This window comes from Molossus molossus, unplaced genomic scaffold (genome assembly GCF_014108415.1).
Source record: "Molossus molossus isolate mMolMol1 unplaced genomic scaffold, mMolMol1.p scaffold_m16_p_4, whole genome shotgun sequence".
Classification (NCBI taxonomy): Eukaryota; Metazoa; Chordata; class Mammalia; order Chiroptera; family Molossidae; genus Molossus; species Molossus molossus.
The window spans coordinates 15,649,846-15,771,952 of NW_023425377.1; the positions used below are offsets into that span (position 1 = coordinate 15,649,846).

The 122,107-nt window shown below is 38.7% G+C and overlaps 2 protein-coding genes across 6 annotated transcripts; one reads left to right on the forward strand and one right to left on the reverse strand.

Annotated features, from left to right (window-relative positions):
• Positions 1-24,863: 24,863 nt before the first annotated feature.
• Positions 24,864-50,068, reverse strand: UBLCP1 (ubiquitin like domain containing CTD phosphatase 1). Of its 2 annotated transcripts, XM_036241796.1 has the most exons (11): positions 50,010-50,068; positions 47,458-47,655; positions 46,594-46,685; positions 46,121-46,206; positions 45,922-46,037; positions 44,550-44,648; positions 40,633-40,670; positions 40,021-40,119; positions 36,445-36,561; positions 27,551-27,678; positions 24,867-25,925 (listed from the first exon to the last, which is right to left on the reverse strand). In XM_036241796.1, exons 2-11 carry the CDS (start codon positions 47,609-47,611, stop codon positions 25,898-25,900), a joined length of 957 nt encoding a protein of 318 aa, XP_036097689.1. In that variant the 5' UTR covers positions 47,612-47,655; positions 50,010-50,068; the 3' UTR covers positions 24,867-25,897. The 2 variants fall into 2 exon arrangements, with proteins under 2 accessions (XP_036097690.1, XP_036097689.1); XM_036241797.1 differs by lacking the exons at positions 46,594-46,685; positions 50,010-50,068 and having other exon boundaries at positions 24,864-25,925.
• Positions 50,069-73,589: 23,521 nt separating this feature from the next.
• RNF145 (ring finger protein 145) lies at positions 73,590-121,386 on the forward strand. 4 transcript variants are annotated; one of them, XM_036239924.1, is made up of 11 exons: positions 73,590-73,865; positions 80,496-80,698; positions 86,931-87,039; positions 97,353-97,444; positions 102,058-102,293; positions 105,044-105,219; positions 108,737-108,877; positions 112,039-112,221; positions 116,823-116,970; positions 117,829-118,185; positions 120,425-121,386. In XM_036239924.1, the coding sequence occupies exons 2-11, from the start codon at positions 80,515-80,517 to the stop codon at positions 120,809-120,811; spliced, it is 2,013 nt and encodes a 670-aa protein (XP_036095817.1). In that variant the 5' UTR covers positions 73,590-73,865; positions 80,496-80,514; the 3' UTR covers positions 120,812-121,386. The 4 variants fall into 4 exon arrangements, with proteins under 4 accessions (XP_036095817.1, XP_036095820.1, XP_036095818.1 ...); XM_036239927.1 differs by lacking the exon at positions 73,590-73,865 and adding an exon at positions 75,026-75,198; XM_036239925.1 differs by lacking the exon at positions 73,590-73,865 and adding an exon at positions 75,758-75,781.
• The last annotated feature ends 721 nt before the right edge of the window (positions 121,387-122,107 follow it).

The window sequence follows — 122,107 nt, forward strand, 5'->3', positions numbered from 1 at the left end:
TGGAAAAGCAAGAATCTGACATTTCCATCCTCTAAAGTTGGAGGCAGGCTCTGATAGCAGTGGGAAATAATTGTTGGTTAGGCCTGCCACAGGAGCACAAGGGAGCAACACAGAACCTGGATTTGAAGGTGGGCATCTGTGGCAGGCAAAATAATGGTCCCCAAAGATGTCCAACCCCTGGTGCTGAGAACTGGTGAATATGATGAGATTATGCTGGTAGAATGAGTCTAATCACACAAGCCCTTAAAAGTCCAAGAGGTGCAGTAGACAGGAAGTCAGAGATTTTTGAAGCATGAGTGTTGACATATCGTTGCTGGCTTGCATATTGAGCAGCCACATATCAAGGAAATGAGGACCTCAATCCTACAATCACAAGGAACTGAATTCTGCCAATAACCTGGATGAGTTTGAAAGCAGATTGATCCCTGGAGCCTCTAGAAAGGAATGCAGCCCCACCCCAGGAGACACTAAGCAGAGTCCAGTCGAGCCCACTTGGACCTCTAATCATCAGTGCTACAAGATCATAAATGGGTATTGTTTTACACAGCTAAATATACAGTAATTTTTTGCAGCAGCAATAGAAACTAAAACAGGATCCCAAATGAGACTGTGTTCATGCAGTGACTTTAAGAATTAAGAGGACTTACCAGGTAAAACAAATCTTGAAGAGAGGAGATGTTTGGGAACCAGCCAAAAGTTCCTTGCAGCTAAAGCAGAGAGTGGTGGAAGGAGAAGGAAGAGTGAAAGATGGATCATAAGGACAGGGAGGTAAGTAGAAACTAAACAGATGGGTCCTCAAATAAGAAGATTTGGGCTTCATTATGATGGCAACCAGAAGCCACTGGAGGGTTTTAAGTAGAGAAGTGAGAAGGTCAGAGTTCTGTTTCTACCAGATCACTCAGGTTTCTATATGTCAGCAAAAAAAAAAAAAAAAACAGACATGGTCCCTACTATGGAAAACATAGATATTTCTGACTTGATCAACTTGATCACTGTGGTACCATTTACTGAGAGGAGGAGGAACAGGCTGAAATGGGGAAAAACGGAGATGAGAGAATAAAGATGATGAGTTCCATTTTGATTCTGTGGGCATACGTATGAGACAACCAATGGAGATATCCAATTAGACTTGGATATATGGCTCCAGAACCCATGAGTGAAATTTGGGCTGGAGATAAGGAACCAGGGATGACCCTGGATAAAAATTAGTTTGCAGGAGCAATAGAAAAAAATTACCTTCATTCAGAAGACAATGCCTATGAGGAGGGAGGTTATGAACTGAGAAATGGGGATTTACCTTCAAAAGCATTTCCCTCCACCTTTTTGTCTGGGGACCAACCCTAAACGAGGCACTAATTGAAAACTAGGACTGTCTTCTTATTCAAGTCATACTGGCTGAGCCTGGGACCAAGAAGCCTAGGGGTGCTCAATAAAAGTTAATTGAATGAAGGGATGACTCAAGAAGGCAAACAAATGAAACCCAGTGGATAATTCTCAGGGTATTTGCTATAAAATGGAGAAACCATTGGCCCACCCCTTTTCTTAAGTAGCTCCATTGCCCCAGAATGAAGTCTCCCTTGATTTGGATGCCGGCATTTAAACCCGAATTTTCACTTGAATGAGTTGCTCACTTTCAAAATGGAATCTTTCCTTGGATGACTAGCATTCCTTTCTTGGGAATACTAAGATGTTCAGTATTTTTACATAAGCAGACATTTGATATCCCCAGGCTGAGGTGGTTGTGAAGGAATGGGAAGTAAGGGAACAGGATGTGACATCTACAATGTGTACTTGACAATTGTCCATCCCTGGAATTTATATATGAGGGATAGAGAGAAATTAATCAAAGGTTGCCATTTTACATCCCATAAGAAACCTTAGAGATTGGAAGCCAGGAGAAGAAGTATGTATAGTGGTTAGAAATATGCTGGTGCCAGACTGTAGAGGTATTAACTCACTCTGCCATTTACTAGCTGTGTGACCTAAGGCAAGTTACCCATTCTGTGTATCATTTCTCTCAGCTATAAATTGGAAGCACTAATAGCACCTACTACAAAGGGCTGTGGTGAAGATCAAATGAGACCATGCATGTGAAGAGCTCAACATAGGGCCTTACACAGTGTAAGCTCTCAATAAATGTTAACTCGTATATCAGTTTGCTAAGGCTAATGTAACAAAGCACCACAAGCCAAGTGTCTTAACCAACAGAAATGTATAGTCTCATAGATTTAGAGGCTGGAAGTTCAAGATCAAGCTGACAGCAGGGTTGACTTCTCTGTTCTTTGCCTGTCTTTTAGCTGCTGGTAGTTTGCTGGCAATCTGTCATTTCATGACTTCTGCTGCATCACTCTGATCTCTGCCTCAATCTTCATGTGTTCTTCCTGTATGCGTGTCTGTGTCTAAACTTCCCCTTTTTGTAAAGATGTACTGGATTGGGGGCCACCCTACTCCAATATGATCTCACCTTACCATAATTACATCTACAGTGACCCTATTTCTAAGTAAGGTGACAGTCTGAGGTGCTGGGTGTTAGAAAGTCAACATATGAATTTGAGGTGGGAGAACAACACAATCCAATCCATAACAACTAGAACTACTATTATAAACATTATTATTAAGCTCATACTAGATTCCCAAGTAAATATACCTATCATTCTTTTTAATTAATTTATTTTTGTTGCAGATGTTTCTTCCTTTTCCCCCATTGACACCCTACTCCTGATCCCACCCCTCCATACACACACGTTTCCAGCATTGTTGTCTATGTCCATGGAGCAAAGAATAGTGTCTTTATCCAGTTTTGGAATTAGGATTATGCTGGCCTCATAAAATGAGTTTGGAAGTCTTTCATCTTCTTGGATTTTTTGGAATAGTTTGAGGAGATTGGGTGTTAGATCTTCTTTGAATGTTCGGTAAAACTCCCCGTGAAGCTGACCAAGCCCGGACTTTTGTGTGCTGTGAGTTTCTTGACTACACCCTCAAATTCCTTAGCTGTTATTGGTCCATTCAAGTTTTCTATCTCTTCCCGATTCAGTTTTGAGAGACTGTGTATTTCTAGAAATGTCCATTTCACCTAGATTGTCCAATTTGTTGGCATATAATTGTCTGTAGTATGTTTTAATTTTTAATTCATTGACTTAGGAAAAAAACCTGCAAAAATAGTATACCGAGGTCCCTTTTAACTATTACCCAGCTACCCCTAATGTAAACATCATCCATCATCATAGTACAATTATCCAAACCAAGAAATTAACATTGGTACAATAATTGACTAATCCATAGACCTTATTCAAATTTTGTCAATGGTCCTACCAATTTTTTTTGTTTCCTTTTTTTTTTTGGATCAGAAACAATCGGGATAAATCCAGGATCCAATATTGCTTGTGGTTTCATGTCTCCAAGAAACATTAATCAAATCTAAGACAGTTCCTCGGTCTTCCTTCATTATTCGTTATCTTGACATTTTTGAAGAGCAGCAACCAGTTCTATTGTGCAATGTCCTCCAATTTGGGTTTGTCCAATGTTTCCTCATGATTACATTTGTGTTCTGCACTTTTGTCAAAAATTTCTCGTGAGTGACACTGTGCCCTTCTCAGTGAACCATACATATCAGGAGGTCTGTGGAGTCCATGTGTCTCAGGACTGGTGACGTTAACTTTGATCACTTAGTTCAGGTTGTGTCCATGGTTTTCTCTACTGTAAAGTTACTATTTTTCCCTTTAGAACTAATATATTTTGGCACTCAAACCCTGCTAAGCTGGCTGGCTGGTCTGGGTCCCTTCCCCTTTTTCCCCCATGGGCAGGTGGGCTGCCCTGAGGAGGCGGGGAGAGGAGCACTGGGTAGCCAGCAGGTGGGGACGAATCCGAACTTCTGCATGCCCCCAACTTCATGAGCACACGGTGGGACCTGGCCTGCTTCAGGTTCCTGCAGGACCTGGCCAGACAGATGCCAAAGGTGGGTAGAAAATTGTAGGAGAGCAGATGTAGAAGATAAAACACCTAATCAACTAAATAAATATTATCGATTATGTGCCAAACACTTTGAGAGCTCTGTGATCTGTAGAACTAGTCATTATAGAACAGTTCTTCAAGATACTGCAATACCAATACTATTTGATCTCACTAGTCATTTGAACAATCCACATGGTAGATACACAAAATGAATAAAATAATTGAGTAAAGATGAAATCAGGTTACTGAAACAGAAAAAAAAAAATTATGCAACTTCTGAACAGGAACATAAACATTAAAAAATCAATAGCAACGCTCAGAACACCAGTGCAGAAGAAGTGGGTGAAGGACAGGATGAAGACATTTTTCCTTTAACGCTTCAACAGAAGGGAAAAAAAGAATACTTAAAATCTTTATTTGAAATGTTGATTCTTTTTTTTTTTTTTTCTTTTTGTTACAGATGTTTCTCCTTTTTTACCCCATTGACACCCTCCTCCCCATCCCCCCCGCCCCATCCCCAGCTTTGTTGTCCATATCCATTGGTTATGCATACATGCATATAAGTTCTGTGGTTTATCTCTGCCCTCCCCCCACCACCCCCTTTTGAGGGCTGTCAGTCTGTACCCTACATCCATATTTCTGGGTCTACCCTATTCTTCAGACTGTTATGTTCATTATATTCCATAAATGAGATCATGTGGTATTAATATATGTACCCCCATGTTCATAGCAGCACTATTTACAATAGCTAAGATCTGGAAACAGCCCAAGTGTCCATCAGTAGACGAATGGATAAAAAAGTTGTGGTATATATACCCAATGACTATGCAGCTGTAAGAAAGAAAGATCTCTTAACCTTTGAGACGATATGGAGGGACCTAGAAAGTATTATCCTAAGTGAAACAAGCCAAGCAGAAATGTTGATTCTTATGGGAAAACAAAACATATGTCTGGATGGATATGAAGCTGATGAAATCCCAGAAGGTCTCTTTCTTTGTTTTAATCCTCACCAGAGGATATTTTTCTATTTTACCTTCAGATGGAGTGGGAGGGAGGGAGGGAGGGAGAGAGAGAGAGAGAGAAACATCGACATAGGAGGGATACATCGACTGACTGCTTCCTGCACGACCCCAGGGATGAACTGCAACCGAGGTATGTGCACTTGACTGGAATCAAACCTGCGACACTTTGGTCCATGGGCCGACGCTCTAACCACTGAGAAAACTGGCCAGGGTCCAGAAGGTCTCTTTATTCCCAATCAACTTCAAGTACTGCTGGAGTGCCACGTAAATTTGGGTGAAGAGGTTCTGAGAAAGCACTCTGAGACAATAGCAGTCAACACACTGTTCTGTTAAAAAAAAAACACAGCAGCCCTGGCCGGTTTGGCTCAGCGGTTAGAGCGTCGGCCTGTGGTACAGAGAGACCCGGATTCGGTTCCCGCTAACGGCATGTACCTCGGTTGCAGTTTGTCCCCGGCCCTGGTTGGTCGTGCGGGTGGCAGCCACTCGATGTGTCCCTTCACATCGATGTTTCTCTCTCTCTCTCTTCCTCTCTCTCCCTCCCGCTCTATCTGAACAAAAAATGGAAAAATGTCCTTGGGTGAGGATAAAAAAAAAAACAAAAAAAAAAACACAGCAGACACAGGTGCTAGAGAGCTGCATTGGGGAAGAAACCCTCAGGGAAGTGAGAGACTCTCACTTCTTTTCGAGTACCACTGACGACATAGTGGATGTAGCCGGGAAAGAGCTCCTGCCCGCTTTGGTGAGGTTTGTTGAGGAATCTCATGCCTGATAGAGGAATCTGTGGGCTTCCTGCCTTACGAAGCTGATGCTTCATGGTTACCACTGTTGTTATTCACAACGTTCTACCTTTTACAAAAACCTTTGGGGAAAATCTCCAGGGGCAAACTTCTGATGTCTTCTTTGCATCCAGTAGCTGGGTTGCAATGCTGCATTCACAAAATGATGGAAAATACTGAAGTTTATCATGAATTTTGGTTTGAGGAAGCCACCATTTTGGTCACCAAACGTGATATTTAGAAGAAGCTCTTTGGAAAATTCCGCAGAGCTCAGTAAGGGAACCTGGAATCTCAGCTAACCTCTGAGAGTTACTATAAAGAAGCGTTAGCCTTTGCTGGTATGGCTCAGTTGTTTGGAGTGTTGTCCCATACACCAAAAGGTCACAAGTCAAGGTACATTACCTAGGTTGTGGGTTTGGTCCCATAGTTGGGGCAAGTATGAGAGGCAACCAATTCATGTTTCTCTCTCACATTGATATTTCTGTCTCTCTCTCTAAAAGTCAATAAACATATCCTCAGGTGTGAACTGAAATTAAAAAAATTTAAAAGAAGCTCTAAGTGTTCCAACAGTGGAACACATCATTAAGGAACTAAAAGATAATGTTCTCAGAATGGCCCCTCAGAAGTCTTCAATGCTAATCTCTGGTACCCTCTGCCATGGGACAGCTAAAATTTGACATGTACAGAAGCGACTGGTCCTATCCTGACACACTCTTAGCTGAGCTGCACTGCTGGAGAATCCAGTGGAAACACAGAGGAAAAGATACAGAGCTTCCACCCACCATTTATGAAGCTCTGCACCTGCCAGACATCAAGTTTTGTTCTAGTGCTGTTGCATTGCTGAAGGTCCTGTGTATTCTTCCTGTGATGAAGATGAGAATAAATGCTATGAAAGTGGGTGAAAGCATCTCAAAGCATACCTGAGGAACACTGACAGACCAAACAGCAAGTAACTTAGCTTTGCTTAACATAAATTTTGATATAAAACATGACTTGGTCCAGCTGGTGTTGCTCAGTGGATTGAGTGTCATCCCATGCACCAGTGGTCAACAATTTGATTCTGGGTCAGGACACATGCCCAGGTTTCTGGCTCAATCCCCAGTAGGGAGCATGCAGAAGGTAGCTGATGGATGTTTCTCTCTCTCTCTCCCTTTCCCTTCCCCTCTCTCTAAAATCTATTTTAATTTTGTTTTCTTTACTGACTTTAGAAAGAGAAGAAGGCGGAGGGAGAGAGAGATAGAAACATCAATGAGACAGAACATCGATTGGTCACAACCTGCATGTCCTCCACTGGGGATTTGGCCCACAACCTGGGCATGTGCCCTGATCGGGAATCAAAGCTCAACCACTGAGCCACACTGGCGGGACTAAAATCAATAATATATATATATTCCTATAGAGGATTCAGAAACCATCAAAAATACCTGAGACCCTATGGAAATAGTCTCTCTTATATTTGATAATGAAAAAAATCTGTAAGGGATTTGAAAATATTTTATAGAAAAGCTATAAGGTATTTGCAGGCCACTTAATCACTGCATATCTTGAGTCCATTAACCATTGATAATCTACCTGTTTGAACTCACAAGCTTTAGAGAACTAACCATTCTTCCAGAAGATAATATTGAAAGTGCCATGTGGCACTTCTGCGTGATCTCTGATAAAGGCACTTTGGAACTGTTTTAGCTAAGTCATTTTAGACATAACGTTTATTATCACTGGGATCCAGTTGAGTTATCAGTTATCATTTCTTTGAAAAAATAAATTTTGAGGAGGTATGGAAGGAAGAAATACATTTTGTAAAATCTTACAATGAAGCTCAGGACTAACCTTGGAATAGCGGGAGTTTTGAATATGCAGTTAAATATCTGTAATGGACAGGTCAGGAAATTACCAGACAGTGAAAGAAACATGTGAGCTTGCCAAACAAGGATTTGGTGTAGCTTTTGTCTTTATTCAATGACCTTAAAGGACCAAGTTACAGAGAAGATTAAATGGAAGAATCTGCCATTGTTGTTCCACATCTGGATGTTGCTGTTTGGATTCCTTTCTTGGGCCTATATCTTCCTACGCTTTTTAGCAGGAATATGTCAAACACTTCTGTTTCATGGTTAAGACAGGGTCAGAAGGCCATGGATACTGACAACTGATTTGTCTGTTTTATTTTTGTCTTTTTTCATGACTATATCTACTGCCTCATCTTGATTTATAAGCAAAATCTGGAAAACCTACAAAAATGTGTTTTGTGGTTATCAAAAAATAATACAGACCTTGGTTGCAGTTTGTCCCCAGCCCTGGTTGGGTCGTGTGGGTGGCAGCCACTCGATGTGTAGCTTTCACGTTGATGTTTCTCTCTCTCTCTCTCTCTCCCTCTCACTCTATCTGAGCAAAATATCGAAAAATGTCCTCGGGTGAGGATAAAAAAAAAATAAAATAAAAATAATACAGAAAATATTGCTGTTATTTTTGGTGAAGAAATTTAATTTTATATATAGTTTGTTTCAATGTAAATAATATGTGATTGTTTTTTTTTTAAAAAAAAGAACTAAAGTATCTTGTGGGAGAGATACTTTGAGACTATGTTAATATCCTCTTCAGGATCATACTTTTATACATACTTTAGCACATACATTGATGAAACTTGCCTGCAACATTTTGCCTAATGATAATTTTTATATTTCCATCATTCTTTCTATACTTACTAATTTGAATTCTACCATAAAGAAGCCTTTCCTTTCGTTGCATATTCTTTTTTTTTTAATCCCTAAAATTGAGGTTAAATACTTGGTATCTGATACTTGGGTCTGCCTAGGTCTGAGGTATTCACTTATGGACCTGCATAAAGAAAAAACTCCTTTATTTTAAACCTCATGATTTTAGTTCCCGTTAACAGAATCTTTGAGGGAAGAGTGTGCTTTGCAGGGTGAAGAGAATGTTTAAATTATTCAAGACAACTGCTTTTATACAGTTTGGATGTACTTGCTTAGACATGAAAATTAATGCTAATTAGATTTAATTTCCATCTATTCATTAAAACAAATCCCAAGCATTCCAAAAATCCTTAATTAGCCTAATGTTATTCTAGGCACTTGAAAACCAAATTGCTTTCCTAAAAAAGAAAAACCACGACTTTGTCTTTAATGAAAACACTTTTTCTCACTAATGGTGGGGGCCTCCTTGCTCCCCTCTTCCAGCTACCCTGCTTCTTTCCTTGTCCTCATCCATCAGGCATTCATTCAACAACCACTTCCTGAGAACCTACTGTGCACCTGCCTCTTCTCTAAGTACTGGGGCCAAAGCAGTGAACAAAGGAAACGTGAACTCCTGCTCTATCAAGCACCCAGCTTTGTAGGGGGATGTCAATACAAACAAAAAAATCCTAACAGTGGTAGCTGTAAGGAATCGGGGGCGCCGCCGAATAAAACAGAGAAGAGACTGGAGAGCCAATCAGCTGAATAAACAGGGATCAGGCTTTATTGGGTGCACTCCGGGCGGGTTCACAGACTCCGGGGGTCGAGTCCTAGAAGCCGCCCTCAATGTAGGGGTTTGTGTCTTTTATATCTGCCTGTTGCAGCTGGAATTTGTCTCTTAGAGTTTGGCCCTGCGGGGGCTATGCATGGAGCCTATGGAATATGAATAGATAAGATGGGAGTTAATCTATAGCCTCGAGGCAGGCCATTCAGGGTGGGAGACAAGGCTGAGCAAGGAGACAATGGTCGAGCACTTTGCCTGGTGCCAGTTCCCCAGGCCATCGGACATTCCCGACTCTGTGATAATGACAAAGGGGCGCAGATGTCTTTCTGGCTACTTCGAGCTGGACAGGGGCGGCGTTAGGGGAGGGGGCCCATGTCGGCATGATCCGGGCCTGGGGATCTGGTGAGAGGTTGATAATGGCTTAGCATCATGATCTCGTGCACCGTCTGGCTGGTGAAGGCCTTCAGTCGGTTTTGTAGTAGGGAGGAGAGTAGTCGCAAGAGACAGGGTCCGAAGGCTAGGGCTAGAAAAAGGAGAGTTAGGGGACCCATAAGCGGCAAAACCCAGTGTGCCCAGTTGGAATCGAACCAGGTGCTCCAAGATTGATCTCGCCTTTCCCAAATGCGTTGTGCTCTTTCTTTTAAGTTATTGGCAGCATTTCGGACGAGGCCTGACTGGTTAAGATAGAAGCAGCATTGCTCTTCTAGGAAAACACATATACCTCCCCTTTCTGCAGTGAGGAAATCTCGGCCCCTTCGATTTTGAAGGGTGACTGCTGCTAAGGAGTCTAGTTGATCTTGGATGCTGAGAAGGGTGGAGGCTATTTCTTAACCAGGGATGTATATTGTCTGTGGGGTATGAGCAATTATGGCCAGTAGCAGACACCTGAGGAGCCCCCCAAATAAATGGACCTCGTTTGTGAAAAGCCTGTTGGCTTCAGGGGAGATGGCATAATCCACCCGGTTATTCTGGTGGTCCCAGGGGTGAGATATACCAAGGTGCAGGTGCCGGTCCAGTTAGTGGGGAGACACATATAGGTGGTGGACCCACACATATGGCAGAGTAGGCTGAGGAGGACAGGTATAGGCAGACCCAACAGTCAGGCGCAAATGTGGAGTTGGCCTTATAGAGGAGGCGTTGGGTCAAATTCAGGGTACGAAACAGATGGGAGGATTCCAGAAGCAAAGGAGAGAAGGTGGCAAGAGTGAGTGGGCAAGAGTGAGGGGCAAGAGTGAGGGGCGAGGCCCAGAGTCAGACTTATCGTGGATGATCCAATTAGGGCGTCTTGTGTATTCTGATTTTCGTCGGCCCCAATGGAGTGCAGGTGAGGCGAGGCTCCAGGACTGGTTGCTCTTCTGGAATCGGGGCTTTCTTTATCCTAGAGAGATGGATCCAGGCAGAGATCCCCAACACCTTAACTGCAGAGGGAGTAGTCAGAACAACGGTGTATGGCCCCTCCCATTTAGGGTGTAGGGGTCGGGGAGAGAGGGTCCTGATTAGTACTCGGTCTCCAGGTGAAATGGGTTGGGAGAGCTCTGATCCCAGGTCAGGTCCAGGTTTAGGAAGGGTACGGTTAGCATGTTCTCGGAGGAGGGAGCGAAGTAGGGAGAGGTAGGGCAGGTATGAGGCCAGAGGGGGTGGGGAGTCTATAGATGGAGTAGGAAGGAGGAAGGGTCTTCCGTATAGAAGTTCAAATGGACTGAGGTGAGAGGGTCCCCGAGGCGCGGCTCGAAGACGGGTAAGGGGGCCAGGGGTAGCAGGTCAGGCCAGGACTGTCGGAGTTCCAGGCTGAGTTTGGTTAGATGTTCCTTGATGAGGCCGTTGGCCCGCTCAACCTTACCCGAGGACTGGGGGTGATAGGCTGCATGTAGTTTCCATTTGATGCCAAGAGAGACCGAGACCGCTTCAGTGACCTTGGAGATGAAAGCTGGCCCGTTGTCTGATTGTATGGAGTTTGGCAGCCCAAAGCGAGGGATGATGTCTTTCAGTAGGTGAGTGGCTACGGTTTCTGCAGTCTCTGAGGCGGTTGGGAGGGCCTCGATCCAACCTGAAAAAGTATCAACCATGGTTAAAAGATATTTTAGTTGTTTGTGTTTAGGCATATGAGTGAAGTCTATCTGCCAGTCTTGTCCTGGCAGGTGACCCCGCATTTGGTGTAGGGGCCTGTGCACATGGCAAGCTCCTTGGCTGTTGGACCTGGAACAGACAGAACATGAGGCATGTGCAGCCTGGATAGCCGGCCGGAGTTTGTCAGGGTGGAGGATTGGGGATAAGAATCGGTGAAGGGCGTCGGGGCCTATGTGGAGAGACTTGTGGATCTCCGACAGTATTTGCAGTCTTTGGGCGTCTGGAAGAATTAGGAGGTCGTCTTGAAAGGCCCATCCATCCTTGAAGTGGACCCCGGGAGAAGACTGGAGAGACTTTAATTCTGTGGCTGAGTATTGGGGAGTATAGGAGCCTGAAAGAAAACAGATAGCAGGAGCCCGCCCCAGGCGAGCGGTGGATCGGGCCGTTTTATCAGCGAAAGCATTTCCCTTAGCTACAGGAGAGTTCGAAGTCTGGTGGCCCCGGCAGTGAATAACAGCTACCTGCAGGGGGAGCTGGATGGCTCGGATGAGTTTTTCGATGAGTTTTCCATTTAGGACCGGGGTGCCTTTGGTGGTGAGGAAGCCTCGTTCCTTCCAGATCATACAGTGGGAATGTGCGATCAGAAAGGAATATTTGGAATCAGTGTAGATGTTGACTATTTTATCTTTAGCCCATATGAGAGCACGGGTTAAAGCAATCAATTCAGCCTGTTGTGAGGTGGTCCCCGTGGGGAGCTGTCGGGCTTCAATGATGTTAGAGTCAGTAACTACAGCATAGGCCGCCTGTCTGGTCCCGGAGGGGTCCAGGATGGAGCTGCCATCAATATAGAGAGTGTGGTGGGCGTTAGGTAAGGGATGGTCAGCCAGGTCAGGCCGGGGAGACTGATGATGTTCCAGGATTTCTAAGCAGGAGTGTGTGGGGACTTGCTGGTCTGAGGCAGGCAGAAGGGTTGCTGGGTTGAGGGAGCCACAGCTTGAAAGAGAGACTGAAGGGTTTACTATAAAGAGGAGATGGTACAATTGAAGTCTAGAGGGCCCAAGGTGGGCCAGGGCCTGATGCAAGAGGAGGTCGGTAAGGCGGTGGGGGGAGAAAACCTGGAGAGGCTGTTGCAGGTTGATCTTCAGAGCCTCCGTGGTGAGTTCTGCCGCTGCTGCGAGGGCCCGGAGGCAAGGCTGCCATCCACGAACAGTGGGGTCCAGCTGCTTTGAGAGGTAAGCAACAGGGACCAGGGTGGGGCCAAGTGGCTGAACCAGGACCCCTATGGCTAAGTGATGTTTTTCGTCTGTATAGAGGAGAAAAGGTCGTTGGGGATTGGGGAGAGCAAGAGCTGAGGCAGAGCACAAAGCCTCAAGGAGGGTCTGGAAAGCCCGGCAGACCTCCTTAGGGGAGGTCAGGGGTCCCTCGGGGGTGTCTCTGGCTGCCTGGTAGAGTGGTCTGGCTAGGAGGGCAAAATTGGGGATCCAGTGCCTGAAGAACCCCATAAGCCCAAGAAAGGACTGAATTTCCATTGCCGAGGTCGGGGGTTGTAAGTCCCTAAGGGCCTGCAACCTGTCGGAGGTGATTGCCCGGTGTGTCGGAGTGACAAGGAGCCCTAGATAGGTCACCGAGGGAGTCGCGATCTGGGCTTTCTGTGCAGACACCCGGTAACCCTTGGTGTAAAGAAAATTGAGGAGAGCGGTGGTGGCTGAGATATTATCTCCTTCAGAGGGGGAGCAGATGAGAAGATCGTCTACATATTGGAGAAGAGTGCATGGGGACAGATCACATTCCCTTAAGTCCTGAGCAAGAGCCTGACCAAAGAGGTGCGGACTGTCTCGGAATCCTTGAGGGAGGACAGTCCATGTTAACTGTTGGGAAATATTGGAGACCGGATCTTCCCAGGTGAAAGCAAAGAGAAAATAGTAATCAGGATGTAGCGGGATGGTAAAGAAAGCATCCTTTAGGTCAAGAACCGAGAAATGAGTAGTATGGGGGGGAATATGAGAGAGGAGGGTGTAGGGGTTTGGGACTGCAGGGGAGATGGGTATGACCGCTGAATTAATTATGCGAAGGTCTTGGACAAGGCGGTACTGCCCCGAGGGTTTCTTAACAGGCAGAATGGGGGAGTTACAGGGGGAGTTGGTAGGAATGAGGAGGCCCTGGCTTCTGAGTTTAGATATAATGGGGTGGAGTCCTAGTCGGTGAGCCTGAGAGATGGGAAATTGGGGGCAATTGGGGTAAGATGATGGGTTTTTTAATTTGATGAGGATGGGGGCGTGATGTGAGGCAACCGAGGGGGTGTTTGTGTCCCAGACCCCAGGGTGGACTGCCGGTAAGAGCTGGACCGCGGAAGCTGAGGCAGTAGCCTGGGTAGGGCCAGAGAGTAAAGCTATTAAATGGGGCTGCTGGGGGAGGAAAGAGATGGCAGTATGGAGTTTAGATAAGATATCTCTCCCCAGGAGTGGAACTGGGCAGGCAGGCATTACTAAAAAGGAATGGGAGAACGAGTGGCCTTCAAAGATGCAGTTAAGTAGGGCCGTTCGTTTGGGGGTTGTAGGGAGCCCATCAATTCCCATAACCGAGACCTGGGAAGGAAAAGTGAGGCCCGAATGGGAGGGGAGGACAGAGTAGGTAGCCCCCGTGTCTATTAAGAAGGAAATAGACTTACCCGCTACCTGGAGCGTGACCCTGGGCTTGGCGAGGGTGACCGGAGTCGCAGAACCAGGGCCGTCTCAGTCGTCCATGAGCCCTAGTAGCTCCAATGCTGGGAAATCCTGGGCCTCATTTCCCCGGCATTGAGGTGCTGAGGATTGAGCCAGGGTCGGGCAGTCCGACTTCCAGTGTCCCATTTGTTTGCATTGGGGGCAGGGCTCGGTAGGCGGCCTGGGCTGTGGGCAGGCTTTGGCCCAGTGGCCTTCCTTGCCGCATTTGAAACAGGCGCCTGGAGGCGAGCGAGGTCCCCCTTTTGGGGCCTGGTGTCTTTTCGGGTCCCCTGCCGGCTGTAGGGCAGCTACCAGAGCCTGGGTTTGGAGGCTTACCTTCTGCTGGAGCCTCGCCTGGCGGGCTGCTTCAGCCGTCTCCTCCTGGGCATGAAAAACCTTAAAGGCCATTTTTACCAGGTCTTGGATGGGAGTTTCAGGGCCCTCCTCAACCTTCTTGAGCTTCTTTCTGATATCAGGGGTGGACTGGGAAATGAAGTGGGAGGCAAGGACAGTGGCCCCGTGGGTGTGTGGGACCGGGTGTGGGCAGCGACAGGGGAACTGAGGGGATTATTGGGGGGAGGGGGTGGTGTGTACCCAACAAAGCCTGAATATAAGGGACTTCAGAATCTTTTCTGGTGCCTTGTGTAGACTCTGAGAATATCCCAATTTGGAAAAATTTTGGAGTAGACATCCCAGAGGGGTCTTGGGGTCAGGCTTGGATTCGGAATTACCCATGAGGCAAATTTAGTAGGGGGACTGATTCTCGGGGAGCAGACGTTCGTAAGGCGTCCCTGACAAACGTTCGTTCCCGGACGGAATCGGGTGAGAAGCAACCCTATGGGCGTCCCCAAGGGAAGCTTCTACCCTGGGACGAAGGAGTCCCGGAGAGAAGCGGGGGTCGTCCTGGCTTGGCCAAGTCTAGGACAGGAGACCCGGAGAGGAGAACCAGTACCCTTAGAGAGCCAAAAATGACTTACAGTCTGTTGTATTCAGAGGGCAACTCCGGATCCGAGCCTGGAAATCGGTGGCGGCGCTGGGAGAGGAGGGGGACTCTCGGCCCTGGGGTGGGCTGGGTCGCCAATTCCTCCTCCCGGGTTTCGGCACCAGATGTAAGGAATCAGGGGCGCCGCCGAATAAAACAGAGAAGAGACTGGAGAGCCAATCAGCCGAATGAACAGGGATCAGGCTTTATTGGGTGCACTCCGGGTGGGTTCACAGACTCCGGGGGTCGAGTCCTAGAAGCCGCCCTCAATGTAGGGGCTTGTGTCTTTTATATCTGCCTGTTGCAGCTGGAATTTGTCTCTTAGAGTTTGGCCCTGCGGGGGCTATGCATGGAGCCTATGGAATATGAATAGATAAGATGGGAGTTAATCTATAGCCTCGAGGCAGGCCATTCAGGGTGGGAGACAAGGCTGAGCAAGGAGACAATGGTCGAGCACTTTGCCTGGTGCCAGTTCCCCAGGCCATCGGACAGTAGCTGCTCTGAAGAAACAAGCAGCAGAGGAAGGGAGGAGAAAATATCAAGAGAAGGGAATCTTTCATTCAGATGGCATGCTCAGGGAAGACCCCTCAAATGAGGGAGGTGAGGTAAGATTTGACAGAGAGCTGAAAGAAATGAGGGAGAACATTCCAGGGAAAGGAACAGCAAGTGCCGATTTCTATTTTAGAGGCAATGATTGGGTTGCATTTGCTAGTGGAGGGATTGCTGTATGTCTGTCACCAAACTGGTCCTTTTTTGCTATGTATATGTGTATGTGTATGTGTATGTGTATGTGTATGTGTATGTGTATGTGTACGTGTACATGTGTACATAGCCTTCTCTCACTAACTCTTAAGCTTTTAGTGCCTGTCAATTTATCTCCGCCCCACTTAATATTTTTAAAATTTTTATACAGTTGACATACAATATTATATCCATTTTATAGGTATACAACATAATGACTAGACATCTATATAACTTATGAAGTGATCACCCTGAAACATCTAGTGCCCATCTGACACCAAACATATTATTGATGTGGAGTTCTGACTATCTCTCCCCATATGGAAGAACACTTTCAAGCTTCACCCTTCCCTCTTACTTCCTGTCTCACACCCACATGGAAAGCCTGGTACTCCCTCCTTTGGTACAACACTAGAACCAAGTTTTGAGCCCTGGCTGGTGTGGCTCAGTTGGTTGGGCATCATCCCATGTACCAAAAGGTTGCTGGTTCGATGTCTGGTTAGGGCACATGCCCTGTGAGGGACAAGAAGAATTTCTGTAAGCTTTGGAGGAAATGACTTTCCCTAGATTATAACATTGTATCCCTTTTCAAGAGTAGCCTACCCCCAAATCCTGCTATCTTCTTGTTCTTGGATCTGATCTCACCTCACCCTCTTACCTACTATATTTGGTTCTCCTATAATGCACACCTCATACTTGGAGTTACTTGTTTAATGCCTTTAATGTTGAATCTGTTTAATTTTTAGCTGTAAGCTCCATGAAGAAAGAGACCATATCTGTCTTGTTCACTTAGCATTTAACACAATGTCTGATACATATGCTCTCAATAAATGGCTGAATAACTTTTCCTACAGGAGCATAAAAGTGCACATAATATATGTAGAAGGATGCTTATTATTGGTAGTTTCTATTATTGGTAATAATGTAGATTCAAATTAAATGACCACTGATAGGGATAGTTAAGTAAATTATAGTAGAGTACTCTGTAATGTGGAATGATGGGTCTGTATGGGGAATAAGCAAAACAATCAAAGAAAAAAATCATATAGGTAATTTCAAAGTCAAGTTAGATATTACTCCTGAATTGTGCCCTGCCTTAGATAATCAATGTCATTGCCTTTCTCTCTGTATCACAGAGGTAACTGACTTGATGCTATCCTTTGGGAGACTCAAGTTCAAAACTTAAAATTCTTCATATTCTAATGAGTTCTTACAAGGGTTCATGATTTAGTTAGATTGTAAGCACTTATCAAGATATCTATTGGTTTATCACCAATGATTATCACCATCATTGTCACTGACATTTATGAAGGCACCATGCAAACGCTTGATATCTATTATTTCATTTTTATACCAACTTTATAGATTGGGCTCAGGGATTGGACCAGAGAGATCATAAAATAAACCTCAAAATTCTACCTTCTGGTGTTCACACTTTTCTGTAATCCCCTCCCCTGACTGTGGGAAGGACCTGTCACTTGCTTCTAACAGAATATGGCAAATGGGGTGGGATATCACTCCCACGATTACTTCCTGTTATATAAAACAAGTCTGCTCTAGCTGCCTGGAGTCAGAGACTCTCCTGCAGGTTTGAGGAAGTAAGCAGCCATACTGAAGAAGCTCACTGCATGGACTTGTAAAAGCCTCTAGAATCCAAGGGCAGCTGACAGCCATCAAAAAGTAGGGAGACTCAGTTACACATTCAGTCATACGGCCTCAAAGAAATGAATTATGCCATCAACCTGAATGAGTTTGGAAACAGATTCTTCCCCTGACAAGCTTCCAGGTGAAATCCAGCCTGGACACCACCTTGATTACAGCCTTGGGAGACCCTGACCAGCTGAGTTCAGGCTCTTAACCATAGAAATCATGTGATAATAAACACGTTTCTTTAAGCCATTCAATTTGTGGGAATTTGTTATATGCAGCAATAGAAAACAAATGTAGGGAGGTTAAGTTTCTAACCCTACAGTCACAGAAGTTGTGGGACTGGATATTCAGCCCAGGTCTATTGACTTCCAAGTCCATGTTCATCAACGCCACACCCTGCCCGGCTGTTCCCAAGTGGTGCCTTCAAGAACGTTTCAGACTCAGCTGTCATAAATCTTGTTTCAGTTGGAAACACTTAATGAAGCAACTGTTAAAAATAATGACATTAAATCGGCGCATTTTTTATGGCTTGTTTACACATTCGTTAAACTCATATCTGTCAGACCTATATCAAGCTCAGAAAGTTTATGATGTACCTGGAATACAGAACAGAAATATGGTCTCTGCTCCCAGAAGCTTTCAACTATTTCTAAAAATAACCATGTGGGCCAATTCAAGCACAAAGAGTCACTGAGATCTATCTAGCCATTCTTGAACATATATCTCATTAGTACACATGGACACAGACAAATGCCTGGCAGGAAGTATAACACAATGTTAACCTCTAGATGGTAAGATTATAATTCTTAAAACTTATTTGTATTTCTTTAATAACAGAAATAGCCTTTAAAAATGACAATAATCGTGCATAGCAATTAAAAATCTTTTAAATCTTAGGTCTAACTTCAACTAAAGAGATACACCAAATCTACAGAAACAATATGCACGTTCTTCTTTAAGCAAAGAGATAGCGAAAAATAAAGAATATTTGCAATCCATATTATATATATATATATCCTTAAATTTTAGTAATATCTGCAAAAGTTCTTGAGTGTTCATTATTTTCCCCTCAGTATAAATTTAGCTTGTTTGTTTTTACTTCAACTAAAATTTCAAAAACTTTTTATAGCAGTGCATGCTGAAAGATCTGACTGTAACACAGCACCTTTGAATCAGTTTGCATGAGTGCTGGAAGAATGAGTTCAGTGGACTGGAAATTGAAGAAACATCTGGTAGGAGAATTTAACCACAAACTTAGGGCACATATTGCAGACCCATTAGATACTGGGGAAGAAGTGGCAAAATATTGGATGGGGAAGAGGGTGTCAATGGGGGAAAAAAGGAGAAACATCTGTAACAAAATTAAGTTAATACAAAAATTAAAAAATATATATATTGAGAGAACACAAATGCAAAATACTCCATAAATGACTTTTTCTTCACCTGCCCATATGATATAGCTATGACATAGAAAAGGATGTTCTCACTGCAGCACCCCTCCCCCCAGAAGAGGAATGAAAGGGGCCTTTGATCTGTCTTCCTGAGTGCACAAATCTCTAGCTCTTCCCCATGCTGTCAGAGGCCATACATGCTCATACTGGACACTTCATCCTGGGTCCAGCCTCTAGGCAGGAGGGTAGGCTGGAATCAGAGGGCTTTTTCATTGTGGGTGGAGGTGGGGTGAGAAAGGTTCTTTATATGTTGACTTTGATGTGTTGAATGTTATATTCTTCAAATTAAAGCTCTTACCAAGTGGTTGAAGCACAGAGGGCTGAGTTTGTCCTGCACAGCCCTACAGCTGCATGCTCTATAGGGCAGGGTTCACCACTGGAGACCTGGCACCTGGAACAGTGTCTGGCACATCACAAGGGCCCAACTGGTAGTTGTGAAATGATACAGTGAAAAAATGCAAACTTCATTTTGGAAACCTCTCATCTGGATAATATCAATGGCCTCCTAACTGATGTTGTCCTTTCAATTTCTGCCCCTCTATAATCCATAAACCAGTAATCTTAAAAAAAAAAAAAAATCAGGTTCTAAAATTAGATCATGGTGATGGTTGCTCAATTCTGTAAATATGCTAAAAAAAAACCCACAACTGTCGGAGTGCACACTTCAAGTGGGTTAATTGTATAGTGTGTAAATTATATCTCAAGTCTGTTAAAAAAAATTAGCCATTCCCCTACTTAAAACCCTCTACTGGTTCTCCCCATTCCACTTAGAATTCTAGGTTACTTATTGTGACCTGCAAACCTACATACCCCCTGGACTCTAGCAAGCTCTCCATGCACATCTCCTACCAGGCACCAGTTACATCCCACTGGTCCCTGGATCTGCCTACCTTGTTCCTGCCTGAAGGTCTTACACTTGCTCCTAGCTCTGCTCCCAACAATCTTATCCATAATGTTCTGAATGATGTCTCTTATCATTCAGGTCCTCCCACTTTAGCTCATACTATTGTGAATTGCCACCCTACAACTCCATCACCCCAATCACTTTCTGTCATACTATATTTTTATAGTACTTCTCAATGTTTGAAAATTATGTTTGTGGTTTTTTTTCTTTACTGTTTCCCTTACTTGAATCTAACCTCTGTGAGGGCAGAGGATCTCGTTGTGTTTATCTGTGAAGAACAGTGCCTGAAATATATAATAGGTACTAACAAATCTAGGTTAAATGTTGAATGCCTGGTTCCTGCATAGACAGTTTATTCTGCCAAGCCTATCAGGAAAAAAAATGTTACCCTTAGTATATCTTTACAAGAAAAAAAATGTTTTAAAAAAACACTTATTGCTTTGGAATGATTTGGGTTTCTTACATGGAATGACGAAGTTAGCAAGCTTCTATCTGGAAACAGCTGATTTCCAAAGTTAGAAGAGTAAAATAATGTTAATTAATATTCCACTGTAAAAGATGTATCATAATGCCGCTAAAGTTTCAAACACATGCACATTGGGAGAGGAGTGGTGAGGCACGGTAACAAGTGTTCCAGTCCAGACCATTACTAAATGTCATTTGCAGACTCAAAAGCATTTGGATACTTAAAATATATATATATATATATATATATATATATATATATATATATATATACCATAGTGTTTTCTCATTCTACTTTCCTTGATTATTTAGAACTCTTAGAAAGCTAAGGTAGTATTTGTAAAATAAAGCCTTAATCAAAAAATTTTTTCTCTTAATACTGTACTCCAGTTATTATAATTTCAAGAATGATATATATAGCTCAATGAAAGCCCTACACTCAGAACCACTTTTAATAACATCTAACATTCATATAAGCTTTTGCTGCTTCAAATAACTTCAAGGTGAATTGTTTCATTTGACCTTTACAACAGCCAATGGGAAAGACAAGTGTTATTATTAGCACTTAAAAAAATTTTTTTTTTCCTTTATTGATTTTAGAGAGAGAGGAAGTGAAAGGGAGAGATAGAAACACTATGAGAGCAGCGGTTCTCAATCTATGGATCGCGACCCCTTTGAGGGTCGAACGACCTTTCACAGGGGTTGTCTAAGACATAACAGTAGCAAAATTACAAGTTATGAAGTAGCAATGAAAATAATTTTATGGTTGGGGGTCACCACAACATGAGGAACTGTATTAAACGGTGGTGGCATTAGAAAGGTTGAGAACCACTGGATGAGAGAACATCAACTGGCCGCCTCTTGCATGTTCCCCACTGGGGATCTGGCCCACAACAGGGATGTATCCTAACCTGGAATCGAACCAGCGACCTCTTGGTGCATGGGTCGATGCTCAACCACTGAGCCACACCAGCCGGACTAGTAGTACTTCTTTAAGGAGGAAGAAGCAAAGGTCCAAAGAGTTAAACTTACCCAAGATCCCACCGCTGGTAAGGAAGAATTCTAGCCAAGTGTTTTTCTGACAAATCACTTGCCCTTTCTTCTTAAGACCTCATTTGTTAAACCATAACTGTTCTCCTTACAAATTATGCAAAAAGATGTGATAGCAATAAAAACTGTCCAGGGAATTAAGAACTGAAAATAGAATTAAAAAGGATTTGTAGTCCATTAAAAATTGTTTACCTAATTTTAATAATCTATTCCTGAAAAGACATCAGCCTGGCCTTCAGTATCACAAATTACACACATACACAATTTAACTTGTGTTCACTGTACTCATAGATTTATGGAAGTATCACTACTTAAGCAATTCTTTGATATTTATAAAGACTTCATTCCCACTATTTATTTATCAATCAATGGTCTTACACACCATACATTCAACTTTTAAGCTTTTCAGAAGGAAATTGGTGTTTTACTAAGTAACATTTTGTATCAGGGAAAATGTTTACACTAGCATTTAAGTGCTTGCCTACTTCCAAAATGTTTTGAAAAATTATTAGTGTGGAAGGTTTTCAAGATTTTACATTTTACATGGAACCTCACTGACTTTATTAGATAACACCCTTTTCTAAACCCAAAGAATGCCTAACATTGATCTGTTCTAGTTCTTATAATACATTAATTTCTCAGAAGTCTTCAATAATTCTATTAAACTGATCTCCAAGGGTTTCTCTTTAAGGTCTAAGCATTCCCACCAAGACCCACACAGTTTCTCCAGAGCAATTCCAAAAACTAGTCTGTTCTTACATAAATACCTAAGGGTTTAATCTTTAGAGACACCTCCTGGGCTGCTATTCCAGCTAATAGTAAGATTAGTGCACTCTGGTGTGTAAATACTTTTGGGGAAACTAACAATTTGTTCATTGAGAGAGTTCTGTTGATTACTTGGGATGAGAAAACTCAACTGACTTATTCATGTGTTATTAACTATTCTTGGCAACCAACTGTCATTTAATAACTGAACAAGAACCTAGGCAATCTCCATTTTCCCTTCTGTTTTGCATATCCTCTTTCCCAGGTCCTATCCCTGCACAGTCCCACCTCTACGCGACAAGACATGGATTTTACTTTCTACGAATGAGGAACATTTGTTCCTTACTCTAATGACCTGTTTATCTATTGTCTTTAAAACCATGCCCTGGCTGATTTGGCTCAGCAGTTAGAGTGTCGGCCTGCGGTCCAAAGATACCCGGGTTCGGTTCCCGCTAGGGGCACGGACCTCGGTACCCGGCCCTGGTTGGTTGTGTGGGTGGCAGCCACTCCATGTGTCCCTTTCACATTGATCTCTCTCTCTCTCTCTCTCTCTCCCCCCTCTCCACTCTATCTGAACAAAAAATACAAAAATGTCCTTGGGTGAAAATAAAAAAAAATTTAATTTAATTAAAAAAAATAAAACCCAAATGCCTCCTAGTAGATGATGCCTCTCTCTCTCTCCCCCCCCTCCCTCCCTCCCCACCCCTTCCTAGTAAAACCTTCCAATCATTAAAAAAAAATCAAATGCCTCCTATAGATATCATTAGCCCAATAACTGATTTTCATAAAGGACAAGATAGGATACTAGATGTCAAACTGCCCTCTAAATGAAAAATTTAATAATGTTCTGTGGTTTTTAGATAACACATTCTTTATCAGATACTAAATGGTTTGCAGGTTTGGAACATAAACAGGGAGTCCCCCTCATCTGCAGGGTCAAAGTTCCAAGCCCCCCCCACCCCACGCCTGAAACCACGGAGAGCACCAAACCCCATACGTAGTTTTTTCCTGTACATACATATGGTCAAGTTCAATTTATAAAGTGTGCAGTTGGAGATGAACAACTGATACTAAAAGAGGACAGCTATACCAATATACTGTAATAAATACGTGACTGTGCTTGCTCTCTTCCCAAAACATCTTGCTTTGCCGCGCTCGCCCTTCCGAGGTGACAGGATGCGGCCACGAGATGCGCGAGGTGACGGATTAGTGTCCTAGTGTTCGGGGACTACTGACCGGACACTCTCAGGGACGTCCAGCCCGGCGACACCGCGTTTCCCACCCGCGCACTCATCACCCACTGTGGCCTGAGGGACGACAAACGAGCGCGCCGCCCTTTTCCTGCAGTTCCACGGGCGGAAGACTCGTCCTCACCACAGACCTTAGCAACCGCAGGCTGCCATATTTTTTTCCCCTTCAGTCGAGAACTTTCACCTTTTCACTTACAGGAAGCGCTGGACGGCTTCTTCCTGGCGTATCCAAATTGCCACCATCACTACCTTTGAGCTCTGGGGCCATTGTAAAGGAAAGATCGGGGCTACCTGAGCACAGCACCGGCTGCCTTCACAGTCGGCCTGCTCATTAAAATGGCGGCGAAGCGACGGACGGGGCGCATCTCCAGCGTGATTAACAAGCCTCGCAGCAGAACTCGCGAGACTTCATCCCAGCCCCAAATGGCAGGCCATCCAAAACCTGTGAATCGTCTCTGGAATCTTCCATTTAATATTTTTGGACCACAATTGGGAGTGGGTAACTGAAACCACACAAAGTTTAACTATGGATAAGGGGTAACTACTGTATCATAAAAATAACTTGCCAGAATATGCATCTAAATTAAGTCATCTCTTGGCTCTGTTGTGTGCCACAGACACAGGAAACTGTATAAGATCAGTGTATGTTCAATAAATCGTGAGATGCAAAGACCACGCAAAACGTCCATACTCTATGAACACAGTAACAACACAAGCACACGTGATCTCAATAAACTGACAGTGTTCTCTCAGAATTGTTTCATTTAGCATACTGGCTAGTAGTCTTTGGTTTGGGCACCACCTAATGGCAAAAATGTTTTTTGTTTTCTTTAATCCTACTTCGCTTCCTGAGGCTTGCTAATTTTTGTACTATTTTAGTTTATATTTATTTAGAAAATGTCTGCTTAAGAAACAAACAAAAAACCCAGAAAATACCTGCTCTTTCTTGACCTATCTGAATAGCTTTAAGTGTTCAGTTTTCTTAAAAAGATTAAGCCCTTTGCATGCCTATTTTGAAATAGACTGCTTTTACAGTGAAAAACTTACCAATGAAATGAATATTCTGTTCCATCCTTAAGTATTTAAACTTAGCCTCATAATTAAGAAACACATTTTAGGCCCTGGTTAGAACACTGTCCTGATACATCAAGGTTTCAGGTTCTATCTCCAGTCAGGGCACAAACAGGAATCAACCAATCAATAAGTAGAACAACAAATTAATGTTTCTCTCTCTCGCTCTTCCTCCCTCTCTCTAAAATCAATCAATCAAAAAATTTTTAAAGAAACATGTTTCAATTGAATAATTTTAATTAAGGGTTCTCAAACTTTTCTGCACCATTTATCTTTATAATAATCTGTCACAAAGAAAGTAGTTTATCTTTTCAAATATGGTGCTTATCAGAATTAAGTAACTTAACATATCTAAGTAGTTGCTAAAACCAATTCTGAATGCATGAACAGTGAAATACACACTTTGAAACCATACACATTTAATTTTTTTTCAAGAGGTCCTTACCTGGACCTAACACTTGTTTTGTGGTTCAACAGAGGTAAAGTAGGATAACAGAGCAGATAACCAATGTTTTAAGAAAAGGTATTTATTATTTACACCACTGAAATAGTCCCGTAAGAACAATATACACCATGTTCATTTGAAAGAATCAGATTCCTTTCAAATACAAGAACTGTATAAAGCAATACTGTCAACACAAAACAGTGGTCACATTACATATCTGCAGGCTTAAGCATTGCAAATAATTTTTTTAAGCTATGGCTAGATATTTTCACTGAAACACAGTGTTTGCACTTAACAGGATATAGCTAAAACAGAACAAAAACTTTTTGTTCATGCTTTTTTAGGGCTGGATCAGTGATATGTCCCATTTTAAAAAGTATTGCCTTTAACTGCTTTTATGACAATGGTTTTAGGCAGAAATGTTTCTACTTAGCCACCAAAAAGAAACATTCGTGTTCCTTAGTTTTATTCTTCAATCTTATACTTTATATTTTTCATACTATGACATATCAGTATCACTGCTGACATTTTCCAGTTTTATTCAAAGAACATTGACACACATACAACCGAACTGAGACAGCTCAGAATTTAGAGATGTAAATAGTGGAGGAAGAAGGGAAATTGTGTTTATGTCAAAGGAATAAAAAAACTCTGGGTGATTTTAAGCATACCAAACTAGGTTCCTTACTGAAAAAAATATATATATATTTTGTTTTAAAAGGAAACACAGTAGTTTCAAGATGGGTTTGGTCTTAGATTTAGTCCGACAACAACATAAATAAGGCAGGAACACAGGACATAAGTTGTTTCCAAAGTCACACAATGACATTGTTGAATATACATTTTTGTCCCCTTTTTGTGTACATGGAGGGAAAAAACTCAGTACTCAATCCTGGAGAAAATATTTTTCAAGAGTAACAGTATATTCACATAGGGGAAAAAAGAGAATATTTTTAGCATATTGCTATGATCTTCAAAAAATATAAAATTAAATTTACAAAAAACTGGAAGACCAAGTATAAGCAGTCTGGTATTTGCTTCAGTGTCCAGCACTATTATAATGATTTCTAGCATAAAAGCAAGAGTTCGTGGATCTCAAGTATCTTCAATAGCTGCCAGCATAACTTGGAACTACTGTCCTTGCTTCTTTGAGAGATACCTGCAAGAAATAAAAGAGAGATGTTTAAGCTGCATCGTGCTAAATTTACAATAATCATCTAACTCTCTCCCCCAAAGAAAGCAGTTTATTTTAGTAACAAACCTTTAAAGATGAATAACTGTTAATAATCACTAACTTCTTTTGACTATGTGCCTAGCACTGTTCTAAGCACATATTCTAAGTTCATTTAGTCCTCACAACAGCTGTATGAAAAGTTTTCTATTAGAACTTATTCCTATTTTACAGAAACAAAGAGGTTAAGCAAGTCACCCAAGTTCACATAGCTTGAAAGTGGCAGAGCTCAAATTTAAAATAAGGCCCTGGGTGTTGTACTCTATCACTCTATACTGCCTTAAGCTTCCAAATAATTTGTAGTGTAATTTACTCCCCTCCCCAAAACCTTTAAACTCCATTTAAATATCTTATTTTTCTTGCACAAATATAAGTAGCCCAAAGATGCCAAGGGATTCTGATCAAGAGTGTAAAGATGTAAAAACATTAATTTACTAATCACATTTTTCTTCATATTATTTTATAGGAATCTATCACTAAATGAAAACTTTTATATCTCTTCTTCTCACATTTATGATTTACCCTACTTGGTGGTAATGGGGGTAAGGAAAGAGTTCTTAAAATCTTAACACCTAGCCCTGGCCGATTTGGCTGAGCAGTTAGAACACTGGTCTGTGGAACAGAGTCCTGGGTTCGGTTCCCACTAAGGGCACATACCTCGTCTGCGCTTGTTCCTGGCCCCGGTTGGGGTCGTGTGGATGGCAACCAGTCGATGTGTCTCTCTCACATCGATGTTTCTCTCTCTCTCTCTTCCCCCCTCTCTCCCTCCTGCTCTATCTGAAGATAAATGGAAAAAATATCCTGGGGTGAGGATAAAAAAAAAAATCCTAACACCTGGATGTTTTGATGGTGCAACACTTGCTCACTTCATGGCATTGTGGCACTTACACCTATCATTGAAGTTACACCACCCACAATTGTGAGATGGAGATAAAAATGCCTGCCTCGTCTTGCTGTTGGGATTGAGACTCTAATACAAAGCTATATGTCAGAGTGATAGGAAAGCCAAAAGTGAAATTTGAAAAGCCAAAGTGATATTAGTACGTGAACAGTTTTTTCCTCTTGCTGTATTAGTGGAATCAGATCTTTAAAGATCAAATTCTAAAAAATTACTTGCAGTACATAATAATCCTGTTTACTTCTCAGGAGACTTTTTCCCTGCATCAAAATCTTTATTTTTTTTGTTTTGTTTTTAATGAGATGACACTCAACCAACTGAGCCACAACAGCCACGGCCAAAATTTTGATGTTTACATGTAGTCTTTATGTAGATTTGTGCATATGTTTGTGCTTAGAAGAGACTGAAGATTATATACATCAAGATGGTAACAGTGGATATCTTTGAAAAGGAAAATAAAAAGTAATTGTTTTTCTAGTGGAATAAAGTTTTCTAACTTTTCTGCTACACAGAGAGATTATTTGTAGATTAATTTTTAACAGAAAAAATTTTAGTGTGTTTTATGCTGACATTATTTTGCAGTCTGAGAACATTACATTCCCATATAACACATTCATTAATACAAAGAGAAAATTAATAAATAATTAGTACTTACCTTTCCCAATATTTGTGATTTAGGTCCAAAAAGTCATCTAATTTTGCTATTTCCTTGAGGTACTGAGTTAATTTTAAAAGTTCTTTGTCTTTATCTCGATTTAGGTGTGCTTTCATAAAAGGCCTTATCTATTGGGAAACAAACATTACCCAGCATTTCACATTGCAATATGGAAACTAGTACAAATCTACACCATTCTATCATTTTGAGTTAATGAGATTAAAGTGTCACCAAAAATGGCAATGCTAAAAATTACTTTTACATTATCTCAGTTTAAACTGATAGTCATGGTATAATGTTTACAGTATAAGCTAAGAACTCTTCCACCTAATTTACCTTACGTTATCTTTTCAGTCTGAACCTGAAACACCGGCTTTCTTACAGCATTCGAACCCTACACGGCTTCTCTTCTTTAACAGCTTAGATAGTTCCCCCCTCTTCTATCAATCCAGCTGCTTCTCATTCATTGAATAATTTCATTCAGATCACTTCATTCATAAAAGGTTAACCCAAATACAAGGTTGAGCTAACAAGGGAGATAAATTCTAACATTGATGATTTTCATTTCGGTATTTTTCTATAAAATTCTTATATAGCTAAGATAGCATACATTTTTATAACTTGTTTCCTATCTCATTTTATCTTAAGCATCTACCATTAAAGTTTCCATAAAAATCTTTTAAATTATACAAGAGTTTTCCCATAAAAAGTCCTATTTTCCAAATTTTACTACTGAAGTATTTTACAATAAAAAATTTAAGGTTAATATATTTTGATTAATTTTAAAAGCTCAGAGTGAGATGGTAAGCATGGTGGAGAACTGTAATTAATAAGGATATTATATCTTAACTTCAGTGGCAGTTATATATGTTACCTTTATCATGATTTGCTAAACTATAAATTGTATGCACATTTCTTTGTTATGGTTCCAATAAAGAGTTTTGCTTTTTTAAAGACATCAGCTCAGATACCTTTATAACTCAAGATAGCCTTTAACTATTTTTAAATTGATTTTAAATAAAATGATATGTCTGGAATTTGCTTCAAAATACTACAGAAAGGGAAGTAGGTATAGAGTAAACATAATCATTCATGAATGAATAAGTTGTTTGAACTGGATGATACAAAAATGGAGGTTTTGTTATACAATTTCTATGCAGTCTATTTATATTTGGACTTTTCCATTATAAAAAATATATTTAAAAAAAAAATCTCACAGCCCTGGCCAGTGTGGTTCAGTGGTTAGAGTGTTGGCCTGCGTATTGGAGGGCCATGGGTTCGATTCTGGTCAAGGGCATGTACCTGGGGGTTGCAGGCTCATTCCCGGCCATGGTCAGAGTGTGTGCGGGAGGCAGCCAGTCAATGTGTCTCTCTCATGTTCATGTACCTCTCTCTCTCTCTCCCCCACTTCCCTCTCCCTTACATTCGCTCTAAAATTCAATGAAAAAAATCCTCCAGTGAGGATTAACAACAACAACAACAAAATCTCACATACTCCTGAAAGACACATGTAAGGACTGAATAAATAATACTCAGTAAAATATTAACATATCCTCACGGTGTTCTGGAAAAAATGCAAACTGGCCACGAGTTACTGATTTTGTATGGTAACAGTGAAGAACAGACAGCTGTCAGAGTCTGCACAGAAGCAAGCATTGCAGGAGATCCTACTTCCAAACAGGCAGCATGGGCAGTGTTGTTTCACAGCAGTAGCAGTGAATGTGGGGAGATCAAGAAGACTCTTGATCAAAGAACTTATATGCATATATGTAGTACATGAACACAGACAATAGTGTGGTGAAGGTCTGGGGCACAGCAGGGGCTGGGTGGAGGGGGAAAGTAGGGAGAAAATAGGGTACATCTGTAATACTGTCAACAATAAAAAATAAACTTAGAAGAAGAGGAGAAAGAAGAGGGAGGAGAGGGACAGGGGAAGAAGGAAGAAGGAGGGGGAGGGGGAGGGGGAGGAGGAAGAGGAAGAAGAAGAAGAAGACTAAGACTCTTGCAGGGCCTTGCTTAAGCCCTGAGGCTGGGAGTGAAATATGTGTGATATCCTGATGTAGTGAATAAGTATACTGTAATGTTTTATTGTACCCCTTCATTCAACTAAAGATGTAAAGGCAACATATTAACTTTTAAACTATTAATATATAATTTACCAAAGTGATTCCAAGTTTAAAAGCAGGAGGGAATTTAAACTAAAAGAGAAAGTAGAGTCCAGTGGCTGGTAAATAAGATTTTCAACCCAAGGCCCTGCTAAATTACTTTTACTTTCTAACCATTTGGTCTTGGGCACTATTAAGCAACAAAACTAAAATAAGCAATGATCCTGAGTCTAAAAGTTAATAAACTAGTTAAGTGAAAAAGAAAACCTATTATTCACCTAATTGACTTCACTGTTCCAGTATAATCACTGCTTGCTGTATCCTTTTTCAAAAGTGATCTAAGTGCTCACCAGCAGTGCAAAAAACATATATGACCGCTGTTGCTCAAGTCAAAACAGCAATTTTAGGACCTTAAGAATGTCTAAATTATCTGAATTTTCTTATATCATTTCCTTGTACAGATATTAAAAATGAAGTTTTCAGAGTCTCAAGTGATTTATCTATCACCAAAATTCAAGTTCTTTTAGTTCAATACTATATTAATAATTTACAATGCCTTCTATATGATATTTCAAACATTTAGAGTAGCAAGTTTGTATTATTAAAAGTTAACTATTTTTAAAATAACAGTCTTTTGTTTAAAATCTCTAAATTCCTTTTTTGAGATTTGTACCAAAAGCATTATGAAACCATGATAACAAAACATAGTATTTAAGAATATTTCTCAATTTCAAAACTGCTTCTATGTTAGTGTGGACAGATCATTAATAACTACCTTCTTATAAGAAGTTTTCAAAAGGAGACATGTGAGAGATTACCTGTGCAATGCTTAAATATACCCCTCCCGAATTAGAATTTTGGGGGTGGCAACATGTATCTTTAGGAATTCCTTCAGTGATTCTACTGAATACTCTGATTTAAAATATATATGTGTGTGTGTGTGTGTGTGTGTGTGTGTGTGTGTATATATATCCAGCTGTACAGTAATATGAAGAACTAGAAATTTATATTACCATCTCTTCATACAAAGATGAGTAGGGCCCAAATGTTGGCTAGGAAAATAAAAGTTTTTAAAACAGACATGAAACTAATGATTATATATATTTTTAAAGTTTAAGCTCTTCTCAAAAATTATTCTTTTTCTCACTTATATGTGGAATAAAAAATGAAATAAAAATAACCACCAAGCTAGCTCATAGATCCAGAGAACAAATTGGTGGTTGCCAGAGGCGGTGGGGGGGGGGGGTGCGTGTGGAAGAAATAGGTAAAGGGCATCAAAGGCATAAACTTCCAGTTATAAAATAAATAAGTCAGGGAGATGTCTTGTACAGCATGGTAACTATAATCAATAATACTGTATTGCATATGTAAAAGTTGCTAAGAGAGATCTTAAAATTTCTTAACACAAGAAAAAAAAAAATTGAAACTATGTATGGCGACAGATGTTAACTAGACTTACTGCAGTGATCATTTTGCAATAAATACAAATATCAAATTATTATGTTAGATACCTGAAACTAATAATAAGGTGTCCCAAAAAAATGTATACACAATTTTGAATAATTATAAAGTCAGTGTTTATTAAAATACATTTCATTTTCAAAATATAATAGAATCTACAGATACCCTGTATACATTTTTGGGGGACATCCTTTGTTATACCTCAATTTAAACTACACACAGGAAAAGCATTTCTCCCATATCCTCAAACAGAACCCATTTTTAAAGGGTGACATAACCACCAATCTACACCAAGTACTTTCAAGTCAACAGCTTTTGTATTTGTGGCCATTCACTAGCTAGATTAGCATTCTGTCCCTACACTATCCTCACTGTACAAAGACCACATCATTGTTCTGTAAGGAAAACTTCAAAAGAGTACTTTCTTCACATTTTTCTCTTATCTTTTTTAAGTTATCAAAAACACAGCTTGTGAAAAAGTTCAGGACAGAGAATAAAAATATCTTAATGTCAGGATTTCCACCTCAAATGGAGACTCCACTTGCATTAGTACCATCATAGAGAGCTATCTCTCCCATCTTCACATTGTATTGACAGGCAAACACAGATACCAGAAATCTTTATTTTCAAATTTCTCTCTTAACAATTTTATACTGCTATCAGAATTAAAAGTCACTATCACACCTACACAAGATTGCACGTGACTTCATGCAAAGATCATCACTGGCCTAGGAACCAAGTTACTTAGATTCTAACTCAAATTCTATTATTAACCAGTTACATACATGATCTTGGACAAGTCATCAACTTTCTGGTCCTCAGATTGTTTCTATAAAGAAGGGAACCAAACCCTGGCTGGTTTGGCTCAGCAGTTAGAGCATTGGCCCAAGGACCAAAGAGTCTCAGGTTCAATTTTGGTCAAGGCCATGTGCCTGGCTTGCGGTTCAGTCCCGGCCCAGGTCAGGGTTGTGCGGGAGGCAACCAATCGATGTGTCTCTCTCACATTGATATTTCTCTCCCCACTGTTTCCACTCTGTCTGAAAATAAATGGAAAAAATATCCTCACGTGAAGATTTAAAAAAAAAAAGGGAGGCAAGATGACCGAAGTTCCTTCTAGCTCTGGCATTTTATAATTCCACTTATCCTGTTTTAATTTTCAGAACCTTTTCTTAGTTTCAGTTTAACACAAACCAACAAAAAAACCAAAAAACTCTTACCACCAGCTTTCCAGATAACTAGAATATACAAAATTCCAAAGTCTGTATCCCTCATTAACAAAATGTCTGATCTTTTCACTTTTGATGCTAAAAAAATCAATGGTCAGTAAACTCATGTTGCTCTACAAATTTAATTAAAAATAAAACACCTGAAAGGATCTATCCAACAGGAAGATATAACCTTGGTAAACATATATGCATCCAATATAGGAGCACCAAAATATATTTAAAACCTTCTGGAGGACTTCAAAGGAGAAATCGACAGCAATACAATCACAGCAGGGGACTTCAACACCTCACTAACATCACTGGATAGATCCTCTAGACAAAAAATTATCAAGGATACAGAGACTCTAAATGATACACTAGATCAAATGGATTTAATAGATAACGACAGAGATTTACACCCCAAAACTGCAGAATTCACATTCATCTCAAGGGCACATGGGACATTCTCAAAAATAGACCACATGTTGGGACACAAACTAAGTCTCTGCAAGTTCAAGAAGATTGAAATCATATCAAGCATCTTCTCAGATCACACTGGCATGAAACTAGAAATCAATTACAACACAAATATGCAAAAACATTTAAATACATGGAGGCTAAATAGCATGTTACTAAACAATGAACGGGTTACCAAGGAGAGCCAGGAAGAAATTAAAAACTTCCTGGAAACCAATGAAAACAAACATACAACAACACAAAATCTATGGGATGCAGAAACAGCAGTCATGAGAGGAAAGTTCATAGCACTACAGGCCTACCTCAGGAAACAAGAAAAATTTCTAATTGATCATCTGATCTCACAACTTAAAGAACTAGAAAGCGAACAAAAAGAAAAACACAAAGTAGCAGGAAAGAAATAGTAAAGCTCAAAGCAGAAATAAATGACATAAAAACTAAAAAAAGAATTCAAAAGATCAATGAAACAAAGAGCTGGTTCTTCGAAAAGATAAATCAGACTGATGGACCCTTAGCTAGACTCACCCAGAAACAAAGAGAGAGGACCCAAATAAACATCATCAGAAACAAAAGAGGAGAAGTAACAACTGACTCCACAAAAACACAGGGGATCGTTAAAAAATACTATGAACATTATACATCAACAAATGGGACAATTTAGGCAAAATGGACAAATTTCTAGAAACAGTCTCCCAAAACTGAACCAGAAAGTGATAGAAAACTTGAACAGACCAATAACAACTAAGGAAATTAAAGATGTAATCAAGAATCTCCCAGCAAACAAAAGCCCAGGTTCGGACAGCTTCACAGGGGAGTTTTACTAAACATTCAAAAAAGAATTAACACCCATTCTCCTCAAACTATTCCAAAAAATTCAAGAAGAAGGAAGACTTCCAAACTCATTTTATGAGGCCAGCATAATTCTAATTCCAAAACCAGATAAAGACACTACAAAGAAAGAAAACTACAGGCCGATATCCCTGATGAACATAGATGCCAAAATCCTTAACAAAATATTAGTAAATCAGATCCAGCAACACATTTAAAAAATTATTCACCATGACCAAGTGGGATTCATCCCAAGGATACAAGGCTGGTACAATATTCGCAAATCAATAAATGTGATACACCACATAAACAAAATGAAAGATAAAAACTATATGATCATATCAATAGATGTTGATAAAGCATTCGACAAAAGCCAGTACCCATTTCTATTAAAAACGCTCACCAATGTGGGAATAGAGGGATATCTCAACATAATAAAGGCCATATATGAAAAACCTACAGCCACCATCATACTCAATGGGCAAAAACTATAAGCACTTCCCTTAAGAACAGGAACAAGACAGGGATGCCCACTTTTACCACTCTTATTTAACACAGTACTGGAAGTCTTAGCCACAGCAATTAGACATGAAGAAAAAATACAAGGGATCCAAATGGAAAAGGAGAACGTGAAACTGTCATTATTGACAGATGACAAGATATTGTATATAGAAAATCCTAAAGACTCCATCAAAAATCTACTAGACATAATAAACTAATTTGTCAAGGTAGCAGGATACAAAATTAATATCAAGAAATCAAAGGCATTCTTATACACCAATAATGAACTCACAGAAAGAGAAACTAAAAAGACAATCCCATTTATCATCGCAGCAAAACAATTAAGATACCTAGAAATAAACTTAACCAAAGAAGTAAAGGACCTATTTGCAGAAAACTACAGGACATTGAAAAAACAAAATAGAGGAAGATATAAAAAAGTGGAAGCATATACCTTGTTCATGAATTGGAAGAATTAACATCATTAAAATGTCCATACTAGCCAAAACAATCTATAGATTCAATGCAATCCCCATCAAAATACCAACGACATATTTCATAAAACTAGAACAAATACTTCAAAAGTTAATATGGAACCAAAAAAGACCCCGAATAGCCACAGCAATCTTGAAAAAGAAGAACAAAGTAGGAGGGATCACAATACTGGATATCAGGTAATACTATAAAGCCACTGTAATCAAAACAGCCTAGTACTGGCACAAGAACAGGCATATAGATCAATGGAACAGAAGAGAGAACCTGGAAATTGACCCAAGACATTATGCTCAATTAATATCTGACAAAGGTGGCAAGAGCATACAATGGAGTAATAGCCTCTTGAATAAATGATGGTGGGAAAACTGGACAGCTACATGCAAAAAACAAACAAACCAAAAAATGAAACTAGACTACAAACTTATACCATACACAAGAATAAACGCAAGATAAATAAAAGACTTAAATGTGACTCGTGAATCCATAAAAATCCTAAAAGAAAATGTAGGCAACAAAATTTTAGACATTACATGCAGCAGAATTTTCAATGATACAATGCCTAAGGGAAGAGAAACAAAGAAAAAAATTAATACATGGAACTACATCAAACTAAAAAACTTCTGCACAGCAAAAGAAGAAAGCATCAAAAGGAAAGGGGACCCACTCTATGGAACAGCATAATTGCCAATGATACATCAGATAAGGGGTCAATTTCCAAAATGCATAGAGTACTCACACAACTCAACAAAAGGAAGACAAAGAACCCAATTTAAAAATTGGCAGAGGAACTAAATAGACACCTCTCCAAACAGTACATACAAATGGCCAAGAGACATATGAAGAAATGCTCAATGTCACTAATCATCAGAGAGGTGCAAATTAAAATTACTATGAGGTATCACCTCACACCTGCCATCAACAAATCATCAAACAAGTGCTGGTGAGGGTGTGGAGAAAAGGGCACTTAGTACTCTGCTGGTGGGAATGCAGATTGGTGTAGCCACTATGGAAATCGATATGGTGTCTCCTCAAAAAATTAAAAATGGAACTGCCATTTGACCCAGTGATCCCACTTCTAAGAATATATCCTAAGAAGCCTGAAATACCAATCAAAAAGAATATATACCGCTATGTTCATAGCAGCACTATTTACAATCGCTAAGATCTGGAAACAGCCCAAATGTCCATCAATAGACGAGTGGAAAAAAGGTGTGACACATATACACAATGGAATACTATGCAGCTGTAAGGAAGAAAGATCTCTTATCCTTTGAGACAACATGGAGGGACCTCAAAATTATTATGCTAAGCAAAATAAGCCAGAGAAAGACAAATACCACATGATCTCACTTATTTGTGGAATATAATGAACAAAAAAGATGATGACAAAATAGACCCAGAGACATGGAAAGGAGTATGGTTCAGACTGGCAAACCTCGAGGAGGGGACTGGGGGTGGAGGTGGGGTGGCGGGATGAGGTAAACCAAGGAACTTATATGCATGAATTCATAACCAATGGACAGACAATGCTCGTGGGGGGGAGGGGTGGAGGGAGTAGGATTGGGAGGACGGTGTGCGAGGGGGGAGGAAAAACATCTGTAACAAAAATAAATTAACTAATTTAAAAAAATAACCACCCCTGGATGAGTTGACTAACCAAGGAGGCAGTGTTCAATTTTACGTATATTTTTCTAAATATTTAAGTTTTTCTTATGGAACCATAATAATACAGTACTTCCAAAAATTTATGAAATTCAACAATGCTAAAGTTCTACCACATATTCCAGGTTACATGAGGATAGCAAGTAAAATTATGTCTTACCTTTAGTCCATTCTGTGGGTTCATTAGAAAATTTCTTCCTATGTCATCAAACATAATGGTGTTCTTTTTGCTGTAAAACTCCGAGAACTTTCCCCATATAACACCAAGAGGCTTTACCTTAGAATAAAAGTTCAGATTTAACTAAAATTTTATCAATAGTTCACCTTTTCTTAAAAGCAGAGATAATGAGCCCTGGCCAGTTGGGCTCAGCAGTTAGAGCATCAGCCTGCGGACAGAGTCCCAGGTTCGGTTTCCGCTAAGGGCAAGTACCTCATGCAGTTTGTGCCCGGCCCAGGTTGGGGTCCTGTGGGTGGCAGCCACACGATGTGTCTCTCTCACATCAATGGTTCTCTCTCTCTTTTCCTCCCTCTCTCGCTCCCACTCTATCTGAAGATAAATGCAAAAATGTGCTCGGGTGAGTATAAAAATATATTTATATATATATATATCCTCAGGTGAGGATTAAAAAATAATAATATAAATAAATAAAAGCAGAGATAATAAAAATTCCCCACAGTGTCCGTGTCCTCTGTTAAGACAGGGACAGCTGGCTCTGTGAACAGCCCAGAACTGAGATGCAACACACTTGAAAACACACTGTATCTTGAAATGTTAACTTCTGAAAGATCTGTTCACATCTACCTAAACTAAACCCCATTATAAGACTTTCCATAAATTCAACATAAAAATTTGGGGTCAAAGAAAGAGGGACTGTTTAATTTGAAAAGAATCTAAAGTAATGGTTTAAATGTCTGCTAGGCAGTCACATGACTTTCTGGGCTAATACTACCCCCTCAGAACTTCAAGGTCACATGGGATCTGTTCTCAAAACTAGAAAACCTTAGAGATGGACCATGTACCTGGGCTTTTAATACAGAATTTAAATATTTTAATACAGACTTTTTTATAGAAAAATTGGTCTTTAATTCATTGACATAAGTGCAAAATTTCTAGGGCATTTAATTGCTTAACTTCAAAAGCACCATAATTTGTAAGTTCTTGCTTTTATTTCTGAATTTTTAAAAAGAGCCTCAAAAAGATTAATTCCTTATACATTCGTATCTGTTGGTTCTCGCATTAGGTCTGTCATACCACACAAGAAGTAACAGTGATTTCCTGTGGGAAGGAGAGTTAAATGGCTGGAGGGCCCAAGTGGGAGAAAGACTTCTCTTATGTACCTTTAATTCTGACTCATGTGAATGTATTTTATACATTTAGAAAAAACATTTTTAAATAAATTACATTTTGATGAAGGCAGGAGTCCCATTTATGGTAATATGAGATATCATAATAGCAATTATGAGATTCAAATGGTAATAGGTAAATGGTGGCAAGGGTTATCATTTAAAATGTTAAATTTTCACCCTGGTTGGTTTGGCTCAGAGGTTAGAGCATAGACCCTCAGACAGAAGGGTCACGGGTTCGATTCAGGTCAAGGGCACATACCTGGTATGTAGGTTCAATCCCTGACCGGGGCCCTGGTCAGGGTCATGTGAGATGTAACCAAATGATGTTTCTGTCTCTTTCCCCCTTCTTCCCTCCCACTCTATCTAAAAATCAATAGAAAAAATATCCTTGGCTGAGGATTAAATAAATAAATAAATAAATAAATAAAAATGTTAAGTTTTGCCCTGGCTAGGTGGCTCAGTTGGTTGGAGTGTTGACCTGAACACTGAAAGGTTGTGGGTTCAATTCCAGGTCAGAGCATGTACTGCAGGCAATGAATCAACGTTTCTCTCTCTCCCCCTCCAACCCTCTCTGTAAAATCAATAATCATGTCTTTAGGTGAACATTAAAAAAAAAAAAATGTTGCCCTGGACTGTTTGGCTCAGCGGTTAGAGTGTCGGGCCCGCGGACCAGAGTCCTGGGTTTGGTTCCCGCTAAGGGTAGGTACCTTGGCTGCAGTTTGTCCGTGCGGGTGGCAGCCAGTCAATGTGTCTCTCTCACATTGATGTTTCACTCTCTCTCTCTCTCTCTTTCTTCCTCTTTCTCTCCTTCCTGCTCTATCTAAAGATAAATGCAAAAATGTCCTTGGGTGAGGATTAAAAACAGGGTCCTTTTTCTCCTATAATTTAATGTAAAGAAAGCCTATTTTCCTCTTAGTACCCTAGCTGCAGCAAAAAATATTAAAATATTTTAATTTTACTAAAATTTTATTTGCCTGAATTTGTTTGTACTACTTGTTTACTACTGAAACAAACCCCTCAAGTACTTGACATAAGCTGACACAATAAGCCAGATTCTTGGTTTTCTTGGTTAACAAAGTCTCAAGAAATATGACAAGAGCTTTATGATATCCAAGGTTAGAAATCCTACATCCTCTTAAACAGTGTTGTCTTTTTGTAATTAGGTCAAATTGTTCCCCAAACATGGATGATTTTGTTCTCAATTAGAGAATATTGATGACAATAGAAAAAAATTGAAAAGCACAAAGAAAAAATTTAAATTACTTATAATCCACTCAGTACTAAAGATAACAGCTAGATATTCTGATAAAATTATTTACCTTCAGTCTTTTTTATAAATAGCAGCGACCTCAGAAAGGTCACAGATCTTTTGTTAAGCTAAGGGGAACCCTGAACCAAACAGAGGATAACGACTATTTTCTATCAGTTTTCAAATACTTCTTTCACTTTAATGATGTGTTACAAAAAAATTCTAAAGCACTAAATATTCTACTACATCATATGATTTAGCTGTGTCCCATTACATGGATAAACATAAATTTATATTCCAATTCCCTATTGTCAGATAGTAAGGATTTTTACTCCTCTAATTTGTCATTATTATAAACACTACGTTTAACATTTCCCAAACTTCCTTTTACTGTTTAGATTTTGTAAATGTACCACTTTAGTAAGTAATAATTATATTTTCCCCATGATATATGTATTTCCTTCATTGAGCAAATCCCCATGCACTTAAACTGTTCTATTTATGGTTTTGACAATTTTAATACTGTTTTCCCTAAGCTTCCTAGAATGCTAAGTTCCCCAATTCTTATTAGTTTGTTTCCAAAGGCATGGAACATGTCTATCTCTTTCCAACAGTGCTTTCAGAGGGCCTTGCAGACAGGAGTTGAATGACAAGTAAATAAAGAACCCTAATCTTACTAGCCCAATCCTTTTTCCTGATGGCTCTTGTTGCTATTCTCTAGGGCTTCACATACACCACTCCAAATTACATACATCATGAGGTATCTTTTCTTTTATCAGTTTCACAAAGGGCACAGCAAGTCTGTTTTGGTTTGTCTCTAGCATCTCCCTTGGTAACGGTCAGTATTTTTTACCTACTCTGTCTTTAGCAACACTGTGCTACCATTGCCATGAGACAATTATCCTTTCTTGACCTTTCCTGCATCAAGACCCTTAATTTTATAATTAAAATTCAAATCTAAAAAATAAAATAAAAAATAAAATTCAAATCTATTAACCTTAAATTCATCTTCCTAAGTCAAAACTCAACTGATACTTTACTCTGCACTCAGATGTACTTCTAATCTCTTTCTGTAGTTTATACCATCAGTATAAATACAAAAGTACATTAGAAAATAAGTCTTTAAATATGACTTCTTACATCTATTAATCCTCTCCTTGGTGTATGCACTGTTATCATAGCAGCACTGTCCAACATGAAGGTAATCTTATAATTTGCATTTGTGCTCACTCCCAGCTCCTATAAATACAAATAGTCATATGGTTAAAATATAATAATGTGGAAAATCCCAAGCTTTCTGAATATTATAAGCTATAATTTCCCATAATGCCAACTTTCTACCTCCCTGGCCACCACCTCTTACTTAACTGGCAAGTGTTTTAGTTTCATTTAGCTAAGTCAATAAATGGCAGTCCAAAGAAATAAACTAGAGACAAATTACCTTCCAATTCATTATTTTAGAAGAGTGTCACTCCCTTAAGTATCACACACCAGAATAAAAGAAAGAAAAGAAAGCACCATAGTAAAATGAGAGGGGTGAGAAAGGGGGAGCTCTGCTATACTTTCTCTTGAAAAAGACAGAGGTATTCAATAAAATTGACCATCAGATTTTAAACACACCTCTAATTCCTAATACAGTTTATTTATCTACCAAATGCCCCCAACGAGAAAAGGACTAATCCAATTAGAAACTTTAAAAAAGACAAATGCAGTTTCAAAACATTCTTAAATGGATTGTTTTCGGACACTTACTTTCATTTTAGCTTCAATCCACTTCATATTTGTTGCAGCTAAAACATGAGGAATGATAATATAAAACATATGAAAAGCTCGAATGTCAGTTAAAAAAACTTTCATCTGTATAAATAGTTAAGTTTTCTAAAAGTTCAAAAAATTACATTTATGGCAATTTTCCTATAAGTATTTATAAAAATAAATTTATTTTAGTATGTCTTTAAGACAGAATAAAATTTAAACAACTACCTTTACCTAAAAGATACAGGTAACCAATTCTCAAAAGAACTCTGAACCTAAGAAATTTATAAATCAAGACCTAAATTCTCCTTAAAAAAAAACCTGATACTATTCTCTATCAGTTCCAAACTTCAATTTAGGGTATCTGGATCCGTATTTTCTTCTATCCAGGCAATGTACAAGTATGTATGTCAACATAAGCAGATTAATATTATGTGTCAAAAGTGAACGTTAAACCCTGGCCGGTTTTTCTCAGTGGTTAGAACGTCAGCCCGAGGACAGAAGGGTTGCAGGTTTGATTCTAGTCAAGGGCACATACCTGCATTTTGGGTTTGACCCCTGGCCCTGGTAGGGGTCGTGCAGGAGGCAACCAATCGACGTGTTTCTCTCACATCAATGTTTGTTTCTCTCTCTCTCTCCCACCCTTCCACTCTATCGAAAAATAGACAGAAAAATATCCTTAGGCCCGGCCAGTGTGGCTCAGTGGTTGAGCATCAACCCATGCACCAAGAGGTCGCCAGTTAGATTCCCGTTCAGGGCACATGCCCAGGTTGTGGGTCCCATCCCCAGTGGGGGACATGCAGGAGGCAGCCAATCAATGTTCTCTCTCATGGATTTTCTAGCTCCCTCCCTCTCCCTTCTTCTCTAAAATCAGTAAAAAAAAAAAAAAAAATTAAAAAAATATATTCTTGCTCTGACCGGTTTCGCTCAGCGGTTAGAGCGTCAGCCGGTGGTCCAGAGGGACCCGGGTTCCGTTCCCGCTAAGGGCACGTACCTTGCTTGCAGTTTGTCCCCGGCCCTGGTTGGGTCGTGTGGGAGGCAGCAACTCGATGTGTCCCTTTCACATTGATGTTTCTCTCTCTCTCTCTCCCCTTCCCACTCTATCTGAACAAAAAACGGAAAAATGTCCTTGGTTAAGGGTAAAAAAAATATATATATGTATGTATATATTCTTGGGTGAGTATTACAAAAAAGAAAAGTTAACGCCCTGTCAGGTGGCTCAGTTGGTCTTCCAGAACACCAAAAGGTTGCGGGTTTGATTCCCAGTGAAGGCACATGCCTAGGTTTCAGGTTCGATCCCTAGTTGGGGCACATATAGAAGGCAAAGGATCCATGTTTCTCCCTCTCTCAAGAAAAAAAAGTTAATGTTAAAGATTAGCTAGGTTTAATAAATTCTGCCAGACTCAGCAAACTCAATGCTCATTTAGTTTAGCAGCTCAGACAGGAAGTCTGAGACAACTAAATTCATGACTGAACTATGTCATGTATCTGCTTATTGTCTGACACCAAGCAGTTTTGAGACCACTGATATTAAAACATAAACTCTCACCTTTATGTGCCCTCCTGGTCTCAAGTTACTGCATTAAACCAAAAAGGTGTTACCAAGCAAAATGTTTAAAAAGGGAAAAAGGAATTCAATTACTTAAAGTGTGTGTGTGTGTGTGTGTTTTAAGGGCAATAAAGGTACCTGCAGTCTCAAAATAAGCATCTTTAGCACACATAAACACAACAACCAAAGGAATCACCTTCCATGAAAAACTGGCTAGCTGAACTAAAACTTTAGAGACTGATGTATCTACAATGACAATAATCATGAGGAAAAGGAAAAAAGTTTTTTAATTTTTTTTTTTTTTGTTAATCCTCACCCGAGGACATTTTTCCATTTTTTATTCAGACAGAGCGGAAGGGAGAGAAAGAAAGAGAGAGAGAGAAACATCGACGTGAAAGGGACACATCGAGTGGCTGCCACACGCACGACCCAACCAGGGCCGGGGACTAACTGCAACCGAAGTACGTGCCCTTAGCGGGAACCAAACCCGGGTCTCTCTGGATCGCAGGCCAACGCTCTAACCGCTGAGCCAAACCGGCCAGGGCGGAAAAAAGTTTTTTAATTTGATATATATTGAGTTTATGATTTTCAGATGAAAAACAAAAACATCCACAGCTAATAAAAAGGGTTTCTAATTACTAAGTAACTATTCTATGCCAGACATAGTATTAGGTGTTATACCAATATTTAAATTCTTACAACTACCCTGTAATATAGGTTTACTCATCTTCATTTCTCAGATGAGAAAACTAAGGCTCAGACAGATTAACTGACCTGCCCAGCATCATATAGTAAAGACAGAGCCAGAATCAAAACCTTACTCTAGCTCCAAAATGAGGTGTCCTCTACAACATATAGTATTAACATAAAATTTCATAATCTATAAAGTAATTTATTTTAAACATATGATTGTGCCCTGGCTAGTGTGACTCAATTGGTTGGGCACTGTCCTGAGCACTGAAAGGTTGCTGGTTCAATTCCCAGTCAGGGCACATGCCCAGGTTGAAGGCTCAATCCCCAGTAGGGGGCATCTAAAAATCAATTTAAAACTCTTTTAAAAATAAATAAATAAATAAATAAAAATAAACAAACATTATTATTGTAAAAAGTTTTCTAAATTTCTACATCTACTTTAATAACATTTAGAAGATAAACTTTTTTCTCAATTGTCATCTCAGATATCAGAGTTACTGAACAAAAATTTGTTCCCCCGGAAGCTTTCTTCTGTATCTTACAAACCATAAAATTATGCATTTAATTACTTAATCTTAATGGCTGTGAATTCATATTATCACTGAACAATGGAGGTACTCTGATTACAAAAAAAGTACAAAGGAAATTTACAAACTGAAATACAACTATGTGGCCTCTCATCAAAAAACTAGTACAACCTTGGCTGGTGTGGCTCAGTGGTTCGAGTATCGACCTGAGCACTGAAGGGTCATGGGTTCAATTCTCGGACAAAGGCACGTATATGGGTTGCAGGTTTGATCTCTGTCCCTGGTCTGGGCATGTTTGGGAGGACTAATCAATGTCTCCCTCTCACGTCAATGTTTCTCTCTCTCTCCCCCTCCCTCCCACTCTCTCTAAAATTCATTGAAAAAAATATTAGAGGTTGAAGATTAACCAAAAGAAAGAAGAAAAAAAAAACCTAGCACAATTAATGTAGCATCTTTAATTGATTGGATTTTACTTCATTTACAATCAGGATAGATCTTCTCTGCTTATGACATTGCCAGAGCCAACTATAAATGTTTGTGGGGAGATGAGATGTAAATCAATACAGTGCTTCCCTTTTCAAGAAAGTCTTGCCACAAAAAAATTGTCAAGTGAACTAAACAGGGTGCTCAGTAATATAGTAAATTTACTTTTCAAAGCAAACTCATTACCTTTATCTTATCACAGACCTGTAAGTTTCTGGAATGGTCCATAGACCAGAATTTGAGTTACACTGCTTTAGTCCATTCATTAATTTTCCTTAAGTAAATTCACATTGCCTTTCTTTACTTCTGAAGAACCACATCACTGTGATTTTTAAAATGCATATCTTTCTCCAAGTATTTTGAAACTAGAGTGATGAGGAAAGAAAGCAACAATATCCTGAAACATGAAAGATTCTACAGTAAAGATCAGAAAGAAAAGTTCCTAATCAAGGGTGAGGTGTCTTATGAAAATAAGGCCATTTTTATTCTGACACCATAATCTACTCTCTTCCTATATTTAACTATTTCAGTGGTATCTGGCAACTAAATGTATAAGTTTATATTGTGATGCAAGAAAGTTAAACATAATTATTAAAAATTTGCTTAAACAAATAAAGAGCAACTTTATTTCCATGGAAATAAAATATATATATATAGCTTACACCAGATAACAATGTCATAATCCTCATATGCAGACGTTAGAAATTCATGAAGATATGGCCGCATTAATTCTACTCCAGTCTCTGCACAAGACCTATGGTCTAAAAGAAAATCAGTTATAAATGATTATTAGTTTATTATAGTGGATAAGTACCTAATACCAATTAAACTTAGGAAATGTAATATAAACACTCAAATGCATGCTACTTCAGAGTGAATTACATTGGCTGACAAAGAAATGTCTTCAAAGCACAGAATTTAATATCCTTGTGATCCAATTTTAATTGATCAATTGTATTCAATTTGTGAAAAGCAATAGCCAGAACTCAGGCCTATATATAGTAAAGTATAAATTTTTTTTGTCGTATAGTTTCTAAAGTGTAGATGTTACTTTATAATATGAAAAACAGACTAGAGTGACTTATACTCACTTTTAGCCATTCACCTTCCAGATATAATCACATTTCACCAAAACGACAGGTCCAATTAACTTATAATCAAATTTTAAAATAAACGTACATTCACTTATAACACATACTTAAAGTTTAGGATAGAGGTAAGTAAATTCATCCTAATACCAGGAGTTAAGTAATCATTTCTTCACAATATTAGAGGATGAAATGAACAGCTTTCTTTTTCTGTTGACATGAGAAATTTTAAATTCAAGAAACTTCCCTAAACATAATTAAATAGAAAATTAGGGATAAAATATCAACAATTATTTTTAAATAATCCTCACAAAAATTTATTATTTTTTTTATCCTCACCCAAGGATATTTTTCCATTCTTTGCTCAGACAGAGTGGGAGGGAGGGAGGGAGGGAGAGAGGGAGGGAGGGAGGGAGGGAGAGAGAAACACTGACATGAAAGGGACACATCAAGTGTCTGCCACCCACGTGGCCCAATCAGGGCCGGGGACAAACTGCAACCGAGGTAAATGCCCTTAGCGGAAACTGAACCCAGGTCTCTCTAACTGCTGAGCCAAACCGGCCAGGGCCTCACAAAAATTTACATTAATAGGGAATGACTTGGTTAAATTATGATGCACTAGAATTCTGTGTGACAAAAAATATGTTTAATTCACAATGAATAATATTAGTGATAGTCAATATATCATTAAGCAAAAGTAATAAAGATATACATAGAAACACACCTTTGAAGATACACAAAAATATAAGTATAAGAGTGGTCATCTTTGGGTCTTAGGATTAGATGATTTCTTTTTATTCTTATATGTGTTTCCTACAATGAATGATTTGCTTTTGTAATAATAAAAAAAGCTTTCAAATATTTCATATTGAAAAGAAAAAATAAAGAAACAAAAGGAAAAAAGTTGTAGATAACAGAAGATGAAACACAATTTTAGCCAACTTACCAAATAATGTATAATCAACATCTAGTACCAAAAGTTTTTTCCCTTCCCTGGGTGGATTCAAAATTTCCACTTTGTACTCCTTTACTCTGCGAGAAATTTTTAGTAGATTTTCTTCCCTAATGGAAAAATAAAATCAGATGAAACATTCATTTTTTCTCACATTACAACCAGTTTCCTTTGATAGTGAAACAACACTTACCTATTTTCTACTTCAACTACTTCATCTTCAATATCAAAGTCATTGACAACATCATCATTGTCAGGAGGTGGACCTAAGACATCTTCCTATTAAGATGAAAACATTTTCTTTTACCATGCTATCTTGAACATAACAAATACATGCATAGTATAAAAAGTAAATGAGAGATTGAGTTCAAGAGTTTTTAAGCACACACTGTGGGAAAATTTTCACTTTATAATTTGTTATAAATATTCACTGGGCAGATTTGTCATGTTAAATTTGACCATTTGCACTACTATACTTACAGCTAACCATATACTAAAAAATTCCTCAGTATTTGTTTTCTGCTGAGTTAATATCACATTCACTGTGCAGCTTTTATTTTTCATTGACTGCTAAACTGAAAATTTTACAATTTAAACTAGGATACAAGTGTAATATAAATCATAATATCTTCAAAGGGACAAATGGTAACAAAAGTAAACATTTACCAAGCTCTCCTCACGAGTTCCCATCATCATGATTTTAGTATTTGGTTTCAGTTTGAGAGCTCCAAGCTTAACATCATTTTCTGCAGGTTTGCCTACAATACAAGCAAATGACTGTTTTCTCACTAAAGTTCAGGTGCTGGTTTCACTATCCATTACACAAAACCCTAACAGTAAAAGGTTCGGTACAGATCCCACAGCAGTTTTTTTTTTTTCTCTTCCCTTTCTTAAATTAACAAACTGTTACTGCTGAATTAGGAATTTCTAACACACTAAGGTTTGATTGTTTCCCCAACTATATCTTAAGAAACACCCTTATTGAACTCACTAAACAAAATAAATTTATGGTCTGTTTTGTTGTTCATGATGAAGATTTTTTTTTCCAGAAACTGCGCACCTAAGATAACTATGATTTAATGCTACTCAAAACATACCCTTCAATGATATGACAAACATAGACACCATGAAAGTCCCTTTTAGACTGGATATGAACAATGCCTATAACTATTAATGATCATTTTAAATCATCATTGTTTTCAAATCAGGAAAGATAATTTAGGGAGAGTATAAGGCCCGAGCAATAATGTAAAGGTTGTGCTAAAAGGCAGATGTCAAAACTTACATTGTTTTACCTGGGACTTCTGTGCCAAACATTTAACAAGCAAACACCAACTACCAGAAAAATCAAAAGTAATCTTAACCCTAGTGATATTTTCAAGTCACATTTAATATTCTTTCTTATTTCATAAAACAATTTTAGAAACAGCTCTATCAAGGAAATCTCCCAAGGCGACCTATTAAAGAGAATAAATAGCTAATGTAAAAATTCATATCAATGCAAAAAATCTGACACGAGGAGAGAATTACCTTTAACTTTAAGTCCAAGTAATTTCTGTCGTTCTGGTAGCACTCCTGTAAGGGTCTTGAGAAACTGTTTGAGATCCAGCACAGTATCATCTTCTGAAAGTGTGGTCACTGAATATTCCTGTCCACCCCATTTTACGATGATAGGAAGAGCCATCCTTGAAACATATGTTGATGCAGCTTCTGTTCAGAAAAAAATACCTAAAAGAAAGGCATATACAAATACACAAGTTAAAATAAATATATCAAAGATGTATCTAAATCTTTAAGTTTCATAAGCTGTGCAGTGTGTGTTCCATTTTACAACTTGATGGTAGAGAAACAGAATCTTCTTAGAGTAATGTTAACAGAATGTCAAAGTTACTAGGACTCAAAATTAAAATTCCCACACCCTCCCAATTTCGGGTTTAGAGTTACAATGTCCTCATAATCTATCAGATTCAATCTGTTCAACTGGAAAGCTAAAATAATGACCTGTCTTATTCCTCCCTCTCTGATCGGGTTTATGCTACAGGCAAGTTTCTCCATGATGGACGACTGTTCATTTAACATTTGAGGGAAGAGTGAGTCATTATGAGCACAAACTCTAGAGCCATATTATCTGGGTTCAGGTCCCAGCTCTCCCACTTATTAACAATTTGACTTTGGGAAGTTACTTGAATCTTAGCACCTAGGCTGCCCTGTCTGCAAAACAGAGATGATAATACTACCTACATCTTAAGGTTCTTATGAAGATTAAATTAGTTCATATTTATAAATCATAGAGTACTTGGCACACAGTAAGCATTACATAACTATTGGTTAAATAAAATTAAAAACAAAAACTGTAACTCAAGTATTCCAAGCACTGTGCTAAATAAATACTAAATGGCCATTATTTGCTTCATATTTAATAGACTGGATACTTTTTATGGAGACTATCTCATTTAACAAGGTTGTTTGATAAGAACTGTTCCACTTTTACAATTAAGGAAATGGGAGTTCAGAGAGGTTATGTAATCTGTTCATGGGCATGTAGCTGGAAACAGAACAAGTCTTCTGAATAAATTTCACATTTCTTCCCAACACCACCACTGTCTCTAGAAATGGACCTACAGACATCAAAGATCAATACATACATAACGCACAGGCAGATATATAAGTGTATAAAGATGAGCTAGCACCTGCTATTCTCTTCAACAAAAGCAAGTAGGCCTGCTCCCCCACAAAGCTTTCTGCCAGTTTTCGTGTAAGTTTGTTCCCCCTTACAGGTCAGAGAACTGGATTTTCTAATATCAAAGTATTGGTATTTCCAAATCCTATCACTTGTTTATTGAAGCCTTTGACTGTACTCATGTATTATAATCGACTGCAAGAAAGAAGGCAAATTCTGAATCTTAATATGCAAAAGCAACTTGAAAACTTAAGATGTCAGGTGTCTTCAACATGTCCCTTAAAAGAGAGCACCACCGCCCTGGCCAGTTTGGCTCAGCGGTTAGAGCACTGGCCCTTGGACCAGAGAGTCCCAGGTTCGGTTCCCACTAAGGGCACCTACCTCAGTTGCAGTTTGTCCCTGGCCCAGTTGGGGTTGTGTGGGTGGCAACCACTCCATGTGTCTCTCTCACATGGATGTTTCTCTCTCTCTCCCCCTCCCACTCTATCTGAAGATAAATGCAAAAGAAAACTGTCCTCGGGTGGGGATAAAATTAAAAAAATATACATATATGTATATATAAACATATACATAGCACCACAAATTCATTTATATTTACTCTCTTATGTTTACAACCTGCTCTACTAAAATTTTAAATAAAGTGTGTTACTTCAGCAATGTATTTCATGTTAGAATGAACTTGCTCTAACAAACATTATGATCCTCCATAAAAAGCCAAATGGACCTCTTTGAATCAAACTGAAACACAGTGTCAAAGAAACACAGTGTTAATATTATTTTAAAGATTAGAAAACTCAAAAAGAAGTAAAACAAGTTGCCTAAGACTACACAACTAAAAAGTATTTTGCAATAGCGGCAATTTGAAAGTAACAACAGCAAAAGTTAACATCTTGGGGATTTAGGGGAGGAGGATTAGTTTTTCAATAAGCCTAGAAAACGAGGACTGCTGTCAACTCTAGCCAGGACAGCCCAACAGCAGCAACGGAGAGGCAGTGCAGAGGCGAGAGCTGTGGGATGGGACAGGTATGCAATAGCCTAGAAAGCAGGTAGGGACCCCTAAGTCCGAGAGGGCCGGGGTGTCAACAGGGAAAGTAGGGAGGTGGAGATTCTCAAACCCCAGCAGAGGGTGGAATGAAATGGGGACACAAAGCCCACTGGGGTGCGGGGGGCCCTACACCTGGGCGAGGAAGCCGGAAGGGAGCGCGGCGGCCCCTGCGACCCTCGGGGCAGGCCCGGAGGCCTGCGCGGCGGACCGGGGCAGACGCGGCCCGGGGCGCCCACAAGTAGCCCCCAGCCAGGCGCGGCCGCGGCAGTGGAGTCCCGCGCACAGCAAAGCTGCGGTCCCCGGGTCCCAGCGCGTCTCCGCGGGCAGCACGCCAGAGTGCCCCGAGTCCCCGCTCACCTGGACCGCGGCGGGACTGTCGGCAGCGGACGCGGGAACTTGCCGCAGCGGAACAGAAGGCACCGGAACTGAAAGGCAGGGACAGGAACCGGCTGACGAACCGGAAGTCAGGGTTTAAAACGGAAATGCGCTGGAAACTGGATAGCTGTTTCCCTTTTTTTTTTTTTCGGATAGTCATGCTAGGTAGCTGCTGCCAGGGATTTCCTCAAGGTGCCGACGGAGCCAGGCCTTTCCGAGGCTGTGACCGCGGTGCAGATGCCGACGATCCCTGGAGGGCGGACGGCCCGCGCCTGTGCTGCGCGTGCGCCAGTTAGTAGGGTTCGAGCTAGAAGGGTGTTTCGGGGGGTAAGACGTCTCCGGTGACGTTCTACCGAGTCGGAGGTGGGTCGGGGGACGCGCTGTCCTCCCCAAGTGTGCCGAGATCTTCGTGGAACTCGGGAGGAGGACTCGTTGGCTTTGTCCCTGCTCGGAATGAGGACTTTGAGGGCCGAGAACTTGAGATCCTTCCCTGGAACCAGGGGCCACCAACGCTAGTTTTCAGCTTAGAAATGTACCCATTTTACCTAGTCCAGGAGGGGAAACAAGATTGTCAGGAAAGGGAAGAGGGCAGGACGGGACTCGGAGAACCAAGAAAGCAAATCTCAATGTAAGAGCTGCCCTGGAGATTTTTATCGCATTGTGTCAAATTGGACCTCCACCCGCCTAACCCCACCTCCACCCCGTCTTCCCGCCGAATGCGAGGAAAGCCAATTACAAACCCGGATGAATGAATTCCAGACTTGAATGGAAATCCAGAGCAGTCCCTGTCTGGTTCATACAGCGAACTCCCAACGTGCATCACTTGCTATTAGCCGGTAAATTTAAATAAATAGATAGATAGATAGATAGATAGATAGATAGATAGATAGCTAGCTAGCTAGCTAGCTAGCTAGCTAGCCCTGGTCGGATAGATAGATAGATAGATAGATAGCCCTGGTCGGTTTGGCTCCGCGGTTAGAGCGTTGGCCTGCAGACCCAAGGGTTGTGGGTTTGATTCCCATCAGGGGCAGGTACCTGGGTTGCAGTTTTGATCCCTGTCCTGGTAGGGGTCCTCTGGGAGGCAACTGATGGATGTCACATCTCTCTCTTCCTCTTTTTCCCTCCCTCTCTCTAAGAATCAATGGAAAAATAATCTCAGGTGAGGATTAACAACAAAAAACAAACAATAAAATTGCTAGGTTGTTGTCCATAGGGCCAAACAACCGAAGTTTTGAAAAGGAAGGGAAAACGCCAAAATAATAATATGCACTCAGTCCTCGGATTACCTGTATTTTGCCTTCTACTTGACATCAATGCAACATTTATGTTTTCTTTTTGGTTGTTATGGAAGGAGAAGCAAAGAGCCATGCTTTGTTTCTTAACAATGTTTTAATTATGGTACACACTGTTTTATGTTCTCCCCTCTATCTTTTGGTAAGTTTTATTGCACTAATAATGCATTAATATCTGCTCCTTTTAAAAAACAAAGTATGTTTTTAGAAAATATATGTCGTCTTTCCTTAAAAAAATAAAAACAAGCCCAGCTGGTGTGGCTCAGTGGTTGAGCATCCATCCATGCATCAAGAGGTTCTTGGTTCAATCCTGGGTCAGGGCACATGCCCAAGATGTAGGCCCAATTCCCAGTGTGGGGCACGCAGGAGGCAGCCATTCTATGTTCTCATCTGTGTTTCTGTCTCCCTCTCCTTTTCTCTCTCTCTAATATCAATAAAGAAAAAATTTAAACGAATAAATAGAAACAAGGAAAGGAACCCCCAAATTAAAAGAATTTGTACAAAAATCATGCATTAGCAATCCAAACAAAGAAATGAATGAATGAAATCATAGTGAGAAACTGCCACTGAACAAATGTTCTGAAATACACAATTATAGATCATGTCAAGTTTAGGCATTTGTTTGAAATACCCAACTGTGAAAGGGAAAGAGAGCAAGATACCATGTCTATAATTGGTGAAAATGAACCAGTAGAGAGCATGAGGTTAAAAATAAAAGAGAAAGAGAGAGGGATACTGGATTTATAGAAATCTTCCTGAGAAGGAAGGAGCCAGAACGCAAATACAAGGGTTGCCTTCAGGTAGAAGAAAACTTCCACACTGCAAGAGAAGCAAAAGAAGTGAGGACATGTATAGATATAACTTTGCAGATTTAGAGGTCTGAAGTTGAGGCAATTCATCTTTGAGACCTATTTTCTTGGCAAAAATGTGAGATATCATCTGCCAAGAGCAAGGATATAAACTGGAAGATCTGAAGTTTGAAGAGAGTTGAGGTCATTTGAGAAAGAAAGTTGAATAGAAAAGGTAGTAAACTTGCCAGGCTGAATTAAGAGCCTGTAGAGTCTGTCCTATGAGGCAGATTCTGTCCATTTTCAGCTCACTGATTGCAACCAGGGAAAAGGCAAGGTAACAGATATTAGAACAGAGAAACAAAGTGTGACAGTGAATTAAATTTAAAAAGAAAAGAAAAAAGAAGATTGTTTTTCAACTGGAAGAAGAGGAAGACAATGGCCTGAGAGAGAAAAGGAAGAAAGCAGGTCAGGGAAGATGGAGATAAAAGCAGAGGCGGTAGATTTCTGGCTGGGGTACAGGAATGTTCTTTTGTTTTCCAATCCAAAAAGGTCAGTGATAGTAGTTTATCATCTGATTTTGTGAAATTGGTTCTATATTTTTTTTAGTCTTTTAGACCTGACAATCTATCAAAATCCTATAAAGGGATTCCCAGGAACCTTTAGTCACTGCAGAGAAGTATGAGGCACAAGGATGTCCTCCACACATTAGAAGAGAGGCTCTAATGAGAAACAGGAGGCAGAAGTTTAATTTTTCTCTTCTTACTGGTAGTTGTGAGTTACCGTGAGCCCTTTCTTAAGTCCACTTTATGTTCATCCCTAGTTACCAAGAGTCCAGTTCTTATATTCAAACTGATATCTTTCATCTACTGCAAGTGTTTTGTTAACATTTTCTAATTCATGAACATTTAGCTAAACAGAGTGGACTTGGAGGAACTGAGATCTGAGCAAAAGATAAAAATCATCTGTTAATGGACCATTTGTCCAAAATACTCTGCTACCATTTCTCTGAGAAATACTCTTACTGTCCAACACTTGAAAATTATTAAATTATCTGTTCTCTAGCACTGGAGGATGCTATGAGCATTTTGGTGTGTATTTCAAATTTTTTCTGTGCATCCAGTCATATAGAAATGGTAGTCATTTACTGATATATATTTATTATATGTATAATATGTATTACTATATACTCTTATTCCCTGACATTCTATTCACTCATTATTCATCCATTCAGCAAATATTTATTGAATACCTGCTTCAGCCAACATCATGCTAGGTTCTGAGACTATGGTGAATAAATCGAACATGGTCTTTTTCTTCACATAGCTTACAGCAGCAATTTTCAACCAATGTGCCGCCGCAAGAATTTTTAAAACATGCAATACCTGACTGTTTAGTCGGGGCACTAACCTCTTTTCCCCTAGATTGTCAAATAAAAAAAAGACAACAGCCAACACAACAATAGCCATCTGATGTGAATGAATCAAAATTATGCCTATTTTTTTTTTTTTTTGTCAGATTGGCAAAAATGTATTTTTTGGTGTGCCGCAGAATTTTAGTAATTAGTTTATGTGTGCCATGAAATGAAAAAAAAACTTGAAAATCTCTGGCTTACAGAAAATCTCATTGGATAATTCCATCATCTTATCTTGGTGTTGGCATTTGTTGGTTGTCTTTTCTCATTCAAATTGAAATTTTCTTAGTTGTCAGTATGGCAGTATGGGAAGTACTTTTCTATTGTATCCTGACCACTTGGGGTATTATTACATTATAATACTACAAATCTTATTCAAATCTGTTTCAGCAGATCTTCTCTGACACTACTGGTAAAGGATGGGAGAAGTCACCTAACTTTTGGTTGGGGTAGAAGTCCAGGTTTCCTATTAGACCTTTGACACCCCATGTGGGCAGGAAAGGACATGTCATTACTGTTGTGCAGGGGCAAGAGTTCAGGTTCCCCACCAGGCCTCCACTGATAACACCTTGGTTGGGAGGTAAAGGGGTGCCTCATCACTACTCCCCACTTGGCCTCCACTGACATTGTGGGAGGTGGTGAAGGCAACTCATTACCACTGGAAGACAGTAGAAGTTCTGGCTTTCCACTCAGCCTTCTCTGACACTATCCTGGCAGGGGCGCTGGGGAACCTTATCATAGCCTGGCAAGGGTGAAAGTCCAGGCTTCCCACTGGGCTATTGCTATTGCACATAGGTGAGGGTGGGACTACCACTTTTTCTGTGATATGTGGTTGGCATACGACAAGGTGTTGGGGGCCTTAAAGAACACTCCCAGGTTCAGTGATTCACTAGGAGGATTCACAGGATTCAGAATATAGTTGTACTCACAAATAAGATGTATAGGAAAAGGCTACAAAGCAAAATCTCCAAATAGAAAAAGCTTCATAGAGTGAAGTCCAGAGGAAACCAGGCGCAAGATTCCAAGAGTTCTCTCCCCGGATACACTTAATTTTTCCATCAGTGAATTGTGACAACAGGAATGAAGTGTTGTCTGCCAGGGAAGCTCAGAGACTCCGTTCCCAAGGTTTTTGTGGAGGGCTAGTCATATAGGTACTATATACATATAGGTACCATACGACTGCCTACCACCAATTCCAGACTCCCAAAAGGAAGACAGGTGTGCCACATAAACCACCTCCTTTGCAGGAATAGTCTAGGCACAGTGAGACACACTTATCATTTAGGAAAATATTAGTATCAGTATAGGGCACTGTTATCAGTAAAGTTCCCAGATGCCAGCCAAGGGCCAATCTTGCAAGCAGGACTTTGTATGAACAGCAGGCTCAGGTCACCCACATTAACTCTTCTGTAGGAGTGGTTATTAATGGAATGTTTTCTCCCTTTCTAGGTTACACTTTTCCTGGTCCTCTGTCTAGAGAGAGCAGGCTTTTTGGGGCTTCTTCTGTCTGTGCTGGCTGCCTACATCTTCAGCACCCAGTCTGAGAAATATGAAGCAAAAAGAAAACCTGGAGAACTTACTGCCCTGTCTTTTGAGCCAATCTGCCTTCTCTCCACCTTTCAGAATCTTCTTATATTTGTTTCATAATACCATCCAGGGTATTAGCTATACTCAGCAGGAGGAATGGGGAGAAGTGCAGCTATTCCATGTTGTCCCAGAACTGGAAGTCTCTGTATTATTTTTATAATTAAGAATAAAGTTATTAATTTTTTTATTTTGAAAACAAAACATATATATGACATAAGCTTATTTTTTATTGGACTAGAACACTTGACATGAGATATAGTCTCTTAAAAGAAACTGTAATTAAAAAAAGAAATTTTAAGTGTACAATACACTATGTTTAAGTATAGGCACAAAGTTCTACACTAGATCTCTGAAACTTAATTTTAAGACTGAAATTAGCAAGCTTAATTTAAATAATAGGATCTAAAAATTACCAACAGGAGGGGGGAAATGATGACTTGATCCTACTTATTCTAATAATAAATTTCATTTCTCTCAATAATAAAGGTAATGTGTATTCATTATAGAAAATTGATTTTACCTGTTTAAGTAGAATGAACATCTCAAAGTTATTATAAATTACAGTGGCAGAAAATCCAGGTTCATTTAATTTTGCCATCATTTTATAGGAAAAATATCAAGAAAAGAGAAGAAATTTTTTTGTGTGTGTGGTACGCGCCCCCAGTGGGAACTGAACCCGGGACTCTCTGGTCTGCCGGCCAACGCTCAACTGCTGAGCCAAACTGGCCAGGGCAAGAGGAAATTTTCTTTTTTTTTTTTTTATCATCCTCACCCGAGGACATTTTTCCATTTTTTGTTCAGGTAGAGTGGGAGGGAGAGAGAGGAAGAGAGAGAGAGAGAGAAACATCGATGTGAAAGGGACACATCGAGTGGTCACCACCCGCACAACCAACCCCCCCAGGGCCAGGGACAAACTGCAACCGAGGTACGTGTCCTTAGCGGAAATGGGACCCGGGTCTCTCCGGACTGCAGGCCGACGCTCTAACCGCTGAGCCAAACCGGCCAGGGCAAGAGGAAATTTTCCTGTATAGAGCTAAAACAGGCCCCTTAGAGGGCCCTGCAGACAGTCTCCCATGTACAGTGTTAACAGTAAAACTTGTGCTGCTTGTTTGTATCCAAAGTCACATGCACAGGAGATACTATCTTCTCAGTCACGGGAGAAATAATTACAAATGTCCCTACCGACAAATTCTAGACTAATGAACTATTTCTGAGATGAAATTTTAGTATAATATATTGCCTAATCAACACTCGATTTGAAATCTTAAACGAGAACATCAAATTGTAATTATGTTGCAGTACTTCACATTATGAGGGCAATTTTCATTTATTTGTTTTTTTTTATATCCACAGTGACTCATAAATGGATAAATTAATATCTCCCATGCTTCCACAAATATTAATGAAATGTCTAGACTGTTATAATCTAAACATTTACAACACGACAAAACAAGCTTTGATCACCAATAAGCTATCTGTAAGGAATAGGCTACCATTGTTTTATTCATTATACATCCCATAATCAGGAAACATTTCTTTAGCAATGTGTTTATGTCCATAGAACATTAAACAGGGTTCTAGAATCATCCTTGCTGAAAATTATCCTCCTGACCTCGAGGTAATCAATTTCCCCTGATGTCAATCCTTGTTAACTAAAATGAATTAATTGAATAACAAAAAGATTTAAAAAAATTCTATATCTCAGTGTCTCTAGCGTTTAATTCAGTAGTTCTTCAACAGCATTCTGTGGACCTGTGCTAGATTATGACATAGTTTCCATCAATCTTCCACTTGCAAAATGAGAAGTATAAGGATCATATATTGTTCTCAAAGCCAAATGGAAGACTAGTGTTTTTGCTTTTTATTGATAACTATTATTACTTCTCTCAAGTATGCATTTATCTTTCCTAGAATTTCTAGAGCCTCATTATTCATACTGAAATAAACTTGTAATTTCCATTTAGTATTTAGAATTTCATTGATAACATTGAAGTGGTACATTTTTTCCTTGATGCTGTGTAAATATTACCTCAAATGATTTGTACTGAAATATTATTTCTGGTTTTAAATAACAGAAACTTAATCAGTCTAGCTTGAGCCAAAAAAAAGTATGGGATGGGGAGGAAGGGCGGTATTAGGACACAGAACCTGATACAGGGTACTAGTTGAATGTTGTTGAACCAGGAACCAAGGCAAGTTTAAGATCCTTAACAATAAATCCACGTATGTTATCCCTGGAGTACTTCTATTAATATGACTTTGACTTCCAGTCTCTGTGTCACTTAGCTCCAAATTCTAAAATTCTGTGATCAAATCTAAATTGGTCTGACTTAGGTCACGTCTATCTCTGGACTAACCAACTCTTCCAAAGACATCAGGTTTTGCTTAAGCCTGCCTCTGTCTACTAGGGAAGGTTCTCAGGGAAGAAGGCCTCCCTGTAGGTCAAACAGCCTCTCCTGAAGTGTCATTAACTAATAGTTAATGGTGTTCTCTTCCTGACAGTTCTCAGCATTACTCTTTTCTCTCCCTAACATTTTAGTTAATTCATTATTCATTTATGCACTCTATACATTCCTTAATGGTAATCCCATTTTATCAGTAAGCAAATCATTCATTTTCTTCTTCTCCATCTATATTTCAGCTCTTTGAATTAAAATTAATTTTATTTTTATATTTTTAAATATGTTTTTATTCATATCAGAGTGAGAGGAAGGGGGGAGAGAGAGAAAGAGAGAGGGAGAGAGAAAAAACATCTATGTGAGAGAAAAACATTGATCAGTTGCCCCCACTCACACCACCAGGGATTGAATTTACAACCTGGGTGTGTGCCCTGACTGGGAATTGAACTAGCAACCTCTTGGTGCATGGGATGTTGTTCAACCATTTAAGCCACACTTGCAAGGGCTACATTAATTTTAAATTCTATCACCTGCAAATGTATTTTATGCTATCACTCTTACTAGCATGTATAAGAAGTATTAAACAGTTCCAAATTAGTCCGTGGTTCTCAAATATTAAAATATTTCTTATTTTAAAATAACAGGACTCTCTCCATTAAATTTTTCTTGGAATTGCTCCCTCTCAATTTGATTACACTTTAATAACTCCAATTTTGACATGAGTCACGTTATTATTCTCTTTTGGTATAATGAATCTAACCTATAACTCTTTTTTCTCTTTATTACTTCCCCGTGATAATACTCCTAATTAACAATGATAACTGCTATTATTCATGTAAGCACCATAGATATATTATTTCATTTAATTTTCACAGCAGCCTGTGGATGTCAGATTAAAGCATTTTTGCCTCCTAAAGGAAAAAAGGCAAACTATATATTCTGCATTTTGGTCAAGCAGTCTGTTTAAAACCAAAATTTGTTGCTTAGTTCTCTACCTCTGATATCAGTTTTAACTCATTTTCTGCTTTTTCAACAAGGCAGCCTTAGAACTCTAATTAACAACCACAGACATCATTGGCATTGCTTTTTAGACATTCTGAGTTTTATTTCCAGTCAATGGCCAGCACGACTGACATACAGTACTACTCCTTCCAGGTTCCTTCTGTTTGAACTGAGGTGGACATGGTGCTTTTATGACCATGAGAAATGAAACTTCAAACATTACTTAATTTGTTGCCTACTTGCTTTTTATTGGTTTTGATTCTGGTTTTAATAAGCTACTCCAGTGATCCTTCTATTTTTCAGCTATATCTCACTCAGGATTCTGCTCTCTCTCTGAACTGGCTTGCTCCCTTCAATAATTCTGCTCGTTCCCTTTTCATTGAGTTACTAATCACTGACACATGCCAGTATCTGTATGTCTAGGAACTAGATGGTGAGAATGGTTGCACATACTGTGAATGTAGTAAAAGTGAACTGCAAACTTTAAAATGGTGAATTTTATATTATGAGGATTTTACCTCAATAAAACAACCCATTTGTTAACATTCTATAAAATATTGTCTGATGCATTCATTATATACAATGATTCCAAGATCCTATCCATGTTCTTTTCTCCAAAACAACAGCTCAGTCTCTCATCTTTGGCAAGTTTTTTCTGTTTATTAAGTTCACTCATTCTTTCTTTCCAACCTGTAGCTTCTTGTGAAAGCATATTTATTCTTTCCTGAAGATAGGCATTTTCATCCAAACCATCCTTTATTGAGACCTCAAGTTACTCATTTAGCTGGTATATTTTTAAGGCTGTTTTGGTTTCAACTACTTTAAACTGGCTATGATATAATGCATTTTATTTTATATAGATGACATACAATATTATATTACTTTCAGGTGTACAACAGTGATTAGACAACTATATACCTTATAAAGCGATCACCACAATAAGTGTAATACCCATCTGGCACCATTTATAATAATGATGCATTTTCTTTCCTTCCTTCCTTCCCTTTTAATTGATTTTAGAAGAGAGGAAGGGAGAGGGAGAGAGAGAGAGAAACATCGATGAGAGACAACATTAATTGGCTGACTCCTGCATGCCCCCCACTGGGGATTTGCCCACAAATTTGGTCATGTGCCCTGACTGGGCATTGAACCAGTGACCTCTTGGTGCATGGGTCAGTGCTCAACCACTGAGCCACAGGGGCCAAGCAGTAATGATGCATTTTTTAAATATCATGTTTCTCTTTTAATGTCATCTATAAGCTCAACTTGTTCCAAATGTTTGGGCTTCTCTTCAAAGTCTCCCTTTTAGCCTTAAGTATAGAGTCAGATATTTCCAGGTTTATTACTGGCCACCAGTTTTTGTACTTACGATCATTTGTTCTCAAGTCTGATTTATATTAAAGAAGATTTAAAGCTTACAAATTCTATCTGAATGAGGTTAAGCTTATAAAAACATTGGTGTCTTTCATACACAAGGGCAGAAACAGTGTCTAGTTCTTTGTTTTTGTTTGCATAAAATTGTATTATTAATAATTAAAAATCTAGCCCTGGCCGGTTTTGCTCAGTGGTTAGAGCGTCAGCCCGCAGACCAGAGAGACCCAGGTTCAGTTCCCACTAAGGGCACGTACCTCAGATGCAGTTTGTCCCCAGCCCCAGTTGGGGTCGTGTGGGTGGCAACCAGTCTATGTGTCTCTCTCACATCGATGTTTCTCTCTCTCTCTCTTCCTCCCACTTTATCTGAAGATGAATGTAAAAATGTCCTCGGGTGAGGATAAAAAATAATAATTATTATTAAAAATCTGACTCCAACTGCAAATACCATTATATATAACAGCTCTTGGGGATCTGCCCTACAGTTTGAGAAGCATGGTTCTAGTTAACTCTCTCCTTTTGCAGCTAACAGCTCAAGTGCCCTTTCCTCAGGAAGGCTTCTGTGAACCCACAGACTAAATTAGGTCCTTCCTTGACTGTGAACTCCAGGGAAGCACTCTCCTTTTCCTCAGAGACTTATTAGAGTTCATAATCACATGCCCATCTTCACCCAGAGGTAGCCATTATCCTGAATTGGGTGTTAAGCATGCCCTTCCATGCTTTAGAGATCACTACATAAGTATGCTAAACTATTACTCAGTTTTGTCTGTTTTTGAAACTAGATCAAGTAAACCGTATGATATGTGACATTCTGTGATTACTTTCATTCTGTTTGGGGTTCATTCATTTTGTGTGTGTGCTTGTAGTGTACTTTCACTGCTCTCTAAAAATCCATGGCATTGATAGATCACAATTTTTTCCCATTTTACTTTCCATAGAAATTTGAATCTTGCCACTGTTTTTGCTTCTTAGTAACTTATGGGCCATCACACACTGGACTTTCCTATAGGTGTCTCTTGTTATAAATGTGCACAGATTTTTTTTTTTTTTTATCTTTTGGAATAGAATTGCTTGGTATATGATATATGCTTACCTGACTTTACTGGCTGATAGCAAATTGCTTCCCAAAGTTGTACCAAATCATGTCCCTACCAGGAGTATGTGAGTTTATATCACTTTACATTCTTGCAAAAACTTGGTACTGTCTCATTTTCACATTTATGCCATTCTGGTGGGTTGAACTGTTTTCTCATTACATCTTTAATTTGTACTTTCCTGATGATTGATGAGACTGAGGGATTTTTTTTCTGGTTCTGGGCATTTGGATTTCTTCTTCTGTGAACAGTCTTTTTGCCTGTTTTCTACATGGTTGTTTGTCCTTTTCTTATTTGTTTATTTAGGAATTACTTATACATTCTGAGTACTCATCTTTCGTGTGTTATATATATTGCAACTATCTTGTTACAGTTATGCTTTTTAAAAAATTATCTTTATTGTGTCTTTTGTTGAACAGAAGTTTTTAATTCTAATGAAGTTTACTGTTTTATTTTTTTCTTTTATGGGTCACTTTTTTGGTCTCTTTTAGAAGAAATCCTTCCCTAGCTTAGGTCATAAAGATAGATTACATTTTCTTTTAAAGTTTTTAGGTTTACCTTTCATATTTGATCCATATGAAATTGAAATTTGACTTTGGTGTGAGGTAGGAATCCATTCCCACATGGGCTTGCTTTTCTGTTGCGTAAAACAAACCTGGAGGTAGGCAGTCTAGCAATTCTACTCCAAGCTATATGCCCTGGAAAGAGACTCTTGGACAGATAGATGCACCAGGAGACATATATGAACTTTGGACAGATAGATGCACCAGGAGACATATATGAACTAGTTCATTATATCATTAGTCAAACAGCAAAGTACCTGGTAACAATACAAGGAATTTAATATGAATAACTAGTTATAGAGTATTGGCAGAGCTGAAAATGAGAAGATCAAGGCATCTCAGAGATCAACAGCTGCAGGGAGCCACTACCATCCCTAGGATAGAAGATGTTATCATTGGAGCCCAGGAGGCAGGGTCTATGGCAGGATCTGGAACTTACAAGAGGAAACCACCAGTGCCACTGGATGGACGGTAGAGCCAGAGTTTCCAGATAGAGCTGGGGCTGTGCTAGGGGCTGCACAGCAAGAGCTGGACCATGAAGGAGACACAGCCACTGCCAGAGATACTATGCAAAGCAAAGAGAGAAGGGGAAAAATACTTTCCCTCTCCCTTCCTCTTGCCCTCTAGTCTGCTACCTGTGCCCCTATTGGCCAAATCTAACCAAAAGGCAGTGGGCAAGGTGGTTTGAGCAATGAAGGCACAGGGGTCACCACCCTGTGATAGAGAGGTAAGCAGGAAAGGACAGGGTATGGGTCTGAGTAGTAACAGACCAACCACAGGCACAAGACACCTCCTACATCTGGCCCTAACTTACTTTCCCTTTCTCATTTCCACCACTCTCTGCCGCGTGTACTGCTGTCTCCAGCCATGTCAGATGATCAGATACTTTCAGGCCATGCCATGCACATTCACATTCTCCAGCCCTTTGTTCAGACCATACTCTCAGCTTGGGATGCTTCCTTATCTCCCTTGAAGTCATGCATCCTTCGAATATTACTCTATGTCCTCATCCTTGAAACATTTCTCCCCAGTCACATTTGTGAACTTCTTACTGTCCAAACATCCTTTCAATATGGAGGCTTCTAGGATGCAACCTTGGTCTTCTACTTAATCTCGTGTCACTTGGCTATTTTAGTGGGTGATTTTATGTATCCCCATGACTTTCAGCTTCCACTTAAGTAGTGATGATTCACAAAGTTGTGTCTTTCCTAAACTCCAGACCAACATATATAGTTACTGATTAGACATTTCCACTTGCCTGTTCTCTAATGCCTCAGACTCAGTCTGTCTAAAACCTAACTCATCACTGACCAACTGCCCTCTGCCAGTATAATTCTCCTATATTTTACTCAGTTGCTCGCAGCCAATACTTACAAATCACCCGGTTCGCTTTTCCTCTCTGATCCCTTCCCCAATGACAGAGTCACACCCAGTCCTGTCAGTGCTGCCTCATTTATGCCTCTCAAACATGCACTCTAAAAATTTGGCAACATATATTAAGTCTTCTAGATTTGTTGTAGGTTGAACTGTGTCCCCCAAAATTCACATGTGGGAGTCCTAATGCCTAGTATGTCAGAATGTCACCTTATCTGGAAATAGAATAATTATATCAGAGGTCATACTGGAGTAGGGTGGACCTTAATCCAATATGACTAGTATCCTTGTAAAAAGGGGACATTTGGACATAGGAACACAGGGGGAATGCCATATGAAGATTAAGACATAGAATGACATAGCAGACACCAAGAAATGCCAAAGATTGCCAGCAAACCACCAGAAGCTAGGACATAGAAATGGAACAGATTCTCCCTCACAGCCCACAGGAAAAACCTGCCAACAACTTAATCTTGGACTTCTGCGTCCCAGGATTGGGAGACAATAGGTTTCTGTTGTTTGAGCCAGCCACTTTGTTTCAGCAGCCCTAGAAAACTGATAACAATATATGTACTCTTTAACCAGAATTTTCACACCTGGTAATTAATCCTACAAAAATAATTGCACACGTGAACAAAGGAGTTCATATAGGAATTGACAACAACAGTTTTATAATTGTGTAACGGGAAAAACAACCTAAGTGTTTTACAGTGGGAAATAAAATTCATAAGTGATTCCAAATAGTGGAAGGTCATGTAGCTTTTAGAAATGTGATGTATGCGGCCTGCAGACCAATGAGTCCGGGTTCAATTCCAGCCAAGGGCACGTACCTCGGTTGTGGTTTGTCCCTGGCCTTGGTTGGGGTCATGCGGGAGGCAGCCAGTCGATGTGTCCCTCGCACGTAAATGTTTCTCTCCCTCTCCCTTTCTCTCCCTCTCTCTCTACCTGAGGATAAATAGAAAAATATCCTCGGGTGAGAATTAAAATAAATAAATAAATAAATTTAAAAAATGTGATGTATGTATAGTAGGGAGAGAAAAACATTCACAATATAGTTAAGTTGCTTCAAGGGGGTTACAATGGAATACAGTATGGTGACTGGCCCCCATCCTGAAGCTGTCTGTTGGCTTATTTGCATAAATTCAGGAAAGGTGAAAAGGAGCTGTTACTCCTATGAGGAAATTCCTAGGGTTTTAGAAGCTCTGTGCCAGGAACCAGGAACAAAGACCAAATATGTGTGTGTGTGTGTGTGTGTGTGTGTGTGTGTGTGTGTGTATCACACATTGGGTATCAAGAGGCCCCAGAGAGTTTTCCATAGCTCAGCATGGTGTAGGAGCAGCAGAATGAATTGTCCATCCTATCTCTTGGAAGGTCTCACTACCACTAGACTAGAACAGAAGGGGGTAGCAGCCCTCATAGTGCCTTCTTTGCTTGGCAGTACTGACATCAACAACTCTCTCCAAAGTTACCTTTCCTAAATCCTCTCTCTGCTCCCACTCCGTACCAGTTGATAGCCTCATCTACCTACAGGACTCCAGGAGTCTTGGAACTAGTTTTTTCTCATTTCTTTGGTAAATTATGCCCACAGGAGAGTTTGTGTCACCTCCATGCTAGCCTCTGTTTTGGTACCTCACTTGACACTGAGGCAGAAAGTGTCCCATGGTAACATCACCTGAAATGTGTATGTGAAATGTGATTGTTCTCCCCCTGTCGGCCTCACTCAACTCATCTAGCTGATTCCTATCAATGTTTCAACACTTGGGATGCTTTTCCCTTTCTTCTATCCCATGACCCCACAGAATGGGCTACTCCCTCTCATTTGTATTTCCATGGTAACCTTGGCCCACCTTTATCATAACCAAGCCATTCCACTTTGCATTGAAACCATTTATGTGACTGTCCCCAAACCCAAGGGATTGAAAGTTCTCCGGGACAGGAACTCTTGAGATTTACTGTTAACATATTCAAAGACTAACAGGAACTCTTGAGATTTACTGTTAACATATTCAAAGACTAACAGAAAATTTAAATTAACATTAGCAATAGCATCAAAAACAAAATATCTAGGAATTAATGTAATAAAAGATATGCAAGATCTCTATGTCGAAAACTAAAAGCCTCAATGAGATCTTGAGAAACTCGACAAGCTGAAATTCCAAATTTGATTGCAAAATTTATAAGGAAACACAGAGAACCAAGATCCTTTTGAAGAAAAAAAAAAAACAAGACAAGAGTTATGAGGACTTGCTCTACCACATATTGAGACATCTTATATAGCTAGAGTAATTGAAACAGTTTGAAACTGGCACAAGGACAGACAGACAGACCGGTGTAATTGAAGAGTGAGTTTAGAAACAGATCTACTCAGATAGGCACACTTGATTTATGACACAATGGCTCTGTAAAGTGGGGGAAACAGGCTTGCCGAAATCATCACTCATAAAAAATATTAAATTTAAATTAAGAATTTATGTTCATTATTTAGAGAATGAAAATGGAAGCTACAGAACAAGAGAAGGTTTTTGCAGTGTATATAATTGATGAGGGACTTGCATTCAGAATATACAAAGGGTTACAAAACAAAAAGTAAAAGACAAACAACCCGGGAGAAAATTGGGGAAGAGACTTGAGCAATTCACAAAAGAGGAAGTCCAAAAGTCCAATAAACATGAAAAGATTTTACTTCCTTAGCAATTAGGGACATGTAAATTAAAAACCCTAGGAGAAGACTGGCAATACCAGTGGTAGGCTAGAATACAGAGCAATAGACTTCTCACCAATTGTTGTTAGGGGTGTACATTGGTGCATACACCTTGGAAGACAGTTGGAGTTATCCAAGAAAGTTGAATACCTTTAGACCCTTTGGCCCAGCCATTCTCTTCAAGAGAAATGTATGCACTTGAGCACCAAGAGACAAGTTCCAAAATGCTGATAGCAGCATAATTTGTAGTAGCCCCAAACTGGAATTTGGGTGTTCATTAACCTAAATTTTCATTAATAGCAGAATGAATATGTAAATAATGTGAAATTCATATTATGTAATACTGCAGTGAAACATAACTAAATCTCAAACACAATGTGAAGCAGAAATAGCTAGTCACCAAAGAATGCATATTGATATGGTTCCATTTATGTACAATTCAAGAATAGGCAAAACTAAAATATGTAGGGACTCATACTTAGGTGGACAAACAGAGAAAAGGAAGTGACTATATTAAAGTCAGGTTAGACAGTTGTGAAAAAGTGTGGGGGCCACTTCTAGGGCGTTAACAAGCTTCTATTTCTGGATAGTGGTTAAATGGTTGTTGTTGTTTAACAATTTGTTAAGTCGTACAATTGTTTCTATGCACGTACCATCTTTGTTTCTAGTTACTTCCTTATCTTCATAACAGCATATTACACTGAATAGCAAATTAAAGGGATCGATGCCTTAGGACTCTTAATTGAAAATAACGGAAAATGCATCCCAAACTGGCTTAAGCAAAAAAAGTAATCTATGGGCTGATGTAATTATAGTATAGGGGGTGGACATGCTGGCTTCAGAAGAGGCTTAGATTAGGGCTCACACACTGTGACCAGGTCCTGGTTTCTTTTTGTGTCTTGGGTTCTTTTACATGTTTTGGCGTATTTGTAAGTTGGTGCTTCCCTTTTGGATCTAAGATGGCAGCCTGTAGTCCCTGAAATTCTAGGATTCTTTTTTCAGGTCTAGCAGAAAAAGAGAAACTTTGCTCTCCCTCATAGTTCAGCCGAAAGCCCTGGTGTTGAGTCTTGCTCTGATTGTTAAGGCTTGACTTGGGTCATGGGTTTTTCCCTGGACTAATCACTGTGTGAGAGAAGATAAACTCGTTGATCCATCTGTGAGCAATGACTACACAGCTAGAACATTCAAGGTGGTATTGGGGAAGCAACTAACAAATGTTTATGCCAATCAATATTCATTCTATTGTGTTGAATATCATGCTTGAAAAGCAACACACAGTGTTGTATTACCGCCCATTTCAGGGTTAATCAGAATCAAGACAAAGAAAATGGCTGGGTAGCCCTGGCTGGTTTGGCTCAGTGGTTAGAGTGTGGCATGCAGACCAATAAGTTGTGGGTTCGATTCCAGTCAAGGGCACGTACCTTGGTTGTGATTCGTCCCTGGCCCTGGTTGAGGTCGTGCGGGAGGCAGCCACTCGATGTGTTCCTTTACATCGATGTTGCTCTCTCTCTCTCTCTCTTCCTCCCTCTCCCTCCCACTCTCTCTGAACAAAATGGAAAAATGTCCTCTGGTGAGGAAAAAAAGAAAAAGAAAATGGCTGGGTAGGATGGAGGTGCACAGGCTGAGTTTAAGTTTGAAAACAACAATACTTTATGTTTTTCTCCCTGCTGATGTTAGAGATTCAAACTCACAAGCACTCAGGTTGATTAAAAGCAAAGCTGGCTTGTAAGATGTAACAACTAAGGCAACTAAGATGTAACAACTTGATTGGATCTTGGTTGGAAAAAAAAGTATCTGTAAAAGATAATTCAGGGAGAATTTTGAAAATTTTAACATTGATTGGACAGTAAAAGATTTAGAGAATTATAATTCATTTTCTTAGGTGTGGTAATGGCATTTGGTAATACTAAAGAAAGCTCTTATTTTTAGAAGAGAAAGGCTAAAAAGTATTTAGGGTTGCAATGTGTTGACTGCAACTTACTCTCAAATTACTTAAATCACACACACAAAAAGCAACTATTAAAAACTTTAACAATTAAAGCCCTGGCTGGTTTGGCTCAGCGGTTAGAGTGTCGGCCTGTGGTCCAGAGAGACCCGGGTTCGGTTCCCGCTAAGGGCATGTATCTCAGTTGCAGTTTGTCCCTGGCCCTGGTTGGTCGTGCGGGTGGCAGCCACTCGATGTGTCCCTTTCATGTCTCCCTTTCATGTCGATATTTCTCTCTCTTCCTCTCTCTCCTTCCCACTCTGAACAAAAAAACTAAAACATGTCCTCAGGTGAGAATTAAAAAAAATAAATAAATAAAAACTTTAACAATTATTGAATATAGGTGGTGAGTATATGAGTGATGACTGTAATATTCTTTTAAATCTTCTGTATATTTGAAACTCTTCCAAATGAAAAGTTGGGAAAATAAAAATGTTTTGGGGGAAATCTGAAAAATCCAAACCAAGCAAAAGCTGATTTGTTTCTATGTTTTTTTCCCCTCCTATCGATTCAGGTATTCATTCTATAGAAGGTAGAAAAATATTAATTTATTTTGGTATAAGTTCTATTGCTTTTCCAATTATGTGTATGCATCTCTTACTGTTAGTAGGGAGTTATAATTGTATCTCTATCTGACTTGACTACAGAATAAATGTTGCCAATCAGATACCAAAGTCAGAAGACATTTATTGAGAGCTTATTTTGTACTAGGAATATTAATATACATTTCATTTATTTTTTATTTTAATCTATGAAATAGATACTACCATTTTTCCTGTTTCACAGATGACAAATGGAGGTGTTTATAAATTATGTCCACTTGGCACAGGGACCCACATCTAACAAGGGGCCATCTGAATCTAATGGTAAATCTCTCATACATTGCTGATGGAAATGTAAAATGGAGCAGCCACTTTGGAAAAGTCTGGAAGTTCCTCAAAAAATTTAACATAGAGTTATCATAGGACCCAGCAGTTCAATTTTATTCCTAAGAATATGCTGAAGACAAATGAAAATGTGTCCACATAAAAGCTTCTATATGAATGTTTATAGCAGCACCATTCATAACAGCCAAAATGTGGAAACAACCCAAATATCTGACAACTGATGACTGTATAGACAAAATGTGGTATATCCATAAAATGGAATTTTATTTGGCAATAAAAAGAAACGGAGTACCTATACATGGTACAACATGGGTGGATCTTAAACTTGTTATGCTAAGTGAAATAAGCCAGATACGAAGATCACATCTTATATGACTTCATTTATATGAAATGTCTAGAATAGGCAAATCTGTAGGGATAAAAGGGTTAGTAGTTGTCTAAGGCTGGGGAGGAAAGGGAGAGTGACTACTAATGGATACATTAGCTTTTTTTGGAAGGGTGGTGGTAATAAAAATGTTCTAAAATTGATTGTGGTAATGATTGCACAACTCTGTAAATATACTAAAAACCACGGAATTATACATTTTAAAATAGACTTATTGTATGGTATGTGAATTATATCAAGAGTGAATCTCCCTTTTCCCATGTTGCCTAAAAAAAGTAGTCATGCAACATGTAACTACCTTTCGATTAATGACAGACTGCATATATGATGGTGGTCCCATAAGATTATAATGGAGCTGAAAAATTCCTTTCACCTCATGACATCATAGCCCTTATAATGTCAACACAATACATTACAGTTGCCTTCAGTATTCAGTGCAGTAACATGCTGTATCGGCTTGTAGCCCAGGAGCAATAGGCTATACCATGTAGCTTAGGGGCAGAGTAGGCTCTTCCATCTAGATTCATGTTAAGTGCACTCCATGAGGTTCACTCAACAAGATCACCTAACAATGCATTTCTCAGAATGTATCCTGTCATTAAGCCACTCATGACTGTAGTTTTCCTCTTAGAATTAGCTTTCAAAATCAAACCATGGGGGTAGCTAGGTTGAATGAGATTTTATATATCATTTAGACTTTTCTGTTCAAAAAAATTAACTATTTTTGCATTGGATAGAGAAAACCTCAAAGTGCTCAGAAGATACTAAGAACTAATGAAATAAGGGAATAAATGAATGCATGAACAGTCTCCTTTCCCCCATATTTTGATTGCTGGCTAGCCAAGTTCGTTGGATTTTGGCCCCATTTTGTGAAATCTGTTATATGAGATCTTATCTCTGGATCTAGTGCATAACAAACTGACCATCAGTTATCTGAATATTTTCAACAATGGACTGTTTTTATGTGATTGTTAGCAATAGTGGGTTTTATAAGGAATTGAGACTAGCCTTTTGGAATGGCTAGAGCTGTAACTAATAAGCATTCTTCCAAACTTTGTGCTGACTTCCTCCTCAATTTTGAATACATTTAGTGAACAGGAATATAACCTTTCGAGTCCTGAATGGTTTGCCATTTCAGTCATAAGCACTCCACTCCTTTCTAGCACCCAAAGCTAATTCCTTTCATGAACAACTTGTGACATTTGGGTATTTCCTTAAGCTTGGTTCCAGGTACTTACCATAAGTTTTGCTCCTGACCTTCCCTGATTTGGGTGGGTTTGGGTGCCTCTAGAAAGTACTTCACACTGTGATTTCTCTCATCTGAGCGGTGCTCTCAACCACCCCTTGCCTGTTCTTTTTTTCTATATTTTTTCATTTGATTTGGTTACCTGCTTCTGGCAATGTGGAGCTTTCCCAAAACTGGATCTGCAGCAGTGTAATAGCAGTAACCCTTTCATTACCAGAGTAATTTTCTTTACTTGTTTTGAACTTCAGCATTTATAGGCAGCTGCTATAAAATTTCAAAGGCAAAAAAAGTTGTGGCTTTTTCCTGCGTTAAGAAGTCCAGAGCACTTACAGTGAGGGTTACAGGGCTTTGAAGACATTTTTTCTGCCTCTTTAAAAGAAGAAAAGGTGAGAACCGAGGTAGGACTTTCCTCCATTTAAACAAAGCACACCCACCTGGTAACAAAACTAAGGTAATATTTTCAAGATTTCTGCAATTCACCCTAGAATAATAAATAAAATGAATTAGAATTTAGCATTATATAGATTTTGACTTTTTTGGAATGTTTGTGGCCTTTTGTTTCTTGAATGAGTCAGTAATAAAGTTGTTTAAACTGGGAGGAAACCAAGGGATAAAGCCTTGCTATCTTGGGTAGTTTCCTATTCCAATCATTAGTCATGTGGTCTCTGTAATTTCATACTTACCAGCCTATATAAAGACACTCATAAAACGAGATGTAGCAGGCTTAATGATTATTCTAAAGTAGTCTAAGGCACCAAAATGAAAGGTGACTATAGTTTGAACACAATTCCCAGAAATTTTCAAAACTTTATTTCTAATTTTTTTTTTAAATTTTATCCTCACCCAAGGACATTTTTCCATTTTTTGTACAGACAGAGTGGGAGGGAGAGAGAGGAAGAGAGAGAGAGGGAAACATCGATGTGAAAGGGACACATCGAGTGGCTGCCACCCGCACGACCAACCAGGGCCGGGGACAAACTGCAACCAAGGTACATGCCCTTAGCGGGAACCGAACCCGGGTCTCTCCGGACCGCAGGCGGATGCTCTAACTGCTGAGCCAAACCGGCCAGGGCAAAACTTTATTTCTATAGAAATAAAACTACTGGAAGAGGGAAGTTACTCTGAATTTGATTGACTGATACCTCTAGTAATTACATTTTTAAAAATTTTGTTTTTATCCTCACCAGAGGACATTTTTCCATTTTTTGTTCAGATAGAGTGGGAAGGAGAGAAAGAGAGAGAAACATCAACGTGAAAGGGACACATCAAGTGGCTGCCTCCCGCACGACTCAACCAGGGCCAGAGACAAACCGCAACTGAGGTACATGCCCTTACCAGGAACCGAACCCAGGTCTCTCTGGACCACAGGCCGATGCTCTAACCGCTGAGCCAAACCGGCAAGGGTGTAATTACATTTTTTAAATGTAGAGCTTCCTTTTACAATTTTAGCAATATGCAAAAGGTTGCTCAGAATTGGGGGTTTACCATTTAAAGTGTAGAGGCCAAAGAGACATATGAAGAAATGCTCAACATCACTAACCATCAGAGAGATGCAAATTAAAACAACAATGAGGTATCACCTCACACCTGCCAGAATGGCTGCCGTCAACAAATCATCAAACAAGTGCTGGTGAGGGTGTGGAGAAAAGGGGACTCTAGTACACTGCTGGTGGGAATGCAGACTGGGGCAGCCACTATGGAAAACAATATGGTGTTACCTCAAAAAATTAAAAATTGACCTGCCATTTGACCCAGTGATCCCACGTCTAGGAATATATCCTAAGAAGCCTGAAACACCAATCAGAAAGAATGTATGTACCCCTATGTTCATAAGCAGCACTATTTACAATCACTAAGATCTGGAAACAGCCCAAATGTCCATCAATAGATGAGTGGATAAAAAAGCTATGACACATATATACAATGGAATATTATGCAGCTGTAAGAAAGAAAGATTTCTTATCCTTTGAGACAACATGGAGGGACCTCAAGAGTATTATGCTAAGCGAAATAAGCCAATCAGAGAAAGACAAATACCACTCAATCTCACTTATTTTGGAATATAATGAACAAGGTGGGCTGATGAACAAAATAGACCTAGCAACATAGAAAGGAGTATGGTTCATACTGACAAACGTCAGAGGAGGGGGGCAGAGATGAGGTAAACCAAAGAACTTATTTGCATGTATGCATAACCAATAGACATAGACAACAATGCTGGGGGGGGGGATGGGGAGGAGGGTGTCTAGGAGGAAAAAGGAGAAACATCTGTAACAAAAAGAAATTAATAAAAGTTGGAAAATAAATGCAGAGGCCAGAGTTGAATTTCCAAAGAGGGCCTCCAACACAGAAATCTAGATCGAAAGACATTAATTTTTCTTGTAACATGCAGAAGTTGAGGCTTCACGATTTCAGAATTATTCAGTATAGTTGCAACATTTTACCTGCAGGTATGTATCTATGTAATAGGCACTGACAACATCAGAGGCTGTACAGGTTTCCAGTAGCGACCTAACAGTGTTGCCAAAGCTGGGAAGACCAGAGACATCCTTTCGTTCTATGCACACAAAACATGCTTCAGGCTTTGTATTGTGGGGAAGTGGGGCGCAGTTTCTTCCCTAAAAAGTGTGTGGACATTTAAATTAGGTTGCTTAGCAATACTGGTCAATGCTAGTAACTCCAGCAGAACTTCGACCTTGGGAAGGGTGTGTGTGTGTGTGCTCTCATCTGTTCTGAACCTCAGACCAAAAGACTAGACAAACACACAAAATAACCATTTAATTTAATACTACAGTGACATTCTTTGAGCACATTCTTTAAATCAAGGGGTTGGAATTTGTCAGTTAAGGATACTCACCGAACAGTTCCAATTCATTTATTCATTCGTCCACTCACTTATTCAACAGAGGTTTATTGAACACCTGCTCTGCGCTAGGCACTACCCAGCCATCACAGACGTGGTCCCTGACGCCATGGGGTTGACAGTCTACACTAGTCACTGAGGGACTTAAAAAAACATTCTGGCATCACTGCTACTGCGGTTGCACAGGGTCAGGATCAGCCCCTCCAGTTCTCCCACGTGGTCCCGGCAGGTGAGTGTGGGTGTGAGCACGCGAGGCTCTTGGTGTTTGGGGAGTGAGAGCGCACCTGTGTCAGAATGGCGCGTGTCACAGTGCGCGGACAGGAGTTGGCGCGGTACGCGTTTCCATAACCGCCAGAGCCCGGCTGTGTGGGCCGCGGGAGGCGTGTGTCTCCCACCCATGTACCGGAGGCGGCGCAGGGACCACCGGACCCGTGCGATTGTGAGTGAGCGCCGGAGCGGGAGCTGGAGCGCGCGCGCGCGCGCGCGGGAGACAGCGGGGGAGGGGCGCGCCGCGCTGGCGGCGCCGCGCGCAGGCGCAGAGCACGAGAGCCGGACCGCGGCCGCCGCAGAGCGCCGGGGGCGGGTGGAGCGAGCTCTGGAGGCCATGGCTGCCGCGGGCTGCTGAGGCGCTCGGCCCGCGAGCGCATGCTGCCGCGGACGATGGTGACCGCACGGGTCGGACCGTTGCCGCCGCCGCTGCCGCCGCCTCCCAAGACACAGCAACTAAGGCCCGGCGCGAAGGAGCCGCCGCTGTGAGCCCCGCCGTCCGGCCCCCGCCGCCGCCGCCCCCCGAGGAGAACGGGAGGGCAGGCGAGAGAGCCGGGGATTTGCGGAGCCCACCAGCTCGCCGGCGGCGCCGCCTCGCAGGCAGGGAGGCCGCAGCCCGAGGTGACCGAATCGTCCGCCCCGGCTGGCCCCTTCCCATCCCGGCGCCCTCCGTCCGCTGCCGGCAGCCTCCCCTCCCCTTTCCTCCCTTCCCCCATTCCGTCGCCCGCGCCTTCCTCTTCTCTCCGTGCGCCCCTTTCCCCGTTCACCTCCCTCCTCTCCTTCCAGCTTCGGCGGCGTCCACATCTCTTCTTCACCGGTAGCTCCCATTCCCTCCCATCCGCCAGCCGCTCCCGCGGTCCTCCTGGCCGTTCTCCGGCTCTGCCCTCCCTTTCGGAGCCCCCTCCCCCAGTTCCCGCGCCCGGTCGGCCTCCTCCCCACCTTTCCACCCTCCTGGAGGGATCGCTCACCTCCCCCGTCATTCCTAAGATGCCCTCACTCTGCGCTTTCCCCTGTCGCCTCCCCAGCATCCCATTTCGAAGCTTTTTGTAAGCCCGTTCCTGAGCTGCCCCTTTTCTCTTGTTCCTACTTCCAACTTTCCCACTTTTGCGTCTTTGTCCACTTTGCTTCCAGCGCCCCCCCCCCTTCTCGCTTTACCCTTCTTTGGTTTACACAGCCCCAAACTTAGCCTCCCTCTCTCTTGCGGTTCGAGGTTGGGTGTTGCAGAAAGGCCTGCTATGCGATTCTTCGAATAGGGACCCATTTGCTCTACATCCTGTGTGTCGGTCCATTTGTACCGTTAGAGCACTCCTCATCCTTTCCCTTTGGCCCCTGTCGCTTCCTCTCTCGCTTGCCATTCCTTCTCCAACCCCTGCAGTTGTTTTCCCCATCCAGGGACCCGTGCCTTCCCGTAAGTAATGAGACCCGTTTCGGTTCAGGGATGAAGAACTTGCCCCGCTTCTTTCTTTGGAAGCTTTCTGGTGTATGGCACGGAAGAGCCAGCACCCTTGGCCAGACAGGAGGGGAGCTCCCTGGCACGGGCCTCTCTCCTGGCATAGTTTTTGTGAACGTAATCCCCTACCCCGCGACGACAGCGGCCCCGCTGCTGCTGCTGCCGCCGCCGCCGCCCCTGGCGCTGCGCTGCTGCCTGCTTTGCAGCGAGCTGAGTTGGGGTTACTATAGTTCAAACGCGGCGGAGATCCGCAGGCGTGGGGGTTGGGGGAGGAGGTGCGGGGACAGAGGAAGGGGGCTTTACTGTGAGAAGGCATCAAAGATTAATGGATGGCTTTGCATCGCAGTCTACAGGAAACAGGAAACTAGTGTGAAAGGAAAGGCGAGGACTGTGTCTTTTTATTTTTTAAAATACGGAGTATGCAGTACTGAATCTTGAATCACGCCCAAAGGATGAGCTGTCGGTGCTGCAGTCGTGACCCAGGTTGAGCGCTGAATGGCAGAGGTAGCAGTTTTTATTTCCACTGTCTGACTCCTTAAGTTGAAAGATGGGCCTTCTATTCAGAGTGGACTCTATATCTTTGGCGATTTGGAGATGATGAGAAACTACAGGACTGCTAGTAGTTTATGTGGAAATCAGGTACATACAAAGTTAGCTAGCAATGTGTGGGAGTGGGGAGGACCAGCTATATTTAAAACATGTGCCAGTGCTTACATAAGAAGTGCATTCTCCTCCTGGGTATGTTTTTGGCTGAGTTTAATTACGATTTTAGGCTCTAGTTTTATGCTTTTACATTTTTTAGAGCTCATCATTCTAACATATGGACAGCTAGAAAATCTGTCAGTTTTAAGATTGGTTTTAGCTGATGGTAGAATTTTTTTTAATTGAATGGGACAAAGAAAGGAGATTAATAATGAATGATAGTTTTTGTTTTTCTTCTTTTGATGGAAAAAGGTGTAGAAACTTTCAGCCTCAAATTATCTAAGTATTGTACTGAATATAAACTGGGTCATACAGCATCCTTATTTTTGCTTTGTCTTTTTGAAAGGGGGTTTATCCAGGAGATGTGAATACTGTTCATTTTTTGGTAAGATCACATTATTTTCCATTTCTGTTATTTACCATAATTCTTCAACTGAGATGAGTTATGACTTTAACATTTTATGTTTTTCATATTGTTCATGATCATTTGTTTTGTTTCTTTATATATGAAACCAATGCAGTATTTTCAGGAAAGTGTAGAGTGAGGCTCCCTGTGTTTCCTAACCCACAAATATGAATAATGAACCATGCAACTTTATACTTGTACAGACATTACTGTGTTTGTAAGTAGTGATTACTGCTTCCAAGCCTGGGAAAGCCATTTAATGAAATCATTGTGATCCTGTTTTTCGTTAGTATTTGTTGAACTTTTTTTTCCCCCTGCTATTATGGACAGAGAGGCTTTGTTTGTTTGTTTGTTTAAAGCTATTTTACTGTGTAAAGCATCTTTAAATTTTAGTCATATTTAGTTTATGTTACTTGCTGAGACATTATGTTGGAATATTACTTTTTCAGATCTTTGCATAGCTCGAGGAGGAAATTTTTATATCTTGCATTGTATGTAACTGAACTGGGCAGGAAGTAGCTTGTATCTTTGGTTTTAGGAGTGTCAAGCCTTTAAATTTTCTTTGCCTTTAGCTGTACTCCTTATTTATTTATTTATTTAAATCCTCGCCTGAGGATATTTTTCTATTTATCTTCAGATAAAGTTAGAGGGAGAGAGAGAAATCAATTGGTTGCTTCCCACATGATTCTGACCAGGGCTGGGGACAGAACCTTAAGTGAGGTACCTATCCTTGACCGGAATCGAACCTGAGTCTCTTTGGTCCGTGGGCCGATGCTCTAACTGCTGAGCCAAACCTCCAGTGCTTGAGAATTATTTGGTATTGTTTGGGTTTTAAGAGAATTTTGATCTCACTCTGACTTAGTATATGCTCATTCGATCTATGCCACAAGTCTAAGGAAAAAGATAAATTAGGCTTGTACCAAACTTCATAGAAGTATAATAATCTCTACTTTGGAAGGCTCCATTTTTACTGCATGCTTGTAATACAGTGATTTTGTCAGGTGTTGAGTGATTTTAGGTACCTGCAAATCAGATAAAGATTTCAACATTTTGTTTAGGTGTTGGTTTAGTTTGTGGTGTTAGAGTGTAGTGTATGGTATTTATTTGTGCTGGTCACCACCGTATCATATGGCATTTCTACTTTAGAAAGATTCAAAATTACTAAGTTTTAGATAAAATGTTTTTTTTTCTTCCACATCTTTTGTGGATAACATTTTAGATTTGGTTTTTCATGTATTAACTTTGTTTCCTTCACATCGTTATACATTGTCAACTTGCCAGTTACTTGCCAAAATATCATTCACATACAGAAATAAATGAAATATTTAGTAAGCAACAGATTTGTTATTACATGGACATATTTCATTCTACGCAAGGTTCTTCTTCTTTTTAAAAATTCAGATAGAGTGGGAAGGAGAGAGAGGAAGAGAGAGAGAGAGAAACATCGACATGAAAGGGACACATCGAGTGGCTGCCTCCCACACCACCCAGCCGGAGCTGGGGATAAACTGCAACCAAGATACATGCCCTCAGCAGGAACCAAACCCGGATCTCTCTGGATTGCAGGCCAATGCTCTAACCACTGAGCAAAACTGGCCAGGGTACCAAGGTTCTTCTTAATTCAGACTCTTGAGTCTTGAGTTCACTATGTAGTAGAGTTTGGGAAATCTGCCTTCTTGGATATTCTTCTGTATTGACAGCTTTAGGGATCCAAGATTTTCTTTTTATTCTTGTTCAGCTTGTGAGACAGGAGTAGATGTAATTAAGAGGGAACATGTACCATTGTGCTAATGACCTTCTTTTGTAATAGAGATGATCCTTTGTAAGAATTAGGGAGATTTCCCCCCACTAGCAGTTCAGATCTTGATTTCTAATGCAGGATTGGTTGTTTAAAGTTTTTTCTTTACCCCTTTAAGAGCTACAGTGAATGATGAAAGTAGGTACATTTAAAAAGAACAAAACATTAAAAACAAAAGGGCTCCACATCAGATGAAGTAAATGTTGACCACAAGTATTAACTCAGTAATAGTCCCTTTTTGTTGTTGTTGATTACAGAAGTGTAGTGGTTTATATTGGATTTTAGAATACAGAAAAATAGATAAACTCCCAAGAGTACATTGAGTTATCAGTTTAACTACCAGAATAAGCTGTTATTTCCTGTATATATCCTTTTTTTAATCCTCACCCGAGAATACGCTTCCATTGATTTTAGAGAGCGGGAGGAAGGGAAATAAAGGGAGGGAGAGAGGGGGGGAGAGAGAGAGAGAAACATTGACAGTTGCCTCCCACATGCATCCAGACCATTTCTCTCCAGTATGTGCCCTAACCAAGAAACAAACCCATGACCCCTTTGTGCACAGGACCACACTCCAACTAACTGAGCCACACTGGCCAGGGTTCCTGTATATATTAAGTCATTTAGATGGCACAAGCACATTACACTTTTTACCAAGAATTTCTGTTTTTTAAATATGTCTACCCACCTCCCCAAATAACACATTGGTAGTCTAAAACATTTGGCAAACAGGAAAAATTAGAAGGGGATAAAAATTACCCCAGCCCCACTGTTGAAAGGATGTTAATGTGAATATTTTGGTGTATTTCTTCTCAGGCTTTTTTTGTTGTTGTTAATCCTCTCTTAAGGATATTTTTCCAGTGATTTTTAGATAGCACTCTAAGGGAGAAAGAGAGAGAGAGAAACATTGATGTGGGTGAGACATATGTATTGGCTGCTTCCTGCATGACCCTGACACAGGGCCAGGAATTGAACCCGAAACCCAGGCACGTGGCCCTGACTGTGAATCGAACCCTTGATCCCTCGGTCCTCTAGCCCATACTCCAACCACTGAGCCAAACGAGACAGGGCCTGAATGGTGTAATTTGCAGTAAATTTTTATTAGAGATTTTATTTTTCAGTGCCTTTTTTCCCCTTAGAACACACCTATTTGATTTTGATTCTCTCACAGTATTATTTTTTTCTTATGTAGGAAAATTGTTAAAGTGGTCTTGTTCATTTAAAGTAACCAGAATTATAGTATTTATGAAAATGTTAATTTTGCATTATTGATAGGATATATATATATAACAAGGGCAATAGGAATGCTATATGATTAGTCAACAATCAGTAAAATTAATCAGTTTTTTAGTTCTTGAAAAACTTATAATAATGATGTGCCACATTGAGCTGCCCCTTAAAAAAATGATCTGGGCTTGGAAGCAATGAAAATTAGGGGGTAAAATGGAAATACTGACAAATATTTAACCATAGCATAGCAATCTGTCACTATAATTTCCTTCAGAAATAAATGTTCTCATTTGTCCTGTAATGTCTGAAATTACTGCCAAAGTTAGAAATGTGTTTAGCTTTCTCAGCAAAATTCTTAAAAGGATATTGTCAGAGCCAACAATCCAGAATTATCTTTACTCTGAAAATTGTCCTTTACCCACTTTTGTTTGCCCTATTCTCTTTTTTATAATTTGGATTAATTTGCTGTGCAGTCATATAAAGCGATATTCCACTGAATTGTCCTTTTAAATAGATTTGTCCAGGAGATCCTTCATTTCCTTCTCTTTTTTTCCCTTCATTCTACCTACTCATCAGCAGCTCAGCAAAGACAGGGGCTGCAGACTCATAGTGCCTGACTTCTTTCATGTGCCAGCATGTCTGTGTATCCTGGGAAGAATTTGAATTATTTTCCTACCTTGAAGGCAAATGATGGGAATTTCAGACTAAGAATTTACCTTTAATGATTCAAGGAAACAATATTGCAAATAATGGTTCCTTCACATATCATGAGTTCTCTGGATTTTATCTATATCATGTAAATTCAGTACTTCTATTTTTTTTTTGGACCACAGGTATATGATTTTATTTATGTAAATTTCAAAAACAGTGAATAGTGATTTATGATGTCACAAGTCAGGATACTGGTTATCTTTGGTGGGGTGTGGGTGACTGGGAGGTGGGACAAGCAGGGATTTCTGATACAATTTCTATTTCATTTGGGTGTTGTTGTCAGTACTTTTATTTTGATTGTAAGTGATAAGCAAAAGGATAGACTATGAAATGCTACAAACTAAATGTGCAGTTACCAAATTTTTATTGAATAATTTAGGTTTTTTATTTAATAAGTATTTAACGTTTGCCCTCTTTTTATTTTTTATTTATTTATTTTCCTCTTTATTGAGTTTAGAGAGAGAGAAAGGGAGAGGGAGAGAGAGAGAGAGAAACATCCATGAGAGAGAACATTGATTGGCCGCCTCCTGCATGCCCCACACTGGGGATCGAGCCCACAACCTGGGCATGTGTCCTGACCAGGAATCGAACCAGCAACCTCTTGGTGCATGTGTCAATGCTCAACCACTGAGCCACACCGGCCGGACAATATTTGCCCTTTTTTTAAAGAGCTACATAAATCTCAAATAATTTTATAGGAGTGAATTTTTTATTTCAAGTTATTTGATCAAAAGCTACAGTATTCTTTCAGGGTATTTTCTTGCTAAGTGCTCAGCTTTGGAGTTGGGGGCTTTTTGAAAATAAGTTTTGAGGCCTGATTATTTAATCAGAATCTTAATGTGGCTAAGAATTGTAACATAGTTTTTGTATAGTATGTGAAAATTCATTAGATTCATAAGACATCTAAAAACTATTTGAGGTGACTTATTTTTATATATTGTGTCTCCTGAATTTTAGGTCTGCTCCAAGAAAAAACATGGCTGCAAAGGAGAAACTGGAGGCAGTGTTAAATGTGGCCCTGCGGGTGCCAAGCATCATGCTGTTGGATGTCCTGTACAGATGGGATGTCAGCTCCTTCTTCCAGCAGATCCAAAGAAGTAGCCTCAACAACAACCCTCTTTTCCAATATAAGTATTTGGCTCTTAATATGCACTATGTGGGTAAGTATCTATACCACCCTTTGCCATCTTTTAGTGAGCCATGATGAAAGTTTATGAATCTTATTTGTAGTGTTATTGCACATGGATAATTAGGGGTAGAAAAAAACAGACAGTATTGCATTTATTTTACTGGATGAAACTAGAAGATAGAAGAAAACATTTTAGATTTTAATATAATAAAAATGTAAATAATAAGGAATACCTTTCCATACATTTAGCTTGTTTTAATTTGTCATTATTTCGATTTTGGTAGTAATTCAGAAAGTACACTTCTTAAAATGCAATATTTATTGTTTCAAAACATTAATATCAGTTGAAAATAAGGCATTTGTTTCAGTTAAGTGAAGTGTTGGAAATTATATTATAAGATTTTCTTTAAGAATACTCCTTGAAATATAGTTTATATAATTTGGAGTTAGTGGTAAAAGTAATATTGGGAGGTTAAAGAAATTAAAGTCAGGAAATACAGGCAGGAAACATAAAATTCATGTAAAATAAAACTCATGATCCTTAATTTTTGGGTTTACGAGTAATGATAGCAACAATATATTTTAGTTAACATTGCTATTGCATAACTCAAGGCAATGATGATGTACTATATGATGTTTGAATGATGTACTATAGTGGTTTTATTAATATTTTTATTAGAATTCCCCATCAACAATTTTATCTTTTATAAAATTATGAAGGGTTGTCCTGTCTCTCTGAGATTTATTTTTATCTATAGAAGGACTTCTTGATTTCTAAAGCTTAGCCCTGAGAACCCCTTATAGTTCTTAAGAGATTATTACCAAGTAAGTCATTGTGGGAAGAAATAAGATCTAGTAGAAAAGACACTGTGTACTGGTAGCCAAATATCTGAATACAGTAAACTCATCTCTCTTAGGTGGCACTGCCTTGGAAAAGCCTGTGAAATGAGAAGGTTCTTTTATGCTGCAAAACACTATAATTCTCAGCCCTTTATTAAAGGCTTTGTATGTTAGCCAATTTATGGAAAATAATTCCAGTCTGTTGTAGAAGAACAATTGAGTACTTGGCTTAGATGTTTAGCTTAATCAGCAAAGTAATTTACACTGTGGTTAAAAAAAAAAGGGCTTATATATATTATTCCTGAGTAGTTTTAAATATTTATTATAAAAACAGCTGCCTAATAACCAGAAACATTAATTTTGCAAATTGAATGTATTTTAGTACAGTTGCCATTCATGCACACTGACATAGATTTGTGAACTTAACTCAGCCTTCTTTTTTTTTGGTACGTGCCCCTAGAATAGAACCAAACCCGGGACTCTCTGGTCCACAGGCCGATGCTCCAACCACTGAGCCAAACTGGCCAGGGCTTAACTCAGCCTTCTTTTTCTTTTTTAAATCTTCACCTGAGGACATTTTTCCATTTTTAATTCAGATAGAGCAAGAGGGGGAGAGAGAGAGATACATCGACGTGAAAGGGACACATCCAGTGGCCGCCACCCATCCAGGGCCAGGGACAAACCGCAGCTGAGGTACATGCCCCTAGAGGGAACCAAACCTGGATCTCTGTGGACCACAGGCCGACGCTCTAACTGCTGAGCCAAACAAGCCAGGGCTAACTCAGCCTTCTTAAATACACTGAGTACATGCTATGGTAGAGTAAGCTCAGTGATCGCGTGAGTAGATAACTTCAGCTTGAACAGTTTTTTGGTGGAAGAAGCCTCTGTGTCAAAGTATTATATAGTGTTTACATAGTGTTCTTGATTACAGAATTTCATCCTTAAACACTTTTTTAAATTCTTTATTTTTAACATTGGTAATGTATTTATGTTAAAAAGTCAACAAGCATAAAAAATATACAGTGGAATGTATTTTCTCCTGTATCTGTTCCTCATTCGTTAAGTTCTCTCTGAGCCCCAACAAGCAGCTATTTTTATATCCTTGTGTATAATCCTAGAGATATTTTTATGTATATATAAGTATTAAAATATATTGATATACACATGTAAATATGATATCCAAGTTTAAGTGTATGTATTTCCTCTTTTTTTGTGCAGATAGCATAATGTATACTGTTTTGAACTTTTTGTCCTAACTTAATGATATATCATAGAGCCATAACTACTGCTTTTAGATAGTCATGAAACAAAGCTTTGTATTCAATTCTGCCAAATCATAAGATCCCGATATAATGTTGAGGCCTCACTCTACCCCAAACCCTGTAACTGTTTTATAGTGGCATAATGTCTTTATATGGCTATACATAGTTTATTGAACTAATTATTCTATTAGTGGACATTTTAGATAGCTCTTGTCTTCTATTTCATTAAGTATGGTACTAAATAATTTGGTATAGCCATAATTTGAACAGGTGCAAATACAGTGTTGGGATACATTACTACAAGTAAAATTGCTGGGTTAAAGAGTGTATACACTTGTAATATTGAACGATGGCACTCTCTGTAGGGTTTTACTATTTTGTCCCTGTACAAACAATGGTTGAGTTCCTGTAGTCCTACAGCCTTCTCAACAGTGTTATCAAACTTTTATATTTAGCTACTTTAGTAGGTGAAAAATGGATGGTTTTTTTTTTTTTTTTTTGGTTCGTGCCCCCAGCGGGAACTGAACCCAGGACTTTCTGGTCCATAGGCTGACGCTCCAACCGCTGAGCCAAACCGGCCAAGGCAAAAATGGATGTTTTTAAATGTGGTTTTTCATTTTTATTTCTCTTATTATGAGTGAGATTTAATTTATTTACATTTAAGAAAAATGTATTTCCTTTTGGGAGAGTTGTCAGTTAATGAATGTCCCTTGCCCACTTTTCTATGAGATTGTTAGCCTTTTTTTACTAATTTGTGGGAGAAATTTATCCTTTGAAATTATTTTTTCTAGTTTTAGTGCTCTTGATTTTTTTTTTTTGACATGCAAAATTTGTTTTTAATGTGGTTGAATTTATTTCTTCTTTATAACTTTAGGGTTTTGACTAAATTAGAAAAGCCTTTTCTATTCTTGAGTTTATAAAGAATTCTGTCATGTTTTATTGTAGAGTTTTTGTGGTTTTATTTTTTACATTAAAATCTTTGCTTCATTTAGAATTTATATACGTGTATAGTGTGTTATAGACACAGTCTTTTTCCAGATAATTGTCTGGTAGTCTCCATTTATTTATTAAATAATTTAGTTCAACTTTTCCTGACTAGTAATTATGTACTAAATGATGTATATATACTATATACTAACATACTATATTATCACATATTTTGTTCCATTTCTGAACATTTTTCCTGTCCTTTTTCTTCTTTTTTAAATCCTCACTTGAGTATATATGTATTAATTTTTGAAAGAAGGGGAGAGAGAGAGAAACATCAGTTGGTTGCCTCCCATATGCGCCTGACTGAGGATCAAACCCACAACCTAGGCATGTGCCCTAATCAGGAATCGAACCCACAACCTTTTGGTGTATGAAACGATACTCCAATTAATTGATTTGCTGGGCCAGGGCTTTCCTCTCCTTTTAGTTTGTCTATCATATTATTGAGGGTTTAGAGTATATTTTAGTGTCTGATAAAGTTAGTCCCTTCATTGTTTTGTATTTCTCCCTTTGAGTTTTTCTGTTGTTAGTTTTCTGTATAAACTTTAGAACTATCTAGTCTTTGTAGTCCAAATGTTTTATTCATACTACTCTCATTTTTGTATAACTACTCATAATCTCTCAAAAATCTTCTTGTGCAATATGTTACATTGTTATCACAGAGTTATTTTTCTACTGGAATGTAAAAATGAGGGTGTAGGTGAGCCATAGGGTTCTTTGTTTTGGTTTTTGTTTTCTTACCTAATAATTTAAATGGGTCTCTGTAGGATTGGAGGACCATTAGTTCAGTCTGAACTCCTTATTGTCATATACAAGGCTTTATATTGAGGGTTTAGCCACTAGTTCTGTCAGCACCATCCCCTAATACCCTCCCAGTATTCTCTCTGTTTTATACCAAATTCTAGTCTAGCCTATAGAATTTATTGTCTCCTGAAAACATCCTTTATGTTTTTACAGTTTTCGTTCCTGCTATTCTCTTTTCCTAGAATGCTTTTCCTTTCCTTAGTCTGGTATAAAGATGCATTCACCCTTTGAGGTCCATATCAAACTTAACCACTTAATCAGACAAAGCCTTTCCAATATTGTATCATACTTTAGTCTGTATTTATATTTCACTAGACTGTGATAACTCGATTCTCCTTTGGATCTTCCATGTCTAGGAATACATATGGGTCATTCGCTACATGTAATAATGTTGGCTGAGTAACTGGATAATCGAAAGTGAATTAAATGAATATGTTCAATCTAGAGGATTTGGCAGCTGATTTTGTGAAATGTGTAGAGAAGAGAAAGATAATATCTGGAATGGAAAATGATAGTTCATTACAAGACAGAATTTAAGGAGAAGTTTTATACAATAGACTGATTAGAACCAAAACAAATTTTTCCGCTACAAACACTAAAAGGCTTGCTAAATATTCTTTTAAACATCCTTTTAAATATCTCTAAAGTCCTTTGAGATAGGAATTAAAATAAATTCGGGAAATTATTTTAAGAAATGAAAAGTTAATAGAAATACTTACTCTCTGGGTTCTGCTAGATTGTTCTTGAAGTTAGGATGTGTGTGAAATCTGAATTCTACCTCTTTAGTCCCTAGCACACTTCACCTCAATTGTTTCCTTAGCTTTAAGCATGGTGGTTGAATCAGCCTGAGAGGGGCGTTAGGTGCAAGGAAGGGATATCTGTGCCCTAATAAAGACTCATTAATTATTGGGAAATAGTTATAGGAAAGTAGACTAAGACCAGATTTTACAAGACCTAGAATGTCAGACTGAGAAGTTTAGAACTTTCAAAAGTTTTAGAACAAGAGAGTTGTCCAGATGAAAGGGATGGTTTTGAGAATATTACCCTGGTGATGAAATATAGAATGTATGAAGATGAAAGGAGACTGAAGGAAGAATAGCAATTAATATACTGTTATATTACAGAATGAATTAGGATGGGTGTAGGGACTGGAAAGGAAGGGTAACGTGTGACAGACTTATTGAGAAAGACTCAGCAGGACTTGGTAACACGAGAAAAGATGACTCAGGTTTGAGTCAGAGTGAATGGGATTTAGGTGAGCCAGCTTGTTGAGGGAGGAGGAGGGGAGCTCAATTTGTACTTGTTGTGTATGAGAACATCTAACCAGAATATGACCAGGAATCATGTGCTATGAGATGTGTACTTAGAATAAGAAATGATAACATTTTTACTTAGATAAGAAATAATTACCTTTTTTTGGCTTATGTAATAGGTTCTTAGTAACTATTTGTTGATAACATAAATCTGGAATGGTATATTTAAAGCAACAACATAGATGCTTGGAGCTATATATTTTATACAGAGAAAAACAGTTGTTCAGAGACTAAATGTTTTATGTTCGTTTGAGAGGGTGAAAGAGAGTGGAGGGGGAGGATTTAGAAAGTAAACGGAAATTCTTGTCACAGAGCCAAAGAATAACAATTTTGAGAGTAGTTACCTTAGATGTTGGGACAAAGATACACAGGCTGTCTTTTTTAGAGTGGAAGTGGGTTGGTAGAGGATTTGTAGATTGTAGACTATAAAGAGGGAATGATAGATGGTTAGAAAACAGAGACACTGGTACAGATAGTTTATAACATTTGTCAGTGGAATGAGAAAAATAGGCAATAGAAAAAGGAGCAATTAGTGTGAAAAGTTTTCTTCAGGATTTGGGGAAGAGCCCTGCACATCCTTTGAAAAGAGAAGTAAGGACTGGTATTAGGGGAATGACTGAAGATATAGAAGATAGAGGTCTTTAGGAGTTGGAAAAAGAAGATCTGGAATCGAATGGAAGGGGAAGCCTTTGAGGGAGAAGACACCCAGTTCTTCCTCTGGGACTAGAAAATGAGAGCATTGGTGTGGAACAAGTGAGTAGACATCAGGAAGAGAGGAGTCTGCTGTGTCTTGGTGTGATGTTTTCAATTATCAAGTAGACACATCTACAAAAGAAGTGAAAAATGTTTTATATCGTCAACAAAAAATTCCGAAGTGATTTTACTGTGCTGAATTTACTTTGATAGTGAAGTAAAAAAAAAACCCTGATGTTGTTTATGTTGTTAAAACCTAATTGGAAAGTAATTTACTTGAAGCTCTTTTTATTGGTGTAATTAATTGGGAGACTAAATTAGAACTGTATTTTATTTGTATCTTTCTTCATTTTTACTACAGGTTATATCTTAAGTGTTGTGCTACTAACCTTGCCCAGGCAGTACCTAGTTCAGCTTTACCTATATTTTTTGACTGCCCTGCTCCTCTATGCTGGACATCAAATCTCCAGGTAAGAATGTGACCCCATTTTTGAAATGTATGACTGAATTTCAAGTTTTTCTTTACCAATAAAATGCTTTTCATGAATACTGTTAAGAATCTGAGGCTTTGGTAGGTATCCAAAACAATTTTTTTGATACTTGTTTTCTAAATACATATTAGCGTACAGGATTACTAGCTGGAAATATGCCTTAAATTTTATTCCTGCTTTTAAAAAAATATGAAATGGCCCTGGCTGGTTTGGCTCAGCGGTTAGAGTGTCAGCCTGCAGTCCAGAGAGACCCGGGTTCGGTTCCTGCTAAGAGCGCGTACCTCGGTTGCAGTTTGTCCCCAGTCCTGGTTGGTTGTGTGGGTGGCAGCCACTCGATGTGTCCCTTTCACATCGATGTTTCTCTCTCTCTCTCTTCCTCTCTCTCCCTCCCATCCTATCTGAACAAAAAATGGAAAAATGTCCTCGGGTGAGGAAAAAATATATATACAAGAAATGGGCCTTAGGTTATGTTTACATGGTACCCATGAGCTTTTCTGAATTACCTGAGAAAACAATTTCCAGACAGGCAAAGGACCACTTTAACAATTACAGACTTCATTACTTTAATTATTTGAGAAAGTCAGTTTGGGTTGCATGAGAATCAGCTTAAGATGCAACCATGTGCATAGTGGATGATTGATGTAAATTATTTGATGAGTTAACTGGATATAGCTCAGAACTTCTGCCTATTTAGCAACAATTGTCTATTTGCCTAGGTCTGCTAGTGCTAAAATTTAAGACTGGTCTACCATTGAATATGAGCATCCTACTTTGGAACAGAATGTTTAAATACAGGTGAACCAAAATCCACACAATAAATGTAATGGGGTAGAATAAATTTTAGGAGTATAATTTCTTCTGTTTTGATTGAAATATATAACCATAGTAAAATATACTCCCAAGTCTAAGAAGAGTGACAGTTATTTTGCATTTATAACAAGATATAATTATCTAGCGGTCTGAAACAGATTTTGATGTAGACTTGAAATTTAATCTTAGAAATAGCATTTTTATAGGACTAGAATCAAATGGTTGATTTTTTAAAAAACTTTTCCCCAATTATAAAATAATACTGTTTACTATAGACAGTTTTGGGGAAACAAAAAAATTTAAAGGCAGTAATAATCTGAAATTATACCACCTGAAGATAGACCTATTAAAATTCTGGTATTTCCTTCCAGTTTTTTAATACTTTTCAGTTTTCACCACTGCATTGGATACAAAAAAGGGAAAAGAATTAATAGTCACTGACTCTTGGTCCTTCTTAGTATTTCATCTAGTTAATTCTCAAAGGCCTCAGAATGTTTCCCAGAAACTCATCTTCTCACATTCCAGGCCTCTGTTCCTATCTGATTGATTTCCTCTGCTGAAAATGGTACCTGGAGGGTGGTGACTTACTGTTTTGTCCAGGGTATGTCCTCACATGTAAAAGTTGCAAAATCCAGAGCTGCCAGAGTAGTGCTGCATATATTGTAATCCTCACAGTGTTTCAAGTCAAGCTGTGTTTTACTGTCAAGTGGAGACAATGACTTTTCTAATTTGGTGTTACACAAGTATGTCCCTGTGCCTTAGGCTCCTTCATGGGACCAACTTGGGCCTTCTGTAGCATTGTTTTCTACAGGTCCAAGGGCCAGTGCTGACACAAACAACATGCTGGCCTTTCCATTCCAGTTCCCACCTCAAACCCTGGACACAGTCTCTTCCTGTGGCTTTACCCAGACGCCTCTGAATCTTAGGCTCCAAGTAAACAGAAATTGTGCCTGTAGAATATAATGCAGTAAGTCACCCTTTAGGGTATAAGTGAATGCCAGGCCACCTAAGCATGCCACATCTTTTGGATAAATGGGTATGTGGTTGCATAGGTTCAGATTTCACAGTTCTTATTTACTAAGTAACCTTAGTGTCACTTATCAAAACTAGATCTCAGTTTTCCTCACTTGTAAATGGTGATAATATCTTAAAGGCTATTGTAAAGTTTTGGTAAGATAAAGCATGTGAAGCTCTTAGCCCAGTTTCTTTCTTTTCTTAATCCTCACCCAAGGATATTTTTCCATTTTTTGTTCAGATAAGAGTGGGAGAGAGAGAGAAACATCAGCGTGAGAGGGACACATAGAGTGGTTGCCTCCCAAATGACCCCAATCAGGGTGGGGGATGAATCGCAATCAAGGTGCAAGCCCTTGGCCGGGATTGAACCCACAACTCATTGGTTGGTAGGCCGATGCTCTAACTGCTGAGCAAAACCGCCCAGGGCTCTTAGCCCAATTTCTGACATACAATAAGTACTTAGTGAATTTAACTAACATTCTTTTCTTTTTCTTTAAAAATTCTTTTTCTTCTTTCTTACTCCTCACCCGAGGACATTTTTGCATTTATCTTCAGACAGAGCAGGAGGGAAAAAGGGAGGAAGAGAGAGAGAGAAACATCCACGTGAGAGAGACATATCAAGTGGTCACCACCCACACGACCCCAACTGAGTCCGGGGACAAACCGCAACCGAGGTACATGCCCTTAATGGGAATCAAACCCAGGTCTCTCCAGTCCACCGGCCCATGTTCCAACTTCTGAGCCAAACGGGCCAGGGCTAACTTTTTTTTTTAATCCTCGCCGGAGAATATTTTTCTATTTCTTTTCAGATAGAGGGGGACAGGGAGAGAGAGAAACATCGATGTGATAGAACCACATTGACAGGTTGCCTCCCTGACCAGGACTGGGGACAAACTGCAACAGAGGTATGTGCCCTTGATCAGAATTGAACCCGCGACTCTGGTCCGCGGGCTGACGTTCTAACCACTAAGCCAAACCAGCTGGGGCATTAACTGACATTCTTATGCTTGTTTTTATTACACAGCCTTGTCTTATGAGCTTTTTCCTCTGTCATTATTCTTTAAAAAATGATTTTTAAATGGAAGAATATTCCATGCTATGGCTATATGATGATAGTTATTTATCTTTTTTTAATCCTCACCCAAGGATATGTTTTTCATTGATTCCAGGAAGAGGGAGATAGAGAGAAACATCCCTGTGAGAGACATCGATCGGTTGCCTCACACATGTGTCCCAACCAGGGATCAAATGTGCAAACTGGGTATGTGCCCTGACTTGCAGCCCTTTGGTGCGTGGGACAATGCTCTAACCACTGAACAATACCGGCTAGGGCATGATAGCTTTTTCAAAGTTAATAGGATTTTGATGATGAATCAGAGAAATCTCAAAGTTGAAGGTAGAGCTATTAAAATGATTGCTTTGGTAGTTATTCTAATTCTAGATGAAGAAACAATGAACTTTCCCTTTCTCTCGTGGTTATTCAGTTTCCATGTGGTTTGGTATAGTGGTGTCTGAATACAGTATTTTTATCTACAGTATTACCAGCCAGGCTTTTTAAGGGAGGTCAGAATTCTGTTATGTAAAGATAAAGGGTCAGCTGTAAAGAAAAGCCTTTTTCTCATCATTCTTGTGGCAGTTTTGACTTCTTAGTTTACATAGGAATGCTTTTTCTGATGTTCAAAATTTGTTTCCATTATTAGAAAATTCAAACTTATTTTAAACAGTAAAATAATTGTAATGAAATTATACAGTGTACAAAAATATTTTCTGTTCTTCATTTCATTTTGGTCTTTATTATAATCCTTTGAGATTTACAGATTAAAAAACTGAAGTGGAGCCCAGTCCAGTGTGGCTCAGTACATCAACCTGTACACCAAAAGGTTGTAGATTCGATTCCCAGTGAAGGGCATATACATGGGTTGCAGGTTTGATCTCAGGCCCAGGTCTGGGCACATGTGGAAGACAACCAATTGATGTGTCCCTCTCACATCGATCGTTCTCTCCCTCCACCTCTCCCTCCTTCCACTCTCTCTAAAAAAAATCAATGGAAAAAATATCCTCCAGTGAGGATTCACACACACATACTCACATACACACAACCTGAAGTGAACAAGCAGAAAGGGACGATCCCGGACTTTAACTTAGCTCCAGATTTTCTGATTCTTAGTTCAGTTCTCTTAGGGTGGCAGGATGGTCAGTGGAAAGAAAATTAGTTTTAGAATCAGACTGGGTATGAAGTTGTTTTACTACCGAGTAAATACTATATTACCTTGGCAAGTTGCTTCTTTGAAACTAAAGACTTCCCATCTTATGGAGTTAGTTTTGATATTAACAAATTTTAAGGGATGGCATATTTTAGTATTTGTCCTCTTACTATAATTTACAGTACATGATGTTGTCTCACAGAAGGTTAGCAAAGATGTGTTACTGAATTATTCATAACCTGTCACATTTAATAAATAGGCTCAAATGTGTCACATGTATAAAACATTAAGGCTGAAGTTCTTAGTTTTTAAAAGCACAATGGTTCAGATTTCATGTGGCAGTTTTATAACCAAGTGTCTTTTAAAAACAATAATAGCTCTACTGAGATAAACTTCATATACCTATTTAAAATATATGGTTCCATGGATTTTCATATATTTACAGAATTGCAAACATCACCACAGTTGATTTTTAGAACCTTTTCATCACTGCAAAAAGAAAACTTGTACTCAGCAGTCACTCTCCATTCTTCCCCCGCAGCGCTAGGCAACTGTGAAGTCTGTTTTCTATCTCCCTGGATTGGCCTATTGTGGATGGACGTTTTATTCAGACGTTCTTTGCGCCTGGCTTTTTTCACTTCCATGTTTTCAAGGTTCATCCATGGTGTAGCATGTATCATTTTATTTTTCTGTCCAAATTGTATTCTGTTTTATGAATAGACCACGTTTTGTTTGTCCATTCACTAATGGATATTTGGCTATTATGTAATGCTGTAAACATTCGTGGTGTTTGTGTGGACATAATTTTTTTCTGGGGCATATACCTTGGAGTGGAATTTTTATATGATATCTATATTTAACCCTTTGAGGTACTGCCAGACTATTCCTAAAGTGGCTGTGCTATTTTCCATTTCCATCAGCAACATATGATGTTTTCAGTTTCTCCATATTCTTGTCAACACTTGCTGATGTCTTTTTTTAGTATAGCCATCATAGTTAGCATGAAGTGATATTTCCCTGTGGTTCTGATTTGCATTTTCTTGATGGCTAATGAGTTGAGCATCTTTTCATGTGAATCTTCTTTGGAGAAATGTTTATTCAGATCCTTTTGTCCATTATTTAATGGGGTTATCTTTTAAAAAATTGAGTTGTAGGAATTTTTACATATTCTAGATACAAGTCCCTTATTTATTATATGATTTACAAATATTTTCCACCATTACTTTGGTCTAGCTATATCAAGGTAGAGTGTAGTATGGTTCTGAGAAGAAGAATCACACTACTTGGATAATTTAAATAATTAATTTGGTACTTCAGAAAATGGCTACATTTGCAAATATTAATTTCTTAAATTGAAAATTTAATAAACTCTTGAAAAGTTGAATCTGTTTTCCCTAAATACATGGAATCACATAATGAAGCTGATTATCCTTAAGTGAATAAACTGTGTAGAATATGTCTATAGAATGGATATAGCTTGTAGTTAAGAAGAATTAAACTTTAGAAAATCCATGGGCTCAAGTGGTATAGTATGAACATTTAATATTAATATTCAATTTGAACTCATTAGAATTTGATACAAATCTTAAAATTACTAAACTATACTTTTAATTTTGAGCGATGTATGGAATATATTTTAAAGTACCACTCCTACTTTAAAATTGACACTATCCAGTTCTAAGGAGGAAAAAAAAACTTCAGTTGACATGACCATTCATATGGGGGGTGTGGTCATGGTTCAGATCCACAGTTCCTTGTTTTTCTCTAAATTTTAAAACTACAGTACCCTTAAATGTCTTGTTAGATTTTTGAACCAACATATTACTTTTCTATGTGTATGACTTGAATTAAGAGCCTGTGGGTTTCAAAAAATGAAAGTATACTTTTTCCTTACTGGTCTTAGGTGTATAAATATGGTTTCAAATGTAAAATTTTCCCAAGAGTTATTTATGTGTAAAATACAGGTAAGTAGCTCTCCATCTTATGAAAGCGTGTATACTTCTAAGCTGTAGATGAGGGTTTCTGTATTGGGGAACTATTAGCATTTTGAGTTGGGCCACTCTTTGCTGTGAGAGGCAGTTCTGTGCATTATGAGATGTTAACAACACCCAGCCTCTCCTCACTAGATTGCAGAGCACCCCCTCCCCAGCAGTTGTGAAATCAAAAAGTGTCCCTGATAGCTAAATATTTTCTCCTGGGAAACAAAATTTTCCTTGGTTGAGAACCGTTGCTGTTAGGTTACAGAATTGTTCAAATGTTTTGTTACTATATATTCAACTTTTAATTATGACAGGAATAAAATGGACTCATTTCAATGTTTGATGTTTTCTTCTTTTGAACGTTATCGGATCTAGGCACTAAATATTTAGTGGGAGGTTGGAAGGATGCTGAAAAAAGAAGCAGGGTGGCAGGGTGGTAGAGATGACTTAAATAATTAAACCTTGTCCCGGCCCCTGTTGGGGTCGTGTGAGTGGCAACCAGTTGATGTGTCTCTCTCACATCGATGTTTCTCTCTCTCTCTTCCTCTCTCCCTCCTGCTCTATGTGAAGATAAATGGGAAAATGTCCTCAGGTGAGGATAAAAAAGGAAAAGAAAAAAGAAATAATTAAATCCTGGGTAAATGAACTATTCCATTGCTAGCACAGTGCTTAGGGTATAGGTCCTCAAATCCAGGTGTTTGAACACCTTAGTATCTGGGATCTCTGAGATTGAGAGAGCTAGTGGGAGGAATCTGCTTAATGCCAGGGTGTTATCATTATGGCCTAAAGGCTGATTATTATTCTGGTGTGCACACCTCCCTTGGTGTCCTATAATCTCAACAAATCACAAAGTAATGAATATTTGGAGAGTGAAAAAGAACTAAAAAATATCATTAAAAGGATTAGAAAGTTAAGAGGAGGCTTAAAAAAAAACACAAAGGAATATAGGGAAGAATAAAAGAAAAGGCAACAGTTACATTAAAATCTTTTATAATAACCCTATAATGAAAGGTAAAATAAGTGATATTTAAAATAAAAGACAAAAGGCAGAACTAGTTAAACAAAAAAGATTATACAAGTGGAGATAATAAAAGATATAATTTTTAAATAAAGCTGTGAACTTATAAAATTGTTAGAAACTTTAAAGCACCTCACAACATTCTATATCTTTTTTATAGCACTTACCACAATTGTAATTAAGTAATTGTCAGGATGGGTATTTAATGTATGTTTTTCCTCCTGTTTGTAAGCTTCAAGCTAACGAAAATTATGTCTTGTCTATTGTAGTATTCCCAGAGCCTCACAGTGTGCTGTCAACATATTATGTTCAGTAAATTCTTTTTGAGTTAATGAATATAGAATATTAATTTTCCTTAGAAGTTTTATTTTGTAAATTAGAATATAAGGTAAGAGACTCTGAAGATTAAAGACAAGGAAGCTTTAAAACAGAGGGTAAACCAGAGTGGGCTACGAAATAATACAAAACAGTTAACAAATGTCTTAGCATAAGAAATTCTGGAGCAATATTATTTGCTGAGTTATATTTTAAAATATCAGTAATATGACAAAAGCAAACAAAGCAAAGAAAATGGGACAGGGAACACCGTTCTGTAGTCTTCTCCCTTCTGCCCTCATGAGAGAGCTCCTGGAGAGTGGGCCCTTTGGGGGCATCTTTTGGCTTTTCTCCTTGGGGATAGTACTTTTGTAGGCTCCCCACTCCCCTCTTTTTTTATTAAGGTGAAAGTCACATGACAAAATTAACCTCTTAAAATGAACAATTCAGTGGTATACAGTACATTCATAATATTGTGCAGCCATAACCATGATCTAATTCCAAAACATTTTTATCACCCCAAAATAAAACCCAATACCTTTTATTATTATTTTTCTTTATTGATACTAGAGAGAGAGAGAGAGGAAGGAAGAGGGAGAGAGAGATAGAAGCATTAATGAGAGAGAACATTGATTGGCCACCTCCTGCATGGCCCCCACCAGGGATTGGGCCCACAACCTGGGCATGGGATCAAACCGGCAACCTCTTAGTGCATGGGTCAATGCTCAAAAACTGAGCCACACTGGCCAGGCTAAAACTCAATACCTTTAAGTGGTCATTTTCATTTCCCCTAACCCCAACAACCCCTGGCAAGCACTAATAATCTGCTTTCTGTCTTTGTGGGTTTTCCCTGGCCTCTTTTTAAACTGGATCTATTTCAGAGGGATATGCTATGCCCTAAAATAAATTATTTGGCTTTAGAGGCCTACATAGTACTGGGACAAAGAGTTAGATCTCTTTTAATTATAAAATTTTTTTTTAATAGCTTCTTCAAAGACTTCATAAATGTAAGTGGTATTTATATGTGCATTTTATTTTTTCTTTATTATTGAACATATTACAGATGTCCCTCTTTTTATTGATTTTAGAGGAAGGGAGAGAGGGAAAAAGAAAAACATCGATGTTTAATGTGAGAGAGAAACATCGATAGGCACAGGGAACAAACTGAAACCCAAGCACATACCCTGACCAGTAATTGAACTGGCAACTCTTCCGTGCATGGGACAACGTTCCACCAACTGTGCCACACTGGGCGGTGCAGCACTGGATAGTTTTTTGTTGTGGGGACATTGTTGTCCTGTGCACTGTAGAATGTTTTGGCAGCATCTTGTCCTAGGTTCCAGGAGCATCCCCAACCCTCTTCCAACTTGTGATAACTAGAAATGTCTCCAGACATGGCAAAATGTCCCTTCAGGGGCAAAATCACCCCTGGCTGACAACCACTGCATTAAAATTATTCCTCTTGCCCTGGCCAGTGTGGCTAAGTCGTTTGGAGCATAGTCCTGTACACCAAAAGGTGGCAGATTTGATACCTGGGCAGGTTTCATACCTAGGTTGTGGGTTTGACACCCCCCCCCCCCCCGGGTCAGGGCGTGTATGGGAGGCAGCCAATTGATGTGTCTCTCACATCAGTGTTTTTCCCCCACAACCCGAGCCCCTTCCTCTCTAAAAAACAAACCAAAAAAAAAAACACATGTCCTTGGATGAGGATTAAAAGAGTAAAAAAAAAAAAAATTATTCCACTTGAGAATTGGGCTTTCTCTTTCAGCAGAAAGACACTATTAATACATTATTTCTTAGACATGACTGTCATACAGTGATAGAGGAGAGTTGCTAAGTCATCCATGAAGCTTAATCATTGATTTTTAGAATTGTTCCCCAAACTGCTCCTACTCTTAAAAATTTGTTATTTGAGTTTTTAATTTTGAATTTTGGCAGTACTCTTCTTGCTGATTATGTAAGGGTCATTTCTTGTTTGGCTAGTATGCTAAAGGAATTCAACTTGAATGCCTAATAGGAAGTAATTTCATGGAAAAAGTAAATACAGCCATATGAGTTTGTTCAGAAATACTTGCAACATTCAAATTGTTTTGAAATACAGTGAATAAAGCATTCATCAATTGAAGAAAAGAGAAAGAACTTTTAAACAAAATTTCCCACTTTGATGTCAAAAGAACTTAACCATCTTCTAGTGTTACCACTTAACTTCTCGATAATAAATTGTCACTTTCTGTGTTTCCCACCTATGCCCTAAAAGTATTTTTCTCAGAGTGTAAAGGTTCCTTGGCTACTATGTAAATCTTGTTGTTTCTTACTAATCACATGTTAAATGAGTTACATTTAAAAAGAAATATTTGATTTGATATAAGATTTGTTTCAAAATAAATTTATAGCCTATTTAAATTCGCTATACAGGTGAAAGGGACATCTTTTAAGGGTTGTTCTCTTATCTAGAAAATAACCCTTAGTTTTCTAACTAGTTTGAGATTTTTACCTGTAATTAATTAAGTGTAGCTAGGGACAAAACTTTGGGGAAAATAAGACTGGGTGGATAGAGGGAGAGAGCCAAAAGAGGAAATAGTTAGTGTAATGTTACTGGATATTATTAACTAGTAGGGTAGAGAGATGATGCCTCAACTGGCTTTTTACTGGGCGTAAAGTATTTTATAAGGTCATGGGAAGAAAGAAAATCCCACACAGTGGAGCTTTGGCTGTCTTCTCTGCATAGCACAATTCAGTTTCTCCAAGTACTGTTTCCAGTGCTTGGAAGCACGAGATGAAGGCCATCCCTGTATAATTTGTTATACCTAAATTTTTTCTTAATATAAATGTGGGGGAAAGGTGTTCTTAACAGATTATGCATTTATAAGAATGCTGTGTGCTTTAGCTGCTTCTGTACCCCAGCTGCCCTTGGAATATATCTAACTGGTTCTTATCATTTTACTTATTTAGGGACTACGTTAGAAGTGAACTGGAGTCTGCCTATGAAGGACCAATGTATTTAGAACCTCTCTCCATGAATCGATTTACCACAGCCTTAATAGGTAAGTACTAGAAGAGAATTAAAAGTATAAGTAGGAGCCAACCAGTTTTACTATCTTATAAATTTGGAGCATAATTACTACAAAAACAGTTGGAAAACTCAGTGACTCTTTTAAATGCAACCATTGTTAAATGTTCCATTTTCTTAGTGTCTTTTCCCCATGCATTGATGTTTTTTATTTTATAATCATACATTCCCTACAGTTGCTTATGATTTTTAGTGGTATTTTAAGTATATGGGAAGATTAATAAAGCTAATTTGACTTTGTAAGATTAAAATGAAATACATAATTTCCTAAAAGTTATTTGTTACTGTTGAAAGCCATCACCCTATAGTCAAAAATAAATTGCCAGGAACATCAAGAGCTTGAGATATGATTGAAATATTTAGGTAGTAGAATATAAAAATAGAAGTGTTGGCTAAGGCCCTCAAACCATATGGATAACAGTATAAAGTGAGGTACCAAACCCTCCCATGCCAGAGTTGCAGAAAAGGAAGTGAGAGAAAACCTGTTTATTCCTCTTAATCTCACCCATACAGGTGTTACAAAGTCCAATGTTGGAGATTGAAGGAGGATTTCTTTAGAGAGAACTGTTTTTTCTGAAATACCTCCACATCTCTTTACATCTAGAGAATTCAGTGGTGAACCTTTTAAAGAATCACATGTCTTCTGTGGTTTATGGGTGTCAGGGCATTCAGGATACTGGTGTCCGACCAAGCCTTAAAAATCTAAAGGTGCATCATTCAACTAGCCACACGTGGCTACTGAGCACTTGAAACTTGGCTAGACCACATTCAGAAATACCATAAGTGTAAAACACATCCAGTTTTTAAGACTTTGTATGAAAAGGATACAGAATGTCTTGTTCATTTTTTAAAATATAGATTTGAAGGTCTATATGATATTTGGGAGATGTTATATTAAATAAAATATATTGTTAATTCATTTCACCTGTTATTTTTAACTTTCTGAAATGAGGCTACCAGAAAATTAAAAATTACATATGTGCCTCATATAATAATTCCAATCTAATAAAAGGCCAGCAGAGGAGTGGCTGGCTGTTGAATTTTCTGAGTGTGGAGTGAGAATGACTTGTGGGGTTCTCTGCCTCTTCTGATCTGTTCAGAGTGGACAAAGGATGTTAGTTTCCTGTGGACTACATGAAGGGATTTTCTTAGGTCCTTCCAGGAGGGCCCTCTAGAAGGATGAAAAGACCCCAATAGGGATTGAACTTCCAGATTCCCTGCAGCTGAGGAAAGAACCAAAAAACAGCCAGAGGAAGGTACATGACAAGCACCAGGGGTACTGCAGATGAGATTCACAGTGCTGGGGACAATCTCAGAAAAACCCATTAAATTTCCCAGGAGAAAGAGCAGTTTTACATTTCCCTCAATTCCAAGGAGCACCAACACCATATCACTGTCAGAGTACACTTGAGTAAGAATTTTCTACTTTCCTCTCTTTCCTTCCCTGCCTGTTTCAGTCCTGGGTAAGTCAGAAGAGAGATGATGCTGGCAAAGAAAGAGGGAGAAGCCTGCCATACCTGCTCCACCCCAATGCAGGAGGCCTGGGCCAGAGTAAGGGGAGAGCCTCAACTTTAAATCAGTTTCAAAATTTTGTTTATTATTAGATTGAGTCTGTGTAAGTTATGGGACTTACTTTAGAGGTAGGAGAACACTAATCTTCAGAATGGGCTTAAAAAGACAGTAGGAGACAAAGATAATGGTACTCTATGGGTATATCCTATGAGTTGGTATAGTTAGTAATGCTAACATTCAAGAGTGAGAATATTTGCTAGGTTAGAAAATATTCAGTGGCTATAATAGTCTATACTCAACTAAGATTCAATTAATTAGAAATAAAATCCATAAACTATTAATAAGTATCATGTTTTATTCTGACTTTGATTTTAAAGTAACTTTCTTTTTCTTCCATTTTACTAATGAGTTTTAAAAATATATATGTTTTTATTGATTTTTAAAGAAAGAAAAGGGAGAGGGAGAGAAACATAGAAACATCGATGAGAGAGAAACATCTGCCTCCTACATGCCCCCTGCTAGGGATCTAGCCCACAACCTGGGCATGTACCCTGACTGGGAATGGAACCCAGTGACCTTTTGGTGCATGGAGCAGTGCTCAACCAACTGAACCACACCAGCCAGGGCTCACCAGTGAGCTTTCACTGAAAAACTAAGTAATTTGAATATGTCATCATTTTTTTGGGTTGCAGATTTCTTGGAGATATTTCTAATAGTGGAATTCTGAAATACAAAGAGTACATTAAGATTTTGATTTATTCAGACTTACTAGTTGAAATAGGCAGGTCTTAATAAACAACTTCCTGTTCTTTTGGACCTACAGGAGAGATTTCCACTAACAATATGACTCCTTCCTCCTTTCGCCTAAATAGGAGGAGGAGTCTTCTCTCAGAATTGTAGCACATGAGTCATATCTTCTATGAAAGAAGATGAATGAAGCCTCTAACCCTGGGCTGAGTACTGCATGGGCTGGCAGAAGCTAATGGGAACATTCAAAGCCTAGAGGAAGTTTATAAATCATGCTGAACAAGGAAATTAGAATGTCATAGCTATGAGCACAGTGAAAGTAGCTTTGCCAGAAAGAAAATTCCTGATTATTCCTAGTATTTTAAAGCATTTCCTTAAAAGTCAGGAAATGCCCCAATTTTATGATGAAAATCAGCTCTCTCCTGTACCACTCTTCTCCACTCTCAGGTCTCATTCCTGCTGTTTTCTCTTTTGTCCCTTTCTGGAAATCCTGTTAATTGGATAAGGTTTCTCCTACATTGAGTCCCTAACTTTTTTACCCTTCTATTTCCCTTTTCTTTCTTTTCCCCCTTCTTTTTGCTTTACTTTCTGTAATTTCCTAATTTATCCTTTTCAACACTTGTATTTTCTAGTTACATATTTTTAATATCTAGGAGCTTGTTTTCATTAAGTACTTCTTTTTACTATGACAGTCTTTTTTATTTCTTAAATGTATTATTTGTCTCTTTGAAGCTTTCTTTTGTTCCTTGCAGTTTCTCCATTTCCTATGAGATTCTTTTTTTCTTTTTTTTTTTAAATTATTTGTTTTTGTTAATCCTCACCCAAGGATATTTTTCCATTTATCTTCAGATAGAGTGGGAGGAAGAGAGAGAGGGGGAGAGAGAAAACCATCCGTGTGAGAGGGACACACCAACTGGTTGCCTCCCGCACGACCCCTACTAGGGCTGGGGACCAACCACAACTGAGGTACGTGCCCTTGACCGGAATCAAATCTGCGACTCCTTGGTTCTCAGGCCGACGCTGTACCACTGAGCCAAACCGGCCAGGGCTGAGATCCTTGTTCTGTTTGTTTTGGTCTTTGTTTTTCATAGAACAGCAGTGTTTCTCAAACTTGGATTGGAATCACCTGGTTATTTATTTATTTATTTTTTTAATCCTCACCCGAGGACATTTTTCCATTTTTTGTTCAGATAGAATGGGAGAGAGAGAGAGAGAAATATTGATGTGAAAGGGACATATCGAGTGGCTGCCACCCACACTACCAACCAGGGCCAGGGACAAACTGCAACCGAGGTATGTGCCCTTAGCGGAAACTGAATCCGGCTCTCTCCGGACCGCAGGCCGACGCTCTAACCGCTGAGCCAAACCGGCCAGGGCATAATTATGAAATCTTTAAAAACAGCCAAATGCTAATATTATGTCATACATTCAGTGTAATACCATACAACTAAAAAATCCCCAAAACCCATGTAGATATATTTATTAGAATGGAGAGATATATGCATAATATATATTAAATGAAATGAGCCTATTATAAAACATTATGTATACTACATATCTCCTTTGCATAAAACATTGTGTGTACTCATGTGCATGGAATACATCTGAAAAGGTAACAAATAATTTGAATAGCTAACTTTTGCTGAGCACTTACTAGGTTTCAAATGCAATGCTAAGGCTTAACATGGAGCACTTCATTTAATGGACCCAAGATATCAGCAGTGCTACCCTTGGGGGATTTTTATTTTCTTTTTACTTTTCTATATTTTTTGACTTTTCTATAATGATTATGTATAATCCTCTTTGAGAATTTGTTGCTTAAGCTTTTTTGTTTTAGCTTTAATTATTGAGTCATTTGAGAAGGCTTGCATGGTCCTGTAAATGCAATTAAAGATCAAAAACTTCAGAATAAATCTTGTCACAGTATAATCTTGGACCAAGTAACTGTATTTGAATTTTATGTTTTCCCCTATAGACAAGGAGAGTTAAATACTGAGCACCTTTGTAAAAGGAGCTATATGTACAATAGCAGTAACTGAATTATACTGTTGAATTAGACTTTTTAAAAACTTTCTTCATATTACACATGTCATCTGGAATGTGATGAAGACCAGTGGGTATTTGTGCTGCTTTATTCAATCCTATGGAATTGCTGCTCAAAATTCATAGAACACGTGACTCTGTAATTACGGTCAGATGAAGTTAAAATTGATCTAAGATCTTAATTAGACGTTTTTAAAAGCTGTGTTATCATCCTTGTTGACAGTGAATACTGTTTTTATTTTGTGGATACCAAATCTCAAAAATGCCTTTTCCTCCCCGTTTTAGGTCAGTTGGTGGTATGTACTTTGTGCTCCTGTGTCATGAAAACGAAGCAGATTTGGCTCTTTTCCGCTCACATGCTTCCTCTGTTAGCACGGCTCTGCCTTGTTCCTTTGGAGACCATTGTTATCATCAACAAATTTGCTATGATTTTTACTGGATTGGAAGTTCTCTATTTTCTTGGGTCTAATCTTTTAGTACCTTATAACCTTGCTAAGTCTGCCTACAGAGAATTGGTTCAGGTAAGACTGACCACTGCACACAGGTAGATAAAATTCTGCATTTATATTACATACGTTAAAGATATAGTTCATTTTTATCTTACAATTGGTCATGGTAACATTCTGTGTGATGGTTTCAAGATAGCAACTATTTTCAACCCAGTTATGAACACATGAGCTCTTTAGTTAGGAAGTTCCATTGAGAGGCAATACCTTAAAGGGAAGTGATTTCTCTGCGTTTTTACTTTGGTGCTGCTGTTTGTTAGCTGTGTAACCTGTAACCTGGGAATGGCCACTTACCTTCGCTTATCTGTAAAGTGGAACTAATAATAGCAGATGACTTAATTTTTAGGGTTGCTTTGCTTTGAGATTCACATAGTTCAGTGCCAGGCAGACAATGTTCATTATGTATTTAAACTGTTGTAATGAAGACAAAAATAATATAGAATTAAATACCTGGAGGTCAAATCCTGTTGTTTTTTCCTGATTAAAGTCCCACTGTAAGGGCAGTTTTTCCCGTGTTTGCTTAACTGAGAAGTTAAACAGTAACAAGAGGAATTTCGTTTAGTTATAGTACTTCAACTGACTTGCCAAAATAACATGCTTCTGTCTCCTTTTTTCAAACTTTGCTATCTAAATCATTATTCCCAAACAGTAGATGTTCAGGAGATAAATATTCTATTTGATTTAATCAAGAAGTTGCAGCATGTTATATAAAATAGAGCTTAAAACTGACCTTGGTGTAAAAAGAGTGTTGAAATGGCACAGTCAAATTCTGCCTTTTGACTGTGTGTATATGACCTTAAGGTACAGGAAGATATAAGGTTAACCAAACATACTAAGTGAAGCAGGTTTTTGTGTTGTTGTGGCCCCAGGGGCAGATTTCCCAGAAAAATATTTTCTAATCTCTTGGCCTGTGCCTAATTCTGCCTAATTCTTCCTTCTTTCCTGTCTTACACAATGTTGGGCCTTTCCTGAAAGTAGATCTCCCAAAGACGAGGTTACTTTCAGTCTCTCCTGGAAGAGCTGCTTTAAGAGGGAAGGGTTCGCCTTGTCTTCAGTGAGAGAATGACAGATTTAATTTGTGTATTTTCTTCTTTGAATTCAATCTCGTGGAGCTATCCTAGTTTGTAAGAAATAGTAGATATTGAGTCAGTATTAATGGGACACTTTATTTAATCACCATGAGGACAAAGCCTCCATTTTTCACTGTCATGTTTACCCTCTTGGTTGCCATGAGATTCGTGCATCATTTGGTGTTGTAGTTGAAAACACATTATAGGTTATAAAGTTCATGGACCTGGAAAGAATTTGATAAGCAAGAAGTAAAAAATGATAGTTTTTTTTGTGTGTGTTTGTGTGTGTGTGTGTGTGTGTGTGTGGTCTGTTCCTTGAATGGAAAGAAGAGAAAATACTCTCTACCTCTCAATGATCAGTTTGCTACTGATAATAATTTTACAGCTAGTTGAGCAATTTCCTTTTTTTGTCCCCCAGTATTTTCTACCTGGGGAAAGAGGTTAATCTTGACTAGATTTTAGAAAAAAGAATCTGATTTGCAGATGGAAAGAATTTAAATTTAGAATAATCTGCAAGTCAGTATTATTTTAACTTAATACTTAAAGATTTTTACCTACCTAGAGAGATACTAATTAGAAACCAGAAGAGCTTTGCAAGTCTGTGTATTTTAATTGAAGGTCTTTTTAGTCTATTGAAACATCACATTAAGAGTTCCAGTAAGACCAGTTGACTGCTTGGGTTAGAGCATGAGGCTTGCCTGGGAGAACCCTGTTGTGGTCCTTGGTTTACTAACTCCAGAAACTTGGTTACATATATGCGTTTAGGCTAACTCAGATTATGAGAAGCAATTGCATGGGAGATTGTTTTATAAACTAGAAAACTAATTGACTTAAGGTAGATTAATAAACATTTTTTTAGGTGGACCTTGTTTCCTGGTGTTAATATACATAGCAAACCAAATTGAGAAGTGCTGCTTGATAAATACAAAGGGGAGCAAAGGGAAAAACTCACAAATTATCTGGAGTGGGAAAAACTTGCTAATTATTTTGGTTTCATATTAGAGTGAACCTCTCGGGTGATTATTTTATCTTTCATCAAACTATTTCTCACCTGTGTTATTCCTGAATAAACCCTGAAAAATTCTTCCTTGTACATGTAGTCCTGATCATTTTGATTAGATATGGGTAAGTTTTCCAAGTCTTCTGGTATTGCCTTTGATGTCGTTTTGCCCTGCGTGTGATTTTATCCCTGAACTGCTAGGGCAAGTGACTGTTGCTATGTGATGAGTGTGTGTCAAGTGTTAATAATAATGCAAAAGTAATTAAATTTTAAAAAATAAGTTAGCATGCCCAGCCGGTGTGGCTCAGTGGTTGAGCATTGACCTGTGCACAAAGAGGTCACTGGTTTGATTCCCGGTCAGGGCACATGCCCAGGTTGTGGGCCAAATCCCAAGTGGGGGGCATGCAGGAGGTGTCCAGTCGATGTTCTCTCTCATCAATGTTTCCATCTCTCTCTCCTCCTCCCTTTTCTCTAAAATCAATAAAGAAAAAAAAAATTTTTTTTTAAATAAAAAATAAGTTAGCATTATTTGCTAACTACATGTGTAGAGCTAACTTTAAAAGAACTTACCTGAAACAGTCTTGCATTAAAAGCATTTTAGTTTTTCTCTCTAAGTACTTTAAAACTAACTCTTGTGCTTGAAATTATTTAGTGATGTGCTACAAGATGTTTTCCTGTCTTATTTTCTTATTCAGGTAGTGGAGGTATATGGTCTTCTTGCCTTGGGAATGTCCCTTTGGAATCAGCTGGTGGTCCCTGTACTTTTCATGGTTTTCTGGCTCGTCTTATTTGCGCTTCAGATTTACTCCTACTTCAGTACTCGAGATCAGCCTGCATCTCGGGAGAGGCTTCTTTTCCTTTTCCTGACAAGGTAATTAATGGCAGCTTCTGGTACTGCCCTTAACCTTAGGAAGAGAACACTGAGCTAGGAATAGTGCATTTTGCAAGTTAACTTTTATCAGTCATATTATAATACTTCATATTTAATTAAGATAGGATTTTCATTCAGTGGCTGCCCAGGTCTGGTGATGCTGGGAGGTGCTAATATAATAATGGTGGTATATTTGGCTTGCAATAAGGACCAAAGTGCAGCAAGTAATTTGTGAAAAGGTATGTAAAAAATTTTTAAGTTGAAATATTGTCAATAAAAGAAACATGTTACTAAAACTATCATTTATTGAGTATTTAATATGTGCTAGTCACATATTAACACTTTTTTCTGATACTTAATCTTTTCTGAAATCCTGAGACATAGGTGCCTTTGTTATTACCATTTTATAGCTGAGCAAACTATACCAATTCACTCAGGTGATGCTGCTAAAAGAAGCAGCGCTGCCCTGAAACTCCATCTGAGTTTATACCCTGTGACTTACCTATGTGCTTTCACTATGCCCTGTGGTTTTCAGTGTTTACTTCATTGTTGAGATAGAGTCAAATAATTGGTGAAATGAGTATATTTTAGTATTTTACTGTTTAACCCAAAGGAATTCTAAGGTTTTTAAGATTTAGTATGAAAAAAAAATGTCTTAAGTCATTAGAACTTTTCCCACTTCCCTGTTTTTGCTGTGAGGTTATCCTAGATCCATACTTGTCATTTTCCACTCTGAGTTTGAATCTCAAGCCCTCAGAATCTAGCACATGGGTACATATCTTTGTTCCCTGGCTCATTGTTTCCTTAAAAGGCAAGAATGAAACTGTCCTCCTGGAAAGTAAATATAGGTAGATTAAAGTTTTGAGTTTTAGTTAATAAAACCATTATTTCTCAGCCATCCAAAATAATGGAACACTGTGTACTAAGTGGTACAGGGAATGAGAAGTTTAAGACAAATTTAAGGTCCTTAAGAAGTGTGTTATTTGTTGAGATTGAAAATGTTATACCAAGTTAAATATTAATAAAAATGTCATGGGGCAGTACCTGTGTTAACAAGAAAATAGAATAAACTTGGTGCTGAGTCAGATTTTATATTTTCTGAAAATAACACTTTTAATTGATAAGTAACTTCTATAAACATGCAATAAATTGGCATCAAACTCATTTTAATAGCCCATTATTAACTAAATTTTATCGCTGTTTACTTTTATGTAAGTATTTTTAGAGGTTTTATGTAGAATTTTAAATGATCAATAAAGTAACCGAATTTAGAGAGGGAAATAAAATCCTGTGGTTAGAGTAATAACCTAAGTGTGACTCTAGGGTTGGCTGTGTTTTAAACCAGATTGTTATCCATTGAAAAGCACAACCGAATGAAGTGTAGCTTAGTGCAGTAAGTAGGCTCAGTAATCAGTAAACTGTGAATGAATTTGGACTTAGTTACAAAGTAAGAAAATAATACTGAAATTTTAGATGAGGTGTAGATATATTGCCAAACCACTGTTTCTCTCTATTCCTTTTTTATACATAGGATAGGTTGATCCTCAAAGTAAGAATGCTTTTATTTGGTTTTTAATAGAGAAGTTCCCATAGGGTTTTTTGATTAATTTATATCTCTGCAAGCATTGTTCTTTGGCCTTCTTTTTTTTTTTTTGGTGGTATGTGCCCCCAGCAAGAACCAAACCTGGGACTCTCTGGTCCGCAGGCCGACGCTCAACTGCTGAGCCAAACTGGCCAGGGCTCTTTGGCCTTCTTGATGCTCTTGTGTGCCAAGTTATATTTGTGTGTTGCTTTGCCAAAAAACAATTTATTTACAAAAAGGAGGATTGCAAGTTTATCAGAACAACCTGACTAAACAAACCAACAAAAACGCATATGCAAACTAAAAAGAAGTCTCTCTTGCAGCTAGAAAATAGAAACTAAAATCAATAAAATGTCTCATTGAAGAGAGAGTGGAAGAAAAAGTTTTATAAATTTCCCAAACTCTTTCACTTCCCCAGAGGTTGAAACCTTTTGATTTCTTTAGTTTGTTCTCTTTTAAAAAATAACACCATGTTCGTTTCTGAAGTAAGAGAAAAAGAATGTGCTCTTCTTGAAAATGTTATTGAATCATATTCTTTGAGTGTAAAAGATTTCTCAATGTAGAGACAAGAATATTATGGACCTTCAATAAAACTTTGAGATTTTTCCAATGAGAATGAAGTAAAATTTTTAGTATTATTTTCAGCCACAATTTTTCTATTTTTTTATTACTGGACACTTTAAACATGTTATATAATGATTCTCTAAGAAAAATGTCAAGCATTTCATAAATTAGATTTGTAAGAATGCCATATAATTATTTCTTTTTATCTATCAACCACCATGATTGGTAGATATTTTCATTCCTAACATAAAGCTAGACATTTTTCTCATTATAATATACATTGGTCTGCATAAAATTAGATATTTTCCCATAAAAACTAGCTTGTAAGCAGTTGTGTAGGAAGGATAACTGCATAGCAGACACATGATAAGACATGGTGCTACCTCGTAAAGAATAGGTATGATTTCCCTGAATGAATTTCTCATCCATCCAAATGAAATTCTTCACTGAAGTCCTAAAACTGAACATATAGTGCTTTGAACATTTTTTAAGATGCTGTATAAATGCTAAATCCAAATTATTGGTACATAATATTACATAGATTTGCAAAATACTTGTAAGTTAATATCTAATAGGCTCAATGAAACCAGTGAACATATTTCCATAAAATATGAAAGTATTTCCAAGGTTTAGTGTAAGGTCTTCCAATTCTCCTTCTAAGTGATATTCTTAGCAGACTTTTATGTTAAATATCAGTAATACAATTATTTTTAAATGGTCTTGAGCTATATTCTTGGCATGCTTCTGAGATAACTCAGAATAAAATGAATTGATCTAAACCTAAATTAAATTAAACTAAACCTAAATACATTAATTTTAAAGCACCAACAGGATGGAAGACTATTGAAATGAGGTGCATCGGGGCGTCAAAGTCCATACAGACCCTGTCCAATAGTAGTTTGGTCAAATAAGGAGTTTTGACTAGTAACCACAGTAGCAGTACAGTCTGAACATTTTGAACAGCCAGCATTTCTTAGAAGGAACAGTGGACAGTTATAAATGTTTCTTTTGAATATCACCAGTATGTTAATTATGTGTTTCTTAAAGTTTGAACAAGATTTAAGCCCTGGGAATTTTGAGGAGATGATGCTTTTGAAGGAGATACTAGATAAATAAAAATAAAGAAGACTTTGTTTCAGATTTAGTGCTGTGTACTGAATATTTGCCAAAGGGGTAAGAAAATGTAGGTTAGGATAATAAGAATGTATTAAAATTATTAATAGAGTGGTTAGAAGATGTCATCTGAAATTTTAGTTTAGAGTGTTTTCATTAATGAGGATCAGAATAAGTTTGGCAGTAATTTAAAAGCTTAAGATGTTTTTATTCCAAATAGAAAATTTTTATCTGTCAACATCTCCCCTTTTCTTCTAGTATTGCTGAATGCTGCAGCACTCCTTATTCTCTTCTGGGTTTGGTCTTCACAGTTTCTTTTGTTGCCTTGGGTGTCCTAACACTCTGCAAGTTTTACTTGCAGGGTTATCGGGCTTTCATGAATGATCCTGCCATGAATCGGTAAGTTCTTTACTTTGAGTATCTCTAGAAATTTAAATCTTATATATAACTTGAAGAAGTAATGATACATTTTTTCGTCGATGAATTTTAGAGGAAATGGAGTTTTGAAGAGTTTTTTGTTTTTGGAATGGTTGCAACATTTGGATTAAAATATGAAAAAAATAATTAAATTTTTGTGTATAAAAGATGATTTTTATTCTCTGTACATAACTGTATATTGGACAGCTCCCTTCTTTAAATTTGTTTTAGAGATTTCTGACAGCTTGTTTTTCTCTTATTTAAAGTGTAGCCCTATTAAAATCAGATTTCTATATTTGATACTTTCTTAAAGTTTTGTTAATATTTGAACATAATTTTGATACTAATTGAAGTTTCAAAAGATGCATTAATGAGAAGGCATAATATTTAATCTAGTGGTTACTGAATTACTAAGATCAGGTATTGGAAACTCTATTTCTAAAACTTGTCATGATTCCTGTTATTTTAATATAGAAGTTCATTTATATATGTTTATATAATCTCTTCTTAAAATACTTAACTTTTATGGATTATTTTAGAATTAGTAGGTGGTGAATACCTTGTAAATTGGGGGAAAGTTTTTCTTGGGGGGTGTATATTTTTTTTATGACAGAAAATTAAAAAACAAACCTGTGCTCCATAATCTTTCTGCCAGTCCCAGCCAACACCTTTGTAATAGGAAAAAAGGGGGGAGGGCAAGAAAGAAAAGTAACTTGTGTAAGTTCACAAAATTTATACCATTCAAAAATTACAAAATAGGAAATGACACTTCCTCCTACTACTTCCCATTTCCTCTCTCCAAAGGTAATAATTCTCCCTGGTTATTTTTTAAAATATTTTTATAGATTTTTAGAAGGGGGGGGGATATCGATGGGAGAGAGAAACATCTGTTGGCTTCCTCCTGCACACCCCCTGCTGGGGATCAAGCCCACAAACTGGGCATGTGCCCTGACCTGGAATACAACCGGGTCCTCTCAGTTCATGGGACAACGCTCAGTCCACAGAGCCACACTGGCTGGGCTGTCCATGATTATTTGACAATTTCTTTTTAAAACATTTTCTCCTTCTTTTTCAATTACAGCTGACATACAATATTATATTTGTGTCAGGTGTATAACGTAGTGATTAGACATTTATATGCGTTACGAAGTATTCACCCCAATAAATCTAGTACCCATTTGACACCATACGTAGTTATTACAATATTATTGATGATATTTTCTCTGTTGTACTTTAAATACTTATGACTATTTTAATTTTTTTTTTTTTTTTTATCCTCACCCGAGGACATTTTTGCATTTTTTGTTCAGACAGAGCAGGAGGGAGAGAGAGGAAGAGAGAGAGAGAGAAACATCGATGTGAAGGGACACATCGAGTGGCTGCCACTCGCACGACCAACCAGGGCCGGGGACAAACTGCAACCAAGGCACGTGCCCTTAGCGGGAACCGAACCCGGGTCTCTGTACCGCAGGCCGACGCTTCAACCGCTGAGCCAAACCAGCCAGGGCCTATTTTAATATTTTTTATAGGAAAAAGTGCATGTTCATTTATTTTTTGGTTCATTTCTGCGTGCTATACACACTATTGTGCACCTTATTGTTTTACTTAATATGTTTCAGATAGTGGTTTTTAAATTTTATTTTAATATATATAGTTACGGCCCTGGCCGGTTTGGCTCAGCGGTTGGAGCGTTGGCCTGCAGACCAGAGAGTCCCGGGTTCAGTGCCCGCTAGGGGCATGTACCAAAAAACAAAAACAAGCAAACAAAAAATACCTATAGTTACATCTCTCTGTTTTTTGGTTAATTCTCACCTGAGGATATTTTTTCCATTGATTTTTAGTGAGTGGAAGGGAGGGAGGGAGAGGGAGAAAGAGAAAAAAAATACTTTGATGTGAGAGAGACACATCTATTAGTTGCCTCCTGAACACCCCTCAGTTGGGGATAGGATCGAACCTGCAACCCAGGTACATGTCCTTGATTGGAAATTGAACCAGATACCCTTTGGTGTGAGGGCTGATGCTCTAATCACTGAGCAACACCAGTCAGGGTGCATCTCATTCTTTTTGACGAAAGCACAAAAATATGGGTTTATCTCTTCTTCTTCTTTTTTTTTTTTTTTTTTGCTGTTAAAAAGTAATGTTATGAGTATCTTTATACATATCTCTTGTTTTTAAACCCTTAATTAGGCAAATTTCAAACCAACAAATCTGAGAGAATAGTAAAATGAACTCCCATGTACAGTCCTGTGTCAGGCCTGCCTGTTAACTCCACCCATCCTGTTCCCTCCTCCATTTGTTTGGAGTAAATCCCAGATATAATATCATTTACTCATAAATATTTCAGTCTGTAAATCTTTTGGAAAAACATAGCTACAATAGAATGTTTATTCCTAACAAAAGAATTACTTGACATCAAATACCCGGTTGATGTTCAGATTTCCCTAATTATCTAAAATGTTTAAAACATTTTGTGTGTTCAACTCAAGATCCAAATAAGACTTGTATTGCAATTGTTTGATATGTACTTAAGTAATTTTTGATATTTAGGTTCTTGCTGTCTCTGTATTATTTTCTTTCACTTTATTTATAGAAGACACCAGACAGTCCTGCTTCATTTTTCAGATTCTGGGTTTTGCTTATTGTATCCCCATGATGTCATATAACGTGTTTCATCATTCACTACATTTTCCTTGATACATATACCTTAACTTTTGTAGTGTAACCATAGGAAAAATTGTTGCCAGTAAATTTATTCATTTAAATTTATTAGCAAGTTTTTCTCCTGAAAGGTTTTATCTGTTTATGTCTCATGATGTAAATATGAATAATTCAGTGGATATCTAAGAATAGTAGAAGTATTTTGCTCATTATCCAAGTTTAGTTAGAATACTTTGTATCTTAGAAGTTGCTTTTTTTCTCTTTATTGAATGCTAAAGTAGTAGCTATTATTTTTGCTCATATAGTCAGTCATATTACTGTATAGTATTATGTTAATGTTATATAAGTTATTCTGATCAGGGCTTTTTTTGTCCAGTGATCACAAATATGTAACAACAGTCTAAGCCTTTAGGTTATTTTCTGTTGGAATTAAATGAGATTCTGATTATTGTTTGTTTGTTTTTCTGAAATTGTATGCTTTTTAGGGGCATGACAGAAGGAGTTACGCTATTAATCCTGGCGGTGCAGACTGGTCTGATAGAACTGCAGGTTGTTCACCGGGCATTCCTGCTCAGTATTATCCTTTTCATTGTTGTAGCTTCTATCCTCCAGTCTATGCTGGAGATTGCAGATCCTATTGTTTTGGCGCTGGGAGCCTCTAGAGACAAGTAAGAAACTTCCTAAAATAAGTTTTTATAATATGCTTTACATGAGATCATTGAAGATTTAGAGAATGTTTCCAGGCAGAAACTGGATGAATAATTGGTATTAACTTACCTGAGGACATTTTTGCATTTATGTTTGGATAGAGCAGGAGGGAGAGAGGGAGGAAGAGAAAGAAAGAAACATCGATGCAAGAGGGACACGTTGACTGGTTGCCACCCACACACCACCAACCGGGGGCCGGGACAAACCACAACCGAGATACATGCCCTTAGGGGGAATTGAACCCGGGACTCTCTGGTCCGCAGGCTGAAGCTCTAACTGCTGAGCCAAACTGGCCAGGGCTACATTTTTATTTTTCTTACATGGCTGACTTTTCTGTTTTGGTTTTTCTCTCAAGATTCCTATAGTTAAAAGTCACACATCAAGGCTTTGTATAACAAATCAGCTTTTCTTCAGAGAAATTTAATACTTTTTATAATTGTCCAGTTTTAAAATGAAGAAAGAGCATAACATTTAGACTAGTAAATACAACAAATAATACATCATTTCATTCTGTGTAATGCTAAAGGAAAGAAAGCATTGAGAAATGTAAACGAAGGAAAAAGACTGTGAGGCAGTCGTAGAGATAGGCATTTATGGATTAACAGCCTCATCTGATGGTCCTTTAGACAGCTGTGATTTAGTGAGGTTATAATGGGGATTCTCGACACCTTATGGTACCAGGTAAAATTAATAGCTGGACTCATGTTCATCTCATAGAAATTTTAAGGAATAAATATTGTTAATTTAGCTCTTTAAGATACTATTTTGGCTTATTATAGTTTATATAAGGACATTCTATAAGGAATTGCTTAAAATTCAGTGCCACTGTTTTTTTCCAGCATCTGTCTACACTGATTATTGGTTATTGAAATACCTGATTTTATTGCCTCTTTCGTAGTGTTTAATGAGTAAGGGAGCAGGCAATGTTTTGGGAGATAGAATTTTGACAGCAGATTTTTAGAACTTTCCAAATTAGCATTTTAATTATAGTTGATCAGATTTATCTGTTTATCCCAGATAAGAAATCCTTCTGAGGTTTCTTAGAAGCATTTGAACTGTTGAACTCAATGGTGAACTCAGTTAATAGCCACTTAAATTGGGTTATTTTTTTTAATTGATTTTTTTTTTTTTTTAGAGAGAGAGGAAGGGAGAGAGACAGACAGAAACATTGATGTGAGAAACTTTTATTGATTGGCTGCCTCCTGCATGGCCCCTACTGGGGTTGGAGCCCGCAAACCAGGCATGTGCCCTGACCGGGAATTGAACTGAGGCCTTAAGCCCATGGGACAATGCTCAATCCACGAACCACACAGGCCAGGTTAAATTGGGTTATTTTTGAGTTAAGTACTATTTTGTCATCTCTGGGAATATCCTTTAGTACTAATTAATCAAGCATATATTAATAAGATTAAGATAATAGTGTTGAAAGTTTGGGCAAGAGAAAGAAAAAAATACATAATTCCACTATCATAAGATTTTTATTGAAATTTAACTGCTTAAATAAAGGCTATATGTATATGTATATATGTATGTTTGTGTATATATGTATAAGACACAAAAATTAGACATAAATTTAAACCTTTGCATAATGTATATACTTTTCTGTATAGGTATACAAATATATGTTTGTGTATATATGTATATATATTTCTACTTCATATAAATGGATCATAGCTTGATTTTAAAAAATACATTTAAAGTTTTAAGGTAATTTGCCCTATTGAAGAAAGTGATTTGTAATTTATCACCTAGCATAGTATAACTACTGCTACAGTAGTTTCTTTCTGCCTGCTTTTTTTAAACAAATCAAATTATATTTTGAATCTCAAAGCAGAGCTACTGACAGGTTTATAGTTGTTCCTTAACTTCTGATAATATAAATGTTTGGCAAGAAATGATGTAAAACACTTCCCAAAACTACCAGCTTTAATTTTTCCCGTATTAATAATTCACTTTCTTCTCTGACTTACTAGTTATAGATAGACCACACAGTATACTCTGTGTGTGGTCACTTTTCCTCTCTCCACCTGTACTGTAGTTAAAGAGGAAGGATGGTTTTTGCTACTTTTTTGCCCCCTTGAGATGCTTTGCATAGATTTGAGAACATATTACAGATGCTGATATTTAATTAAAACAGCTTAATTTTATTGCAGACATAAGCTTTAAACTATTTTGGTTGAAATCCACATTTCCTCATAATGATTTTAAATCATTACATGATAATTTTAAGTTTCACTATTCAGTTTACATAGCTTGTAAATGAGTTTTGTTTTTACCAGAGGGGAAAGCTATCTGGGGGCCATGTTGATTTCTTTCTAGATTTGTGATCTCTATGTTAAAAAATTACTTTAACTTTGGTTTTTATTATTTACCCAGGAAATGGGAGTGTCTAGTATCTTTTTCCCCTTAATCTCTTGTGGATATAATAAAGTCCTACATCATTCTATTTGCTTATAAATTGGGTCTATAGAGTAAATAGTTTTATAAGTAAACGTGTAGTGGGTAGAAATTACTTTCTTTCTATTGCACACAAAGCTTTTTCTAAGTTCTGCTTAAGGTACTTGTTGGGGAGGGTTTTTGTATGTTTATCTTTTAGATGTTGGTATACAATCTGTCTTAAATTTGGGTACATTTAAGGAATGAACTATATTACAATGTATGAAGAGGTAAACAAAAGAAAAAATTGTTTCTTTTGGTTTGGCTAGTGATTTTCAACCTTTCTCATCTCATGGCACACACAAACTACTAAAATTCTGCAGCATAGTAGAAAATATATTTTTTGCCGATATGCCCCCCAAAAATAAGTATTTTGATAAATTCACACCAGACAGCTTTTGTTGTGTTAGCTGTTGTGATTTTTAAATTTGATAATGTAAAGGAAAAGAGGTCAGTGCCCCTGACTAAATAGTCAGGTATTGCAGGTTTTAAAAATTCTTGCAGCACCCCAATTCAGAATTGCTGCCTTTGGCCATAACTAGAGTATTCTCCTGTGTGTTCTTTTGCTGTTGACAACAAGTAGGGTTCAAGTGTAATTGGAAACAAATCTAAGTCTAAAGAAATCTCTTAATTTGTTGTATGTCTTAAAAGCATCAAGTTAGCCCTGGCTGGTTTGGCTCAGCGGTTAGAGCGTCCACCTGCGGTCCGGAGAGGCCCGGGTTCGGTTCCCGCTAAGGGCATGTATCTCGGTTGCAGTTTGTCCCCGGCCCTGGTTGGTCGTGCGGGTGGCAGCCACTCGATGTGTCCCTTTCACGTCGATGTTTCTCTCTCTCTCTTCCTCTCTCTCCCTCCCACTCTGTCTGTACAAAAAATGGAAAAATGTCCTCGGATGAGGATTAAAAAAAATAAATAAAACGTGGTTCTGTTTAAAAAAAAAAAAAGCATCAAGTTATACATGTAACTATTTCCCTTGAAATAATCATGATAACTTTTGTCCTGCTTACATCATAGGGCTTTGCACTTGGGTGAATAGATGGATAGGTAAGAAAAGGTAGTAATTCTTGGAAAATTGAAAAGTATAAAGCAAAAATAAATTTAAGTTATTTGGCACTTATTTCAAGCAAGTTTTTGTGCTTAGGAGCTGCTGTATGAATAAGGAATTACCCTTCTTTCAAGGAGTTAAATTTGAGCAATAAGACTTTTTAATGTGTGTGTACAAATATGTATACACACATACATATAACTTTTTTTAGAGTAGAATGTAAAGATACAAGTGAAATGTTAAGAGATATATAGATATATATTATATATAGTATATATAAATATATAATTAAAATAATAGTACAGTTTAGTGTGTGATTGGTACAGGTCTTAAGAATTCTGAGTAGTTGATTCCTAGATAAAGAATTTACGTTACCTGTGTATATGTATATATTTGTTTAGCTTGAATTAGCCTAAAGGGTTTAGAAAAAGAGAGATTGGAATGGGAGGCTTGTGTTTTTCTGGGAGCACAGATAATTAATCACATTTGATTATAGTGAGGAACAGATATCAACAAGCTTGGACCAAAAAATTGGGAGTGAAGGTCCTCAGATGCCAGGCTAGGAAGATTAGAGAAGGTATTGACCATATTTAGTTTTCCCCCAACCTCAGCAGATATGAGGATTAATATACCTGCTCATCAGAGAGCATTCCTCTTACTAGCCCTGCACTTACAGGAACAGAGGTTTTCATCAGTGGGCGGAGTGGGCGGGGTGATGCTGGCATATGACTTAAGACCACAAATTTTACTGTTAAAATTGTTAAGGTTTAATACTACAAAAGGCTGAAATTGCTTTCAAATAGCTAGGATTGGGAATGAAACTGAAAGCAGACTGTTGAGGAAAAGAAGAATTGATGGTACTTTGCAGCTGGCTGAGTGTGGAGACTGAGAGAAAAGGAATGAGTCAGGTGGAAATACCAAGCCTACGCAGGACCTGCTCTGCTCTAGAGCAGTAACCGGCCCGGCGAAGGGTGCTCAGGACGGTACTTGTGAAGTGAAGCATGACAAACACCTATTAGTTGGTATGTAATGGCCGTGTTACTAGGTAACAGGCACTTTAAAAGAATACTTTTCTTTCTCTAGGAGTTTATGGAAACACTTTCGTGCTGTGAGCCTTTGTTTATTTTTACTGATATTCCCTGCTTACATGGCTTACATGATTTGCCAGTTTTTCCACATGGATTTTTGGCTTCTTATCATTATTTCTAGCAGCATTCTTACTTCTCTTCAGGTAAGCCTAGAATTAATTAACTTTATATAATAACTGGAACTTTTTCAGGATTCATGACTATAAGTGGCCTATTCAGGTGATTACTTGCCACCCTGTTTTACCAGAATATGTTACATTTATTTGAGTATAGGAGTTTGAAGGTAGGTTATTAAAACACTAGACTGCCTTATCACTGTATTATTTTTTATCAAGGTAACAAATATACTTTCTCTTTTTTGAAGTGGTATGATACAGACCTGTCATGTAAATTGTAAATTGATGAAATAACTATAAAATATTAGAATATTTTAGCACTTGTTTGGAGCACCTTTTTTTAGAAGATACCCATTCAGAAATATTCGTGGTTTCATGATATTTCTAAATACATGACGTGTGTGTGACCCATACAGACACAGTATTGCCCTGAAAAGAATAAGCTTATTGTAACTAGAAGGTGGATCTTTGCTGCCTGGTCCGTAAGAAGTGAAAGAACGTGTAGCACTGGCAATGAAGATTTATTCATTGTTCCTTGTAGAAGTAACTGTTCTTTCAAAGTTGAGGAACAAGTCTGACAGACTTAGGAAAATTCAGATAGAATTTTTACGGGTTTTGGTGACCTAAGGAATAAGAGAAAGGGGCGAGTCAGAGAAAATTGATTACTAATCATAATCATTTTAGGAAAGTTACGTCTCAAAGTATGGCTTTTTGGTGTCTAATACCTGGATTACTGAGATCACCCACATTTTAATTATACCACTGTCTCCTTTAGATATTAACATGGCATCCAAAAGTATTAGGAATGTGTTAAATATTTATGAAGTCTGAAAAACCTTTGTTAGCGATCATATTCTGTTTTAACGTACATGCTTTTTCTTTCAGGTTCTGGGAACGCTTTTTATTTATGTCTTATTTATGGTTGAGGAATTCAGAAAAGAGCCAGTAGAAAATATGGATGATGTCATCTACTATGTGAATGGCACTTACCGCCTGCTGGAGTTTCTTGTGGCCCTGTGTGTGGTGGCCTATGGTGTCTCGGAAACCATCTTTGGAGAGTGGACAGTAATGGGCTCGATGATCATCTTCATCCATTCCTACTATAATGTGTGGCTTCGGGCCCAGCTGGGGTGGAAGAGCTTTCTTCTCCGCAGGGACGCTGTGAATAAGATTAAATCATTACCCCTTGCCACAAAAGAGCAGCTTGAGAAACACAACGATATTTGTGCCATCTGCTATCAGGTGAGTCGCACAGTAAGACTCCATTTGGGTGGGTCATACAGTGTATCCCTTGGGACTTGAGCCACATTATCTAGATTCAAGTTAAATTCCCAGGCAAAATTATCTCCTGTGTACAAAGAAAGTGGGCCTCAGAAATTATTAAACCTGATCAAATGTTTTCAGTTTATTTCTAAATTAAGTTTTTAACTTAGTCCCTCAAATTCTAATATATTGTTATTTTCAACATTATTGCTCACCAATAAATAAAGGAAAAACAGGTCAGGTGTATTTTATATTTTACTCCTGAATACATGTACACACACACATATATGCACTATCAAATATATATTATCACTCAGGAGTCAGCAGCTTCTGAAAAGTGGTGTGCCAAGGTTCTGACTCTTCCTTCTGGTATTCCCAGGGTGGGGAAGAGAAGTGTTCATTTACTTTACGTAGCTGGAGAGAGTATATGCTACCTGCTGGTTGATAGCTAGCTGCGATGAATACAAGCCTCTATGTGTGGGGTGGGGTGGGGTGGGGGCATAAGGTAGAGGCAACCAGTTGGTGTAGCATCGCAGTTGGCCTGCCTTTGGCACGTGTGCCATGTATAGCTGATTATCACCTTCTATTAAAAATGTAAAGATGGTATTTAAATCTGCTTGAAAATATAACAACAACAAAAAAAAGGCCTAGAGTTTAGTCACCAGTCACCTGTGCAAGGGGGTGGTTGAGTAGCAGCTTTTACATCTACACTGTAGTGTTGGGAGTGTGGACAGGAACTGTGGGCAACAGCAGGAGCTGTTCTTTAAAATCGCTCTCGGAGTGTAGGCGGGTGGAATAAAGCTGCAGAGTCAGTAAATACACAGGGAGTGTTCTCCCTCCAAGGCTGCTTTGCAGTTGCGAATAGGCTGTGTATATATTTGTGTTTAAGACCATCTAGAAGAATTTTTTTCTCAGTGTAAAATGTATTTATGTACCACTTTTTTATTGATACTAGATCATACTTTTGGGTACTAGCAAAATAGTTTTTGTCAGGTTGTTTTTGCATTTGACGGGACTGAGGCATGTAATGTAGGTTCTCCGAGTTAAGTGGTCCCTGTTTTAGTTCTTGCTCCTTGGTGCTTGGTACCTTGTCATGTGCAGGACCAAGCACAGCAATGACAGATTCGGGTCACAGCAGGTCCAGTGGCCTGTGTCTAAATATTCCTGCTCTGGGATTTCAGTCCTCTTTTTGTATTTTCTATTGTCACATCACTTTTTTTTGAGGTGCTTGAACTACCTGCTGATACCACACCGAAAATGGAAGTCAAATCGCTTAACTTCAAGCTGGCTGCTTTTCCTTGGATGGCTTTCTGCTTAAAAGTTGACCCCCAGCTCCACAACCAGTTCTTGGCAAGGAATTTCTAGAAATTTCTTGTTTTGGGGGCTGTAAATAAAACCAATGGTCAGTTCACCAAATGCAAAATCTTAAACTTCCTCAGCCTTGACCCCCAAACATGTCTTAAGTGAGGAATATTATGCAAAGCCTGCCACCTCGTGTTCCTGTGGTCATCGCACTTGAGTGTGCGTAAAAGTCACACGGGTGGCTTGCTGTGACTACAGATCTGTGAATGCCGTCTTCAGCTATCTTGATTCAGTTGTCAGCATCTGGCCTAAGCATATGCATGGTTCACAAGCGCTCTGGGTGGTTCTGATGCAAGTTGAGAAACACTGGCTTAGCTAGTACAGACCACATCTTAAAATCTGGATACATATGTTGAAATTGAAATTGTCACTTCCTTGCCAGTCCCCTGGTGTATTGTGGCTGATTTTGTCTCCTTGCTAACAATCTATCTCGTCATGGAATAATCTGTTCAGCTGTGGGGAAGTCCTGTCTTCATTAGATTTTCTGAGGTTCTGATGATACCTGTGCCTTAACGACGGAGACCCAGTGGTCACACTGTTACAGCTGTCACCCCGCTTTCCACACAAGGCAGGACCAGTTAAAGAGTTCATTTCTTCCTCACTTTTGGTTTTTACTTACTTTAAAAATTTATTTAGCCAGTGATTCTTGCATTATTTGTATAAGGGGTGGGGTGTGTCTGATGGCAAGAGGCTTATTACTGAAATATAAAATGAGTTTTAATCTAACATCTGTATTACAAATTTTCTTTGGGGAATTTGTGGGAGAGAAATGTTGCAACTCGTAACTTTTGAAGGTATCAGCAAATATTTTAGATAATAAATACTTAAGAGGTATCTTTATAATGCCCCCTTTTAGGACATGAAGTCCGCAGTGATCACGCCGTGCAGTCATTTTTTCCACGCAGGCTGTCTGAAGAAGTGGCTGTATGTCCAGGAGACCTGCCCTCTGTGCCACTGCCACCTCAAAAACTCCTCCCAGCTTCCTGGGGTGGGGGCTGAGCCGGCCCCACAAGCACAGGCTGGAGCCGAGCCAAATGTCGAGCTTCCGGAAGGGACTGGACCCCCAGATCAAGAGTGTCCTCCAGAGACTGGGAGGCAAGAAGGTTCCAGGGACAATAATGAGGGCATCGCCAAAAGATCAGATAGCCAGGAAGGGACTGGTGAGCCCAAGGAATATCCTCTTAGTGCAAAAGGTGGAGCATGTCCTGTTGAGGTCAGCCCAGAAGAGAAGCAGCAGGAGTAACGCTGTGGACTCAGGAGGGGAAGTTATTCCGGATGGATTTTGTGCTCAGATTTGAGGAACGAATGTATGATTAGGTAGGAAACTCGACATTCCAAGGATCTAATCCAGGAGAAGTACTTACTCTCAGTGGAGACCACCTGCTTTCATGCCCTTGACATTGTGGGAGAAATTTTGCAATGTATGCAAATCAAAATGTATTTATATATCCTGTGGTGATGCTTAGTAGAGGTTTGCCAAGGGAATTCTCAGCCTCAGCAACTTCAGAAACTGCTCCCTGACTTGTAAGGGATAAATAAAATCAGGTTTGAGTGTTTGAAAGGAGCTAAAGAAAGGAAGATAAAGAGCATGAGGACAGTCTGGGAAGAAGCAGGCAGAAGTGGAACTGGCATTTTACTTTCTATGGGGCAGGATCATTCTTTTATGGAATTTGAGTAGTGACCAGCCCCTTTCTCCAGCCCCGTTTCCCTCAGCTGATTGGAACTCAGTCTGGTGATTATTGAGTTTTGTACAGCACTGATTGAAATCAAAGATATAAAGGCGTCGATTGTATCCAGAGATTGAAACATGCTCATATTTTGTATGTGCTTTAGGGGAGGGGGGGGGCGGGCACTTGGGCCTTGAAGGTACATTCACGTACTCCGAGACTCTTGAACTTTCTGATGGAGTCTTCGCTACTTTGTGTATATGAAACTTTTGTTAATATATTGTATACTGTGTTGGCTGTGTGAAGTAAACTAAACCTCTAATGAACACTTTGGAGTCCACATTAGTGTGGGAGACCAAAGTGGGAAGGGCTTTAGGGCAATGATAAAGGCCTTGGTATACTTTTCAATCCTGTGTAATGTTTAATTCTTGCAACTGAATCAGAACAGTGTTAAATTATGGCAATATTTGCACTTTGGGAATGAGTACATAACGGTATGATCACACTCTGCAAATGCCACTTTTAAAACTGTTAATAGACTTTGCACCTTTTCTTTGACAAGGATGTGTCATATTTAAATTTTTACATTCATCATGGCTACAGGTAGAACTGGGGAGGGGGGAATGTAATTTTTTATGGGAATTTTGATATGAAAAGAAACTAGTCATTTATTTATACAATAGGCTTGGCTCAAAAAGTGTTTTTCAGACTCGGTATTCCTAATGTGGGATGTGACTTTATTTTATTTTTAGTAGCAAATTTGGATGTAGACGGACAGACATAGCTGAATGTCTTAATAAATTTAAATTTGAAGATAACTATTTTTATTCCTGTGATTATTGTTCTTATAAAGTGTTTTGTTGAAATTCTGT

Coding starts and splice junctions, on each gene's coding strand:
- RNF145 (XM_036239924.1), top strand. CDS start 80,515: ATGGCTGCAAAGGAGAAACTGGAGGCAGTGTTAAATGTGGCCCTGCGG. Junction 97,445..102,057: donor ATTTACCACAGCCTTAATAG/GTAAGTACTAGA, acceptor TCCCCGTTTTAG/GTCAGTTGGTGGTATGTACT. Junction 102,294..105,043: donor CCTACAGAGAATTGGTTCAG/GTAAGACTGACC, acceptor TTTCTTATTCAG/GTAGTGGAGGTATATGGTCT.
- UBLCP1 (XM_036241796.1), bottom strand. CDS start 47,611: ATGGCTCTTCCTATCATCGTAAAATGGGGTGGACAGGAATATTCAGTG. Junction 46,038..46,120: donor GTAGTTGAAGTAGAAAATAG/GTAAGTGTTGTT, acceptor TTTTTCCATTAG/GGAAGAAAATCTACTAAAAA. Junction 25,926..27,550: donor AATCACAAATATTGGGAAAG/GTAAGTACTAAT, acceptor TATTTCTTGCAG/GTATCTCTCAAAGAAGCAAG.